Source organism: Humulus lupulus, chromosome 9, assembly GCF_963169125.1.
Source record: "Humulus lupulus chromosome 9, drHumLupu1.1, whole genome shotgun sequence".
In the NCBI taxonomy this organism is placed as follows: domain Eukaryota; kingdom Viridiplantae; phylum Streptophyta; class Magnoliopsida; order Rosales; family Cannabaceae; genus Humulus; species Humulus lupulus.
In genome coordinates this window covers 11603475-11747653 of record NC_084801.1, presented here as the reverse complement: position 1 = coordinate 11747653, position 144179 = coordinate 11603475, and the positions used below count along the sequence as shown (strand labels likewise).

Here is a 144179-nt window from a genome sequence, read left to right as displayed (position 1 = left end):
AAAACTGATTCTGAAGGGTTGTTTATATTAGCGGAGGAGCGGTTACCAAGGTAATCATAAATGGTAACTTTCTAAGGCATGGGGAAGTGTGATAACCGTCAGACAAGTTATTGGGAAGCCGAAAAGACTTGATTGGACATGATTGATCACCTTTTTTCGATAAAGCATGGGCGGCTCTAACAGATTTTGTGGGGTATTCGAAGAGTCGGTTTCCTAAGTTTACTTATTGCTGGTCGCAATAATTAAACTTGGGGGGAAAATGTTTACCCTAAAAACCACTGCAGATGACGTGGCAAGACTTTCTTACACGTGGTTGACATGTGGCAGAAGTGCTGCTCGACTATTGACCAGAGGCGCATTGTTTCGCCAGGGGTTAACTTTTAGATACGAAAAGGCTGGTCGTATAACCTGATTTATTTCCTTCTTAAACTGTAATCTTATAATAATTGCGTGGAATATTTCTTCATTATTATCTTGATACGCGATTATTAAGGAAAGATAGGCCACGTTGGCATATGTAACCCTCCTTGAGCCTATAAATATACATGAAATAGCTTAAGGAAGAGACTTTTGATTTCTGAATCTTTTTGCTAAGATAGAGAAAAAGAGAGAGCTATAGTGCAATTATCCATCGTTCTATTGTATTTCTTCCAAGGTTTGTGAAACTCAAGAACCCTAGTTCTTTGATCACTGCTTTGAATTTCAATCTTAATAATAGCACTAAGTGGATGTAGGTCATTACCATCTTTTGGGGCCGAACCACTATAAATCCTTGGTGTTTTCTTCTCTTCCATTAGATCATCTTTCTTACTTGCCGTTTATCCTTTGTTGTATATTTGACTCCGTGTCGTTGGCCAAATCGTGGGTCAACAACATAGTTCAGGTGTTATATTTTTTCAACCAACACACAAACTTTCTTTCATTTAAAAGACTTTTCATATTTTTACTAAAACTTCCAGCAACAATTTAAACCCTAAAAAATCACCATCATAGAATTAAAAATTCATATTTTCCTTATAAAATATAAAAAAAACTGTAGGTATTTATTTGAGTAAAATATCATTTTAATATATATTAAAATTCCCTTTAATTTCTTAAAAACATCATAGCACTTGCAAAATCATTTAAGCATGCAAAGTCATTATTTTCATAGATTCTAAACCATTTAAACACAAAAATCAGCAAGCCTAACAAGTCAAGAAATTCATCATTTTCATCATGTCTCACAAAATTGATACATTATTCATACATGTTAAATCAACAAAATTTAACACAAACCCTAGCATGTTTCTATCATTCAAATAATCCAAAAGAAAAACAAAATTATCATAGACCCATTTAAAAATCTTATAATCCTATCATGTTTCTAAGATTACAATGACATGAACACATAAAGGTGAACTAACATGCTTGAATGGCCACCCCTATGCTGAAATCCTCATAGCCCAAAATAATCAAATCCTTTCATGTTTTTTTTAAAAAAAAATATCCATCATCATTTTTAGTAGATCACAAATTAAAACCCTTGCCAACCTTTTTATACATAACCAGTCTTTAACAATTAATAATAATCATACAAACATTAAACATAAAATATTCAGCCACCAAATAATCCTACAAGATCAACAAGATTACAATAACATTATCAAAATCATCTACTAAATCAAGACAACAACCCCCATCCTCAACCTATATTGACCACAAGCCAAAACACAATGAATACCCAAGCCCACGCCTAGGTCAATTCCCTCATGCATCAAAATAATAATAATAATAAAAAATATATCCATCAATCCATGAAACCCAAGAAAGCATAAAAATATTAGGGCTAAAGATCCATTACTTCTCTTGATTGTAGAATCAAGAGCACAAATTGACCAACACCAAAACTATAACCACCCCTTGATCAAGCCTAGGGTTTCAAATCCCACATGAAGAAAAGGTGAAACCAACAACAACAACAAAAGAAAAAACTTGTCAAAACCAAGAATCATAAGAAGAGAGTCTAGAAAACCACAAGTACAAAGAAACATACCCTAGGATTGGACCATTTTCTTCTTCTTTTTCTCCTCCTTCTTCTCTTTCTCTCTCTCCTCTCACTAGGCCGACGCCTCCAAGGCTCCAAATGGCCTCATCTTTTCTCTCTTCCATTTTTATTCTAACTTAGCCAAAAATAATCTAATGAACATAATGGGTAAGTTTCTTCTTCTTGCTATTTTTTTATTTTGATTTTATCTTAATTGGTAGAAAAATAAAGATGACAACATCCATTCCCTTTATAGCTATTGTCTTCATTTTAATTGCCAAATAAAATAGGAATAGAATCACTCACTTTCCCACTATGCTTCACACACCCAAGCCATTTCCTCTTCTTGTTTTTTTTTTCAATTAAATAATTAAATAAATCTAATAAAAGGAAACTATAAAGTGTGTAGAAAATTCTACACAAGTGCACCATGCAACCATGCACATGCACATGCACACAACTAAGGTGCATCACTACCTACCATGCACCTTGGTACATTCAACCAAAACTAAATTATTCACATATTAAAATAAATAAATAAATAAACACTTAACAATTAAATTCACAAAAATTCTACCAAACAATTCTAACAATTAATTTAAACAAATAAATAAAATAATTCACAACACTTAACAATTAAATAAAAATAAAGCACAAAATTTAAATAAATAAAAAAAAATTGGTGCGCTACAATATATAAAACCATTATATATATATACAATCCTATGATTTATATATATATATATATATGTGTGTATTAATCTATTAGAAGAAGATTTATCTCCTGAGACCTATCAAATGTCTTTGCTATCTTCTTGTATAATAAACGATCATCCTATCCAAGTACGCAATACTCACACCAAAGTTTTCCAGACAGTAATCTCAACACAATAGGACGTGTGGGCATGTAGAGATTCAATAGGATAATTTAGGACTCCATCGATATTGTCAATACATGAGATCAATGGAGTTTGGGTAAAAAGAAGGGTTGAAACAATTTCTTTTCTCTCTTTATTTTTCTCCCTGAGAAAACTCTCTCTTTCAGCGAGACTGAATAATACAATATGTATCTTATGTTGAGATAAATATAATAATTTATATTTATATTAGTCATCTAGGGCTTTATTAATAAAAATAATTTTAATTAATTTAATTAAAATTGATCTTATCTATTTTTATTGTTTCCCTAAAAATGAGCATGATGATGTGGCATAAACATAATGCACGTGAAAGGCACATGACTTGTCATTTATGGAAGACTGGTCAGCCCACAACCAGACAAAAGAAGGAAACATGCTATCAGACACGTGCAGGAGTTATGCGGAGCAGAAGGAAAAGAAGTTGGTCAAAAGACATGCGACCAGAGCTGCTCGATGGAACACAGTTAAAGCTCAAAGTTAGTTAAATGTATAGATTTTTGCGGGATATCTGTTATTTCAAATGTAAAGTGTGTTATTTACATATTATTTTATTATTACTTGTTGCACAAGTTACGCAAGGCCCATGGCTCATCTTTGTACTTGAGTCTATAAATAGAGACCTAAGGATTCATTATTCCTTACGCTGCAATTCTTTATTTTTAGAGAGTTCATAAGATTCGAGTGTTGTTATACACGTTCTTGTATCCTTTTTTCTAACTTGTGAAACTCGGTGGACTCTAGTCTGCTGATAGCATGTTTTAGGGGATTTACATTAATAAGAGTACTAAGTGGACGTAGGTCACTACCGACTATTGGGGTCGAACCATTATAAATCTGTGTGTTGTTTATTATTCATCGATTATTCTTAAGTTCAATTCTTATTTCATATCATTTATTTGACTCAGTTTCGTTGGCCAATTCATGGGTCAACATTTTGGTGCTTTCGCTAAGAGCCGAACTCAAGAAGACCGAAGTTAAGAAAATATGGCTAAGTCTACTAGGAGAACGTAGGGTTATCAGACTGGTCAGACGTAGGGAATGTGCGAGTAGATTCTTGATTGTAGAAATGGAAGAACCCAACATTATTTTGGTTGGAGTTGGATTTGAGATTGAATAAATAGTTGATCTCGTGGGGAGTGGGCTCATGCCACTTTTTATGATGGTAAAGGATATAGAGTGTAGATTACACTCTATATCTGTTCGAGGTTATTTGGAATGGGACGACGTAAAAATAGTTCGCCACCCCTCAGAAAAAATCGTGTAGAGACAAAATTGCCTCTACCTCGATATGGTACCTTGACCAGGCGCTATAACCGCCACCAGGCACGTTTCCCCTCTGGTCGGGTGTTGGCTTATATAAAGTAATCCCAGGAAGGCCATACTTCTTGGGATACTTTGCCACCATCCTGCTCGATATGACGCTAGGAGGGGCGATGTATCAGGGTACATCCTTTTTTATGCCCTCTTTTACAAGGTGATTAGTGCTAAAAAATACACATTTATTGATATTAATAGTCAAAATAAATTAAGTTTTAATTAATATTTTCGTGGAATTAATATGATTTAATTTATAAATAAAAATATGTAATTTTAATTTAATTTTTTTTATTTTGTAGGATTGAATTGGTATTTTTGGCACTTGGAAACAAAGAAAGAAAGAAAGAAAGAAAATGTTGGCATTTTTAAAGTATAAAAGCTCAAGAGTAAAGCTCGTATTTTTGTGATCCAAAGCCCAAAAAAATGGCCCAGCCCGCTGCCTTCGCCTATCTCCCTCACGCGCTACCTGACACACCCCCTCCAGCGACCCGCGTCCCAGCTCCAACAAACCGCAACCCGTGACCCAACTCCATTCGTCCAGCTCTAGCCCATGACCCGTGCCTACTGACCCAGTGACCCACCCGCATTGACCCGGTCAAGCAAGGAATTTCCCTCAAGTTTTGAGCATCCATGTGGCCTCCTCCAATTGGCTGGAAATGGTCAGTGCCACCAGCTACCACCCAACCCATTTTTTGTGCATTTTGGGCCTTGGACCCTTCCATTTTGAGCTTTAAAGATCACATTTTGTATTAATTTAGAAAAATGTGTATGATGACCATTCACTAAAATAACTAGGTTAATATTAATATTAAGATTTGATTTTTCAAAATCATATTTTATTATTAATATTTTAGATTTATTTTGTAAACCCAATTTGTAGTTTAATTTCTTTTTAGTAATTTTCTTCTTCTATAAATAGGGACTCTTCTTTCACATTTGGTATGTAATTTTGAGAGTAAAGAAACTATAGCAAAATTTCTACTCACTTTCTTAGAATTTTGTGAGAATGATGAGCATAATGACCTAATCTTCCTAGGAAGGTTAGGGATGATTCCATATGTTAGTGATGTTATTTTGCTACTTTAATTACTATGTTCTTAATATAATGCATTTGAGTTGTTTATGCTCTTTCAACCTCATCTTTATTTTGTTATTTTTATTTACATGTGCTAATAATATATAGGATTAATCATGCTCTTTCTATGTGTTTATAATTAGTAAAAGTAATGTTGATACATAATTTTATGTCTAATCTTCTATTGCATTATTGTCCTTGGGTATCTTGTCATTTTTAGATTTTTCATAAGATTAACATTGTGCTTCTAAAGTAAAGAACTTTACAACTCAGATTGACTTTTGTTAGAAAAGAATATAGACTTTAATGTTAGATTTTCCAAGTAAATGTTGGGATGTGAACTATTTACTTGTATAGTTTTGTAAATCAAGTAACTAAACATGCATATGGATGATTCTGGAAACCTTTCTACTTTTCAACTCTTGATCACATCTTATTTTTATTTCACCTGACTTGTCTCATTTTATCATTTCACCAAAAAGACCAAAAAAAAAAAAAAATCTCAAATCTATTTTCATTTTCATTTCTATTTATTTCATGTTACTAACTTTTTGTATTATTTTTCTACTAATATTTTGGTTTTAAGTTACTTCCTTGTGTATCAACTGTCCGATTTTACTACAACTACCGCTTATTAGTTATCACAATTTGGGCATTAAACAAATTTTGACACTGTTGCCGGGGAGGTAGTTTTTCAAGAGTTTTAGTGGAATTTTTACTAAGATGTCAGTAACTTTATTTGTATTTTTGTTGGTATTAATGTTGTGTTAGCATAGTGTTCTTCCTATTGTGTGTGTTTATTATTATTTTTTTATTTCTATTTGCTAATCGTTGGTTAATTTGAATATTGTTAAAAAAACAAAAAAAAAATTATTTATATATTTTTTTCTTTTGGTAAAACAAATATATATATATATATATAAACATACATATATATAAAAAAACAAAAAACAAAAAAAGAGAAAAACGTAAAAAAAAACCAAGAATATATATATATTTATTTATTTTTTCCCTACTTTTCGGTTACATAAAAAAACATTATATATATAAAAAAAAAACTTATATTTTTCTTTTTAGTTAACTCTAATTTTATTTCTCTTTCTTTTTTCTTATTTATTTTTATTTTTATTTAATTTTTTTAGTTTAATAAGTATTTGTAAAAAAAAGGAGAGATTAAGCTTGTTATTTTATTTTATCTTCACTTCATTTCTCTTTTCTTTATTTTTGTGTTGACTATTTTGTTTCTTTATGTTTCTTAATTTAGATCTTTCATTCTTTTTGTCTTAGTCTTAGAATTTAGTTGTTCCTTGAAAAAAAACATAAAATTGCTCATAAAATTTTAATCATAAAACGTTTAGTATTGGGAATAATTGTGTAATATTACAAACGGTAATAACCGATATTGTTCTGTCTAGAAAGATTGATTGTTAAATAAGGTTTGTGATAGCGTTACCCCTCACACTTACCTGGGAATCTCGGGGAGTTTTGTCTAGGAAAGTGTGAGTCTATAGCAGTACCTTGGCAACCTTTCCAATCGGCCTGGGAACATTTCAAGCTTATACCTTTGCACTATTATATTTTTTAACTTATTACTATAAGAAAACCAAACTTGTTCTGTCAAAATAAGAAATTTTACTCAACTTAAATGTTGTTTGGTTGAAAAGGTTTAACTTGTGATCTACCATACTTACTCAGTAACCTTGGGGAGTTCTAGTATGGCGTTGGAGATCACCCCAAAACCTCCAAATCTACCTGGGAACAAGTTTAATAAAAAAATAAAATAAAAACATAAAATAAATTCTCAATTCTGAGAGTGGATGAATCATCACGAAACTTCTAGTGAAACTTCTTCCAATTCATCCACCACTCCTTTCGGAACTCCTTCCACCATTCTTGCTTCTCCAAAAATCTTAGTTGACAATAATCCATTCGTAATGGCTCGCAATGATGAAACCCAACCAAGAACTCTCAATGATTACCTCCATCCCACTCGCACTTCCACGTCTTCGTGCATTATATTCCCTCCTAATATGTATGCGTTAGACTTTAAACCTGGCATGATTAAACTCTTGCCCACATTTCATGGAATGGAAAATGAAAGCCCATACGTGCATATTAGAGAATTCGAGGAGGTAGTAGCCACGTTCTTAAACCGAGCCGAAAATACTGATTTTGTGCAACTAAAGTTCTTCCCTTTCTCCTTGATGGAAAAAGACAAAAGCTGGTTATACTCTTTGAGACCTAGGTCTGTTGGAACATGGGAATAAATGACCAAAACTTTCTTTTTTAAACACTTCCCTAGCCATAAGACCAACAGTCTAAAATGACAGATTTCCACATTTTCCCAAAAGGATAATGAAACATTCTATCAAGTCTGGGAAAGATTCAAGGATCTGTTGAATAAGTGCCCGCACCATGGCTATGAGAACTGACGTTTGGTGAGTTACTTCTATGAAGGCCTCACGAGTCGTGAGCGCCAATTTGTAAAAATGCTATGCAATGGTGATTCCTGGAAAAATAGCCAGACAATGCTCTTGAATATCTTGAAGAAACCACAAAAAAATCTCACACATGGACTGGTCCAAGTGCTACAGATAACACCAACCGACATAAACCATCTGGGATCAATCAACTTTGAGAAGAGGATAGTGTTAAGGTCCAACTTGAAGCTTTGAAAAAGTATTCTGAGGTCTTAATGATGAAAAATGGCCAAAAACCGCACATGATTGCTCAAGCGAAACCACAAGAACCTTGCTTTGTTTGTGGAGGGACGAATCATTTAGCTAAGGATTGCTTACTTTTAATGAAATGGGGGGGGGGGGGTTTATGAGGAGAAATACAATGCCTTAGGGGCGTACAACAAGCCATTCTCCCATATGTACAACCCTGATTGGAGAAACCGCCCAAATTTCAGTTGGAGAGATTTTAACCAAGCTCAATCATCTGGAGGCCAATGGAACGTATTCTGTACCTCAATACAATGCTCATCCACAACAAAATTCTCTTGAGAATACCTTTCATGCATTCATAGAGGAACAATCCAAGCTAAATCGCCAAATGATGGAAGAAATCAAGAAAATGAAATGTCGATTCTCAAAATTGATTGAATTCTTGGCCATTCCGGAAAAATGCAAACTTCCTTCCTAACACTGGCCCAATCCTCAAATTCCAACAATCCAAATGATAAGGAAGTAAATGCCATCACAACTAGAAGTGAGAAAACTTTGCAAGACCCATCCATAAAAACCACCTCTCCTAGTACTCCAAAAGTTAATCCTAAGAATGCACCACTCAATGCTTCTCCAAAAGTACCATTTCCCCAGGCTTTGAAACCTATTGGGAAACTTCCTGATAACCGAGTTGAAATCTTTGAGCACTTGACACAAGTGAAGATTAATCTTCCTTTGCTTCACATCATAAAACAAGTGTCGGCTTATGCCAAAATCATCAAGGATCTATGCACTGCAAAAAGGAAGCACTATGTCAAGAAAACTACTTTATTGACTGAGCAAGTGAGTGTGGTGATTGAACAAAAGACACCGCCGAAATACAAAGATCCTGGTTGTCCCATCATTTGGCGCGAGTGTAAATCTCATGCCTTACTCTGTGTACTTGCAACTTGGTCTTGGAGAAATGAAGCCAACATCTATTGTGATACAGCTTGCTGAACACTCCACCAAAAAGCCTAGGGGCATTGTCGAGGATGTTTTTGTTCAAATTGAAAAATTCTATCACCCTGTAGACTTTCTTATTCTGGATATCCAATCTGTGGTAAACATGGAGTCAAAAATTCCTATTATTCTCGGAAGACCATTTCTTGCTACTGCAAATGCTTTAATCAATTGTCGGAATGATCTAATGAAGATATCGTTTGGAAATATGACTCTTGAAGTCAATATCTTCCACATCGGGAAACAACCCTGAGAAGATGATGAATGTTATCAAACATACATGATTGACACTTTAATTCCCGAGGAGGTTCAATTGCGAAGCAACTTCGATAATCTTGATGAACTCCTCCTTCTGTCTGACAATGAAAGTCCCGATTCTATTGAGTCTACTCTTGCAATATTGGATCACATAGACTCACGCAATAGAAGGACCTGTGCCTGCTGACCCAGTGACCCACCGGCGTTGACCTGGTCAAGCAAGACATTTCCCTCAGCTTTTGAGCGTCCACGTGGCCTCCTCCAATTGGCTGGAAATGGTCAATGCCACCAGCTACCACCGAGCCTATTTTTTGTGCATTTTGGGCTTTGGACCCTTCCATTTTGAGCTTTAAAGATCACATTTTTTCTTAATTTAGAAAAATGTGTATGATGACCATTCACTAAAATAGCTAGGTTAATATTAATAATAAGATTTGATTTTTCAAAATCATATTTTATTATTAATATTTCAGATTTATTTTGTAAACCCCATTTGTAGTTTAATTTAGTTTTAGTCATTTTCTTCTTCTATAAATAGGGACTCTTCTTTCACATTTGATATGTAATTTTGAGAGTAAAGAAACTATAGCAAAATTTCTACCCACTTTCTTCTTAGAATTTTGTGAGAATGATGAGCATAATGGCCTAATCTTCCTAGGAAGGTTAGAGATGATTTCATATGCTAGTGAAGTTATTTTGCTACTTTAATTTACTATGTTCTTAATATAATGCATTTGAGTTGTTTATGCTCTTTCAACCTCATCTTTATTTTGTTATTTTTATTTACATGTGCTAATAATATATAGGATTGGTCATGCTCTTTCTATGTGTTTTTAATTAGTAAAAGTAATGCTAATACATAATTGTATGTCTAATCTTCTACTGCATTATTGCCCTTGGGTATCTTGTCATTTTAGATTTTTTATTAGATTAACATTGTGCTCCTAAAGTAAAGAACTTTATAACTCAAATGGAATTTTGTTAGAAAAGAATATGGACTTTAATGTTAGATTTTCTAAGTAAATGTTGGGATGTGAACTATTTACTTGTGTAGTTTTGTAAATCAAGTAACTAAGTAACTAAACAAGCATATGGATGATTATTGAAACCCCTATACTTTTCAAGTCTTGATTACATCTTATTTTTATTTCACTTGACTTGTCTCATTTATCATTTCACCAAAAAGACAAAAAAATAAAAAATAAAAATCCCAAATCTGTTTTCATTTCCATTTCTATTTATTTCATGTTACTAACTTTTTGTGTTATTTTTCTACTAATCTTTTGGTTTTAGGTTACTTCCTTGTGGATCGACCGCCCTATTTTACTACAACTACCGCTTAGGAGTTGTCACAATTTGAGCGTTAAACATAAGGGCATGGGTAATGAGTAACTCAGGAGGCTGCTCGATTCTTACGGGCTGGGGGTTGGTCGAAGGACCCTCAGATGGCCTATATTCTGAGTCGTCTTTTTAGCATCTTGAGAAGCAACGAAGAGGATATTTGATGTATGCCAAGAAGTGGGATATTGCATTACTCAAGTCACTCTAGCGAAACTTCACCATGCCCACAATTGTTTTCCCTGAATTCCCGAAAGCCATTTTGAAGAAATGGAAAACCCCGAATGTTCATGAAGATCCTATCCCCTTAGATGACAATCCCGAGGGATAGGCAGGGGGAGTTTTCTTCTCTCAGCTCTTGTTATTTCTGTCTTTTGTTGTTTACGTTGCTCTATAGTTGTATTTTGTTGTTTTAGTTCTTGTTAATGACTTTATCTTGTTTTTAGTTTGTCTTTGTATTTTGGTTTTGTTGTTCTTTTGAGGATGTTCTTTATCTTTGCTAGTGTTAACTAATGGGCTCGATGACGATCTTGAAAAACTAAAAAATAAATATAATAACATTAAGTTGAAGCTGAATGTCATTCTTGCTTAAGTTTTAAACTAAATTCCTTGGTTGTGAATGTTTCTATCAATTGATTGATGAAAGTGTTTATTTTTTAGTGTGTGCATAACTTGATTAAACATTTTAAGACCCTTGAAATAGCTAGATTCTTGTGAGAGCTTAAGTTTCTAGAACTACTTAGTTGTTTTCCTTGAGGTGAAATCCTTGACATCACCACACCAATGGCATGATTTAGGCCATCATTGGACCATTTGAGCCTTTTAAGCCTACCATTTATGCATTTTTATCCTTAGTCACCCCGTTGAGCTTAATTGACACTTTTCTTTCTTAGCCACTCATTAGCCTAGTTAGATATAATAACCTTCTTTCACCATACCCCTTTTGCACCTTGATCTATATAGGATTGATTTGTTGTTGCATTTTGGGGGTTGAGAGGAGTTGAGTGTGAGAGGGGCATTTGGGTGAGATTTTTCATTTTCTTATTTTTCTTGTTTTCACCATTGGGGACAATGTTGACTTCTAAGTTTGGGGGGAAGAGTGTATTCTCATTTCTCTTATTCTCTTGCCATTTAGTTTGTTTAACATCATTTAAGAAAATAGCACAATATATATATATTTATATTTATATATAAAAAAAGAAGTAAAAGAGGGCACTCCCTTTAATCAAAGGAAAGTTTTGAAAAAAAAATCAGAAAAAAGAAAGAAAAAAAGAAAAAGAAAGAAAAAAATAGTTAAGTATGTTTATAAATAAGTTTGGGGGTGTAGCTCTTTAAATAAGGGAAAATTTTAATTTAGTTTTGTCCTTGTATGTTAGTAATAAGGCCAGTGGCAAAAGTTTAGTTTTGTTGTGAGGTGCTCTTTAGGGAAATTAATGCATGATTTGATTTTGGTTCTAGAAAGATTAAGGTGCTTAGGGTGGTTTGAGCCAAAAGTAATCTACATTAGTGGAGAGGGAATCACTAAGTAACAAATGGAGGCACTAGTTAAGTTTTAGGACCAAGACCTAGTTTAATTTGAGTTATTGAAAGTGTTTAGGAAAAGTTATGCATGCACTAAAGAGATAAACATTTGTCTCATATTTTGACAGCAACATTAGTAATTGAAGATTTTGGTTTAAGGCTTCTGTAACTGTGAAATTCAGCTTCTCTTATCGAAAATAAAATCCTGAGAGTTTTCCTTTTTTTAAGCATTGGCAAAGCAAATTTTATCATCTCTTGTTGTGTCTTGTTTTTGTTGTCTTCCATTTGTTTCTTTTGTTGTATTTTGTGTCCTTTGAGTCTTTTTAGTTTCATCTCTCGAGGGCAAGCAATGTCAAAATTTTGGGGGTGTGATAGCTCTTGAATAAAAAGTTATTTTGTTGCTTTAAACTTATAAATGTAAAATTTGGGAGAGTGATGAGTACTTTTTGTTATAAGTTTTAATTAATTTCTTGTCCTTTTTGTGTGTTGTGAGTTTTACTGTATCTTTTGAGATTTTAAGAGCTTAAAGTAGAAAAGATAATGAAATTATGCACGTATTATCAAAAGAAAAAAAATGAAAAGTGAATTGGCTTCAAGTTGTTTCAATTGTGCTAAAATTTCAGATTTTGCTGGAGCATTTTCATTAGGATTCAAAGAAGGAAATTTAGCATATGAAGAAGAGATACTTGACATCATTAATTGAGTTGGCAAAAAGTGATGAGGTGGCTAAAATCAGAGATATCAGACTGCATTTTGGAGTAAATTCTAGAAGAAAAAATGAGGGTCTCACGTGTATAATTTTGGGAGGGCATTTGTGTACTTTGGGAAAAAGAGTTTTGTACCCTAACTGAAAAAGAAAAGAAATGACAACCTCCATTACTACATTCACCCATTTTTAGTGAGGAAAGAATAAAGTACAAAGGAGAACTCAACAATACAAAGAAAGAAAGAAAGAAAGAAGAAGATGCGAATATTCATTTCATCATCATTTGAGGCTATTTCTTCTATTTTGTTTGTTATTCTTTTCCTAATTTTCTCTAGTATTTTGTGTTTGATTACTCATGGACAAATTTGAACTTGTATTTGTGTTTCTTGATTTAGCCATGAACTAGATATTTTGAAGCTTGGATTATTAATGAACTCTATGTCTTAGTTCTCAATTTCTAGCACTTTATTTTAGCTAATTACTCATTGTTCATTCAAATGTGCTTATTGATGAATTCTTGTTGTTGTTTGGACACCAATGGCAAGATAATTATTTATCTTTGTGCTGAGAAGTTTGAATATAATAGATAAATTTAAATGGCACAAGTAGATAATCTTGTTAGATTATGTTTTGTAAAAAACATAGGAATGTGTTATTTGCATTGTCCAATAATTATGAATTGATGCTTAAATCTAAAATATTAAACTTGATTGACATAGGAATATGTTTAATTAGGTGAAATAATTAATACCGTAAGATTTGGGAAAGTTATATGCACTACAAGAAAAACTGCTTTCAATAAGACCGAAGAAGTATTATGAAATACATACCATAACACTTTTTTGATGTGTTAAGGAAAACAGTGTTATCGTAGGTTGGAACACTTTGCATAACACTTTTAAATAGTTATAAAGTAGTGTTATTATATAGTCTACAATAACACCTTTGTTTTGTTATTTTATAAATGAATAAGTGTTTCGTTATGTTATTTATAATAGATTATATAACACTTTTTCGTACTTATGGTACACTTTAAAATAACACATTTTTTGCATTATATAAAATATTTTGCATAACACAATTTTATACTTATAGCGTATTATTGTAAAAGATACAACATTTTGATAAGCTTAAATTATTATTATATATTAATTTACATAAAACTTATTTCTTGTCATGTTTTATTTTTGCAATTAAAACTTGCTTTATTAAATATACTTATGATGCACTTAAAATTGTATAAATATATTTTTTGGTATTAGTTATAAGGTTAAGACATTCATCAAATTATACATATTTTATTGCATAAAATCAACATGATCTTCAAGTAATTAAATAATAATGTTAAAACAATCAACATCACCTAAATAACAATCCAAAAAATTGTCTTCAAGTATTCAACAATGCCTAATTAACAAAAACAATTTGATTTTACAATATTCAACAAAGTAGTCTTAAATAATAAGAGCATATTTAAAAGTGACAATGAGAACTCATGATCTTTCAAATGTCAGTACAACAAAACCTTCAAAATCAAATTTCTTTTGCAGTCCACTTGTTGAATCAGGTAAATAAAACATAAAAAAAAACTAATTAGGTCATATAATATCATATCATTCATCTGAAATAGTCACTAGTATTAACCAGTTGTAAAATATTAGTATTTAGTAGACTAAGCAACAACATGAGCTAATTTAAACTACCTTATGATATATAAATAGAATACTACGAGGCAAACTAGGACTTATTAACAGAAAATAAAATAAATGCAAACCTAATTGTTTGTTGCTAGTTAATTAATTAGAGTTTTTGGAGCTCATTGTGGGGTGAAAATTGTAGATATATATATATATATACAAGTCATTTAATAACATGAAGAGAAACAAAAAAGGAATAATACAAAAATATAGAAAGATTTAGTGCAAATATTATTCCTTGTTGTATCATAGATCTCATTGTGCCTATTCTAATATCAGAGGATTAGTTTGAATCCTCACAAGTATATAAACATAGGGAGCGACTACAACGCATCCCCTTTTTTTGCAACATCGGTGCATCATTTTTCTATTTCGGCACTTGAATAGTTATAATCCCAAATTTTTTATATGATGGTGTACATTATAGCTATCTAGAACATCCTACAAATTTTCAAGAAATTCTGAATAAATTATGGTACCGAAACAGGGTCTAAACTGTCTATTGCACGCGTGCCTATTTTTTGTGTAAGCGTGTAAAATTTGACAATTTGAACTCTGTTTTCGACTTCGTAAACTATTCAGAAATTCTTGAAAATTTGCAGGATATTCTAAATACCTACAATGTACAGCATCATATAAAAAAATTTGGGATTATATCTATCCAGGTACCGAAATAGAAAAAAGATGCACCGGTGTTGCAAAAAAAAGGGATGCGTTGTAGTCGTTCACTATAAACATATATATAATTATATATATAAATAAATATATATATCCTCATGAGTATATACATATATATATTTGAAAAGGCATATATTTTTTTGATATGATACTAATATCCATGATAATTAAAACTATATGGAGCATAATATATTTGTCAAAGATTTTAAAGGAGAACACAGTATAAATTAACAGATGTTAAATTTATATGCTATTATAAGTTTCCATTTTAGATGGTTGAAGATATGTTATTCCAAGTTAAGGTAATCAGTTAAAATGATACATGAGCTAAATTACCAGGGAATAAGTTAGTTTCTATCTCCCTCTCAGTTTATCAAGATCTTTTTGAAAATCTACCGATCCTGTAGCTGTCGCAAGCTTCTTGGTAGCTGACATATTGATTAATTTGTACATAACTCAAGTTCAAAGAATAAATCCCTTGTACAACAGAATGGACTACATTATATTTAATATTGGGAAAAGTGTTGACGCCTTTTTTTGTCAACTTAAAACGTAGAGCAATTAAACAATATGAGCTATGGTGCCAATGAATAGTATGGTCGAACAACAAGGTTTTTACGTGGTTCAGTAGTTGAATCTACCTAGTCCACGAGTCTATGTTATTAAGACTTGGAGTTTTCTAGAAATCCTTCAGAGATGAATTACCCAGAGTTTTCTCTCAAGATATCAAAAGATCCTCCTCCACAAGTGTTCGTGACCTCTCTATTTATAGAGTGGTTTCAGAGTTCATTCCCACATATTTCGGGAAGATACTTCTGCATATTAATTGAAGTAATTACATTAAATGCTGAAACTCCTATATACAAGGAAATGTCCCCTGAAGACCCGAAAATGGATAACAAACTTGTTAATATCCCTTTAATGTTGGGATGTTACAACAATAAATATCTTTAAACGTACAGAATGCGTTACATCAGATGACTCATCAAATTTCTGAGGTCAGCAACCAGCATCGTGTTAGTCAAGGTTTATGGACAGGTTACGAACTGGCCGTCTTATTCCAAGACCTGCTTGGAGCAGATAAATTCTATCGAGGCTGTCATATTTTGAGCCTGCACTCTTTAAGCTCGGACTACTCGATCTGAAGGCACTCGGTAATGGATGTATCCCGATGCTATGCCCTTTCGAGCCTGGAAAGAATCTCGAGGTTACATGTCTTTGAGATTGCCATCTTGCTTCGGAGGTTTTACAACTGGACCTAAAACATGTGTTTTATATATCTCGAGCTCATACTTGACGAGTCCAGCTTTCGAGGTCATAATTTCTGGTCTCGAAATCTAGGTATAAAATTTTGCCCCCTCAAAAGTATTTGTTTGAATCCTATGAGAAGGAAACTTTTGAACTACTTCCATTGGGAACCGTACCATCAAATATACTCGAGTGTGGACACGCGTCAACTGGGTATTGATCACCCAAAGTACTTGAGTACCTTGGAAACCTGCCCACGCCTATCCATCTGCCATCCTTTATGGTACCATCGAATCATTTGTCCCTGACCGTCGAATCAGATACGAAATATGGCCAACGGCTCAGATCAACTTGGCCTTTGACATTCCCAGGGGCCTATATATACGTCCCCAACGTCTTTCCCACTTCACTTTCGCTTGTGTTTTCAGAGGAAAAAAAGAAGAAAAACTAGAATTTTGATTTTCCCTGGTTCTTGCATGTTCTCCAAACCAAGAAAACAAAACAACGTTGGCTTGTTCGACTCCGTGAGATTTTCTTTGCAACCACTCCTTCGGTCTTCAATTTCTCAGTACCCACTAGCTTCATTGTGTAAGTATCTGTTCTTAACCCCTTTTATTCGCGTTCATACTATATCTTTTCATGCACGTTTATGCTTCTGTTGCACCTTTGGCACTAGTTTAGCACTAGGATATTGTTGGTCCATTAATTAGTTTAATACGCTAGAACGTTTTGGCTAATAACCATTAGATTTAGGTTCTAGCATTATTGGTTCCAAACCTAGCTTATGCGCAAAAGACCCAAATGTGGTTCTTTCTCTGAGTTTTTGAATTTCAGATGATATATCTTGCACACCAAGATATTGGGTACAAAATCAGGGTTTTTTTTAAAGAATGCACGATTCCCAAAAATATCACTTTTTGAATAACCACCGCCTTTTTTCCCTGATATATTGGGATTTACAATAACATGTCCACCTCCTTTTCTTTCAGTGGACTACACGCTCTAAGATTGGCCTCATCCTTTGGATCGAGCTTGCCTTCTAGCCTCGATCATTCAAGCTTAGGCCTTTTATTTATCTCATTATTTCCTGTTTGCTTGGCCCTCACCCTTTTGCTTTCTTGTTAGATGCCGCAGAACTCGGGAAAGTGGTGGGGGTCTAAGCTTGCGATTCCTTATTCATCCGTAACTCCGAGCCCAGAATCTCCTTTCACTTGGAACTAGCGCTTGATTCGGGAGCACAAATTGAGGTGTGAGCAAGAGGACATTCGGGATCATTTTTGACGTCAGATACACGAGGTCGAGGAAGGAAAAAGGAAAAAACTAAGGGTTGCCCTCTACCCAGATTCAGACACCGAGCCTAGACCGATTCCTCTCGACCCTATGCTCAAAGTGACAGTCGCATTCAAGCCAGGAGATCTTTGATTCTCTCTGATGGGGGAACCTTCTACCTCGCAGCCGAAGAGGGAATTCTTCGAGGCCGAGCACTATTGGAGCTCGGTCACATCGCTAGGATAGATAACTGACATTCTGGCCTTTCACGGCATAGGACTGTCGGGTTCACTGTGGTGCCGAGCTCTGACCTCCCATGAGTGAAGTTACCACGCTCTGAGAGAGGGGAATCCTGACAGCAAGCTAAGATACGCAGCTTGGAGCCAGGAGCATATGAAGGCAGGGGTTGTACTGCCCTTGAAGTCTTTTTTCAAAAAATTCACGGACTTCATTGGGCTCACCCCTTTCCAGCTCAACACCAACTCGTGCAGGGTTTTTTCTACCCTAAGGTCGCCTTACCACGAGCTAAAGTGGGAAGGACCTTCGCCACAAGAGATCCTATACCTCTTTTGTCTGAAAAGCAATCCCTCCCGAGCTCGAGGAGGAGATGGCTTCTACTACCTCTCGAGCTATCCCAAGGAGAAGAAGATCTTCGAGGATCTTCTCAACAATCCTCCGAACTTCAAGAAGGCCTTCTTCTGGATAGATGGCCTGGCTCCGTCTAGATACTATTCATTCAGACGAATTCGTAAGTATCTCAACTTCTTTCTTTTTTTGTGCTCGAATTTTGCTTAGGCTCGTGTTTAGTTAAAATGTGCTTAATCTTCTAGCCAACTACCACCTCCCTACTCCCACCAAGGAGATGAAAGAGCACAAGGAGGCTCTGCTTCAACTTCCTTATGGTAGGAAGTCCCTCTCCTATCTCCTGCACGAAGACAAGCTCCGAGCATGCGGCCTCTTAGAGAAGGATCAGTCCACATTTGACTGGTCCAATAAGAAGTATGACCAGTGGGAACTCGTGCCTCTCCTAACCGGAAACCTTCCCCTGAGGATAAATGCGAGGCCACCATCTCCAGCTCGGCGTCGCGGGAGTCCGCAAACAGGGAATGAGGCCAACGATGAGGCCTTGGGCTCGGATGAGAGAGGTACAGTCATCCTTAGCTCGGATTTGTGGTCCCCCTCACTACTAAAGCATAAACCCGATAGATTAATATTATGTGAGGATGACAGGAACCATTTCTATGTATGGTCTTGGGTAGATGAGAGGGTACATAGGTTCGATAGCTGGCTCGGGAAATATGACACCATGTATAGCCTGAACGAGGTATGGCACAAAATAGTCATTCAATATGGGAATAATGACTATAGGAACCTTTCGAGGTTGACTTCCACCTATAGGGAAGGTACTCCCCCCGCCTCTTCTGAAGATGGGGGAATTACCTGGTCGCCGAGCACGAGCTCGGGGGAGAGTTCCAGTTAGGTTTTTCTCCACTTGTCTTTTAATTCCTTGCTTGATCGCATCATGCTGAATTATTTTGTTTTGGGATATCTCATAATGCGATGTGAATGTGCAGGTGATATGGACTCCGACCTTGACAACATACTGGTCAGCGACAAAGCTCAAATGAGTAAGCGCTCGAGGGGGTCGCGGAAAACAGACTGGCCTGCTAAGGTCCTTAAGAGGACCGAGAAAACGCCTCCTCCCCTGGATCCGGTTACTCCGAGTCCAGTTTTCAGTCCACCTGCTCAAACCGAGATGTCCTCTTCGACCTTGCCTCCCGCTCCTCCTGCAATCCAGGTCAATCCCACGCTTGGCCCACCTCCGAAGAAACCCTCAGCCTCAAGAACGCAGCTGCTTTCGATTTATACTCACGTAGATGAGTATGTGATCGACAATGTTGCTGGACCCCATGGGGCTACGCTAGGCTCGGACGTTCTGTCTCAGGTGGGCCAGAGTTTTAGCAGCTTCGACGCCCCTCACTGGCAGTTCTTGAACAATGCTTGAGATTGCAACACTCTTTACGAGAAGAGCATCGAGCTTACTGCTGCGGTAACCTTTCTTCTCTCACTACTAGCTATATTTATACTTGGTTCATATGCTAATTTGATTTCTTCGTATGCCAAACTCTTGCTGTCTCTGCTCAACTTAATTATAAGTTGAACAACGAGGTCCACTCGAGTATGTATTTTTCTCAGGAGGCGAAGGATCTCCAACTCAAGCTGAGTGATGAGCTCAAGGCCACAAAGGCAAAGATGGAGGAAGAAGCTGAGCAGCTAAAGGCCAAGACAACCGAGCTTGAAAAACTGAATGCCCAGCTTGCGGAGCTTGAGAATGTGAATGCTCGGGCCGCGGAGCTTGAGAAGATCAATGCCAAGCTTGAAGAAGAGAATGCTGCCACTTTCGAGATTATGGAGGGTGAAAAGGCTCATCTTCTTGAAGAGTTTAAGGAGAAGAAGGATCGGGCAGTCGACCTGGCCATGTATAGAATCTAGGCCAACAATGTCGACCTCGACACCAGCTTCTTAAGCCCTCTTGAAGCAAAGCTCGTGGCTAAATGGCAAGCTCGGCTTGATGAGGAGGAGGCTGGTCGGGATGAGGCAGAGGGAGCCAGGGATGATGCTGATGCTGAGAAGGCCAAGGAAGATCCTGAGAATGCCAAGGAGAATGCTCCTTCTTCTTAAATCTTGCCTCGGGGCTGCGTCCCTCTGAATTTCTTGTAATAGTCTTTGTGTTTGATTTTTTATTTTTTATGCCCCGGGGCCAATGCAATTCTATAGCTCGTGGAAGAGCTTATGATATATGAAATACCATTCTTGACTTTATTTTAATATATTTGCTTTACATTTCTTGGATCGAAATATTTTGCGCATTTTATATTAAAGTGTCATATATGCATGCTTATTCATACAATCATATGGTGGATTTAAGCTCGAGGTTTAATGCATTTATGCACAGCTTGCTCGAAATGTCCGTATCCGACCTTGTTATTTATCAAGGTCGGAGATTACTTTTACCATGCACCTGAAAGTACTTGTATGGTGTGTAATGCAAATGGTTTAGTTATATCTTACTTTTTTAGTTACTTTTTCTCATCCTCGGGTAGCTCCCCGAGGTTATGAGGTCGAAACTATCATTTTGCAAGATACTCCAGCCTCGATCCCGACTTAACACAAAGTGGGTTTATGTTCCAACATACCGTCGATTAGTTTTAGCTGGTTTGTTCCAAACCTATTAAGGTCGTGCTTGGTTTGTAATCCATACACTTATATTTTTCATCTAGTTTGCATATTTGGTTATATCCAAACATTTTTATCCTTTGATAATTTGGTTATATCCAAACTATCTTATCTCGCACATTTGGTTATATCCAAACACTTGTATGTTTTTGATAGCTTGGTTATATCCAAACTATTTTAGCTCGCGCATTTGGTTATATCCAATCACTTGTATATTTTTCGCATATGCTGTTTTATTTTTTTAAAGCTGATGGTATATGTACCACTAATGCCCCCTTAATATCCTATGAGTGTGACCATAGGTTATTCAATTAAGAGAGTTTGCAAAAAATACAACATATTAGAACGAAATCAAACTTTATTCAAATAATTCAATAATAGGAAAATAGTACAGACAAACAAGCATGGTTATAGGCGACATCATTCCTACACTATTGATAGTAAGGTCGTAGGTGTTCTCCATTCCATGCTTGTGGTACCAAACTTCCATTCAATCTTGCCAACTTTTATACGCCGGGTCGGATGACTGATTCTATCTGATAAGGTCCTTCCCAATTTGGCCCGAGCACGCTAGCTGCTGGATCCCGTGTCGCCAAGAATACACGCTTCAGCACCAAATCTCCTACGTTGAATTTTCTATCTCGAACTCTTTTGTTGCAGTACCAGGTAGCTCGGTGTTGGTATGCAACATTTTTTAGCTGAGCTTCGTTCCTTCTTTCTTCAATCAGGTCCAGAATTTCTTCGAGCTGGGATTGGTTCGAGGCTTAGTCATAAGCAAGGGCTTAAATTGTGGGAATTTCGACCTCGATTGGTAACATAGCCTCGCAACCATATGCCAGGGAAAATGGGGTATGCTCTATTGAAGTACGGGCTGTGGTTCTATATGCCCATAGAACTTGGGGCAATTCTTTGGGCCATTTTCCTTTAGCTTCTTCTAACTTTTTCTTTAGCGAACTCTTTAGGGTTTTATTTACAGCTTCAACCTGGCCATTCACCTTGGGATGGGCCACAGATGAGAAGCTCTTTATTATCCCATTTTTTTTCGCAAAATTTGGTAAACAGATCGCTGTAGAATTGAGTACCGTTATCGGACACAATCTTCCTTGGCATCCCATATCGGCATATGATGTTCTTCACTACGAAGTCAAGGACTTTCTTTGAGGTGATTGTCGCCAAAGGTTCGGCTTCGGTCCACTTCGTGAAGTAATCTACGACGACCACTGCGTATTTCACTCCGCCTTTGCTAGTCGACAATGAGCCTATGAGGTTGATTCCCTAGACCACAAATGGCCACGGGGAGGTCATCATAGTTAGCTAAGAGGGTGGAGCTCAAGGAATTGTGGTGAACCGTTGGCACTTTTCACACTTCTTGACGTAGTCGAACGAATCTATTTTGATGGTAGGCCAGAAGTATCCCTGGCGTATGATCTTCTTGGATAGGCTATGCCGCCCAGTATGGTCTCCACATAATCCTTCATGAATTTCCTCTAGGATTTTCTTAGCCTCGGGTGGGGTCACACATCAGAGTAGCAGCATGGAATATCCTCTTCTATATAGATTTCCATCTATAATGGTATACCTGGGGATCTGATACATCAGTTTTCGAGCCTTGGTCCGTTCTTCTGGGAGAGTGCCTGTCTCAAGGTATTCAACTATCAGAGTCATCCAGGTTGGCTCGGAATTGATCATGCAAACATCCTCCTGCTCAGGCTCGATAATACTGGGCATCGTGAGATGCTTGATTGGCACGACATTCAGTTCGTCAGCCTCGGTAGAGGTAGCAAGCCTGGCTAAGGCATCTGCGTTCGAGTTCTGTTCCCGGGGGACCTGTTCTATCGCATAGAACTCGAAATGCTCCAGTGTTGATTTTTCCTTTTCTAAATATGCAGCCATTCTCATACCACGAGCCTGATACTCTCCTAAAATTTGATTAACCACCAGCTGGGAGTCACTGTAGCAATGTATCACTTTGGCTTTGAGTTCCTTGGCTATACAGAGCCCTGCCAGTAGGGCCTCGTATTCAGCTTCATTATTCGACGCGTCGAAGTCAAATCTTAGGGCACAGTGAAATCGACTTCCTGTTGGGGTGATCAGAATTACACCTGCTCCCGATCCATTCTCATTAGAAGACCCATCAACGTAAAGTTTCCACAGCTCGCGGGCCGGGGTTATAACTTCATCATTGGTCACTCCAATGCATTCCACTACGAAGTCTGCCAGGGCCTGTCCTCTTATGGTCGTCCTCAGATGATAAGTGATCTCAAACTATCCGAGTTCAACGGCTCATTTCAGCAATCGACCTGAGGCTTCTGGCTTGGACAAGATTTGTTTTAGTGGTTGATCGGTCAGTACATGGATGGGGTGTGCCTGGAAATAGGGTCGGAGCTTTTGAGATGAGTGGATTAGGCTGAGAGCTAACTTCTCCATCAAGGGATATCTTGATTCTGCCCCCAGTAACCTTTTACTGACATAATACACAGGCCTTTGCACTTTCTGTTCTTCTCGTACGAGTACCGCGCTAATGGCGTGCTCGGTCGTAGCAAGGTATAGGTATAGAACTTCTCCCGTGATGGGTTTTGACAAGATGGGGGGTTCTGCGAGATTCTTCTTGAGCTCCTGAAAAGCTAACTCGCATTCCTCCGTCCATTTGAACTTCTTGCCTCCCCTCAAAAGGTTGAAAAATGGAAGACAATGGTCTGTAGATTTTAAGATAAATCTACTTAGCGCCGCCATCCTGTCAGTCAAACTTTGGACATCCTTATGCTTCTGAGGTGAGGGCATATCAATTAGAGCCTGGATCTTCTCTGGATTTTCTTCTATTCCCCGGGAATTTAAGATGAAGCCTAGGAATTTTCCCGAAGATACTCCGAAAGAGCACTTTTGAGGGTTGAGCTTCATGTTATATCTCTGTAACACGGTGAAGCATTCTTCGAGGTCATCAACATGGTTATTGTTATATTGAGATTTAACTAACATATCGTCAACATAAACTTCCATGTTATTACCTATCTGTTCGGAGAACATCATGTTTACAAGTCGCTGGTAAGTGGCTCCAGCATTCTTGAGCTCGAATGGCATGACATTGTAGCAATACAGCCCTTTGTTTGTTACAAAAATCGTATGCTCTTGGTCAGGGGCATGCATGGAAATCTGGTTATATCTAGAATAGGCGTCCATGAATGGCATCAGTCCATGCCCTGCCGTGGCATCCACGAGCTGGTCGATCCGAGGTAAAGGGAAGCAGTCCTTAGGACAAGCCTTATTTAGGTCAGAGTAATCAATACAGGTCCACCATGTCCCATTAGGCTTCGGGACCAGTACCCGGTTGGCCACCCAATCTAGGTAAAAAGCATCCCTGATGAATCGGTTTGCTTTCAACCTGTCGACTTCCTCTTTAAGGGCCTTCTTCCTGTCGTCATCCAGTAGTCTTCGCTTTTGCTGCTTCGGAGGGAAGCTTTTGTTGATATTCAATGCATGGCTCACCATATTCGGACTTATCCCTATCATGTCTGAATGTGACCATGTGAAGACATCCTGGTTCTTTTTAAAAAAGCAAATTAATCGCTATTTCGTTTCTTCGGGAAGGTTTTTCCCTACCTTTACTGTTTTCGGGGGGTCTGCTTCTTCGAGCCTGACTTCTTTGAGCTCTTCCAATGGCTCGAGGTAAGCTCTATCCTCTATTCTTGGATCGATTTCTTCATCTATTTCAAAGACTGCCCTGTCTTTATTCTGAACAATGACGAGCGTTTGAGCGTTCTTCTGCTTCTTTCCTCTAATGGAAATGCTATAGCATTCCCTCCCGACTATCTGGTCTCTCTTCAGTGTCTCGATGCCACTAGAAGTCGGGAACTTGATGGCCAAATGCCTCACAGATGAAACTGCCCCCAGCCCTACTAGGGCGGGTCTCCTAAGCAGCACGTTGTAGGCCGATGGCAGGCCCACTACTACGATTTCCATCATCTTGGTTGTTGAGACTGGGAAGTCTCCCAAGGTCACAGGGAGTTCGATGGACCCCATACAGGCAATCCCTTCTCCTGAAAAACCGTACAACGTCGTTGCACAGGCCTTTAGGTCACGAAGCGCGAGTCCCATCTTTTCTAAGGTGGCCTTATAGAGAATGTTCACCGAGCTCCCATTATCAATAATAACTCGATGAACCCTCCTATTCGCGAGCTGAAGAGTGATGACCAGTGGGTCATTGTGAGGAAATTGGACATGGGACGCATCGTCCTCAGTAAAGGTTATAGGTTGAGATTCAACCTTTTGGTATTTTGGAGCTCTGGGTTCGGGTTCATAAGGGGACTCGTCGCCAGTTTTTAGCTCATTCATGTATCACTTTTGGGCGTTCTTGCCTGATCCTGCGAGATGAGGCCTGCCCGAGATGGTTACGACATCTTCTCCATCAATCGGAGGGGGTCTCTCGTCTTCCATTGTTCGGGAATTGCTGTTTTGGGCAGGCGGTAGTGCAGCTATCCTCTGGCTGGTAGAAGCCTGATTATTGTTCTGGTTCCTGACACACTGCCTGAAGTATCCTCTCGAGATCAGACCTTCGATCTCGTCCTTCAGTTGCCCGCACTCATCAATAGTGTGTCTAGTATCTCTGTGAAATATGCAGTATTTACTGGAGTCCCTCTTGGATTTTTGGTTTCTCATGGGGTTTGGACGTCTGAAAGGGACCTGGTTTTCATTAGCCACGTAAATATTCTCCCGAGACTCGTTGAACTCGGTGTACACCTTGTACACGGAGAAATACCTTTCCCCTTTCTTCTTCTTTCCCCCTTCCACCTTGGGGTTACTTCCTTCATTCTTCTTTCTTTTGGAAGGCTTTTCTGTAGGGGGTTTCGAGGCTGATGGGTCCGCCGAGGTCGAGGCAGAGTTTACATTTGTCATTGTAGTTATGGTCTGAGAGGTCATATTCAGCGTTGACCTCGCCTCTTCTAGATTGAAAAACCTCTGAACTCGCCAATTAAACTCGGTTATGGACCTCACAGGCTTCCTTTGCATACCTTCCTAGAGGGGACTTCCCAGAAATACCCCAGCTCGGATGGCCATTAAATGACCATTGTTGTCTACATCACGAGCTCGGGCGGCTTCCAGATTGAATCTTGTAAGGTAGCTTTTCAACGTTTCATTTGGTTGTTGCCGGACATTGGTTAGGGCCGATGCCTCGGGCCTTATCCCGGCCATGTCTTTAAATTGCTTCTTGAAATCTCTCGATAACTGATCCCAAGAAGCGATTGAATGCCTCTTATATTTTTCGAACCAGTTTTTTGCTGGTCCTGTAAGCAAAGCTGGAAATAGCATGCATCTGAGCTCGTAACCCACATTACTTGCTCTCATAATAGTGTTAAACGTACTTAAGTGACTGTATGGGTCAGATTTCCCTTCAAAAGGTGGGACATGAGGAATCCGAAACCCTTGAGGAAACGGAGTGCTGGAAATGTAGGGAGCAAATGGCTCGAGCTCCTCATCAGACTCTTCGTCCCGATCCCGACCTCACTCATTCTGTAAGAGCCTAAATGCTCTTTCTAGTTGATCAATTCACTCCTGGACTGGACCCACGAGGGGTCTCACTTGAAATTGGCTATCATTGATCACAATTTCAGGCTCGTGCCTTCGCATGGGATCCTTTCGCCCATTTAGACGATCTCTCAGGTCTGGGTTCGATGGGTTACCGCTACCCCGATTTTGATTCAGGTGTTCCCGTAAGTCAGGGTGGTCTCTTTGGTTCCCGGTATTTCGCGTCCTTAATCATACATACTGACTGATTTGGTGTCCCCCGAGCCTTCGCTGGCGAGGCTTGTTGCATGGTTGTTTCGAGATGGATTCCTTTCAGGTTGTCTCATCTCTATAGTGTGAGATCAAGACATTTGGCTTCTCGTAGGCTGGGTGCCTCTCCGTTCTCTAATAGTTTCTCCATTCCCATGCTTCTGTCCAGCCCGCCTTTCCCTATCACCCTAAGTCGGTTGCTTGTTTCTCCGAGGCAGTGAGGGATATCTTATTAGCGACGGAGGGTGCCGTATGGGTGATGGTGGCTGCCACCCATTTCGGGGTCTGGAAGGTCCCGAGTTCGCCTGTGCTGGCTCGAGAACGTTCTGCGTGTTACCAGGATTCTGAGTCCGAGCCGCTGGGGGGACTCGGTTATTCCCAGTTTCAGCTGATAACTCAACAGTCAAGTTAACAGGAGCTCTAGCCCGGGTGTTTCTTCGAGGCCTTGTGGGAGCAGGCTATTCTGCTGGTGGCGGAGGTTGCTCCATTCTTCTTGTGGCATCATTTTTGCGAGGTCGCCTACGAGGCCTGCGGGGAGGAATATGAACGTCTCGCAGAGGTGGGGCCTGGACCTCAGGCGGAGGTTGGGGCTGAGTTGCTTGCGCCTCCGCAGCCAATCTAGCTAGCTCCTTGTTACGCTTCTTGGCCTCCGCCAACTGCTTTCTCAACTGACGGTTTTCGAGTTCCACAATGGGGACATATCGCTCAAGATTATAGTACATGTCCTTGTCGTCCTTGGGGGCCGGTGATGCAGGAGGTCCTTGCGAGTCAGAGGATTCACTTCTCTCCTCTGGGTCCGAATTCATCATCGGTTATTTCCCAGGGCGTCACGGATAGCTGACTTCTTCTTCAGGAATATTAGGATCATTTGCGGCCATAGTTGATCAGGGAGGCTTCTTCGAATGACTAGACTCAGATTCGTACTGCTTAATGCTCTCAATGAAAGCACCAAACTGTTGATGTTGTTTTTCGTCAACTTAAAACGTAGAGCAATTAAACAATATGAGCTATGGTGCCAATGAATAGTATGGTGGAACAACAAGGTTTTTACGTGGTTCAGCAGTTGAATCTGCCTAGTCCACGAGTCTATGTTATTAAGACTTGGAGTTTTCTGGAAATCCTTCAGAGATGAATTACCCAGAGTTTTCTCTCAAGATATCAAAAGATCCTCCTCCACAAGTGTTCATGACCTCTCTATTTATAGAGTGGTTTTAGAGTTCATTCCCACATATTTCGGGAAGATACTTCTGCATATTAATTGAAGTAATTACATTAAATGCTGAAACTCCTATATACAAGGAAACGTCCCCTGAAGACTCGGAAACGGATAACAAACTAGTTAATATCCCTTTAATGTTGGGATGTTACAACAATAAATATCTTTAAACGTACAGAATGCGTTACATCAGATGACTCATCAAATTTCCAAGGTCAGCAACCAGCATCGTGTTAGTCAAGGTTTATGGATAGGTTACGAACTGGCCGTCTTATTCCAAGACTTGCTCGGAGCAGATAAATTCTATCGAGGCTGTCATATTTCGAGCCTGCACTCTTTAAGCTCGGACTACTCGATCTGAAGGCACTCGGTAACGGATGTCTCCCGATGCTATGCCCTTTCGAGCCTGGAAAGAATCTCGAGGTTACATGTCTTCGAGATTGCCATCTTGCTTCGGAGGTTTTACAACTGGACCTAAAACATGTGTTTTATATATCTCGAGCTCATACTTGACGAGTCCAGCTTTCGAGGTCATAATTTCTGGTCTCGAAATCTGGGTATAACAAAAAGAATAAAGCACTAACACATTATTACAATAAAAAATAGATAAAATAAAAACAGCCAAATAAAATAACCAAAATCCCAGTAGTTGAGGTTCGCAATAAACAACACATAAATCACCACAAAAAGACCCACCACTGCTGATCAATAACACTAAATCCACATGTGAGTTTTTTTCGAACTATTAAAAGAAAAAGACAAATTACAAGTGGGGAAACAAAAAAGACTAAACACGACACAACATAAAAACTAGATCACTAAACGCAAAAGACAAAGACACAAACAAACAAAAGCTAAAAGGTTTGCAAAAATGGTAGAAATAAAATTTGTAAAGCATAAACATCTAACTTACGAACTTACATGTCCTGAATAATAAAAGTTTTGGTTATCATTAACAAATTAATGGATTAGCTATATAAATAACTTAATTGGAAGCAAGTAGATACAAAAAAGAAAAATATTATAATAAAAGAATGTTCATATAAAATAATCCATTCTAATTGTGTTTGTACATATAGCTTATAAATGATTTTTCTTTCTTGATTTTCAGAAATTAAAAGTATCTAACTAGCTATATATGAATTCAATTTCGAGGATAAAGGCTTTTAATCAACTCGATCATATTCTTATTGTAACTAAGATATTCTAATATAAGAGTTATTCACTATGATTATGCATAGACTACAAAAGAAACCAATAAAAAGCACAAGGTCTACAAAGCCACACCGTAAATACAAAACTTTAATCAGTAATATTACCTTGATCTTTGTCTCAGCAATGAAAAATTTATTTCATTATCTCAAATAAAGTCATAAATCACTACAAAAAACAGGGCCTATACCGAGAACAAATGTCCTCGGTATAAGCCCAAATATCCTCGGTATAACCTCTACCGAGACAATATCGTCGGTAGAAAGTTATCGGTACATCCGCGTCGGTAAAACAAAACTTCTACCGACGACATTAAAAATGTTCTCGGTATAGGTTTTACCGAGGACATTGTCCTCGGTAGAAAGTGACAAAAGTCCTCGGTACAACCATCCCCAATTTGTCATCGTACTGGTATATACCGACATCTTAGTGGTATATACCGAGGACAATGTCCTCGGTATAGACTTTTCCCCAATTTTTTTTTTATATTTGTTATTCCCTTATTTATTTATTTTGAATTAAATAGAAAAAAATAAAATAAAATTAAAACACTTATATTAAACATATAAATAAAAACATAAGAGTATGTTCGCTGAATCAAAATAAAGAATTGTCTTAAACATGATAATGTAATAGTCAATTGTAATAAAATTCATACATAAGTCCTACTGAGTCGTCGGGTGGTGGTGGGGCACATTGAGATCCCGGGGTGATACAATGAGTCCGGACATGCTCCTCTAACTGTCGAAGACGCTCTCTCATCTCAGACAACTCTTCATCTCTAGTTTGTGAAGGACGAAAATCAAATGGAGTTCGGCCCCTTATGTTAAGGATACGTCCATATCCTTTCTGGTGGCCCCGTCGTTTTCCGAAGACAGTTTGTACCAAAGATATGTCTTCATCTTCAGGCGCACTCGAAACTGGTGTGGAACTCTTAGTATCAGTTGCCTGTGTCTGCTGTGTGTCGCGGTATGCACGCAATTCCTCCTGTGATACAATGTATAATGTAATTAAAATTTTGAAACAATTAAAAATTTGAAAAATGTTTAAAAAAACTTAACGTACCCAAGTATTTTTGGCTGTCTCTGTCACCCACCCTGTGCCTGATTTATGGTGAGTATCCATCCAGCTATCCGGGATGGACTCAAGTTGCCCAGTCTCTAAATTGCGCTGTCACGTACATATATTTTTATAAAATTAATAATTAAACGTAAATAAGAAAAATAAACTAAAAAATAATTAATTAACTAACCTTTTTATAGCGTAGGGCTGGGATTGACTGAGAACCTCCATAGCTAAGCTCTTTCAGTTTCCTTCTATTTTCCTTGTTGATCACAGAACGTTTCTGCAAAAAGTTATCGTTAGTAATATATTTAATTAAGATAGTTAATTTTAGCAAGAAATTAATACCGTAATTTCTGGGCATCGGAAAATACATAAACTACTTACTTCCAAATGTGCAAGTATTCTTTCTTTCGAGGCATTTGGTACTTTTGACCATTGAGGACAGTCCGGATCTGTGTACTGTCAAACAAGTAATCCGAGCTCTCTTGAGAAATTTGGTAATAATTTCTTATTACCAAAGAAAAAAACAAATAAAATTAAATATGTTTTTTTTAATGTCTTATGCTCTTTGAAGTTAATTATGTTGTTTTATGATATCTAACTATAATATATTTCAGTGTAAATATTATTAAAATTATTTAAATTTGACATATTAATTTGGTATTTATTAAATTACATATTTTACTTATGCTTTATTGAATTGTTTTATTAATTAAAACAAAATTTCTAAGATTTGTTTAAAATTTATTTATTTACTTTAGGATTTAATTATTACTTAAATTATTTAATTAATATTTATTTTTATTAAAATTTAGTTGCATAATGTTAATGTTAATTTTTTTTAATCTTAATTTTAAAATATATTATTTATATAAAAAAACATAAATTACTCAAAAATTGAAAAAAAATTAAAAAAAATACAGAAAAATTAAAAAAAACTAACAAATATTATTAAAAACATATTTTTTTAATTTTAATTTTAATAATGATTAAAACTAACAAATATTAAATTTAATTTTTTTAATTTTAATAATGGTTTTCTAATAATATATTTGTTAATTTTATTTAATCAGAACTAACAAATATTATTTTTTTACATATTAATTTAGTATTTATTAAATTACATATTTTACTTATGCTTTATTGAATAGTTTTATTAATTTAAACAAAATTTCTAAGATTTGTTTAAAATTTATTTATTTACTTTAGGATTTAATTATTACTTAAATTATTTAATTAATGTTTATTTTTATTAAAATTTAGTTGCATAATGTTAATGTTAATTTTTTTTAATCTTAATTTTAAAATATATTATTTTACTTATCAATTCACTATTTATTAAATTAGAAATTTTATTGAGTACTTCTACTAATATTCACAATATCTCTAAATTTTACAATTCTATAAAAAATTCGGCAGCATAACGATTATATTTTCATCTATCCCAAAATTTAAAATCCTGCAAATAAGACATAAAAAATATCCAGACCCAGATCATGCAGAGAGCATTACAAATACATTTTAAACGACTATATAATTTATAATTATTAGTCTAAATTTTATTAATTATTCAATTTTCTAACCAAAATATTAAAATTCTACTAAAAATTAACAACAACAAATTAATCATCAATATTCATAAAATTTGAATTTTTACTACTAACATAACCAAAAAAAATTAAAATTGACAACAACAACATACTAACATTACCACCAAAATTTTCAAATTAACACTCAAATATTTAATATATTTACTAATATGTTTAATACACATAAAATTCACCAAAACAACATAGAATTTGTTTAAAAAAAAATACTAATTACTCATATAACAATTTTCTAATTCCTAATATCATTTTTACTAATACTTATTTTGAAAACCTAAAAATAAATACATTCTATCTAATATAATAATTTCAAATTTTTATTAAAATTAATATTATATTATTTATATAAAAAAACATAAATTATTCAAAAATTGAAAAAAAATTAAAAAAATACAGAAAAATTAAAAAAAACTTACCAATGCCTTCAATATCTTGCTAGCAATCTCTTTAGTCCAACAAAAACCGAATACCCAACCTTCAAACAAAAACTACAAAATATCATTATACAATTTCATAAATATATATATAAAATGAATAAATAAACCATACCTTCAACAAATACACAGAAATCCCTTCACCCTTGGCAATTTTGAGGCTTAAAACCGAGCTTTTTGGGAGGAAAACGGAGGAAAATGGCGGAGGGAGGCGGACGGCTCGGAGAAAACCGAGAGAAACCAGAAAGGAAGGAGAAGGGGCTTCGCGGCTGTGGGGTATATTTATAAACCCTCTACCGAGAACATGTTCTCGGTATAGGTTCTCGGTATAGCAACTAAACCTATTCAAAACCGCGAAAATGTCCCGCGCATATGAAATGTCTATACCGAGGACATGTTGTCGGTATAGTGTTCTCGGTATATAACCTTTTTTTTGTAGTGAATGTAGTAACTAATTTACTGCATTGTTTAAAATAGTCCTAATAGGCAATAACTAACTTATTTCATTGTCCCATATTGACTCTAAGAATATATGTAACTCAACGGCATAATATCACAAAGACCTCAAAAATCATGAAAATTAGATTAAGAGAAAACCAAAAACAAGAAAAGTATTCTTGAGGTTAATTCAAACAAGATGGATTAAGTCTAATACCCTTCAAGGATTTCAGTTCTACATTATATAAAAAAGAAACCAAAAATTGCACAAATGCAGAACACCAAATGATCAAACACCATGACTACAAACGAAGATAACAAATTAACTAACAAATTAGAATATATATATAACTCCCTAGCAAGAACAACAAGAAGAACACCATTCTTTTCATACAAAATCCATTCATGTACTCATTCTCTCTCTTAGTTTATTTCTCAAGAATAAACGCAGATTCTAAACTTTTGTTATAAAAAAAAAAAATCAGAAGTGTCCCTACAGATGACATAATACTACTTGAAAAATACCAAATTTTTGTGCTCCTAAGACTACTTGGCTCTAGTATATTATTCTTTCCAGCAATTACTCTTCTATTCAATGCACTCAGAGTAGTTTCTGCATATGCAAATGAATTTCCAACAATTTTCTTTTTGCAGTAAGAGTAGTCTATGCACTTAATATCAAAATAATATCTTAACCAGTTAAATATAAGAAAACTAGTCTATGCCCAAAATGCCAACACAAAATCAAGTATAAGATATTCTCACAAAATCAAGTATGGAAATAAATTGTTCCATACAAAGCATTGTAGAGTCCCATAATTTTACTTAGCTAATTAGATAGTAGTATTAGTAGCAATATCTAGTATTTGTTTGTAGTATGTTAGATTCCGTGGATTTTGGTTCAAGTCGGGACTTAGTTGGAAACTCATAGCAATAGTTATGAAATTTATAAGTTTAACCTATAGTTTAAGAATATTAATTATAACATAAGGTTTGATTAATATTGCTGGTCCTAGGTGCATTATTTATTATAACCTAAGGTGTAGATAGAATTAATAAGATCATAAAACTTGTCGTGTGCATGTTTATTTATGGATTTAATTATAGTTTAAATAAAAGAAAGTTCTAGAATCTTCCAAGACCACTAGGAGCATGACATTTGTCACAATCTTGTTTACTTGTGGATTGGGTTGTTATTTAGATAATTAAATAGATTTTCTGTAACTTTAGGGTACTGCAACTTCCAACCTATTTTTGACCCAGTTATGTTATGAATTTTGAAAAATAGTATTTATAGAAAGTTGTAGATAATTTAATTAGCTTTCTAACGGTATAAAGATAGTCTAAATCGGAGTCCTACAGCTCCAGTTATGTTAATTTTACTACATGTGAGTTTAGAGTTACGAGATTTAGGAAGTTAGAAGTTAGGATTCTATTTTTTGTTTTTTAAAACAAGCTTTGACTCCTTAGACCTACCTCTGAACGATTTTACCGAGCCCTAAGCCTTTGATTGACGAATATTCAAATATTTTCAATTAAATTCATTATTTTTATTCAAAGCCAAAAAGAAGATTTTTATTCCTAGAACTCTATAAATAGGACCTAGCACTAACTAAGCCTTTTCATTCATTCTTCAAGCATTGATCAGAGCCTTCCAGGTGCTAGTGAGACCATAGAGTGATAAACACTTGGGTTGGGAATAATCTTTGCCATTCTTAAGCTTTATAAAACACTTAGGAAGTGATGTTTTGAGTATTTTCGGTATTGAGGTTTAGACCAAACTATAAGGTCATTCAAGGTATTCCTATTCTTTAACTCCAATTCTTTAAAACTCTTTAGTTTTCTTAGTTTCTTTTATTCAGATCCTAACTTTCGTTATTGGTTCTTGATTAGGTTCTTGAAACTTAAGTTTTTTCTTGGTAAGTTTCTTCTTGATGGTTTAGTTTCCACATTCATTCTTTATTCTTTAGAAATACTCACCATTCTATTGTTGGTTTTAGGAGTGTTCCAAATCCTGCATTTGTTCTCAATTATCTCGGTGTTGGTAAGGAAAATAGGCTAGACCTTGTATGTTTGTATGATATGTTATGTTTCTATGTTATGTTATGTTATGTATAATATGACAAGTTTATGTTTTACTATGTTATGTTATGATTTACCCTACCTCAAATATTAGACAGGGGACGTAGATGGTTTCTCACATGTCATAATGGCCATTATTAGTATAGTCTTATATGAAATATGTTATAATATATGTTTATGGTATGCTTATATTATATGTTTATGATATGTTTTTTTTCATAAGTTTTGATATAATTTTATGTATATGATTTATGTTGTTAGTTGTTTTTCCTTGCTGGGCATTATGCTTATTCCTTTATTTTTAGTGTGATGCAGGAAAATGAATATGGAAGGCAGAATGATTCTTGGTAGCTTTGCTTGTGTATTGAGGATGGATGAAATGTGTGGATTGCGTGTCAATCGAGGATGAAATTATTATTTTTAGTCTTTTAAATCATGTTTTTTCGCATTTAGTTTTGTAAACAATTTTCTTTAGTTTAAAGTCATGTTTTATGTTTTTAACAATGGGTACCCATGCCATATTTTCTATTATTATGTATTTGATACAATATTTTGAGATTTAATAAAGTTATATTATTTCTTATGTATCTTTCCCAAAATAGTAGCTATGTATAGTAGATCTAATGGTCCAAGGTCTTAGAAATAGTTGGATCATTACAAGCATAGAATAAACAGAGTAAATAAACACCCACAATAATACCCAATAGTAGACCCCAACTTCAAAAAATAACTCAAAATTGATAAAATAAAATAAGAAATTAAGAAGGAAAACTAATGACAAGAACTTAGAAAATGGAGTTTTTCAGGGAAATCATTTGAACATATAAAAGGCCCAATTAACTAAAATCTCACAAATCAAACTAGTACTACATAAATTATGTTATAAGTTTATAGAATCACCAGCTGCCACAAATCTAAGGCTAGTAAAACCCATGATGTGAGGTGGATATCGTTTAATGGAACCTGAAAAAATTCTAAACACAAAAATACCAAAATATAATGACATAAAAATAATAAATATGATATTTTCTCTGTACAAAACAACCTACTCATGAATGAGGTGTTTTGGAAAAGAAAATTGAAGAAAAAAAAATGCTTAGCTTACCTTTTAAAGTTTTATCATTTTTAGCCCTTGATCTTTCTCTTTGTGAATCTCTAGCTCAATCGTCTTTACATATTTCAGTCAAAGCTTTAAAGCAGCGTATATCTAGATAGAGAAGACGAGGAATGCCAATTTTGGGGAGAGAAGAGAAACAAAGGTTAGGATGAAGATGGAGATGGAGGTGGAGGTGGAGTTATGCGATGGAGAAGCTATCAGACCAAGTGATTTTGGTGAGAGAAAGAAAAATGGGATATGGGTGAAAAGTATAACACATTTTTTTCAATTGCCGCTTAAAATTTTTAGTCATGCCTTTCATTTTCACAAATCCAATTTTACCTTTTTAATATGACTTACTATAATACTTTTTGAAAAAGCTTATATTCACAAGTTGTGGAAAGGAGAATTAGTTGTAGTGCAATAAAACAAAACCAGTGTTTATATCACAAACTAGAGAAAAAGACTTGCAAAAACCATATGCAAAGATCTAAGACTTTGATTATTGTTCTTATACTGCCAAGCCCAATGCATAACTATCCTGGCAATGTAATCATAGGGACAAGAGCATATCTGAATTCTAGAATACCTTTAAAAACTATTTGTAATTAATCTTCATGAACAAAAAGAAAAAAATTAGAGAAATATAATGAAACAGATAAATGATTATGCATGACGAAACAAGAAACAAAACAAAAAAAACTCCATATAACAGAGCATATATCTTTTCATTTTCAAGTAATTGAACATTTGAAAGGAATGTAACATTATATTCAATAATTTAACAATGTTCGACTCCTTAAACGAAAGGAATGAACTTGTACCTTCTTTACTCGCTTATTCAACATACTTCCCCCCAAAATGTCACAACCATCAAAGCCTCCTCCAGCTTTGCCTTCTACTCATAATACCATAAGCAAACAACTATTAAGGATTGGCCACTGTGATAGCTTATTTATTAAAGATTCAAGGTTATTGATTTTCTAGCTTTTGATTGGCCACAATGTTCCATTGTTTTTAAGAAATCAAGGGCTTGACACCACAAATATAATCAACATATAGAATCTAATTGATATTATAGCTCACATAAGAATTGCAATTATTATCTTTGATACGCCTAAATGAATACAGTCCATAATCACAGTTTAACATGCCTATATATGGGTGTATAGTACTAGTGTCAAACACATGTACTCACCTTTGATTTCTCACATAAAACGGGATATGAAGCTCTTATGTCTCCTCAACTACATTTGGTGCCACTGATTCTCCAGTGCAAATAGTTGTAGTAATGGAAGACATGAAAACTACCTAGGTACACCAATAGTGTAAGTCATTAAAAATTTTCAGAGATATTTAAAGTCTAATGATGCAATTCATTAAAAATTCTTGTTGATTACTACCTAGGTACGTCATTAAAAGTGGTGAGAGAAGTTAATTTAAAAATATGAATATAAAATTATTTATTTATAAAATATCAGACATGTAAGAGTATCTAACGTCTCCCCTGGGAAGATGTGTCAGACATCTAACGTCTCCCCTAGGAAGACGTGCCAGATGGGACTTCTCCCCATGGGAGACGTTAGATGTCTGGCACGTCTTCCTAGGGGAGACGTTAAATGTCTGATCTAATATATACTTAGCCTTTCCTTCTTCTTCCTCGAGCGCACGAACCAGAGGCGGAGAAGGGTGATTTTCTAGGCGATTTCAGGGCCATTTTTTTTGACGATTTTGGCCGATTTTAGGCTATAAAATCTCATTTGAGGTAAGTTTTTATTATTTATAAGTGTTGTATACTAGTTAGATTAATTTTCATGCTTATTGTCTCTAGTTATTAAGAGATTGATATTGGGATTTTAAGGTTTATGAGTTGCGGTTTTGGGTGATTTTTGGCTCAACAAAGTGGATTTAAAGCATATTTGAGGTAGGATTTCAAGATTAAACAATGTATTCTAGTTAGAATGGTAGAAAAAATTATTTTTGTGTATTTTTTTTATATGATTTGTGGGTTTTATTAGAAATATTAGTTTAAAGTATGAAAAATAATTTTTATGCATATTGGAGATACTATATTGTTTAATTTTAAGATGATACCACATTATTTACTATTTTTAAAATTTTATTACTATTTAATCCGAAAATTATATATTTTTAATTAATTTTTAATGTTTGTTAAGTATATATATATGTAAATATTTTTTGCTAAAATGTATTTAATAATTTTGTCTAAAATAAGAAAAATAATATAATTTTAATTTTACATACAAAATAGTAATTCAAGTTTATATGTTTATAATTTTTTTTAATTTATATTATTATTTAATTAGAAAATTATATATATTTGTAATATTTATTAAAATTTAAGTAGGTTATTTATATATAATTATGTTATTTTTATTGATTTAGTAATATTTTATTAATTAATTAATTAAAAATTTTAAGTTGTGGTTTTTAACAGAGATTTTTATGAGATTTTTACATCAAATTTTCGATTTCAAGCACACATTTGAGGTTTTTAAGTTTTTAAAATTTCAATAATAAGTTATTGTTAATCTAATTATTTAGTGAACTTTGTTTAGTAATCTTTTATTTATTAATTAATTTAGTTTTGTAGGTTGTGAATTTAATAGCAAAGTGCGCGCTTTGCAAAGTGAAGTAAATTTGTTAGCATAGACTATTAATTGCAAGTGGTACATGCATTATCTTCTTTCTTGTTTTAGTATTATTAAACTTTGTTAGAGGGGTTTAAATATCTTAAATATTCATCCATAGTGAAGTAGGTTCTGAGATTAAAATTGTGTGTTTCGGTGATAACAGAAGGTTGAGAACTGTGTGTTTTAGTGAAGTAGCAACTGGAAAATTTGTTTGTGTGTTACCGAGCTATAAGAAACTTATTATGTGTTGTTTGAATTGTTTGACTTGTTGTTCACAGATGGTTAGATCACTATTATAGGGGAAATGCTGCTCGATTTTGTCTAGAATTATGTATTTTATTATTATATTTGTATTGTGTTGTGCTTATTTGATTGGATTTGATTAGATTGACAGATGGTTAGGTTACTAATATTGGGGAAATGCTGCCAAATTTTTCGTATGCTTATTTAGTTTTTTTTGTTTAATTTTTCATAGACATAGGAGAGGATATGGATAGAAAATGGATGTCACCGAATATGTTATCTATGGAATATAAAAACGGGGTCAACATTTTTCTGACCAGTCTACCAAAACATCCCGAGATTCCAAATAATATAGAAATTGTGCAACATAAAGTAAATAACTACAACTTCAATTATTTTGAAAATCTATATTTGAATTTTACTAATATATATATATATTTTATGAAAAAAGGAATTTATTGAAACTCAACAACCCAGTTACAAAACAGGCTCAATCCGAGCACCCAACCAAAAGCTACATCTGGACAAACTGTTCAACAAATGCTAAGTCATTTTTCTTAATTTTCAGTTTAGGAAGCCTAACGAATCTAGCTTTCAAATAAAACTTGAACAAATGATCTACATTCCCTACTGTCATAGAGCAAGATCTAAACACACACATATTACGGTTCCACCAAATCAGGTAAATAGAAGCAGCCAGTGCAGTAGCTGCCAATTTTTGCTTCAGGCCTTTAGGCTTCCCAACCATCCAAGAGATCCACTCCTCATACCTAATCGGCCAGATATCCATTCCCAGCCAAGCAACCACTTTTGCTCTAACTTGTTGAGAAAATTGACAATCAAAGAACAGGTGGGAATGCAATTCCTGCTGCAGTTCACAAATCGGGCACAGTAAGGAAACTATACTCAATTGACAGTGAGCTAGCTTGTCACGGGTGAGAAGGTGCCCTAGAGTAGCTTGCCACAAAATAAATCTATGCTTAGGCACAGCTATAGTACACCAGACCACATTAGTATAATGCACTCTATCCTTATTAAGCATTTGCATATAAATTTTTCTCATATTAACCTTACTATTCTTAGCTGCCTCCTCCAGATTTTTATAAGAGAAAACAGATCTCAGATTGATAAGTTTCCTCCAGTACCAGCTCACATCCAACTTGATCTTATATTCCCAAAAATTCTGCCCTTTAAGATAGATGGAATCCACCCATTTCACTCAAAGGATGTCTTGTTTAAAGGATATAGCCCAAAAAAATTTAGCTAGTGCCACTTTTTTCCATTTGGACCCTTCCTTAAACCCAATACCACTCAGGCTCTTAGGCAGGCAGACTTGCTCCCAATCAGTGAGATGCATTTTACTTCTGTTTCTACTACTGTCATTAGTCCCCCAGAGAAAGATTCTGCATAAATGATCTATCTCCTTAATAACACTCTTGGGAAGGAGGAATATACTCATCCAGAAAGATCTAATACCCAATAGAACATAATTAATAAGTTGAGCCCGCCCAGCAAAAGAGAGATGACAACTAGACCAAGTGTGAAGTTTCAGGTGCATTTTTTTTTATAATAGCAGCATAGTAGCCAGCTTTCCATTTAGTAGTTTGAAGAGGAACTCCAAGATACTTTAGAGGAAAATACCTTTCTATGAATTGGAGCCCATTCAATATCTGTTTAGTTTCTGTCTTAGCCAAACCCCAAAATACACCTGAGATTTATCCAAGTTGGCTGAAAGACCAGAAGCCAAACTAAAGGCAATAAAACACTCCATTATAATCTGAACCGAATTGTTAACTCCCTTACAAAATATCATCAGATCATCAGCAAAGCATAGGTTAACTAAGTTCAGATTCTTACACTTCAGATGAAATCTGAATTTCTTGTTTAGAGAAGCTTGAATGAGTAGCTGAGTAAAGTACTCCATGGCTAGAACAAATAACAATGGAGATATAGGGTCCCCTTGTCTAAGACCTTTTTTACCTCTAAAGCTCCCTTGAATCCTACCATTCATCAAAAATAGAGTACGAGGTACCCTTCAAACATATCATCACCCACTTAATAAATTTGTTGGGAAAACAGAAAGCGGTGAGAATATCCTCCAAAAATTGCCAATCTATCGTGTCATAAGCTTTACTAAGGTCTATCTTCATCACACATCTAGGAGAGTGTTTTTCCTCTTGTAACCTTTTATAATATCTTGAAGAATAAGAATATTATGCGCCAACAGTCTGTCCTTAACAAAAGCTCCTTGATTTTGATTAACTAGAATAGGAAGAGCCTTAATCAATCTACCACATAGCATTTTTGAAATACATTTATAGAGAGTATTACAACAAGCTATGGGTCTATACTCCACTGCCTTAGGGGGTGTCTACCTTCGAAATTAGAGAAATTGTAGCATTATTCATCTCTTCAGGCAGCAGACCATGATAAAAAAAAAAAAATCCAAAATGGCATTAGAAATTTCTTCTCCCACATCCTTCCACATAGCTTTGAAAAAACCCGATCCATAGCCATCAGGACGCGGGCTTTTAATTGGATGAATACTGAATAAAGTAGCTTCCACTTTCTTCTTGGTGAAAGGTTTTATCAACCTCAGTTGCTGATCCAAAGATAAGATGTTACCATGACTAAAACAAGTCCTCTGAATAGGAACCGAAGTTGTGCTCTTACTACCCATAATGCTACGAAAATGATTCACAAAATGAGCCATTACATCCTCAAACTTCTCATTTAACTGACCCGCCTCATTAATAAAAGAAGTAATATGATTTGTAGCCCTCCTCTGTTTTAAACAAGCGTGAAAGTAGGCCGTATTATCATCACCATATCGAAGCCAGTTAATTTTACTTTTCTGTCGAAGGTAGTTATCATAGAACCTAGATTGGCTAGAGAAATTCTCACAAGCTAATCTTTCCTCTCTTTGAAGAACAACTGAATGGGGATCCTGTTGGAGTTGATTTTGGGCAGCTTGGTGGTTCTCCTTAGCTGTTGTATAGTTATGCACAAAATCACCTATAGTCCTTCTGTTAAACTTGCGAAGGACATGCTTGAGTCTCATCAATTTCCTCATTATTCTCTCTAGGCCAAGAACCTTAATTGGTTTACTCCAGCTCTGCAAAACTATCTCTCTAAAGTCTTCATGGTCAGTCCACATATTAAAAAATCTAAACAGTTTAATACCAAAGTTCAGGGCTTCTCCAGATTTAATGATGCAAAAACAATGGTCAGAAATCATTTCCTAATTTACATAGGCTTCAGCTTGAGGGAACAAGTCCAACCAGGCTTCATTTTTAAATATTCAATCCAATTTAGAATAGATTCTTTCCTCATTAGCTTGTTTATTTGTCCAAGTGTAATGAGAACCACTAGTGCGCATCTCATCAACCAACCCTAGAGATCTCCATCTTTGAGCATCCACCATTTCCAGAGTAGTAACATCACGGCCACCAAGCCGATCATTAATCTCAAATACAGCATTAAAGTCTCCAGCCACAAGTCAAGGATTGGCTGGAAAAGACAGACCAGCAAGATCAATCCACAGCTGCAATCTCTCCTCAATCGAGTTCCTTCCATAAACAAAAATCACACAAAATTTTTTATTTGACCCCACTTCCTGAACATAGACATGAATTAATTGATCACTTTCTTTCAAAACCTCAACAGAAACACTGTGACCCTGCCAAACCAGAAGAATTCTTCCTTCAGTAGCTGCCCCTGTGTAATAATTCCAACCACTGAAATGAGTAGTCATCATCTCCTCAATTTTTTTTACCACGCAACTTGGTTTCTAAAAACGCACCTAAACCAATTTTATTCATATAGCAAAAAGTACTCAGGGACTTCTGCTTCTCCCTTTTATTAATGCCCTGGACATTCCAGCTAAGAATGTTGTGATTCTCCATTAAACATATATGTTGTAGATAGTTCCAAGTTTGTAACCTCCATTATCTTATCTTGTAATGCACTATAAGAGTTCTTCAATTTATTCTGAGTATTTGGAACCAAATTCTTGACACCCCCCACCCGTTTAGGAGTGATCCAATCAGAATGAAGCCTCTCTCTTGATTCACTGCTTGCCTTATCTTCAGTTTGCTTTGAAACTTTTGAGTCTAATCCGTTAATTTTGCCAGGAGGCTCTGATATAGCATGGGACTCAAATTTCTCTTTAGCATCTACTTCCCTTTTATCATCTGCAATATCCTCACTAGCTAAATCTGTAGTCCCATCTAAGGAGTTCAGTTCAGTGGGTTTTTGCTTAGACCCTTCATCAACATTTCTAACTTTCTTCCTCCAGACCTCACCTTGTTTCCTGTTACACAAAGTCTCAGTATGACCATAAACCCTGCATCTTTTACATTGAGTTGGCAGCCATTCAAACTCCAATAATTGTTCCATCAGCTGTCCTCTCTCATTTAAAAATTGAATGGACTTAGGACTCTCCTCTGTTATTTCAACCTCCACTAACACCCTAGCAAATTGCATCATGGATCAATCTTTTGTAACTTTATCTACTAATATAGGATTCCCAATGGTACTCACTAGGGCACTCAAACACTTAGTACCCCAGTATTGCAGCCCAAGACCCAGTAGTCTAACCTAAACGAGAACAGATTTCATTGACCTAAGAGTATCTAGATCAGCAGACCATGGTTTCACGATAACTGGTTTCCTATCGAAATGGAGAACCCCAGCTTCCAACACCAAATCTCTGGTAGCTGCATCCCTAAATTTTACAAGTGTTTACCTAGTATTCAATCGAGCAATCCTATCAATACCCAGCTTACCCCAAATCCTCTTAATGAAACCCTTAAACACAGCAAAGGGAGGATTAGCTCCAAGAACCATACATACCATAACTGAGTTCCAGAAGGATGTTTCAACTTCGATCTCCTCCAAATCAACCTGGGCAATTCTTTGACCCTCTCAAATGAGGGGTTCTTCAAAAGTAAGCCTAGCTCCTCCTTGATTCGGTAACAATGCCCGAAACTGAGCCCATTTATCTTTGGCCTGGCTTTGAAAATCACTTTCAGCATCATCTTGATCACTCCATTTCACCTCATTCCTCTTTACTCCAGACATTCCCTCATCAGACTCCAATGGCCCATTACCCCCGAATTCTGAGAAATCCACCAAAGTATCTTTGAATACCTCTTCCACCACAACCGACACTTCTTCATCTAAACCAATCATCTCTCCCTCACAAGCTTCTTGAGCCAACGAGGATTCATTCACCTTAGAGCTAATAACAGGCTTCCAGTTTATCTTCTTGCGTCTCGCCATGGAGATACCAGAGAGAAACCTCACGCCTTAAGATATTGATTTTCCCTTTTTTTATTTACTCATTTTTTTCAATTTTACTAATATTCTTTATATTAAATATTAGTATCCACACCAACCAAACAATGTGGCATTTGGATATTATGTGATGAGAATGTTGAAGGATTACATTGAACATTCACGACCTGGACATTACTTGAAGAAAAATGTATGTATATATATTTATAAAAAGTTTACGGTTTATTTATTATTATTAAGTATATATAATCAAATAATAATAATTAAATAATATATTTTACTTTGTATTTTTTGTAGCTAAACACTATACCATATACATTAGCACAGATTAATGAAATGCGACAATAGTGGGCGACCGATAGTTCAATGTCATCGTCCCAAAAAATAGGTTTTTGTTGTTTACCTTTTCTATCTTACTATATGTTTAGCTAGCTAGTGTAATATTTGCTGATTTTGTATGTGTAACAACAAATATTACATTTTTGTATATTTAGCTAGCTAAAACATATTATATACACATTTCAGTTTTATTAATGAAAATTCACAATTTAAATTTGTATATAATTTATATTTTTTAATTAATAGTTTTAATTTCATTTCAAAAAATATATATTTAATTATATTAATTAATATACTGAAAATAAATATTTAATTAATTTTTATTTTTTTAAAATACAAAACCAATGATGATTCGGGATAAGAGACATTGAATATATACAAAGTGTTTTATGGGGAGACGTTTTAGGTACCCTACGATGACTCCCAGGGGGAGACTTTGTAGACATTCAACGTCTCCCCTTGGGAGTCATCATAGGGTGTACGGTCTGCACCCTACGATGACTCACATGGGGAAACGTTGAGTGTCTACAAAGTCTCCCCTTGGGAGTCATCGTAGGGTACCTTTAGATGGCTCCTCCAACAACGTCTCCCCTAGGGGGAGACATTAAATGTCTACATTTTCTTCCCCATATAGCTATTAAATGTCTATTTTGTTGTAGTGAAGGCAGGATTTTTGAGCATGACCTTAGAACATTAAGTATTCTTCTCAATGTATGGAACAATCAATTTTATATCTAATAAAGATAAACTACTTAAGTTTCCAAAGAAAAAACTATAAACTACGACATTGAAACGCACGAGAATAAAAGGATATATGAAAGTGTTTCATTGCCAAAGTAGAACATACTACAAATGAGAAATAGATTAAAAGATTGATAAATATATTAAATCATTATATGAAAGTTAAAGATATGAAAAAAAAATATTATTAATGTGAGGTCACTATGCCAGAGAAGTAGAAAATGACTTTGGACATGATTATAGATGCTTTGAAGTATATATAACCAAGTTGTGAAAATAGGCTATCTACTAACAACACAATAGTGATCCTATATCCCAGCACCCTAACAGACCCACAAACAAAATAGATTGTAGGAGAAAATACAGAGGAAATTCACTCAAATAAAAATCTAGTCTCATTAATAATAACAAACCTTTACATATCCAAAATAGTTCTTGTAACGACCCGACTTTTCTTAACTAGACCCACCGAACACGACTATGGCTATCCGGGGTCAACTGGACCCTTACGGTCAACTTTGATAAAAATCGGACGTTAAAAACTAAATAAACTTTAAAGTAAACTTTAGAAAATTTTACATTGGAGTACTTTGAAATAAAATAGTATTTGGATGAGATCCCATAGTTTTAAAAAAACAAAATGTAGTTTAAACGTAACTTAAGAAATAGTCTGTAGACACATAGCTTTCTTTAGATAAACTAGTAAACATGAAATTGATGAAACTGTTACTGGACTCAGCGGAAAACTTAAGAAAACCCTGACAACCCTGCAGGTCAGTTGTTTCATAGTATGCATACTTCAGACAGAATCCCCTCTAGCTCATTGCACTGCTCCTTAAGCTTTGCCCTTACCTACACACAGAGAGTAACTGATGAGCTATAAAGCTCAGTAAAGAAGCTAGCTACAACACATGATTCTACTATCCAAAACAAACTTTGCATAACAAAAATGCATATCTAGAAACTGTAAACCGAGCAACACGTCTAACATATTTGCATAAGGCAAAGTATTGCATAACATACTGAAAACATATCACTGAGCCATCGTGTTATCTGTGGGGTCTTAATCCCCGTGTGGCCTCCACGGACCAGAGAATACTCACCTCCCGTACCAAAGGGGTACACTCCGCTAAAACACGATAACTTTACTAACTTGGCAGCTAACCCCACTGTACGGGGCTGCATGGGGATCCACCCTCACAAGGTTTCCCTTGTACTAAGCCATCGAGTTATCTGTGGGGTCATGATCCCCGGGTGGCCTCCGCAGCCCAAAGAATACTCACCTCCCGTGCCAAAGGGGTATACTCCGCTAAAACCCGATGACTTTACTGACTTGGCGAATAACCCCACTACACGGCTGCATGGGATCCACCCTCACAAGGTTTCCCTTGACAGTCACAAATATTGCACATTTGCATTCATGATATCTTAACTGAACTAAGTACATTCAAACCCAACAGATGGGTACTATTATGCACATCCAGCCATATAATCACACATATATAGCAACTAGAATTTAACTGGCAGCATACAAACATGCAAACAAATTCACTAAGATCACAACAAGCTAAGTTACTCTTGGTGTATACTTCCTTACCTCTTGTCCTTAGCTTTCGTGAATTATGTCTTTGTGGGTATTTCCGATCGCGTTTAGACCCTATAATCATATTGGGACAATATGTCTTAGTTTATGCTTAATAAGATTCTAAAATATATAAGGGAATTTAAAAAAAACAAACTGAAATTCCCGACCCTGGCCCAAACCCGAGCCCTTGGGGTAAAATGACCATAATACCCCTCTCAGAATCCCAAACTCAACTTAGAATATTATTATTTCCAATAATAATTTTATCCTAGGCCATGTTCGAAAATTTCAAGTCAAAACTTCAATTATTTCTTAAAATTCTGTTTTCCGATGCTCGAGTCCAATTCATGAGCCCCGAGCCCACCTCTTGACCTTGAGACTTAAAATTGGTAATATTGTACTTCCTAAAATATTCTCCAAATCCTTGAAAATATTTCATAGGTTCTAAGTCATCAAATCTAAACTTTGAAACTAACTCCCAAATTTAGAATTTTTCTTGAAGCTTACATAATAATTCTCAAGCCTAACTTATAAATTATTGTACCTGAACAATTAACTAGAGAATTTTTATCCTTAATTCTCAATAATCAGATTTTGATCTTAGAATACCTAATCCCAAACCTTGCAGTAACTTCCTAAAGTTTCGGGACCAAATACCACTTTTTGTCCCCTTTGGTTACAAATTGGTAACCATTAGTAACCAGTTCAAAACATGCATGCTCATGCACGTGACCACCTGAATATGGACTCCCTCACCCACGGCAACCCGACTATGGTTGGACCCAAAGTCCCTCACCATGGCAAACACGACTTCATCCCTACACCACCAAGACCATTACCTTGGCCACCTCTGACCGTCACCACCACCATCACCACCACCGGTCTCCTCCACCAATCACCGGCAATGCTAATGGACTGCGCATACCCATCACCCACAAGCACTAACAATCCTCAAAACATATCAAAGTTCAAGATTCATCCTATAGAACTATCCCTAGCATTTTAATGAGTGTCTCTAGCGCCAATACGTTGACTAGAACCATGCACAACAACCCAAAAATTCATATCTAGGAAGCGAAAACGAACAATCGTAAACGTAAAACTACGAAGGAAATCTTTGAATATATATCTCTTACTGTAGTCGGTGCTTGGCGTTTTCTTTCTTCTCGTCAAATTATTCCAAAATACTATGAACACAACAAAACCATTCAACATGAATTTGGTACTCAGAATCTAAGAGAAAAATCAACGCAAAGTAGGTTCGGACTTACGTTATTTTTGTATAGGCTATTCTTGCACCGAACTCTCAAAACACTCCCTCCTTTCTCTTGATTTCTTCTACAAGGGATTAAGAGGTTCTATGAACATGTTGAGGGTCTGTAAATTCAATGGAAACTCAAAGAAAATAACTCACCTTGCTCTTATCTCCTTGGACCTGAACGTACCACACTCTCAAGAACACCAAGTGTTGTTCATCTTTTCTCTCTCGGTTTCCCTTTCAATTTCAAAGATGGCTGAAGCAAAATGAGAGAAACATTGCACCCCCTCTCAACCAACCTCTAATTACTACCCATGATCATTCAAAGTTTCCCTCCCATTTAGAGTGCTTAGCCGAGTCACACACGTCAAAAGCGCAATAATATATATGTGCTGAAATCTTACATGCATTTTATCTAAAATAATGCATTAAACCATGGCTTAAAATAATTAAAATAAACTATGGTCTAAGCACTAAATAATGCAACTTTAGTATAAAATTATGTCTATGATTTTATATGAGTCCTTTCAACATAATATCATAATTTTAATCCCATAAAATTTCTCTTGAAGTATTCATAGACTCTTAGTGAAAAAGTCACAAAATCATAGTCTAAAATGATTCAAAGATTTTATGTGGATTCCAAACACATAATATCATATACTTAAACTCTTTAAACAAAATGTTCATCTTAGATTTATTTCACATCCAAGTTCTCACACTATGGTCTAAAGCGCTCAACTCACACTTCTTTAATTAAAATAATATTCACCAAATATTATTTCAATTATTATTTATACTCTTAATAAAAAAAAATTCATACAATAATGTTTACATAAATCACAATAAATAAATAAATAAAAATTTATGTTATTACAGTACTTCTGTTAGATCACCAACCTAATAAGAATGAGGATGTTTCTATCCACCATATGGTATTAGCAAAACTTGCTTCAATGTGGACCACACTTAGGCACTAATAAAAGTAAAAGTAATTAAAGTTTATTTATATAAAAATGAGTAAAGTGATAAGAGAAAAACGATAGCCTATTTTTGTTTTCAAGTTTCGTATCATAGATGCAAACCCAGCTGTAAAATAGGCAAAGTGATAGTCATCAACAAAGTTATTCTTATAGCAACCAAAATCAGCTTTTGTCCTCACCAAGTTTACTGAACGACATAAGAGAATATTACAATAACAAGAAACATAGCAGCTCCATACTCAAAATAAATAGAGAAATCTAAAGAAGAAAAAAAAAACCAAGAGAAGAAAAACAAGTGAAACAAAACCCAACCTTTCAAAATAAAAAAACAAGCAAAAATATATCAACTTGAAAATATTTGGGCATGCACTAAATGATTTACCCTTTATCATTTTAGCCAGCATAAATATTAATACCCAGAGTAATTTAGTTATCAACAAAAACTTTTTTTGTTATATTTCATTTACTTTAACTTTTTGTTACAATAACTCGCCAACTTTGGATTACATTCCAACAAAGCAAAAAAAAAAAAAATTATGGGCCACATAAAAAGAACCCTATAAAACAAGAGTATATATATATATCCATATAATAGAAAGAGAAAGAAATCAAAATGGCACAAAGAATTCTTCCCCAGATTTTTTTGTGCTATCAACCAAAAATCATACAAAAAATGCAAAAAAAATACAATGTTAAAAAAGTAAAGAGGAACTCACGACAAACCTAATAAAAAATGCAAATAAACTTTTTTAAGATCTAATAAGCTGTATTCATACATTTTAAACTTAGAATAAACTCATAGAGCTTTATTAATTAAACAAAACACGAAAGAAAACTTACCTTGCCCTATACTCTTTATTAGAGAGAGATAATGAAACTTACAAGCACTACAACATTTTATACTTTATATTACATTGAAAAATGACATTTTTTAAGAAGTGTTATTGATAAAGATCTCATACGGAATGTTACTGGGCTGTTTTTATATCACTAAACTAATTGGTACATTGGGCTTTCAATGGAATGTTGAGTATTAGGGCCCGAATAAAACATATACTGCACATATTGGGCTCATTTTACATCATTTCTTTCTCTCTCTTCAATCACTCTTTCAGTTTCTCCCAAACACTCGATCTCTTTCTTCAATTTCTCTTAATCCTCCTGTGATCTGATTAAATCGCTCATCATTCTTTCTCAATGACTCTCATAAATTCTTGATGAGAAGCTTTGGCACAAGCAACCTAGCCCGACGTTCTTTCTCCTCCAATCAACTCTCTCACGAAGTCTCTCCTATAGAAGTGAGTCCTGAATATTTTCCAACTTTTGATTTGGTTCTGTTTATGTCTTCTATTGATTGAATGATATAGTTTTTAGATTCTCCGTTGGATATTAATCTTATTCTTAGTGGCACCAACCAATAAGTTGAACTAAATTCCTATGTCTTAAACGACTTATAATTTTCACCTCAGAAATGTACTCTTTCTTCCCCTGTGTTGATCCTTCAGACACCTTCTTGACCGCGATTTCAGTGTTTGATTCGCTTAAGACGCCCTTGTAGACACCTCCAAAGCCTCCCTCTCCAAGCTTCCCATCTTGGGAAAAGTTGTTTGTTGCCTGGCTTAGTTCGCGGTAAGTAAACCTCTTGGGCCCAGCCCCTCTCTCGAATTCTCCATTGATGGAAACATCATAATTTTCGACCCTTATTATGTTCAAACTCTAATTTTATTATATGTTATTCATTGTCAACAATCTCAGGTTACTATATGTACACAAGGCTCACACATTAGAGTATATATAGACATTGTCTTCAGCGGAGGTTTTAATAGTTCTAGATCAGTGGATGTTTCATAATCCATTTGGATATTTTAATCACCGAGTTGCTTAGTAGTAATGTTATAGTCTCAAATAAGTGGCCATCTACAGTCAAGTAACTTATTTTCATGTATTGCAGGGTTCTGCATTTCATCTTCTTAGCATTTAATATTTTGGTTATAAAGAGCCTCTCAGCTCTCTCTGGTGGTGATCAATCAATTTCTGCCGAGGAAAATTCCAGTGCTTTTGTACTTGTTGCAAGCCAGGTGATACATTTATCCCAATTAGCTATCTTAAATGTTTAAGGTTCCTTTTTTAAAATCCTTTATTCCACATAAAAAAAAATATACATGTATAAATTATATGTAGACATCTGTTTGGTTTTAGAAAATTAGCAAGAGTAATGATCGGCGAGATTCGTTTTGTAGAAAACTTTGCCTGTAATGGTGGCTGTTGTAGAGAAGCTTGGAGGTGCATTTGGTGAGTCTGGTTTGCTGGTTCTTCCTTGTGTTGCAGCACATTTGAACCAGGTTGGTAAACTCATATCCTTCTCATTCCGATTTTCGTTTGTAGCTATAAAATTAATGGTTTTGGTCCATAGATATATATACCTCAAACACTTACCCCGTTCAATATAATAGCACAATAGTTCTAGCATTGTTTCACACAAAAATAAAATAATATTGTAAAAAACGACAACATGATCATTTAAATAACAAGTTTAGGAACCTTGACTAAAATGAGACTTCTAATAATTTAGATATCAACTTAGGAATAAGTAACAAAACCAACCTTTTTTAACTATTAATTTAGGATTTTGGTTGATAACAGACATGGTAAAACAAGGGACATTTTTAGTCCACCCAGGAGACAAGGTTTCTGAATCAGCAAACTCTAGATACATCGACAAATAATCTACATTGTTCCCTTTTGGGAAAATTGATAACCTCCTGCACATTATTTAAATATGATTCAATAATAATTACCAAAAGACGTGCATAAAAACTAAAGGCATTCACAGATAAGAAGAGTTTTGGGTACCATTTACATCCTCCTGCATAGAAAATATCTGAATAGAGCTCCGTGCTATCAAGCTTGGAAAAGTTGTTGATGGTCCAGCTTAACCGACCAATATCAGTAGGCTGACCAACATTCCCATTAGATGTCTCTTTCAATTTATCTATATAGACATATAAATATATATATTTATACATATTTATATATAATAGAGTCAGTCAACAAATATAATGTCTTGACTGAACAATATCTCTCATATTGAATTTAGACAAAAGAAAAAGAAAATGTCACTTTCATTCTAATTATTGCTTGGTACACTTGTTAGCTAGTATGCTCTCACTATCATTGATCGAAAGATATGTGATAATTAATTATTTAAATTTATATTTATTGACTCACTAATATTCATACCTTTATATCAACTTTCAATTGGAAAAACAAAATGTATATAAACTTTTAATAGTTTGTAAGAGGTTGCCTCTAACTTTTATTTTAATACTATGCAAATGTTAGAGGAGTTTGAATATCTTAAATATTCATCCATAGTGTAGTAGTTTGAATATCATGTTGTTTTATTGACAATTGAACTAATCTTGTAGTACTTGTACTTGTTAGTTGTTATGTTCATTTCCCATATGGGACTTATGGTGGCTGTGTTCTCATTTTAGTATAACTAATATAACTAGTAAGTATTCTTACTAATATAACTAGCAGTTGCTTCCAATAGCTGCCATTTTACATAGATTAATAACCAGCCAAGCATTTAGAGTGAATAAGGATAAGTACTAGGTAGGAAATTTAGGCTATTTGGGCACTTGAGTGTTCAGCATCAGGAAATATATTTGCATGTTTAATTTTTTACTAGGCAAGATATAAGGTTGACAAAGAATGGCAAAAGTACTATGTCTTTAGAACAATGGCAGATCTTTGGAGAGCTTCGAAATCAAGATTGGTTTCTAAACTTAGGAAGGCACCCAATGAAGAAGCAAGAATGAACCTGAAACCTGATAACATCAACTCAGAAATTGAGTGGAAAAGTTATGTTAGAGAAAAAAATAGTGCTGAGTTTAAGGTACCTTAATTTCAAGTTTTGTTCTAAACTTATTACAAATTCAAGTTCATTTATGATTAATACTATTATCATTAATCCTTGATTCTAATAGGCCAAAAGTGAGAAATTCAGAAAGATACGGACAAAGAAATTGCCTCACACGTGTAGCCGTAAAGGATATGCACGCTTGACTGAAGAATTGGTAAAATTAGATCTATTTGAATGTGATTTATAAGAAATTGATTTTATCTCAAATTTTAATTAATATTTTTTACATCCTTTGCTAGGTTAATAATAGCGGAAGCAAAGAAGCACCTTCTAGAGTTGATGTTTGGACTAAGGCACATATGAAGAAAAATGGTCAACCTATAAATTCAGAAGTGGCTGAAGCTTTTGTATGAACTAACTTTATTTAATTATGATTTTATTTGTTTTTATTACATACTTTTCATCTAACTATTACCATTGTTGATTTTACATATATATTTTCAGGATTTAGTGGAAGAATATAAAAAAAATCTAACTATTTCTTCAACTACAAGTGTTAATGATGACATTCTAACAAAGGTGCTTGGTCCTGAAAAGAATACATATTTGAGGGCTTTTGGAAGAGGAGTTACTCGGTCAAAGTTGGCAATTGTTTCTGAACGAGATGATCACATGATTCAAATAAAAGATCAATGTAATGACTTGAAGGATAAAATGTCACACATGGAGCAACTAATTCAATCTTTACTAAAAAATTAGGTAAGTTATTTTTTTTTTCATGAATTCAGTTATAATTAGTGTTTTTTATGTTAATCTAGTTTTCCATTCAACTAATGGCTGATGTATAATATCACTGTAGAATGAACCTGTTCAAAGTGGGGAGCAATCAAATGCCCATGTTCCATCATCTCCTGTGGTAACTTCCTAATCATTAAGTCTTAAACTTTCTCCACTTTTTATAAATGAATTCTAACTATTTCCACTATTCTTAAAGAGTGTAAGGGATAACATTTATGGTCAAAAATGGAAAATATTGGATTGGACTGGATCTGGAGATATTATTGCAGATGGACACTTCAGTTCAAGTGACCCACAAGATGAGGTTCATCATGTTCCTCTTGGTTCAAATGCCATGAAAGTGGGAATAGATTTTGCAAGGAAACCCAATGCATTTCTTTGGAGGCCTACATCTAACATTTGCCATATGGAAGATGCTATTGGTAGTATAATTGCTTGGCCAACTGAAAAAGTGAGAATGAACTGACCAAGTAAGTATATTTTGCAAACTCTACATTACTACTCTACTATTTGTTTTTTTATATATGTCTAAGTAATTTAATTATGTTTATTTTGCGTTCTAATGCAGTTGGCTGTGATGACATACTTCATATAGTTAGGCTCTTGAGGTGTATTTTCTTTTCCTTGTACTCTTTATAATGGAAAATATCTTGTTGGCTTGCTTTAGTAGTATAAACCATGCATGAATATAATATTTATGTCTTTTAACATTAATCGTGCTTTAATATTGTTGTTGTTGTTTCATTTCTGACTAGGATCACAGATAGATGGAAACAAATGGAAGGTCATGGCACACTTTTTGAGCTCGCCAATAGGCTTTCAAATCTAGTGCAAATAACAAAGCATCAAAATATCTTTATATTTCGTTGTTCACTTTTAAAGTGAAACATGAAAGTTTTTTCAAATTTTAGTTAAACCTTTTATCTAGAAGTTTATTATGATGACTTTGATTCTCTAAACTTTACTTTTTGAAAGATGGTTCACTTAAGTGAAATATGTATTTGGACCGAGTTACCTAATATGATGATATTGACATTTTTTAAGATTTAATGCTTTTTTTTTTATCATTATATTGTTATCAAGGAAAAAAAATAAATTTTATTAAAATATAATATAAATAAAAAAATAACAAATATAACAAAAAGTTATCATTAATATAATCATAACAAGCACAAAATGTTATAAAAAATCTATAATAACATTTTTATAACCCTTAAATAATGACATGAAATAAGCATAATGTTTAACTATTGAATAAATATAACAAGCACAAAATGTTATAAAAGAATTTATAATAACATTTTTTATAACACTTAAAAAATATCATCTCTTAACAAAATATTTATAAGCTTGATACATAGTTATTGTATGTATTTTGTAACAAAGAAAAACTGTTATAGAATAGTTAATTATAACACTATTGATAACACTTGAAAATTATTATAAAATATTCAAGACTTTTAATAATATGGGCTATGTTAACATTGGGTAAAGTGTTATAAACTGTTTTTGATAGCACTTTTTCAGAGTTATCCATAATATTTTTTCTTGTAGTGAAGAGAAGACCAAGACTTTTCCAAAAAATTAAAAACAGATTTCTAAAACCCTCACCTCATCTATTTCGATTATGACCAAAAAAGTGAATGTAAGAGAGAGGTGGGAGAATTGTTGTTGGACAAAGATGAAGCAATGGGATAGAGAATGATTTGGGGAAACAAAAGAAAAAGGAGAGAGAGAGAAATTTGGGATATTTGTTTCACCACTCCCATTTCAATTTTTCACTTACTCGCTTACTAAATTTTTGGCCTCGCCCTTGATACATTTATCTGTTTATTATTTTTTTTTGGCTGAACACTTTAACTTATTGTAATACTTTTTAAATACTCTTATAATCATGTATTATGAAATATGACATTTGGTGTAGTGATGAAATTGATTTGAATTCTTGTTAGCTTTGGAATTTTGCTGAGAATTTGCAGTAGCAAAACGTAGCAAAACTTACAGGTCACTTGACATAGATATTTAATATAGTTCAAATCCATTTGAAAAATTAATTTCATCTCACTTTTAGATTGACATTTCAGTATATTTTTAAACATTTGTAATTGATCTATCAAAACAAATTAATTTTGATTACCTTTGTAATTATTTGGTAATTGATTTGTGCATTTAGCTGCGATCCTTAAGGAGACAATCTCAAATACTTACCACTTTATTATTTGTTTGGGATTGTGTACACTTGTGCAATTATATCACAACAGTTGTTCTAATTCATCCTTTTATTTGGTATACTTTAGAAGTCAAATATATTGTTTGATGAGCTTGATTGTATTGCACCAAGATGAGTGTGTTTGATCGGGCCAGCTGTTTCGTTGAGAGACTCAATAAAGAGTTGGACTGATCTTCATAGCTTGTAATTGTACAAATAATAGTAGAAGATTCTCAAGGAGCAGGTAAACTGGCCGAACAAGTATATTTTTATATATATATTGTGCTGTTTTGAGTGATTTTTTTTGTGGTTTTTTTATCTAATTATTGGTATTAGATTTGATTCTTGTTTAACTATCTGAGTTTTGTGTCCAGTAATTTTCAACAATATTAATAATTAACTATCCGTCATATAACTTCACAGAAGACACATCAACATTATTTAAAATCACACTTAATATTTTATAAATAAGACAATGCACACTCATACATATATATATATATACATACATATACATATGATCGTACTTTGTTACACACGATACATAGAACTTGACTTTCACTAGCTAGAAACACCATGAACTTAACCACACATATGTGATGCGGTGATCTTATTGGGATGGTGTACTTCCATTTAGATCAGCAGGGGAAGTATTTATTTATATGATCACTCGACAAACAGCAGACCTTGTCAAGCTTTTTATTATATATATATTACGAAGAACCACCATTTGTTACACGCTTTTGGGCACCTCGCCACCTCGCCTTTTCTTTAGCTCAACAAGGTAACGTGCAAGCCTGCATGTACGTACTCCCAACCATATTATTATTACGATTATTATTGGATATATAAAAAGTATATATATATATATAAATTTCATTTTGGTTTAAGAAAAGAGTGAGAAAAGTGTATCACGCACCTGTCGAGTGCCTGTTCGTAGGTCAAATTTCCTGAGGCGATTTCACGGTCGAAGGAATATTGACTCAGTTTTGTAACAGGCTTTTTGAGCAAGTTCTTGGCAAACTGCTCCAGTTTATTTAGGTTTTCAGGGGTAGCTTTATCCAAGGAAACAAGATCTTTCGGCAAAGAATCCTATACATATATATATATATTGGCAATTAACAGGGGTATTAATATTAATTTGTCAAAAACATTTACTATTATTAATGAATAATTGCGTACCTGAACACGGAGGTAATTGGATTGAGTAGTAAATATTGAGCAGTAGTGCTCAACCATATCTGAGCTTGCATCAGCAAAGATGTCTAAGATAGGACGATCTGGACTACCCAAAACATTCCAGCTGGGGTTATTTATCCAGTTAAGAGCCCACCAGTTATTAACCATGTCAACGTTGTATTTCCCAACACTGTTGTCAGTGCCTGTTCCTAAGGAGATTATAACAAGTGGAGTATCGATCTTTCCCTTTGTCTCTAAAGCTCCTTGAATAGCAAGAAGAGTCTGCAATTTTATGTACAAATTAGCCAATGCATATATATTATTAAGTGATCGATCATCAGTAGTTTTTACTACGTTCGTAGGTACGTACTGGATTATTTGCGGCAACGCCTCCATCAATCATGTTGAAGTTTAGAGATCCGTTGGAGAACTTATAAGCTGGTAAGTAAACTGGCGCTGCTGAAGTGCTAATGCAAACATCTGCAAGTTTAGCATTCAAGTTTGTACTACTTTTGGCCTGCACCATATTCCAAATTTATATCAATTCTATCATAATATATACATTACATACAATAAAGAAAACAGAGAGAGAGAGAGAGATGTACTGACAGCATAAGTGGAGAAGACAACAGGCTTGAATTTGTTGATGTCGTAGGCAGGAATGACGACATTCGTCAATGTACTGCCCAGTCGTTTGTCCTTGAGAATTCCTTTTGTCAGTTCTTGAAGGTACGTACCATAGCTTGGCCCACCTGGTATAGTTCTACCACTTTCATCACTCTTTGCTTGCCTTAGCGATCTAGCTTCGTCTTCGTCTTGTGGGAAGATTTTTGGGCATTCCCGTTTGTAGAAAGGGACAATCTGATTGGCGTCATACAAAGGCCGTTTTTGGTCGTTGGGTGTTGATATCATTGCTGCAATGAGACCACCGGTGCTTGTCCCTGAGATCACATCAAAGTAGTCTGCCAGCCTTGTATTCTCGCCACCGTATTCCTAACTCACACATCGATCCACACAAAACTTATTATCTTGTACATCTACACACACATGCCAATCACATACAAACAATATATACATATATATATATATATACCTTGAGTTTGGATTCAAGGAAATCAAGAATGACCCCAGGGATGATCCCTCTAACTCCTCCTCCATCAATACTAAGAATGGTAATTGTATCAGCTGACGTGCCTGCCATATTACGATCACTCTTGTTATTATTATTTATTGCTAAACAATAGTTGGATATGCAATATTGAATGTAGGAAGATCCTAGACGCACTTCTATTTATAGACGCTAGCTAGCTCAGCGTAGTGTGTATATCTTAGAAAATTACCTTTATACCCTTTGAAATGCAAGGTAGGTATATATGGTTAAGAAAAATCATATTATTCTATCCATGGTAGTGTCAAATGTTGTAGCCTTTTAGTTAGTGTTAGTATTTTATATTATATATTATATATGGGTGATTTGGGATAGAACATGTTCAATGGAGTACCTAAGGGATTGGTTATAGATTGAAAAATTGCATTTTAAAAAAGTGTGTTTCTAAAATAAAATCTGAATTTATAGTTTGAAAATATGTTTTTGAAAATGTGATTGGTTCAGTATTTAAAAACTGTTTTTGAGTTTTAAAAAACTGGATATGTGATTGGTATGGAATATAAAAATATAAAAAAGTAATAGATTTGTAGGATTTTAGGATACAATAATTTGGAATCTGAGAAAAGGTAATTTTTTTGTTTTTGATTTTATAACACAAAATTAGAATAATGATTTGAATTTTATTTTAAAAAACATTCTACCAACCATTTATTTTTGTAGGTCCCACTATTTTCAAGTTTTTGAAATGATAAAATTAGATTTGGATACTCTACCAATCACACCCTAAGTTGCCCACAATATAATAAAGAAGAAACCGAAAATTAAACGGTTGGAGAAGATCGATATAGCATTGTAAAGGGACTTCAAGAAAATTAATTTCCTAATTAACTAATTTTATGAAACAAAACATCATTGATAACGTTATTGATCCGATTTTAAATCTGTATTATTGTAAAAAAAAAAATAGAATTATGAGTTTTCCTTTTCGAATCATTTTGGACTTTGTTGTTGTTGATACAATGGAGATTTGAACACCCTTCTCACACACACTTACGCACCTATCCAATGGAGGTATCCGTGAGTGGTATTATTTTGAATTTAGGGTTGTAATAACAATATTAGGAAATACCCCATTTTTTGAAAATAGAAGAGGACAAATTATTATTAGAAAAGAGAAATTATATATTATCTATATATGATTATCATTTATTAGCTAGATTGCGACCAAACACTATATATGTTTAGCTTCAAATATTTTACTAAGTAAGAAAGATATATGTTTAGATTTTCAATACTACTGATATTATTCTTATTCAAAGTATATATATTTTGAATGAATCAAAGGTGTTTGGATTCTTGTATGTATATATATTTGGTTGTATTCATTTTTCGATCCAATCTTTTTTATTTTAAACTTTGGGTCACCTACTTCATTATATTCATGGAGAGGAGCCGAGATCATTGGGGAAGACAAGCATTTCACGGCATATATGGCATGGTATTAAAAGTGGTAGGTAGAGACGTCCTATATATGTAAAATGTGTTTTTCATTTTAATTCATTCAAAATGTGAATATGTTCTTTGTGAATTGTCTATGCCAATAATTTAGATAAGAAGGAATAATTGTTCCAGGTTATAAGTGACAGAAACAATTTGAGATTGACAAATTATAGGGGCTGTTTGGTAATACTTAAAAAAATAATTTTTTATTTAATTAAGTAGAAATTTAAAAATTAAACATAAAGTGTGTTTGATAACTCTATTTTTATTTATTATTTTTTTAAATTTTAATTAAAATTTATTAAATTTTAAAAGTAAAAAAATTTCGCTTTCAAATTTTTTTTAAACCGTTTTTTATTTTTTCCTTTCATTTTTTTCATTTTTTCTTTAAATCAACCTCTCATATTGTTAAACAAAAAATAAAAATAAAAGTTATCAAACACGTTTATTTTTTGTTTTGTTTTTAAAAACAAAAAACAAAAATAGTTACCAAACATATTTTTATTTTTTAAAAATAAAAAACAAAAATAAAATAATATTTCCATTTTCGTGTTTAAAAAATTAAAAAAACAAAAATTTTACCAAACGGACCCATAATAATTTGTCTTAATAAATATCATTTATTTTTAAGTTAGAAAGAAATAAACATTTTTTTTTAATTTTTATATTTTTGGCAGCAATAATACATTTTTTTTCAAGAAATTTTTGCATTTGTTGCTACTTAGATTTAACGTCTGATACAGGTGCATATTTGTCATGTTATTATTAGTTCTCTTTATTTTAATTATTTAAATAGTGTAATATTTATTTTTAAAAAACTGATAATAAATTATTTTAAAATAAAAATAAAAATAAAAGGATATTATTTTTTGAGGTATTAAAGACCTCTAGTTGAGTTTTGTTCTTTTGTTTGTGTTATAATAATCCATTGTTCCTCTAAAAATAAAATTAGAGAAGTATGAATAATTGTTGCATCTATTAAACCATAATTAGTGTTTCTTGAAAATTAGTTGTATTTACTTTTGTGGTCCTATACCTATAGGACATGTTCTAGGCAAAGAAATAAAAAAAATTATAGTATTAGATAAGGATGTTCGGACTACGGATGGTGTGGTTTTTTGCTAATTTATTTGACCGCCCTGCATATGCAGTTTAAGCAATTTTTCAAACCGCACTGCATAGATCTCAAACCGCATAAACTGCATTACAAAATTGCAGTGCAGATAGTGTGGACGGTTTATACCTATTGCATAATAATTTGACAATTAAACATTATAGTTAATAAATAATCATATTAAAGCTTATAACTAAAGAGTGTTTAACAAAATAATAAATATATAACAAACTAATACACTTTTAGCAAAACAATGAAAATACGACAAACTAATAACAAATAAAAAATGTGATAAAGAAGTAAAGATTTTGATTGGGGAGAAATATATTTATGTTGAAGTAGAATATGTGTTAATATCCTATGAAACATAATATTTTTTTGTAGATATTGTGTATGTTATGTTATATAAATATATATGTATTTAAGTTTAAATGTTGTAGAATTGAAAAATATATATATATATATATATAAATATATAAAATTAATTTATATATAATGATCTGGTCCGGTGCGGTTTGAATCATATTATAAAATTCAAAACCACAAATGGTGCAATTTGACAAAAATATAAACTGCAACAGCACCATGAAAGGTTCCAAACCACAAATTGTGGTACGGTGTGGGTAGTTTGATGAACACCCCTAAATAATACAAAACAAATTTAGATATTATCACTCCAATAAGAAAAGGGTAACAACTAATAAATAAAATGTGTTTTTTTGTATAAAGTTCAAGAGCATCCACATCTCAAAACTCAATCGTGTAATTCCCAACCTATTACTTTTTTTTTTTTTTTTAAAGTCTAAGAGTTTACAAGAATTTACATTTCAAAACTCAATCATAGAGAGTAAAAAATCGGTAATAGGATTGAGCATAAAGACCACTTACAATCCACACACATAACCAATGTGAGACTAAGCGGCAAACACACACCCAAGGGGGAAGAATCTCCAATAAAATGTGTTTCTAGTAAATTCATATTGAAGGATTGAAGAGTATTATATCATTAATTTTTTTTCCTATTGGATTTTATTGTACTAAAAAAAATATAAGAGATCTGAAATATGTATTGTGTAAAATATTTTACCATAGACTATATTCAAGTGTATATCATTGTCAGAATTTGCCTGATCATACTTATTACTAATATTCGCCCACTAAAGGTAGAGTAGCGAACCGAGCCTGATCATAGAGTAGGGGGCACACGCAGTAGACTGGTAGTGCGAGCAATTTTGCCAGAATTTGCACCAGAACTTGAGAATTTGCTAGTCACTAGCAAACATATAGACGAACTAAAAACATGAACACAAACAATTATTCAAAAGTATAATGTCTCAAAGATCACATATTTACATGCTGTAGAATTTTAACTCAATTCCCATTTGTGTGTGCAATCAATTAATCTCACCTAATTACTATTAGCTAGATAAATTTATACACCACTGTTATCCCCAAAAATTGGAGATCGGTGATGTGACAATAGAAATGACAAGTGGCAAAGAATGGTTGGGTGACCTGACTTAGGAGTAGCGCAGTGCATCAATGAAGAGTTTTGACTGTTTGAGAGGTGTCATGACCGACCGGGTAAGTTGATAAATCCGACCAGTAGTGACTTTGCTGCCCAGGAGTGACATTACTGCCCAGGAGTGACATTGCTAGGAATGATATTGGTCGATCGGTCATGCACATGTCCGACCAGCTAAGTGCATGTCCTTAAGTGCAAGTCCGACTAGTCAAGAGCATATCTGCCCAGCAGAGGTATGGCCGACCAGAAGGTGATATTCATCAACTAGGTAGAGCAGACTACGTCAAGATTCCCAGAAACGACTTCAACGAGAATCGGTCTTGGCATTACGTGAGAATCTCTCACTCTTCCCACAAATTGGGTGTTCTGTTATATTTTGAATATTTTTGTAATTTAGATATAATAAATTTAATGAAATATCCCGATTCTAAGGGGTAGCAGATGTATGATCCTAAGCCTATAAATATATGGCTTATGTGATTAGAGAATGACTTTTGGGAAATTTTGGGTCTGAATTTTCTAGAGAGAGAAAGTGCTTGTATCTGAAAGAATTCTTGTATTATTGTAATCTGTACTGAAGAAACTCAGTTGGCTCAGTTAATCTGATCTTGAGTACAGATCTATAATCACAATTCTAAGTGGATTAGGCTATTACCAACATATTGGGGCTGAACCACTATAAAAATTACGTGTGTTATTTACTTTCTTTTCAAAACCGTCTGTGTCATTTTATTTCTCTTGAATGTTTCATCGTTTTTGACGTTCTCACGTCGTTGGCCAAAAACGCGGTCAACAACCATAATAATATGTATTCTTAAAATTACTTTTATGACCATAAAGACATTAGAGACAAAATGATTTTATGACCATCATTATATTTTCAACTTACTCTGTCAATCACAGTTTTCTTTTTGAAATCAAAGGTATTCACTTACCCATGTAATATCTGTTTTTTTTTTTTACTTAATATGCGAATGAGTCTTTTGTTTTCATTGGGCTTGTATGAAGTGTAAATAATGCTGATGCTGTGGTTTCCTAATGGTATAAACGCAGAAATGCCCAAAAGACAAAGGCGAATAAGATAATAATATTTTTACAACTTGTAATGGATTTTGTGCAATTAAATATTGCAGTAGTAATAATGGCTATAGCAGTGCTCCAGGTCCAGCTTTAGCCTCACTCAAGATCGAGAGAGAGAGAGAGGAGTGTCGAAGTTTCAGTACGTGACAGCGCAGAAAAAGTTGCCGTCACTCACAATCCCGGCCGGGCCACCGCACTAAGCTTGGCCTTGGAGGTATTATTTCTGGGCGCCTCATTAATAATATTAACTTCAATTCGTCCAGCCAACGGAGGGGACCAAGCTAGCTATACCATCTCCAGAGGGACTTAATTTGTCTTATAATAATACCATTCATCACGATGGTACATCCATATTTTCTTCAAAAATAGCAGAGGTTGTTGCTAACACTACCACTTTTACATATATAGTACAAGGCAATTATTTCATCAGCTACCATATAGGATAGCTGCAAGAAAATTATGTGTAATATCTAGGTTTGCTTAGTTTTATTTATAAGATTTATTAATTATTTTTATTAAATTTGTATTAATGTGATATAAATTATAAATAAATATTTTATTTTAATTAAATAATTTATTTATTTTTGTTTAAGTTTGTTCTAATTTTTGAATTTGAGAGTCACAACGAGAAATTATATATTATATGTTTAATGTAATATTAAATATCGTGGTTTTTAAATTTACGTTTCTTGCTAATTTTTTAAAAAAAAAAATTTCTTGCTAATTGATAGTAAATTATATTATATGTTTAATATGATATTATTCTAATAAGTGAGCTTAAATTTAATTAAATTTTATTTAAGTTATAAAAAATATGATTTTATTATTTTAAAATAATTATTATTGTAAAATATCTCAAAAATATCATATTTTAATTTGTTTAATTATTTATTATTTTTAAATAATTATCATGATAAAATATCTCAAAAATATTATATTTTAATTTATTTAATTATTTATTATTTTTAAATAACTATCATTGTAAAATATCTTATTTTAATTTTTTTTACTTATTTATTTTATTTTATTTAAGTTTAAATATTTAGAAATTACTGTTAAATATAAAAATATTATGTTAAATATAAGAATATTCTATTAAAATTAACATTAAAAAAAATAGAAAATTCGTTAAAACAAAAAAAAATTTATTATCTACCCACATAGAAAAAATATATATATATATATATATTAATTCCCTTTCAAAATTAAAATGTATTTTTTCAGTGATCTCTTTTGGTCTGTTTCGAGGGAGTTGGCACATCTAATTATTTACTTGAATATAAAGCTACCGTGAAAAGCAACTCAAATTTCGCTACCTCCTTTGACTTGACTAGGATCACTGCCAACAGAATACCTATAATAGTTACTTAGTTAAAATATAACTCAAAACTCACATATAACAAAACTTTCGGTTTCTTTAAAAATATTTTAATATTTTTTTCTTTATTTCACTATGTATATATAGATAATATATATCTCTCTCCATATATATTTTGGATATACATAAATATAAATTATATATATTTTTCATATATACAAATATATTATATATTTTTCTATATAAATAAAGCACATTAAAAAATAATTTTTAATATATTATTATTTTTTAATTTAATTTGATTACCAATTGTATATACCTTATGTAATATATAAATTATTTATATTATAATTATATTACAATATTAATAGTTTGAGAAAATATAGACAAATAATATAAATATTAAAAAAATATAATGATATTAATTATTAAGAATTAAAGAAAATATTTAAAATGAATTAAATATATTAAAAATATAATATTTAAATAATATAGATAAAAAATATAAAAATTGATGCATGGTGTATAATAAAATTTTGATGTAAAATAAATAAAATAGTATTTTAGTGAGATATTTAGAAAGACTAGTTCAAGTTCAAGTTCAATGTAGATGCTTCAAATTGTCGAAGAGAGAGAAAATCTTGTGTCCCTATTTGTTTGTCTCCTGTCTGCCCCTTCAATGACTAGCTGCCACGTGTTTTATTTTTTTTACACAACTGATTTTTAGCAACTCCGTTGGTTGGTTCTATCTTTTAATTATTATTGATATTGGTTTTGCTACTTTAGTGACGAACTGAAATTACAAAGTCTTAACAGAACTGTATTTAAGACTGATATTGTCAAATTGAAGAAAAATATTTGACAAAAACTTCAATTAACAAGACTAAGTAAAGATTTACAGATCTAATCAATATATCCACATTCACAGTCATACATTTACAGATGTACACAAATATGATTCAATGAGAAGAAACTATACAATCTTTCACAGTAGAGATTGTAACTCAATCAAATGTATTTCTTGAAACAACTAACGAACATTATTTTTGATTGAAACTAAAGATGAATTGCTTTGAAATCCCTTTAAAGACTTAACTGAACTACCTTCAGTTTCTGTTTGAACAGGCTTCGTTGTTCCTCTGTTCATAAATGCCCTACTCGATTTCACCAAACTCCTTTTTCGGCTGCCTTATCTTCAACCTGAAAAACAGTAGACCAAAACCAAGAACAAAAAAATCTAGGATTTGTCTCCACAGAGTTAGTGCCCGTTTGGTTTGACTTTTGGATAAGCTAAAAGTGCATTTTGTAGAATTTACAACTTAAAAGGTGTTTGGTAAAGTTCAAATTTTAGCTAAATAAGGAATTTAAAGAAAAGCCACAGCCAAAAGCATAATCTGACCTTACCCAGCTTTTAAAATTTGAGCTTTCTCGGGAATCAGTTGCTCTCTTTTAATGAAACTTTTGTAGGACAATAATGCCTTTAATAAAATTACATAATACCAAATTGACCAACCCTAATTTTAAAAGAATCCATTGATATTAACATTTTGTCTCAAGGTTGAGGTTAAGTATTCCGGTAAGGAATAGCCAGTTCAGATTGTGACAGAAGTAATAAGGTTCTGTTGAACAGAGTGTACCTTGGGTAACGCTATAGAAACAGTGAGGTCGAGGAAGTGACCTGAGAAATTGGAGTCAATTGTGTAGAATTGCTATTCCGAGTTGTTTGAGTAAATTTCGAGGACGAAATTTCTATAAGGAGGGGATAGTTGTAATGCCCCGAATTTCCTAACAAGAGTTAGGACCTTGATTAGGAGGCCGGAAGGGCCATAATTGATTTATTATGATATCAAATGACTATATGCATGTTAATGTGAATTATATTATTATATAATGATTATGTGCATGCATATGGGGGTATTTGTAATTATAAGGGCATTTTAGTAATTTGGCCTGTTGAGGTCATATTTGTAAATTGGGTGCATATTGTAATTTGTGAATGAGACTTCATTGTTATGGAGATATATTCATGCTATTCGGCATCAGACGATCTTATATTATGAGTTAGCGGTTTTGTCATAACGGGGTCGATTATTGGGTAATAAGAATGTTTATCTGATGATAAATTTGGAGTATTTGAGATCAGGATGGAATTCTGGAAGTTTTGACTATAATGTCCCCGGGGGTGTTTTTGGTACCCCGAGCACTAGGTTTATTTGATGTTACTTAAGCTTGAAGTAGCTTGTCAGATAGAACGTACGTTAGAAAACATTTCCTCTCTCCTTTGTTAGCTCATTTTACCGTTCGAAGCCTTTTTGAAGAAATCTTGAGTTCTAGGAGTCGGAATCAAGCGAGGGTTGAGGCATAGCGATCCTAGGGAAGATTAGAAGCTTCTTAACCGAAGGATTCGATGGAAATCAACCCAATCAAAGGTAATCTAAGTTTGAAGTTTTGAGTTTTTAAAGTTTCTAAGCTTAGAATTGGCTTTTGAGAATCGTTGAGTTTTTGGTTCGATTGAGCCTTGGGTGTTGATGGTTTTGGATCATTGGGAAGCTTGGGAACTTTGATTTAATGATTTGGGAATGTTTAGGCATGTTTTTGGAGGATTTGGGAAGTTGAAAATTGTGTTTGGGGATGGCCTAGGGTTGGGGGCCACGGCCTTAGCTCGATGAAGCAGGTACCCCAGTTTTGTTCTTGCTAGGCGCTGCGGCCCTTGGCATTGGGCGTTGCGGCGCTTGCTTCAGGTTGTGCTGGGGGCCGTGGCACAAGGTTCCAGGGCCGCGACTCTTGGGCAGGGTTGAGCCCGTTTGTGTGTTTTGACCCTGGGAACATAGTTTTAGGCCTCGGGATGGTTCCTACTAGTTGGATTAGTTTGGATTGATGTCCCGGAGGCTATATATTGGTTTGGGAACCTATGTTGATCATTTTATTGATGGTGTTTCATATTTGGTTATGACTAGGTGACCGCTAAGGGCTTAAAGGTTGATCATTCTCAAGGGTCGTTCTTATATTGATTCTAGCTCGAATCTGAGGTAAGAAAACTGCACCCTGTGTATATGTGACATACATGGTTATTCTGGATGCATGTTGGATTATTGAATGTGGCATGCATGATTATTGTTGAGGCATGTCAAGTGGTTAAATACGATGCATATGATGCATGAGAAACATGTGATTAGGGCATGCTATGATTATTGAATATGAGAATGTTCAGAGCTTGAGCCTCTGTGTTTATGCATGGTCTTAATTGTACTAGTAATTGTTGAGTAAGCATGTTGAATGCCTTTATTTGGATATTTGACATTGTTGACGCCGTTTTTTGTCAACAGATAAAAGAAGAGCACAAAAATAATGGATGACGATGGCCAAACGGAACAAACAAATCAAACACACGATTTTTTACGTGGTTCAGCAGTTAAATCTGCCTAGTCCACGAGTCTCTGTTATTAATCTTAAGATTTTCTCTGAAAAATTCTTTAGCATGAATTCTCCAGAGTTTTCTCTCAAAGATCAGAATTTCGGTCCATTACAATGGTGCATGGCTTCTCTATTTATAGAGAAGGATGCAGAATACTATCCCACATCTTTTGGGTAGTTACTCTTTTGTGAATAAAATAAATGGCTTTAAATGCCTTTAATCAGATAAAAAAGGAAACGTCCCTGAAGACCAGGGAACGCATAACTGACTAAATAATATCCCACGATTCTTGGGGATTTACATCAATAAATGAGGATTACATCTCATGTTTACAATACTTGTAGATATTCAAGGTGGTTATAGCATATCTCCAAGGCTTCAGCATCTCAGGTTTCATATCATTGTGCGAGCCACTGACATCTCCCGAGCTAACATTGCTTTCGAGATAGTACATCGAGCTCAAGACCCATGCTCCGAAGTTCCTGAAGATGAAGTGTTCTCAGAGCTACCTTTCGAGATCGAGATCATTTCGAGGTCACCGCATTCGAGATCATACATCATACTTTGCATGCTCGATTTACAATCCTAGATCATACTCTAATCCTCACGAGACCATTTATTGCGAACTCAGATTTCGAGGTCATATTTACCATGGCTCGAAATCTGGGTATAACATCTTGCCCCCTCAAAAGTATTTGTTCGAATCCTAAGAGAAGGAAATTTTTGAACTACTTTCTCTGGGAACCGTACCGTCATACGCTCTTGAAAACGGACACGTGCCAGATGGGTATTGCTCACTTTAGGTACTTGAGTACCTTGGGAACACGCCCACGATCGTCCGTCTGACAACTTTTCGGCGCCATCTTGTCATTGATCCCCATCCGTTCGATCTAGTGAGAATTCCATTCGACGCTCCTGATTAATTCCATTTTCCCACCTATATATACAAGACCCCCTCTTTGTCTTCTTCTTCACGTTTGTTCATCGTAAACCAGAAAGGAAAAAAAAAAAAAACAAGAAAACCAGAGACTTTCTTAAGAAGCTTCCGTCCCGTGCATGTTTTCTCGACCTAAGAAACAAAGAAATCCTGGTCTGTTCGAGTCAGTGAGTTCTTTCTTGCAACCTCTCCTCCAATCGACGATTTCGCTGCAATCACCATCACTGTGTAAGTATGTCATTTTTGTTTTCAGCTTTTTACCCATAATGTTCTTGTTGTGTATGCTAGTTTACGTTCTTAGAATGATATGATAGGAAGTTTTGAACCCATGGGCTTTTATGCCTTCTAGATTTTCATTCTGGATGTTCGTCTCTGGTTTGTACCCAGTTTTGTCGTTTGAACGAAGTTTCAACTTTCTGGGTTTTGAAAATTTTAGGCCATGTTTCTTGTACACTAAGTTTTTGAGTAAAAACCCTTGTTCTTGACAATTGCACGAAGCCCAAAAATGCCCTTTCCTGGCTAACCGCCACCTTTCTTTCCCTTGAATTTTGGGATTTTCAAAAAATCATCCACGCTCCTTTTCTTTCCTGTGGAACACACGCTCTGACTCTTTAGTAAGGGTCTTAATACTTAGTTTCTTGTCCTTAAATCTTCGAGTTCATCCCATCGAGCTCGTGATTCTTGCATGCATGGCCCTCACCATTTTTTCTTTCTCGTTAGATGTCACAGAATCCGGAAAGACCGTGGGGGTCATTACGAGCAATCCCTTACGAGCCCAAATCTCCGAGCCCGGAATCGGTCTTTGCCCGGAACCAACGTCGGATTAAAGAATACGAGATCGCACGCGAGCAAGAAGACATTCGAGCCCACTATCGTCGCCAGATAGACGAGGTTATTGAAAAGAAGAGAAGAGTTCTTTGGGAAGCCATCTATCCGGAGCCCAACCCAGGACCTAGGCCAGTTCCCCTCGACCCTGCGTTAAAAGTCACGGTTCCATACCACCCAGGGGAACTCCAGTTTTCCTTAATGGCGGAGCCTTCGTCTTCGCAGCCTAGGAGGGAGATGTTTGAAGCCGAATTCTACCAGAGCTCGGTTACCACCAGCGACCAAACAACTGATATCTTGGCCCTCCATGGCCTTAGTTCGTTGGACACACTGAAGTGTCGAGCTCCGACTAGGCATGACCGGAGCTGTTTCGCCCCTGGGGGCCGCGATTCCAGTGTAAAATACGCGGCCTGGAGCCAGGAACATATAAGGGCAGGAGCTTTACTGCCCCTGAAGTCCTTTTTCAGAGACTTCATTGATTTCGTTGGGTTGGCTCCATTCCAACTCAACACCAATTCATACAGGGTGCTGTCTGCCCTGAGGTCCTTGTTCCACGAGCTGGAGTGGACAGGGCCTTCACCCCAAGAGATTTTATATCTCTTTTGTTTGAAGAGTAATCCCTCCCGAGCTCGGGGAAATCAGTTATCGGGGCTGCGTCCCCTCATTCCTGTAACAATTTAAATTTGTGCCCACGGGGCTGACACAATTTCTTTAACTATTCCTTTTATTTGCTTTACATTTCTTGGCTCGAAATATTTTGCATATTCTTATATTGATGAGCTAGTTATGTTTATTTAATTCATACAAACATAGTTTGGATTTAGGCTCGAAATTCGATGCATTCATGCATAGTTTATTCGAATTATCCGCTTCCAACCTCGTTATTTATCAAGGTCGGACATTACTTTAACCATGAACTGAAAAGTACTTATATGGCATGTAATATGAATGATTTGGTTATATCTTTTATTTTAGTCACTTTTCCTCATCCTCAGTATTTTGGCTCCGAGGTTAAGAGTTCGAAACTATTTTTCTAAGATATTCCAGCCTCGACTTTGACTTATCTCGCAATAGGTTTAGGCTCCCATTTATCGTCGAGACATAATTTGACTGGTTTGTTCCAAACCTGTTAAGCTTGCACATCTGGTTAACTCCAAACGTTTTAGGTTTTTGGTAGTTCGGTTATGTCCGAACTATCTAAGCCCGCATACTTGGTTATTTCCAAATACTTAATGTTTTTGATAACTCGGTTAAGTCCGAACTATCTAAGCTCGCTCGGTTAAGTCCGAACTATCTAAGTCCGCGTACTTGGTTATATCCAAATACTTTATGTTTTTGATAATTCGGTTATGTCCGAATTATCTAAGATCGCGTACTTGGTTATATCCAAATACTTTATATATTTTTTATTTTTTAAGCTGGTGGTATGTATACCAATGATGCCCCCTTAATGTCCTATGAGTGTGACCATAGGTTATTAAATTGAGAGAGATTGCAAAAATAAAAATAAATTACATGTGAAACAAAGTAGACCTTTCATTTGATGAAATTCAAAAATAAACTAAATACAGATAGAAAATCATGGTTACAGGCGACACTTTTTACACTATTGATAATATGGTCTAAGGTGTTCGCCATTCCATGCTCGAGGTATCAGGCTCCCATCTAATCTCGCAAGTTTGTATACGCCAGGTCGGATGACTGATTCTATCTGGTATGGTCCTTCCCAGCTCGGCCCGAGCACCCCAGCTGCTGGATCTCGGGTTGCCAAGAATACTCGTCTTAAAATCAGGTCTCCCACTCCGAACTTTCGATCTCGAACCCTCTTATTGAAATATCTCGTGGTTCGTTGCTGGTAAGCAGCATTTCTCAGCTGAGCCCCTTCTCTTTTTTCATCGATCAAGTCTAGGGTTTCTTCGAGCTGAGTATGATTGGAACTTTGATCGTAAATCTGAGTTCGAATTGTTGGGATTTCGACCTCGATGGGCAACATTGTCTCGCAGCCGTACGCTAGAGAGAACGGGGTATGTCCCGTCGATGTCCGAGCTGTAGTTCTGTATCCCCAAAGTACTTGGGGCAATTCCTCGGGCCAACGTCCCTTTGCCTCCTCCAACTTTTTCTTTAGAGAACTCTTGAGAGTTTTGTTAACGGCTTCGACCTGACCATTCGCCTGAGGGTGAGCCACTGACGAAAAGCTCTTTATTATGCCATTCTTGTTACAAAATTTGGTGAATAAGTCGCAATCGAACTGGGTTCCGTTATCAGATACAATCTTTCTTGGTACTCCATATCGGCATACGATGTTCTTTACCACAAAATCAAGGATCTTTTTCGAAGTTATGGTCGCCAATGGTTCAGCCTCCGTCCATTTTGTGAAGTAATCAACCGCGACCACAGCATATTTTACTCCTCCTTTGCTAGTTGGGAGTGAGCCTATGAGGTCGATGCCCCATACCGCGAAAGGCCATGGGGATGTCAACATGGTCAGTTCGGAAGGTGGAGCTCGGGGTATCGTGGCGAATCTTTGGCATTTGTCGCACTTTTTCACGTACTCGAAAGAGTCCGTTTTAATGGTTGGCTAGAAATATCCTTGGCGTATAATCTTCTTGGACAGGCTATGCCCCCCGGTATGGTCTCCGCAAAACCCTTCATGAATTTCTTCAATAATCTTCTTTGCCTCGGGAGGAGTCACACATCTGAGCAACGGCATGGAATACCCCCTTCTGTATAGCCTTCCATCCAGGATGGTGTAACGAGGAAGTTGATACATTAGTTTCCGAGCCTGATTTCGATCTTTTGGAAGAATTCCATTTTCGAGATAATCAACTATCGGGCTCATCCAGGTCGGCTCTGTCTCGATCATACACACATCTTCCTCGTCTGGCTCAGTAATGCTGGGTGCTGACAGGTGTTCTACGGGTACAACATTCAGCTCTTCATTTTCGGCGGAAGTGGCGAGCCGAGCTAAGGCATCTGCATTTGAGTTTTGCTCTCGGGGAACCTGTTCGATTGCATAAAACTCGAAATACTCTAATGCGGATTTTGCCTTCTCCAGATAAGCTGCCATTCTTGTGCCACGAGCCTGGTATTCTCCCAAGATTTGATTAACCACGAGCTGGGAGTCGCTGTAGCAATGTATAGCTTTGGCCTTGAGCTCTTTTGCTATTCGTAGTCCCGCAAGTAAAGCCTCGTACTCAGCTTCATTATTAGATGCTTTAAAGCCAAACCTTAAAGCATAGTGAAATTTGCTCCCTGCAGGAGTGATCAGAATAACTCCTGCCCCCGCTCCATTTTCATTTGACGACCCGTCGACGTAAAGTTTCCACAGCTCGTGGGCCGTGGTTGTTACCTCGTCGTCGGCTATACCGGTGCACTCCACTATAAAATCCGCCAACGCTTGTGCCTTAATGGTCGTTCTCGGATGGTAGGTGATCTCGAACTGTCCGAGCTCAACAGCCCATTTAAGGAGTCGACCAGACGCCTCTGGTTTAGACAAGACTTGCCTTAGTGGTTGATCTGTTAGTACATGGATAGGATGCGCCTGAAAGTAAGGGCGAAGCTTGCAAGATGAGTGGATTAGACTGAGGGCGAGCTTCTCCATCAGTGGATATCTTGATTCTGCCCCCAGTAATCTTTTACTGATATAGTAGACGGATTTCTGTATTCTCTCTTCTTCTCGAACGAGCACCGCGCTTATCGCGTGTTCGGTAGTTGAGAGGTATAGGAACAGTACTTCTCCCGTCTCAGGCTTCGATAGGATGGGTGGTTCGGCTAAGTGCTTTTTGAGCTCCTGAAAGGCTAGCTCGCACTCATCTGTCCATTCGAACTTCTTACTTCCTTTCAATAAGTTGAAGAATGGGAGACCGCGGTCCGTTGACTTCGAGATGAACCTGCTCAGAGCTGCCATCCTGCCAGTCAAGCTTTGAACATCTTTATGCTTCCGAGGCGAAGGCATATCGATCAGGGCCTTTATTTTGTCGGGATTAGCCTCGATCCCACGAGAGTTGACAATGAAACCCAGAAATTTTCCTGAAGACACCCCAAAAGTGCACTTCTGAGGATTCAACTTCATGTTGTACTTTCTGAGCACGCCAAAGCACTCTTCGAGGTCATCAACATGGTTCTTGTTAAGTTGAGACTTTACAAGCATGTCATCAACATAAACTTCCATGTTGTTCCCTATTTGCTCTGAGAACATCATGTTTACGAGCCGCTGGTACGTGGCTCCGGCATTCTTGAGTCCGAATGGCATGACATTGTAGCAGTAGAGCCCTTTATCTGTGATGAAACTTGTATGCTCTTGGTCGGGGGCGTGCATGGGAATCTGGTTATATCCAGAATAGGCATCCATGAACGACATCAGGCCATGCCCCGCCGTGGCATCCACGAGCTGGTCAATTCTTGGCAGCGGAAAACAGTCTTTCGGGCAGGCCTTGTTGAGGTCCGAGTAGTCAATGCAGGTTCTCCACGTCCCATTGGGCTTCGGGACCAACACTGGATTGGCTCCCCAGTCAGGGTAAAAAGCGTCCCTGATGAAATTGTTTGCTTTCAGCCTGTCAACTTCCTCCTTTAGTGCTTTCTTTCTATCCTCGTCCAGCTGTCTTCGCTTTTGTTGCTTCGGGGGAAAGCTTTTGTCTATATTCAATGTGTGGATTGCAACATTTGGGCTTATCCCCACCATGTCTGAGTGTGACCATGCGAAGACATCCTGGTTTTTCTTAAGAAAGCAAATTAATTGCTATTTGGCTTCGTCTAGGAGGTGTTTTCCGACCTTTACCTTCTTCGAGGGTTCAGCTTCGTCGAGCTAAACTTCTTCGAGCTCTTCCAATGGTTCGAGGTCAACTTTCTCCTCAATCCTTGGATTGATTTCCTCGTCGATTTCTAAAACCATCCCATCTTTATTTTGTATGATAACGAGTGCTTGAGCGCTCGTTTGTTTCTTTCCCCTCAAAGAGATGTTGTACACTCTCTCCCTGCCAATTGATCTCCTTTCAATGTTCCGACCCCACTCGGAGTTGGGAACTTAAGGGCTAGATGCCTTACAGATGAAACTGCCCCCAGCCCGACCAGGGCGGGTCTCCCGAGCAGTACATTGTAGGCAAATGGTAACTCTACCACCACGAACTCCATCATCTTGGTCACCGAGACTGGATAGTCTCCCAAGGTCACAGGGAGTTCGATGGACCCCATACAGGCGGTTCCTTCTCCAGAAAAGCCTTACAAAGTGGTTGCGCAAGCCTTCAGGTCGCGAAGGGAGAGTCTCATTTTCTCTAGTGTTGCTTTATAGAGAATGTTAACTAAGCTCCCATTGTCTATGAGAACTCGGCGCACTCTTTTGTTGGCAAGCTGCAGGGTGATGACTAGTGGATCATGATGAGGGAACTGGACATGGGAAGCATCTTCCTCGGTGAAGGTTATAGGTTGAGTTTCAACCCTTTGGATTTTTGGTGCCCTTGGTTCGGGTTCATAAGGAGACCCGTCCCCTGTCTTCAGCTCATTCACATATCGCTTTTGAGCATTTCTACCCCCTCCTGCGAGATGAGGACCTCCCGAGATGGTTATTACGTCCTCTCCATCTATCGGCGGAGGCCTGTCTTCTTCCCGAGATCAGGAGTTATTATTCTGTGCTGCTGGAAGTGTGGCTACTCTCTGGCTTGCAGTAGTCTGTCTAGTATTCTGGTTTTTGACGTACTGCCGGAAATAGCCTCTCGAGATCAACCCTTCGATCTCGTCCTTCAGCTGTCGGCACTCATCAGTTGTGTGTCCGGTATCTCTATGGAACCAGCAATATTTGCTGGAATCCCTTTTGGACTTTTGATTCCTCATTGGGTCCGGACGCCTGAAGGGGACCTGGTTTTCATTAGCTAGGTATATGTTTTCCCGAGACTCGTTGAGCTCGGTGTGCACTTTATATACGGAGAAATACCTTTCTCCTTTCTTCTTCTTTCCTCCTTCAGCCTCGGGGTTATTTCCCTCGCTCTTTTTCCTCTTGGAGGGATTCTCCGAGGTAGGCTGTGGAGCTGCTGGGTCTGCCGAGGTTGAGGCGGAGTTAATGTTTATCGTTGTAGTTTCGGTCTGTGAGGTCGCCTTGAGCGTTGACCTCGCCTCCTCTACATTGACAAATCTCTGTGCCCGTCTGTTAAACTCGGTTATCGACCTCACCGGTTTCCCTTACATGTCATCCCAAAGGGCACTCCCGGGTAAAACACCGTCTCGGAAAGCCATTAGGTGCCCACTGTCATCCACATCTCGAGCTCGGACGACCTCAAGATTAAATCTTGTCAGATAGCTTTTCAGTGTTTCGCCCGGTTGTTGTCGGACGTTAGTCAAAGTGGATGCTTCGGGTCTGACTCCCATCATAGCCCGGAACTGCTTCTTGAAGTCTCCAGACAATTGATCCCACGAAGTTATAGAATGTCTCTTGTACTTCTCGAACCAACTCTTGGCAGGTCCGGCCAATGATGTCGGAAACAACATGCATCTGAGCTCGTAACCTACATTACTGGCTCTCATAATAGTGTTGAATGTACTCAGGTGGCTACATGGGTCGGTTTTTCCTTCAAACGATGGGACGTGAGGAATCCGGAACCCTTGAGGAAACTGAGTGTTAGAAATATTAGGAGCGAATGGCTCGAGCTCCTCATCAGATTCCTCGTATCGACCACTCCCTCGTTCATTCTTTAAAAGCCTAAAGGCTTTTTCGAGCTGATCAATCCTTTCTTGAACTGGGTCCTTAGGTGGTGTCTGGAATTGATAGTCATTAATCGCGATCCCAGGCTCGCGTCTCCGTGAGGGATCTCTACACCCATTCAGATGATTCCTTAGATCCGGATTTGTCTGATCTCCCTTTCCCCTGCTCTGATTCAGATGATTTCGCAGGTCAGGATGACTCTTGCGATTCCCAGTATTTTTACGACCTCGGTCGTGTTTACTGACGGACCTAGTCTCTCCGGACTCATCACTGGTGAAACTCATTGATCGGTCATTTCGTGGTGGATCCTTTCTACGTCGCCTTGTCTCCGCAGTGCGAGATCGAGACGTCTGACTTCTCTCAGATGGTGCGCCTCTCCGCTCCTGGAACGTCTCCCTGTTTCCTTGTCTTTCCCCTGTACGCCCTTGATCCTGATCTCGAACAGGTTGAGCGTTTCTGCAGGGAGGTGAAGGATATCTTATGGGAGACGGAGGGAACCGTATAGGCGACGGTGGTTGTCGCCCTTGCCTCGGCCTAGAGGGTTCTGAATTTGCCCGAGATGGGTCAGTCGCGTTCGGTGCACTACCAGGAACCTGAGTCCGAGCCTCGGCAGGAGCTCGGTTGTTCTCAGTTCCTGCAGGCACTTCCACAGGTGGATTAGGCGGGACCCGAGCTCGGGTACTCCTCTGAGGCCTAGAAGGAGCAGATGGCTCTGCTGGTGCTGGAGGTTGTGTCGGCCTCCTTGTGGCAGCATTTTTTCGTGGACGTCCACGGGGCCTCCGGGGAGGAACGTGCACGTCCCTTGGAGGAGGGACTTGGTTTTCGCGCGGAGGCGGGGGCTGAGCCACCTGCGCCTCTGCGGCTATCCTGGTCAACTCCTCGTTACGTTTGTTGGCTTCTGCCAACAACTGTTTCAGCTGCCGATTCTCCAATTCTACAATAGGGACATAATGCTCAGGATTGTAGTACATGTCCTCATCCCTTGGTTGTGGAGGTGGTCCCCGGGAATCAGAGGACCCACTTCTTTCATCAGCATCTGGGTTCTCCATTGGTTGTTTTCCAGGGCGCCTTGGGTAATTTTCTTCAGGAGTGTTCTGATTGTTTGCAGCCATGAATCTCTCAGGGATGGATGCTTAAGGCTCTCAATGAAAGCACCAAACTGTTGACGCCATTTTTCGTCAACAGATAAAAGAAGAGCACAAAAACAATGGATGACGATGGCCAAACGGAACAAACAAATCAAACACACGATTTTTTACGTGGTTAAGCAGTTAAATCTGCCTAGTCCACGAGTCTCCGAAATTCTGATCTTTGAGAGAAAACTCTGGAGAATTCATGCTAAAGAATTTTTCAGAGATAATCTTAAGATTAATAACAGAGACTCGTGGACTAGGCAGATTTAACTGCTGAACCACGTAAAAAATCGTGTGTTTGATTTGTTTGTTCCGTTTGGCCATCGTCATCCATTGTTTTTGTGCTCTTCTTTTATCTGTTGACGAAAAATGGCATCAACAGACATATGTTATATGTTTGGTGGCATTGCTTACTTGTATATGTACTGACTAGTCAGGGATACTGACCTAAGAGTCAGAAATGGCATAGTGTCATGAACGCCGAGCCAAATGAAGATTAGATCTAATCGATATCAGCGTTGAATGGCTCTAAGGCATTAACGCTGGACCAACTCTAAGGTCGACGAACTTATAAGCGCTTGTCTAGTCTAAGACTAGTTACTCAGAGCCAGGGCATGAGGCTCCGGTGACTGTTGTCACATGGCTAGGGAACGATGTTCCAGGGTTATGACTCTATGGTCATGAGGAAGGTTATGTTGGTGACTATTCATCATGCACCTATCCTGTTTAAGCTATGGAAGGTTCACTTATCTGTTAAGCCCTGGTGACCCTATCATCACATGGCTAGAGGGGGTTGTACCCACTTTTTTGACTGTCACCTATTTGTTTGGACTGAAAGTCCTGGATGATTATTACGATCGTTGGTTGATGTATTATACTCAACATTGTGTTTCTATATTGGGGCTAAGAGTCCTGGATGATTATTGTGATCATTGGTTGATGTGCTATACACAACATTATGTGGATTTGTTGCTTGCTGGAATAGGGCTATATCTGCTAGGCGTGTGCCTTATGATTCGATGACATGTTATAACTGTTCATGAGCATATTAAGTTTTCTTGCTGGGCTTCGGTGCACGGGTGCTATGTGGTGCAGGTAAAGGAAAAAGAAAGCTGGACCATCCTTGAGTTGGAGAGCTTAGGTGATGATGAGTACATATGCAGCTGCTTGTCCACCACGACCGAGGTTTGAAGAGGAACTAGGGTTGAACTGTGTTTTGCCGCTTAGATCGGCCTGTTGTAAATATTTTCTTGTAGTAGACTCTGAAATTATAATTTTGGGATCCCAATGTATATATTAAACGTTCTAATGAAACGTTATATCTTATCCAAATTTTTTAATCCCTAAACCGCTAATCATACTTAGTCACACGATTTTGGCCAAATGACTCGATTAGCGAGTTTAGCACTATTTAGAAGGCACACCGTAACAATCCCTAGAGTTTAGGGCGTTACAATCTTGAGAAGCAGCAGAGAGGATGTTTGAAGTATGCCAAGAAGTGGGATGTTGTGTTACTCAAGTCATTCTAGCGGAACTTCACCATGTCCACAATTGCTTTCCCTGAATTCCCGAGAGCCATTTTGAAGAAATGGAAAACCCCGGATGTTCATGAAGACCCTATCCCCTCAGATGACAATCCCGAGGGATAGGCATGGGGAGTTTTCTTCTCTCAGCTCTTGTTATTTCTGTCTTTTGTTGTTTCCGTTGCTCTGTAGTTGTATTTTGTTGTTTTAGTTCTTGTTGATGACTTTGTCTTGTTTTTAGTTTGTCTTTGTATTTTTGTTTTGTCGTTCTTTTGAGGATGTTCTTTGTCTTTGCTAGTGTTAACTAGAGGGCTCGATGACGATCTTGAAAAACTAAAAAATAAATATAATAACATTAAGTTGAAGCTGAATGTCATTCTTGCTTAAGTTTTAAACTAAATTCTTTGGTTGTGAATGTTTCTAGCAATTGATTGATGAAAGTGTTTCTCTTTTTAGTGTGTGTATAGCTTGATTAAACATTTTGAGGCCCTTGAAATAGCTAGATTCTTGTGAGAGCTTAAGTTTCTAGAGTTACTTAGTGGTTTTCCTTGAGGTGAAATCCTAGACATCACCACACCAATGACATGATTTAGGCCATCCTTTGACCATTTGAGCCTTTTAAGCCTACCATTTATGCATTTTTATCACTAGTCACTCCGTTGAGCTTAATTGATACTTTTCTTTCTTAGCCACTCATTAGCCTAGTTAGATATAATAACCTCCTTTCACCATACCCCTTTTGCACCTTGATCTTTATAGGATTGATTTGTTTTTGCATTTTGGGGGGTTGAGAGGAGTTGAGTGTGAGCTGGGCATTTAGGTGAGATTTTTCATTTTTTTATTTTTCTTGTTTTCACCATTGGACAATGTTGACTTCTACGTTTGGGGGGAGTATGTATTCTCATTTCTCTTGTTCTCTTGACATTTAGTTTGTTTAACACTATTTAAAAGAAAATAGCAACAAAAAAAAGTTAAAGAGTGCACTCCCTTGAATCAAAGGAAATTTTTGAAAAAAAAAAGGAAAAAAAAAGAAAAGAAAAGAAAAAGAAAGAAAACAAATAGTTAAGTATGTTTATAAATAAGTTTGGGGGTGTAGCTCTTTAAATAAGAGAAAAGTTTAATTTAGTTTTGTCCTTGTATGTTAGTAATAAGGCTAGTGGCAAGAGTTTGGTTTTGTTGTGGGGTGCTCTTTGGGGAAATTAATGTGTGCTTTGATTTTGGTTCTAGAAAGATAAATGTGCTTAGGGTGGTTTGAGCCAAAAATAATCTCTTATCTTACCTTCACCCTAGCCTATCATTACAAGCTTGATAAAGTCCTATTGATCTTTGGTGCATTGTTAGTGGAGATGGAATCACTAAGTAACATATGGAGGCACTAGTTAAGCTTTAGGACCAAGACCTAGTTTGATTTGAGTTATCGAAAGTGTTTAGGAAAAGCTATGCATGCACTAAAGGGAGAAACATTTGTCTCATATTTTGATAGCAACATTAGTACTTGAAGATTTTGGTTTAAGGCTTCTGTAACTGTGAAATTTCGTTTCTCTTATTGAAAATAAAATCCCGAGAGTTTTCCTTTTTTTTCTAAGCATTGGCAAAGAAAATTTTATCATCTTTTGTTGTGTCTTATTTTTTTTGTACTTTGTGTCCTTTGAGCCTTTTTAGTTTCATCACTCGAGGGCAAGCAATGTCATAAGTTTGGGGTGTGATAGCTCTTGAATAAAAAGTTATTTTCTTGCTTTAAACTTATAAATGTAAAATTTGGGAGAGTGATGAGTACTTTTTGTTATTATTTTTAATTAATTGCTTGTTCTTTTTGTGTGTTGTGAGTTTTATTGTGTCTTTTGAGTTTTAAGAGCTGAAAGTAGAAAAGATAATGAAAGTATGCATGTATTATCAAAAGAAAAAGAAATGAAAAGTGAATTGGCTCTAAGTTGTTTCAATTGTGCTGAAATTTCAGATTTTGTTGGAGTATTTTCATTAGGATTCAAGAAGGAAATTTAACATATGAAGAAGAGACACTTGACATCATTAATTGAGTTGGCAAAAAGTGATGAGGTGGCTAAAATTAGAGATATCAGACTGCATTTTGGAGTAAATTCTAGAAGAAAAAATGAAGGTCTCACGTGTATAATTTTGGGAGGGCATTTGTGTACTTTGGGAAAAAGGGTTTTTATACCCTAGCTGAAAAGAAATGATAACCTCCATTATTACATTCAGCCATTTTTAGTGAGGAAAGCATCAATTACAAAGGAGAACTCAGCAATACACAGAAGGAAAGGAAGAAAGAAGAAGATGTGAATATTCATTTCATCATCATTTAAGGTTATTTCTTCTCTTTTGTTTGTTATTCTTTTCCTAATTTTCTCTAGTATTTTGTGTTTGATTACTCATGGACAAATTTGAACTTGTATTTGTGTTTCTTGATTTAGCCATGAACTAGATATTTTGAAGCTTGAATTATTAATGAACTCTATGTCTTAGTTCTCAATTTCTAGCACTTTATTTTAGCTAATTATCCATTGTTCATTCAAATGTGCATATTGATGAATTCTTGTTGTTGTTTGGCCACCAATGGCAAGATGATATTAGTTATCTTTGTGCTCGGAAGTTTGAATATAATGGATTAATTTAAATGACAAAAGTAGATAATCTTGTTAGATTATGTTTTGTGAATAGCACATGAATGTGTTATTTGCCTTGTCCAACAATTATGAATTGATGCTTAAATCTAAATTCTTAAACTTGATTGACATAAGAATATATTTAATTAGGTGAAATAATTAATACCATAGGATTTGAGAAAGTTCTATGAACTAAATTTGAGTTCTTGTTAACTTTGGGAATTTTGCCGAGAATTTGCTGCAGCAAAACGTACATATCACTTGACATAGAGGGATTTAATAATTCAAACCCATTTGAACCAATTAATTTCATCTCACTTTTAGATTGACATTTCAAAATTTTTTTTTTTTGGTAAATCAGAAATTCATTAATACCAACAGAATCTTACACTTTAAAGGCACCCAAAACAGGCCCAAACAAGACAACTTTTACAATATAAGTCTTTATATTTACAAAGCTTCAAACCATTCCCATTCTATACATTTGACTTTCCCTGGTTTAATGCTGTATATTATACTCTTAACATCATGTATAATAGTCTGCATTACTAAATCTACTCTCTTGACCTGTTGAAACCACAACACTTCATTTCGGGTTTTCCAAACCTGGTACACACCAGCAGCAACAAAGGCAGCAAGGACTTGCTTCTTAAACCTGCTTACTTTAGCCTTCGAAATCCATCTCAGCAAGGGATAAATGGCCTCTGTTTTAACACTCCATCCCAGCTTCTCTTTGAGACTTTTTATACACCTGTTACTGAAAAGGCATTTAAAAAATAAGTGCTCAATATTCTCTTCACTTTGCCCACATAATAAACAGCTGCTATCAGGAATCACTCGAATTTTATGAAGTCTCTGCTTTGTTTTCAATCTATCCAGCCTGGTCAACCACAATATGACACTGTGCTTTGGAACATTAATTCTCCCCCAAATCTCATTGCTCCATGAAACCCGAGTTTGAGGAGGACACAGCAGCAAGTACCCCTTTTTTTATACTGTAATCAAGTTGAGTAAATTGGCCAGCAATAATAAAACTTTTAAATTGCTCTTTAACACCCACAATCTTCTTCCAATACCAACTGCTTTGCATCGGGGCAGTGTATGCCCACCAATCCTCATCTTTAATGTACACATTGTGCACCCATTTTACCCAAAGGTTGTCTTTCTTACTAGCCACAGCCCAAATGTATTTCCCAATGGCAGCAATATTCCAATTCATAATGTTCCTAAATCCCATTCCTTCTTCACTTTTTGGTTTACAAAGAGTGTCCCAAGCCACATTTCCCGGGCCCATATAATCCCAAGCACCCTTCCAAAGAAAGGCTCTACAAATAGAATTGATGCTCTTCAAAATCTTCTTAGGAATTATCATGATCTGAGACCAGTATGTATGAATTGAAACCAGCACTGAGTTAATCAATGTTATTCTTCCAGCATAAGACAAATTACGAGTACTCCATATTCTGATTCAAACAACCATTTTCTCCAAGATACTTTCACAATCCTTGGCTGAAATTCTCTTGGCACAAATGGGGATCCCCAAGTATTTGAAAGGCAGCTCACTTCTACTGAAACCAGAAGCTTCTAAGACTCTTTGCACCTCCTGCTCTGCCATACCACAGCAGTATACAGCAGATTTAGCCTCATTCGGGTTAAGACCAGATGTTCTTGAAAAAAGCTTTAGACCTTGTAACATATAGTATATGGATTTAAAGTCCCCATGACAAAATAGAAGCACATCGTCTGCAAAACTCAGATGGTTTAACTGCAAACCTTCACAGCGTTCATGAAACTTAAAATCTGCTTTCTGCCCTATTTTCCTCATGATGCGAGAGAGTTACTCCATTCCCAACACAAATAGAAGGGGAGACATTGTATCCCCTTGTCGTAACCCTCGTTTTGCTGATAAAAATCCATGTAATGATCCATTAAACATCAAGGAAATTTTGGTGTAGTCACGCATTGCATAATCAAGTTTGTGAATTTTGTAGGGAACTGAAAAGCAGCAAGCATTTCTTCCAGGAATTCCCATTCTATAGTATCATGGGCCTTTTGTAAATCAAGCTTGATCATGCAATTGGCCGTTGTATGCTTCCTCCCATAATGCCTAACAAGGTCCTGACAAACCATGATATTATGGGCTATAAATCTCCCATGAATGAACCCCCCTTGATTTTGAGCTACAATATCAGGAAGGAAAAGTCTCAGCCGATTGCAGATCATCTTCGTGGCTGCTTTGTAAATAACATTACAGCAAGCTATGGGCCTGTAATCACTCACCAAATTCGGACAATTACTCTTAGGAACAAGAGTCAAGACAATACTATTTACTTCCTTCAAATCTTCCCAGAATGCAAAAAGGAAAGGATAGCTTCACTTACCTCTTTGCCAAAAATTTCCCAATTATCTTGAAAAAAAGAGCTACTATATCCATCTGGCCCTGGGGGTTTGCTAGCTGGAATGGAGAAAATGGCTTGCTTCACATCATCCTCTGTATAATTAGCTTCAAGCATTTGAGCCTGCCTTTCCTTTACAACAATCCCTTGCACCACTATTTCCTTGATGACCCTGCTTCTGGTACTCGTTTTAGTTGCCAGCAGCCCTTCATAAAAATTAAGAAATGCTTCTTGAACCTATTCAGGTTGATCTAGCCACCTCCCAGAAGCATCTGCTATTGAATAAATTATGTTTTGAGCTCTTCTTTCTCGGATGCTTGCATGAAAGAAAGCAGAGTTTTCATCACCCTCCTTAAGCCAATGAACGACTTTTGCTGTAAAAACGATTGGTAAGCTTTTTTTGCTGCCGCATACTGATCTCTAACCTCCTTCTCTCTCTAAATTAAATCCTTATTCAAAGGATCTCGCTGCAAAGCTACTTGAGAGTCCTGAAAGTTCAACCTCAAACACAATTCAGCACTAGGAATGTCATGGAAGTCTTTATTATTCAATTCTTTAAGCATCATTTTCACTTGCTTTAATTGGAAACCAGCTGAAACATAGCTGTCCCCTGAAGTTCTCTACTCCAAACACTTGCCAGCTTCTTTTTAAAATCCGGAGATTGATTCCACATTCTAAAAAACTTGAACGACTTCTTCCCATACTTCTTTTCCTGAAAGATCGTAAGTAAAGCAGGAGAGTGATCAAATAATTCTTCATTCAGAAAACACACTTCAGCTTCTGTATAACAATCGAGCCACTTTTGATTAGCAAGCACTCGGTCAATTTTGGAGTAAATACGATTATCCCCTTGCTGCTTATTACTCCAAGTATAATAATTTCCCCTGTACTTAACATCTTCTAAATGACAATGCTCCACATAATCTTTAAAGTCAACAGGTTTTCGAAACTTCACCCGAGCCCCAATATGCTCTTCAGAATTCAAAATCTCGTTAAAATCACCTAATATTACCCACGGTTCTGTGGTATTAACAGCTTTTAAGTCCGCCCATAACACCTTACACTCCTCCTCCGTATTAAAACCATAAACAAAGGTTACTAGAAAACTACTACCATTCATCGGTTTAACAAGAAAATGAATCATCTGGCTCGAACAAAACAAAATATTCACATCAAACATCCTTGGATTCCAACTTACAATAATTCACCCTCCACTATACCACGCATTATTTGCCGTAAAACACCAACCCGCAAACATTCTAAGGTACAAGGCCCCTAATTTCGAAGCCTTGACCCTTGTCTCAAGGAGACCAACCAATCCTACCCTTTTAGTAAAGATTAATTTCTTAACCTCATTTTGCTTGTTAGGATTGTTGATCCCCCTGACATTCCAACAAAGAATCCTATCCATTAGGAGGCGGAGGCTCCCCCCCTCCCCCTGTGATATCCAAGGCTTCCCCAACCTTCGAACATTCTCCAACTTCAGAACTAAGAACATCAAAACTATTAGCAACTATAGTAGGAGGAGCGGCTGCCATCTTCAATTTTCCACTTCTAGTTACTTGCTGAAATCCCTCCTCATCCACCATTACATCTTTTTCCTTCTCCAATTCTTGTGCCATATTGTTATCCTTTTTAATCACCCATTCTTTCTTCCGGCCATCTTTTTTCCTACAATTCTCAGTGATGTGCCCATATCCTTTGCAATTTCCACAAAGAACTGGTTTCCACTCATAAAAAACATCAACAACGACTTTCTGATCAAATTCATTAGTAAAAGAGACCTCATAAGGAAAGTCTTGTGTAAGAGAGACTTCTATGAGGATTCGAGGATAGTTCAGTCTGTCCCTGTTTTTCGTTATCTCATCCACCTGAAGAGGTTTCCCAATTTGACTAACAATCTTGAAAAGAGACCTTTCACCCCAATATTTCAATTCCAGACCAGTCAACTGAATCCAAGTAGGGACTGCCCTCACATCTTCCTTCCTAAAATCTGTTACAGAATCCCAAGGCTTCATAATAACAAGTTTTTTATCACAGAAAACATACCCTCCGTGTAAAACTTCTTCTCTAGAAATTATGGAATCAAATCTAATGATGAACACTCCATGATTCAAGATACCCACCTTATCCACACCCTTAGTCTTCCAAACTCGTCTAGCAAATCCCTCCATAACCGACAACGGAGGATTAGCTCCTAGCACATAACAGACAATAGAAGTGCTCCAAAACTCTATTTCATCTTCAATATCTTCCAATCCAATTTTGATATCCCTCCTGCTCCTTATCCCTTTGAAATTTTACATTCAAATTTTGCACCAAATGGTCAAATCGCAAGATTGGAGGAGTAGGGTTTTTACCTGATGCAATTTCCCCAAAACACTTATGAGAAGCTTGCAGGAATGTCGAGAAATCCTTCCTCACCTCCTCTCTCCTCTGCAGCAGCTCCAGCGAAGATCTTGGAGAAACCGCTTCTATCGTTTCTTCGTGTGCTTGGAGTAAATCCCGCATCATAAGCGGATCAATTTCCAGATCTGCTTCTAGTTCTAATTCCACTTCCGTAAACTCTAGTGGTTCAACTCCCAGCAATTCCGTCATGGACCTAGTTTTCCGAACCCCATCAGATGAGGTAGGACCCTTTTTCTTCTTCTTCTTCTTCACCGATGCTTTAACCTTCCCCTGCATCTTCACTCCCTTTGCCATGGCACCAGCTCTCCGAGCTGAGAGAGATCCCAATCTATAAATTTTTTCATTTAAATTTATTTTTAAACATTTTTAATTGATCTATCAAAACAAATTAATTTTGGTTACCTTTGTAATTATTTGGTAATTGATTTATAAATTTAGCTTTAATTTGCGATCTTTAAGGAGACAATCTCAAATACTTACCACTTTATTATTTATTTGTGATTGTGTACACTTGTGCATAACAGATCAAATTATATCACAACAGTTGTTCTAATTCATCCTTTTATTTGGTATACTTTAGAAGTCAAATATATTGCTTGATGAGGTTGATTGTATTGCACCAAGATGAGTGTGTTTGATCGGGCCAGCTGTTTCGTTGAGAGACTCAATAAAGAGTTGGACTGATCTTCATAGCTTGTAATTGTGCAATTAATAGTAGAAGATTCTCAAGGAGCAGGTAAACTGGCCGAACAAGTATATTTATATATATAAATATATAGATATTGTGCTGTTTTGAGTGATTGTTTTTGTGGTTTTTTTTATCTAATTATTGGTATTAGATTTGATTCTTGTTTAACTATGAGTTTTGTGTCCAGTAATTTTCAACAATATTAATAATTAACTATCCGTCATATAACTTGAAGACACATCAACATTATTTAAAATCACACTTAATATTTTATAAATAAGACAATGCACACTCATACATATATATATATATATACATATACATATGATCGTACTTTATTACACACGATACATAGAACTTGACTTTCACTAGCTAGAAACAGCACGAACTTAACCACACATATGTGATGTGGTGATCTTTATCGGCATGGTGTACTTCCATTTAGATCAGCAGGGGAAGTATTTATTTATATGATCACTCGACAAACAGCAGACCTTGTCAAGCTTTTTATTATATATATATTACGTAGAACCACCATTTGTTACACGCTTTTGGGCACCTCGCCACCTCGCCTTTTCTTTAGCTCAACAAGGTAATGTGCAAGCCTGCATGTACGTAATCCCAACCATATATTATTACTATTATTATTGGATATATAAAAAGTATATATATATATATAAATTTCATTTTGGTTTAAGGAAAGATTGAGAAAAGTGTATCACGCACCTATCGAGTGCCTGTTCGTAGGTCAAATTTCCTGAGGCGATTTCACGGTCGAAGGAATATTGACTCAGTTTTGTAACAGGCTTTTTGAGCAAGTTCTTGGCAAACTGCTCCAGTTTATTTAGGTTTTCAGGGGTAGCTTTATCCAAGGAAACAAGATCTTTCGGCAAAGAATCCTATACATGTATATATATTTGCAATTAACATGGGTATTAATATTAATTTGTCAAAAACATTCACTATTATTAATGAATAATTGCGCACCTGAACACGGAGGTAATTGGATTGAGTAGTAAATATTGAGCAGTAGTGCTCAACCATATCTGAGCTTGCATCAGCAAAGATGTCTAAGATAGGACGATCTGGACTACCCAAAACATTCCGGCTCGGATTATTTATCCAGTTAGGAGCCCACCAGTTATTAACCATTTCAACGTTGTATTTCCCAACAGTACTCTCAGTGCCGGTTCCTAAGGAGATTATAACAAGTGGAGTATCGATCTTTCCCTTTTTCTCTAAAGCTCCTTGAATAGCAAGTAGAGTCTGCAATTTTTATGAACAAATTAGTCAATGCATATATATAAACATGCATATTATTAAGTGATCGATCATCAACATCAGTAGTTTTTAGTACGTTCGTAGGTACGTACTGGATTATTTGCGGCAACGCCTCCATCAATCATGTTGAAGTTTAGAGATCCGTTGGAGAACTTATAAGCTGGTAAGTAAACTGGCGCTGCTGAAGTGCTAATGCAAACATCTGCAAGTTTAGCATTCAAGTTTGTACTACTTTTGGCCTGCACCATTTTCCAAATATAATTCTATCATAATATATACATTACATACAATAAAGAAAACAGAGAGAGAGAGAGAGATGTACTGACAGCATAAGTGGAGAAGACAACAGGCTTGAATTTGTTGATGTCGTAGGCAGGAATGACGACATTCGTCAATGTACTGCCCAGTCGTTTGTCCTTGAGAATTCCTTTTCACTACAGGAAAAACAGTCATTACCGGCGGAGAAAACCGCCGGCAATAGTGGGGAAAGCCGCCGGTAATACTTTTTCCGGCGGTCTCCGCCGGCAAATATCTGCCGATAAAAACCGTTCAATAAAGGCCATTATTGCCGGCGGAACTAGCCTCCCGCCGGTAATAATTTGTTCAGAATCATGTCTGACGGTAATAATTTGTCGGTAATGGTAAAATATATTTAAAAAAAATAATTAATTTTTATAAATTATATATAATTAATATTAAATAACTAAACTTATAATTAAAAAATATTAATAAAATTTAGAAATAAAATCAATATTATTTAAATTAATATCCAAATTAAAAATACAACTTTAAAATACTAAAATTGTTCTTTCAAAATAAAAAAATATACACTTAAATTTAATAATAAATAATAAAACCTAAGCTAATTATTATTGTCTTCATCAAAAGATTCATTTAAAAAATCTTCAATATTCATGCTTCGACCCAAACCTTCATGAGACTGTGGTACTGGCGGCGAAGGATAATATGGCCGAGGCTGTGGGAGAATCAAAGGAGACTGCTGCTGTTGTTGATTCGGAGAAGTGTAGTACTGCTGATTATAAACGGGCTGCTGTGTCGATCCTCCATAATGAGGATATACCGGCTGCTGCTGCATGAACGGCCCAAATTGACCATACATAGGTTGTTGTTGCTGCTGCTGCGGTAATCCTCCAAACTGACTTCCCATAGGTTGTGTCTGAGGAAACTGGGAAGAAAGTCCAAACATATAATTAAAAAGTGGCGACTGAGATGAACCACCAGATATGTTTGGAAAATTTTGTTGTGGTTGTTGTGGCATCGACGACGTCCCCGGGCTTTGATTAGATGTACTACCTTGTTGTTGAGAAGGTAAGAACTGTTGCAATAAACTTTCATAGCGTGGGTCATGGAGGGAAGAATCAGTCTGAAAATTTCCTGACTCGACTTTATCACGCATCTTAACCCACATCTCAGCCAAAACTTTCATCATCTCTGGAGTCACATTAGTAGGAACTTGTGACTGGGTTTGGCTTGAACTTTGACTTGTGGAGCTAGATGTTGATTTCTTCCCTTTGCCTCTAGGCCTGTATCCCACTCCTATTTGATAATCAGACCTCGAGCCAAGGACTTTATTCATAACCTGATACTGTATTGATTTAGCAGTAGAACCTTCATTAGAAGCAGATTCCGAACCTGACTGACTACTTTGAATATTTTGCCTCTCCATCTCTTGGGTCATTTGTTCCTGCCAAAAGAAAATGTTAAAAAATCAATATTACTATAATTTAAGATCAATAAAGAAATAAAAAACTTTAACTTACATGTAGTTCTTTGCAAGTTTCGCTAACCCAAGTCTTCGTAGATTTTTTTATATGAGTATCTCTCCAAGCATCAATAGCATGCTCATCAGGTTCATCCTACAAAATAATAGTGTTAGTTTAATTAATAATATAATAATATCAAATAAAGTTAAGAATTTTACTTACATATTCGTTACGGATCGCTGCCATTGATTTAGAGCCTTGCGTCGACAAATACTTCATTTCCTTTCTATTTTTCTTGTTCTGCGTGGATCGCGCTATAAACTTTGGGCTCAGAAACAAATCAACGATTTCTTTCCAGCTCTCCTTTGAGCACAAGTCAGGAATAACATTGAGAGCACTATCCAAATCATTCGGATTTCCAGAATAATATTTTTGGAAATGAGAATGCCTAATATTCTTTCTCTCTGAATATCTTTTGCGCATCTCCGTATACAGAGTTCCCATAACTCTTTCAGGTTCTGGATGCCCATCGATATTATAGCAATACTAAAAAAAAAATTGTTAGTTTAAATTTTTATAGACTAAAATGTATAATATAAAAAATTAGATATTTTTTTTTTACCTTCATCTTTTGAACGACCTGGTCTTTATATTGCCGAGGAACATCTTTAAAATCTAAATAATGTCCCGGCAATAGTAATGTAACTTCAGTACTCAATTGGCGAACAAAAGCTTGGTGCTCAGTACCAACCACTTTGTCTGTCGCCGGATCAAGTTGCAATTCAAGTGGTTTGCCAGCATCCCGCCTTCGTTTTTCAATATTAATATTACTGGCAGGGTCACGTCCCCTCCTTCTTGCAAGACGATCTATTAATTTGTTTAATACATAAAAATAAAAATATTAGTAAATCTTAAACATTTAAACAGCTTACGATTAAAATATATCACATAACTAAAATTTAGATATTAACCTGACTCGCAAGTTGAGGGTATCCTGCTAGGATCTGTGGGGTCTTGACCACCACCATCTCCACCGTGATGTGATACTATATCAGCTGACATTTCTCTTGTATTCATAAATATTTAAGATTTAATAATAAGAATAGAAATCAAATTTAAGATTTAATACCATCAAATTTAATTAAGCAATGAAATAACATTAAACAAAATCAATATCAACATAAATTGAAAATACATATCAAATTCAAATTTTTGTGTTTGTTACAAAGGTAATCATTACATAAAACTAATAATCACTGTCACTTTCATCATTAACTAAATTAACATTAGCATCATCTTCACAAAAATCAATTAATAAATCATCTTCTTCATCTAATTCTTCATTTGCTTCTTCATCGCCTAACTCGTGATCCTCTTGACTAACATTTAAATTTTGTACTGTACTAATGTCAATCGAATTTTGAGTAGGTAGCATAACCAACTCGCCGAGATCCACAGTCAACACAAAATTTAATGAGCTAATATCATGTACCACATCAACGTCTGAATTAGCTTCACAGTTCTCGACGTCCCAAATTTGTCGATGGTTTACACCCTCAACAACTTTCCACTGATTTCCTCTAAGTAAATCATCGAGATAAAATACTTGCTTCACTTGATTTGCAAGTTTATATGGGTCATCCTTGTACCACTCCCCGCTAGTGTTTATACTAGTAATATTATTCTCTATAATTATTTTTTTCCTTCTTGGATCTGTATTAAACCACTTACACTTGAACAATGTCACAGAATATGAGCCAGTAAATGTTAACTTTAATACTTCTTCAAGTATTCCATAATAGTTAAAATCTTCTGTTCCAGCAACAAATACTCCACTGTTTTGAGTGCTCCTCTTTAAATCTCGTTTGGTTGACATAAATCGGACACCATTCACTATACAACCTTCGTAATAAGCTCCTAAATGATCTGATCCAGATGCTAAAGCTAGCAACTCGTCACCATTATCTAACGATCCAAGTTTTTGTAAGTCGTATATCTAAAAGAATAAATAAAATTATTATAGAATTGAAAACAATACTTAAAAGGATGAAAGAATATAGGGTAGGTTTTTTTTTTCACCTTCTTGTGAAACCGTCGCTGAAAATATTTCTTATGTAAAATGTTATGATCTCCATCCTGATATTTGTGTTTGATTTCTTCTAAGTGTTCACTATAAATAAGAACAAAAATTTTGAATCAGTTGAAAGAATTTTCAATGAAATAAAAGCAACTTTTGGGAAGAAACTTACTCCAAATATTTCTGAATTTCAGGTGAATTGTTGTATATGTACCACTCTGCTTGTTCACGAGTCGCACGATCAAGAGGCTTTAGAGTTTCTTTTGTTATAGGTCGACATTGCGATTGAAATACAAAAAGATTTCTTGGTGTCACCTCATCTTCATTGCGATCAAGACGATTAAATCTTGTTTCAACACCTTTGAAATACACCGAACAATATGTCAAAGCCTCATCTGCAACATAACCCTCGGCTATCGACCCTTTAGGACGAGCTTTATTTCCAACGTAATTCTTTAATTTTTTCATGTATCTTTCAAAAGGATACATCCAACGCATAAATACCGGTCCACCCAGAATTGCTTCTTCAGGCAAATGTAAAATCAAATGTACCATTATATCAAAAAAGCCCAGAGGAAATATGAGTTCCATTTTACATAATATTAGAATAAGATCTTTTTGTGCTTCCTCCATATCGCTAACCTTTATAGTTCTTGCACAAATTTGCCTAAAAATGTTACATAACTCAGAAATGGTAGTCGATATACTCTTTGAAAGAAACTTGCGAACACCCACTGATAGTAATCGTTGCATTATTACATGACTGTCGTGTGACTTTAAACCGTTGATATTTGTTAAATCAACATTTACTTTCTTCTTTAAATTGGAACAAAAATTATCTGGAAATTTCACATCTCGAATAAATTTACAAAACTGCATTCTTTGATCAGATGTGAGAACATAAGGAGCATGAGGCTTCATTAACTTTCCGCTGTCATCTTCATATATCCACAACGATTCCCTTACTCCAAACCTTTTCAAATCATGTCTTGCATTAGTGGTGTCCTTGGATTTATCATTATCCAAAATTGTGCCTAACAAACTATCACACACATTCTTCTCCACATGCATGACATCAATGTTGTGTTTTAAAGTGTTGGAAGACCAATAATCAAGCTCATAAAATATGCTTTTCTTCCTCCAATTTTGATCTTCTGCAATACGCCTACGTTTGACACCTCCAAACATCTCGTGTTTTCCAAGAACTTGTGGTACAAGTTTGTTTACTTGTTCTAATATTTCCTCACAAGTAAAACATCTTGGTGGACGTCTTCTCTCGATTTGTCCGTCAAACTGAGTGTCTCTTCTCATTCGATGGTTACTTGGAAGGAATCTTCTGTGACCAATGTAGGATGTCTTACCGATCACTCGAATAGAAGTTGTGTCTTCATTACACGTCGGACAAGCTTTGTATCCCTGACCACTCCATCCAGATAAATAGCTACGAGCAGGAAAATCGTTTACTTTCCACAATAAGGCTGCACGCAACTTGAACATAGTGTTGGTTATACTATCTCTTGTATCGACACCATTAACCCACAACTCCTTTAACTCATCCACCAATGGTCTCAAGAATATATCCATGTCCTTTCCCGGTGATTTTGGTCCAGGAATAAGAATGGATAATATGAAATTATTATCTTTCATACACATCCAAGGTGGAAGATTGTAGTTAGCCAACACCATAGGCCACATACTATATGCTTGACTCATGTTGCCAAACGGATTGAAACCATCTGCAGCTAAACCTAAACGAACATTCCGAGGTTCACTAGCAAAATCAAGATGTTTGGCATCGAAATCCTTCCACGCTAACCCATCCACTGGGTGTCTCATTATCCCATCGTCTTTTGATTTCCCAGTATAGTGCCATAACATTTGCTTCGCTGTAAGTCTTGAACTGTACAGTCGTTTTAATCGAGGAGCTAATGGAAAGTAACGCATTACCTTATGTGGTACCTTTTTTGCAGCAGTTTTTTCAGGAGAAATCCATCTACTACTTCTGCAAATTGGACAAGTCTCTTTAGTTGAATGCTCTTTGTAAAACAAACAACAATCATGTTCACATACATGAATTGACTCGTACCCTAACCCTAACTTCTGTAATCTTTTTTTAGCCTCGTAGTAGGTTGATGGAATTTTATTTCCCTTCGGAAATGAAAGCTTTAGTAATTTCAGTAATTCATCGAAGATTTTATTGGGAATCTTGCCTCTAACTTTCAAATGCAATAATTTTGCTAAAAAGTTAAGAGAAGATATCCAATTACAACCAGGATATAACTCAGCCTCTATCTCGTCAAACAGATCGTCATAAAATTGTCCTGCCGCAGGATTCTTTTCAACTTCTTCAGTTGTAGGTAGAAGGAAGTCTTCGGCCATTGGAATCATCTCATCAACATCATCATCGTTGGCGTCCACCGCATTGGCCACATCTGCTTCCGCTTCACCGTGATATATCCACTTCTCGTAACCTCGATGAAAACCCCAATCGAATACGTGTGCTTTCACCACAGGTAAAGTTTCAAGCCTATTATTTATGCATCTAACACACGGACACCTAATTCTACCAGAGGAATCCTTATATTCCGACGCCATCGTCAAAAAAGCTTGTAGACCGTTCCAATATTCTCGACAAGCACGATTTCTCAATGTCGTCCAAGTCTTGTCAATCGCCATCTAAAGTGTTATAAAAGTATATAAGTTTACGATATGTGAATAGTCTTATATTTTAAAGTGTTATAAAATGTTTATAATAGTCTATTATAAACATTTAATAGTTTTAAACTACTTTAAAATGTTTTATAATATAAACAATTATAATTGTTATATTATATTATAAAACATTTAATAGTTTTATGCTACTTTATAATGCTTTTATAATATAATTGTTATATTATATTATAACACATTTAATAATTGTTGACGCCGTTTTCCGTCAACAGATAAAAGAAGAGCACAAAAACAATAAATGACAATGGCCAAACGGAACAAACAAATCAAACACACGATTTTTTACGTGGTTCAGCAGTTAAATCTGCCTAGTCCATGAGTCTCTGCTATTAATCTCAAGATTATCTCTGTAAAATTCTTTAGTATGAATTCTCCAGAGTTTTCTCTCAAGGATCAGAATTTCGGTCCTTTACAATGGTGCATGGCTTCTCTATTTATAGAGAAGGATGCAGAATACTATCCCACATATTTTGGGTAGTTACTCTTTTGTGAATAAAATAAATGGCTTTAAATGCCTATAATCAGATAAAAAAGGAAACGTCCCTGAAGACCAGGAAACGCATAACTGATTAAATAATATCCCACGATTCTTGGGGATTTACATTAATAAATGAGGATTACATCTCATGTTTATAATACTTGTTGATATTCAAAGCGGCGATCGCGTATCTCTAAGGCTCTTGCCTCCCAAGTTTCCCATCATTGCCCGAGCCAGTGACATCTCCCGAGCTAACGTGGCTTTCGAGAAAGTACGTCGAGCTCAAGACCCCTGCTCCGAAGTTGTTCCTGAAGATGAGGGTGCTCTCAGAACTACCTTTCGAGATCGAGATCATTTCGAGGTCACGATACTCGAGGTCGTGTATCGTACTTTGTAGGCTCGATTTACAATCCTAGAGCATGCCCTAACCCTCACGAGACCATTTATTGCGAACTCAGCTTTCGAGGTCATATTTACTATAGCTCGAAATTTGGGTATAACAATAATTTTATGCTATTTTATGTTTTATCATCATATTTTATGCTATTTTATCTAATTTATCCTAAAATTATTTAAATAAATTATTATTATCTAATGTTTACTAATTATTTAATTTATACTTAATTAATTATTTAATTAATTAGTTATCTATCATCTAATTTTTCCTTTACTAATTGTTTATTTAATTAATACTTAATTGTTTATTTATTTATTTAATTATTTATCATATTATTAATTTAAATGTTTACTTATTATTAGTTATCTATTATCTAACTTTTCCTTTACTAAAAAATTAATTATTTAATTAATACTTAATTGTTTATTTATTTAATATTCATTTAATTATTTATTTATCATATTATTAAATTAAATCTTTCCTAATTATTTAATTAATTATTAATTAATTACTTAATTAATTAATTAATTATTATTATCTAATGTTTACTAATTATTTAATTTATACTTAATTAATTAATTAATTAGTTATCTATTATCTAATTTTTCCTTTATTTAAATAACTTATTATTATCTAATGTTTACTAATTATTTAAATTATACTTAATTAATTATTTATTTATGTAATTAATTAGTTATCTATCATCTAATTTTTCCTTTACTAAAAAATTAATTATTTAATTAATACTTAATTGTTTATTTATTTAGTTAATTATTTATCATATTATTAATTTAAATGTTTACTTCTTATTAGTTAATTAATATCTAATTTTTCCTTTATTTAAATAAATTATTATTATCTAATGTTTACTAATTATTTAATTTATACTTAATTAATTAATTATTTATTTATTTATTTAATTAATTATCTATTATCTATTATCTAATTTTTCCTTTACTAAAAAATTAATTATTTAATTAATACTTAATTTTTTATTTATTTAATATTCATTTAATTATTTATTTATCATATTATTAAATTAAATCTTTCCTAATTATTTAATTAATTAATTAATTAATTACGTAATTAATTATTAATTAATTAATTAATTACGTAATTAATTAATAAATTATTTATTTATTTATTTAACATATTTAATTATAACTATTTTAAAAGCTGAATAATTAATATGTAATTAATTGAAATTATTTTTATTTAATTAATTCTATAACTACTCTTTTATATAATTACTTAATAATTGTTTACATGTATTATTTAATACTTTCTTTTAATAAATAAATTTTTAATTATTTAATTTTTATTATTCTCATATCAATTCCTATCTAAGTTATTAAAATAACTTTTTTCTATAATTTAAAATTTATTATATTATTTATTAATATTTTATTTCTCTACCATTAAACTATTTTTTTAATAATTAATAACAAATTCATTAAAATCTAAACTTCACAATATTAAAATAATTTTAATTAAACTATAACAAAAATACATTATAACATTCTAACAATATAATAACAATTTAACAATAATAAAAAATGATTCATTAATAATATCTAACAATATTTTAATATTCTTTAAAACTAAAAGACCAAAATAAAAATGTATGAAATAGAAAATTACTTACCCGCAGTACAACAATAGCAAGATTCAGTACTCCCAATGAAGTCCTGAAATATATATACATATATATATTAGTTATAAATTAATGGAATATTTAAATTTAATATATATACTTAAGAAAATTGTTCATAACCAAATATTAACCCAACCTATTTGAGGAAAAATACTGTTAGCAAAAAAAATATGAAAAGAAATACATGAATTTATTCATGAAACAGAGCATGATATTAGAAACATCTATATAGAAGAACAAAAATTATAATCAGAACCCAAACAACTATCCCATCAGAAAAATCTAATTGATTACAACAAAAATATATTATATATTTATATTAGCATATAACTACATACCCAGAAACTAACAGTGAGGAAACAAAGCTGAATATGATCCCAAAAAGCTTTTGAAAATGGTGGATTGCGTCTGGTTTGCGTTTGGATATTTGGAGAATGGGTGTTTCGGTTTGGAGAGTTGGACGAACGGGGGCGGAGAAGACGAATGGGTTACATATATAGAATATTATTGCCGGCGGAGGTCCGCCGGCAATAATACTTCCGCCAGTATTTGTAATTAACGGATATATTTTTATTATTATTACCGGCGGAGCCCGCCGGTAATAATCCGCCGGCAATAAGCGAATTACAAATTGGGCGGCAGGTTTGCCGCGTGAATAAAATCTAATTATTGTCGGCGGATTGTCCGCCGGCAATAATATATTTCCCACCGGTACTGCTTAAATAATTTAAAAAATAAAAATAAAATTAAAATTAAAAAACATGATTAATACCCGCAGACTTAGTTTTCCGCCGGTAAAGATAGTATTATTACCAGCGGACTGTCTCCGCTGGTAATATTTCCGCCGGGAAACAACAATTTTGTTGTAGTGTTTGTCAGTTCTTGAAGGCACGTACCATAGCTTGGCCCACCTGGTATAGTTCTACCACTTTCATCACTCTTTGCTTGCCTTAGCGATCTAGCTTCGTCTTCGTCTTGTGGGAATATTTTTGGGCATTCCCGTTTGTAGAAAGGGACAATCTGATTGGCGTCATACAAAGGCCGTTTTTGGTGGTTGGGTGTTGATATCATTGCTGCAATGAGACCACCGGTGCTTGTCCCTGAGATCACATCAAAGTAGTCTGCCAGCCTTGTATTCTCGCCACCGTATTCCTAACTCACACATCGATCCACACAAAACTTATTATATATTTTGTACATCTACACACATACACACATGGCAAATATGACAATATATAATACCTTAAGTTTGGATTCAAGGAAATCAAGAATGACCCCAGGGATGATCCCTCTAACTCCTCCTCCATCAATACTAAGAATGGTAATTGTATCAGCTGACGTGCCTGCCATATTACGATCACTCTTATTATTATTATTTATATTGCTAAGCAAAAGTTGGATATGCAATATTGAATGGAGGAAGAACCTACCTAGACTCACTTCTATTTATAGAACCTAGCCAGCTCTTAGTGTTCCGTGTATGTCCTAGAAAATTACCTTTATACCCTTTTATATGCATGGTCACATAATTCATTCTATATATGTAGTGTAAAATGTTGTAGCTTTTTATGGCTGTAACTGTTATCCAATAAAATAGCATTGATGACGTGGCGAGTAATCCCTGACACGTGGCTAACACCTGGAGGCGTCTGCTAGAGTATCGACCAGAAGGCACAGTAGAAGCAGGGTAAGCTCGTCCTACCCGCGACCAGTTTGGTCGATGGTTCCGTGTACAAGGCGACATTTATGGAAAGATCTTTGTAATCCCGAATTTATCTCACTCAATCTCCTGAGTACCTGATTATTCAGGGGAGAATATCTGTAACAATCTTTTGTAATCCTCCTTGAGCCTATAAATAGCAAGAGATAGCTCAAGAGAGGGACTTTTGGCTTTTGAATCATTCGAAACTATAGTAATTCTTTGAGTAAACTTGTATTGTTCTTCAGAGGTTGGTGAAACTCATTGAACCCTAGTTCTTTGATCACTCTTCTAATTCTTATATCAATATCAGCCTAAGTGGACGTAGGTCATTACCAGATCCTGGGGCTGAACCACTATAAAAATTCTTGTGTGATTTACTGTTTTTGCCATACGTTCTTCTCTATACATTTATTCACATCAATCACGTTTTGACTCCGCGTCAGTTGGCCAAATCTTGGGTCAACATTCTGGTGCTTTCATTGAGAGATTAATTTATTGCTGTTAAGAAAACTAATGGCGAAAGCAGGAAGGAAAACTGGGCAGGCAACCGCCGCTGCACCGTCAAACCCGCCACCTCCTCCTCCTCCTGCAAGCATGGCGGAGGATGAGCCGCAACTAGACTTTGAAGAGGAGGAAATGGACGATGCGACGCTGAACAGTACTCTGGGCGCGTTACAGGAAGAGATGGCTAATCTGAGGGCCAGTCAGGAGACTGCCGCTGAAGTTATGGCGCAGCTGCAGCAGGAGATTGAACGGCAGCGCGCGGAATTGAGCGAAAGGCAAGCGGAGGTTGACCGCCGCCAGAACGAAGCCATGGCAGCCCTTGAGGCAGCCTTGCTGTTGGCTAGAAATCAGGCTGCACCTGCCTCGCAGCCTGGCCAACCGGTGAATGGGCCACCCCAGAGGGGTCCTAATCCGAGCCCACCGATTCAACCTTCGAGTCCGCAAAGGCCCGAGCAGCCTCAGATGCCCCATGACGATGTCCCATAGGATCCTGAGGCGCAGCCACCATCCCAAGCCGCTCGGGGTAATCCCCCGCAACAGAGGCAGAATAGGGCCGAGCATCAGCCTCGCAGCCCTAGACGCCGTAGGGAAGATGGGCCGAACCTACCGAACAGAGGTCAGTACCCTCCTGGCAACAGGAGAGACTCAGAGTTAGGCTCTGCGGTCCGAGGCCCCCCACGGCACGATGGTGCACGGGGACACCACGACCAGCGCAGACCACCCTCTAACGCTCGGGATGGTTCAGCCAGGGACGGGCATCGAGGGAACAGTCGATCTCACCATAGCCAGTCGAGGTTCAGAGATGGCCACGGATACAATGAGGCTGACTCAGGCAACGGAAATGCTGGTGAGAGGAATAGAGAAAGAGGTAAAAGCAGGAGCCAAGTACCTCAAGATGACTAGCCAAATAAACAGGATGCTGGGGGGCAGCCCAGACAAAATAATGTCTTCAACCGGCTCGGTGGTAGCAAGCAGCGAAGAAGAGAAGAGGACCTGAGAGATGTACTCAATGATCGTCGCGAGAAGCACGGCGAGAACGTCCCCCCAGCAACAGAGGCCACCGCGATTCCTACCGCAGTGCAGGCCCAGATAGACGCACTCAACTAGGTTGTTCAGCAGCTGGTCGGAGGAAGGACTTCCTACATCGACCACGATAGGAGGAAGGCACTCCTTTCGTCCAAAGGATAGCTAACGCCGAAACTCCCAGCAAATTCAAGATGCCTACGCTCCCGAACTTTGATGGATATGGGGACCCAGTCTCGCATGTGAATAAGTTTGAGATTCAGATGGACATTCAGAAAGTGTCCGAAGACGCTCGGTGCAGGATCTTCCCTGCAACACTTTCTGAAGCAGCGTAGGAGTGGTTCTTTAAGTTCCATAGTTTCCTGGGAAATGTTCGTAAGGGAGTTCTACGGACAGCTCTATGCGGGTCGTGTGCACCCAACCGAAGCAAACCAGCTAGTCGAAATTCGCCAGCAGGACGGGGAGTCAGTGAAGGATTACGTCCAGCGCTTTATGTGAGCGACAGCTGGAGCAAAAACTGTAGGAGACGAAGGCAAGATGATGGCCATTACCGCAGGTGTTAAACGTTGCTCTCCCCTCTGGAAAAGTCTCCGAAAGGAAGGAGTTAGAACAACCCAGGAGTTCTTGGATCGAGCTGATCGTTACATCAAGCTCGAAGAGGCCATTGCTAATGATGGAAAACCCTCGAACAAGGGTAAGAAGGCCGTCGAGCCCGCCAAAGCCGACAATGGTTCCAAACCTAATGGAAACTGCAAAGGCAATGGAAACGGCAACGGTAATGGGAAGAATGGTGGAAAACGGCCATACAACGAGCCTTCCACCTCCGACAACAAACGAGCCAAGGGTAATCGTTATGAACCTAGGTTCACTAACTACACTGTCCTCATTGAGTCTCGAGGAGAGGTTTACCAGGCCACAAGCTCTAGTGTGCCTTACAAGAAACCTGGACCCATTCGAAAGGACATTTCGAAAAGAGACACTACCAAGTTCTGTCGTTACCATAACGACTACGGACATGACACCAATGAGTGCAACCAGTTAAAAGACGAAATCGAGTTCCTTATTAGACAAGGACATTTGAGAAGATACGTACGGGCCTCGGGAAATTCCCAACGAGAAGCTCTAGGTGGCAATGAGCAGGCGTCCACACGCCAACGCTCTCCACCATTACAGCCTACCCCCATGGCTGGAACACTCTTAACCATCTGTGGAGGCCCGCACCTCACGGGAAATAGCGGAAAGGCCAGAGAACGATATGCTCGGACTCTGCGCCACGATCAGGACATCGAGATGATGACTGTGGAGGACCGTGCGCCAAAAAAGGCTCGGTCAGAAGAAGGCGAGGTAACCTTCTCTGATGGCGATGCCCAGCACGTTTGGTTCCCACATTCCGATCCGCTGGTCGTGGACATCCAGATGGCCAATATGATGGTAAAGAGGGTACTAGTCGATACAGGAAGTTCAATGAACATCCTGTATAAGTCAACACTGGAACGCATGAAATTGTCCGTAAAGGACTTGGAGCCCTGCAATCAGACGATATATGGCTTCTCTGGAGAAGGACTCGCCCCAGCCGGAATGATCAAACTTCCAGTAACGACGGGTACAGCGCCTGCAACAAGGACATTACTCGCCACTTTTGTAGTGGTCGATTGTCCTTCGGCGTACAATGCCGTTACCGGAAGGCCCATACTGGTTGATCTACGGGCCGTCATCTCTATGTGGCACCTAGCCATGAAGTTCCCAACGGACGCAGGGATAGGACTCGTTTTAGGGAACCAAAGGGAAGCCAGGGAGTGCTACAACGCCTCGATCACGAAGGCAAAAAGTGGAATGTCAAGGAGCACTACCCCAGACCAATTGTAGATGGCGGTAGATGCGCAAGCCCAATCAGGTGGTGAAGTCACCAAATAGGGTGTTGCCCAAAGTGAGGATGGAGATTTGGATCCTCGCTTTGGGGATTTTGAAGAGAATGTTGGACCCGTCGAGGACCTGGAGGAGGTCCAACTCGACGAAGAAGACCCGACCAGAGTCGTGAAGGTTGGGAAAAACTTAGAACCTACCACGAAGCATGCACTGGTGGAATTCTTGCGAAGGAACCAGGAAGTTTTCGCCTGGTCGCACAAAGACATGGTGGGGATAGATCCTGCGGTGATCAGCCATGTCTTGAACATAGATAAAACTTTTCCACCCGTGCAACAAAAAAGAAGGCTGCTCGATAAAGATAGATCAAGAGCCTTGAAAGAAGAAGTCGAAAGACTTAAGGAGAATGGGTTTATCAGGGTGGCGTTTTATCCATCGTGGGTCTCAAATCCGGTGTTGGTCCCCAAGCCTAACGGAAAGTGGCGGACCTGTGTGGATTTTACAGACCTCAATAAAGCCTGCTCAAAAGACTGCTTCCCACTCACAAGAATCGACCAGCTGGTCGATGCGACTGCAGGACATGAGATCCTCTCGTTCATGGATGCATATTCGGGCTACAACCAAATTAGCATGCATCCCCCTGACGAGGATCACACCAGCTTTCGGACCGATACGGGCTTATACTGTTACAAAGTCATGCCCTTCGGACCGAAAAACGCAGGTGCGACTTACCAACGGCTAGTCAACCACATGTTTGAGGAGCTGATCGGTGCAAACATGGAGGTGTATGTGGATGACATGCTAGTAAAGTCTAAAAGGGCAGAAGGACATGTGAGGGATCTACAAGAGTGCTTTGATGTGTTAAACAAGTTCCAGATGAAGTTGAATCCCCTCAAATGTTCCTTTGGAGTCGGATCATGGAAGTTTTTGGGGTTTATAGGAAATTCAAGGGGAATCGAGGCCAACCCTGACAAGATAAAAGCCCTGATCGACATGAAGTCGCCGGAGAAGATCAAGGATGTACAAAGTTTGACCGGAAGGATCGCTGCCCTGAGTAGATTCATCTCGAAATCAACTGACAAATGTGTCCCTTTCTTCAATCTACTCAGGGGCAATAAAAAGCTTGAATGGACGGGAGATTGCGAGCAAGCATTCCAGGCCTTGAAAGCTCATATGGCGCAACCTCCCATCTTGTCAAAACCAATTGAAGGAGAAACTTTGTTTATTTATCTGGCGATTACTGAAGTTGCTGCTAGTGCGGTACTTGTACGGGAAGAAGAAGGCGTACAGAAAGCAGTCTACTATGTCAGCAAGAGGCTAATCGGTGCAGAATTAAGATATCCGCCAATCGAACGGTTAGCATATTGCTTAATACTAGCCTCCAGGAAGTTGCGTCCTTACTTCCAAGCCCATCTTATCACAGTTCTAACCGACTAGCCCCTTCGGCATGTCCTCCAAAAACCTGAGGCGGCTGGGCGATTATTAAAATGGGCAGTCGAACTAGGGCAGTTCGATATAACTTATTCACCACGAGCAGCAATAAAGGGACAATTCTTGAATGATCTTGTTGCGGAGTTCACCGAACTCCCAGACAGTGAGCAATGCGAACAACCTGAAGCGCCCATGCCTCAAGACAAAACTCCTTCGTGGAAGCTATTCACGGATGGTTCATCCAACGAATCCCACGCTGGAGCGGGAGTGAAATGGATAACGCCGGAAGGGCATCGATTTCACTGCGCAATCAGGTTCGACTTCACCGCGTCGAACAATGAAGCGGAATACAAAGCACTCCTCGCTGGATTAAGAATGGCCAAAGATATGAGCATAAAGACGCTTGATATTTACAGTGACTCACAGCTAGTCGTGAATCAAGTCCTGGGAGAATATCAAGCACGAGGCTTAAAGATGATGGCCTACCTGAATAAAACGAAAGATTTGCTAGCCTAGTTTACAAAGTACACCCTTTAGCAAATTCTGCGAGACCAGAATTCGAATGCAGACGCCCTGGCTAAACTCGCGAGCCCAAAAGATGCAGACACCTTGAACATAGTTCCAGTAGAAAGACTGAATAAGCCGAGCATAGAAGCAGCCGAAGCCAATATGGAGATTCGTTTAGAAGATACATGGATGGCGCCTTACTTGGAGTATCTGACGAATGGTACACTGCCGGCAGATAGAAACAAAGCCAGAACTCTGCAAAGGCGAGCCGCTAGGTACATACTGGTCGATGGTGTTATGTACCGAAGAGGATATTCGATGCCACTACTCAGGTGCGTTACACTAGAAAAAGCTAAGGAACTCATGAAGGAGGTGCATGAAGGCTTCTGAGGGGATCACGCTAGGGGGCAAAGTTTGGCGAAAAAGATTCTAAGGCAAGGCTACTTCTGGCCTACAATGAATGAGGATTCGATGGAGTATGTGCGAAAATGCGACAAATGTCAAAGGTTCTCCAAGATTCCACGAGCAACTCCAAATGAACTAAAACAGATGCAGAGCCCGTGGCCTTTCGCAGTGTGGGGAATAGATTTGATTGGATCCCTGCCTACAGGGAAAGGCAGAGTAAAGTACGCAGTTGTGGCAGTTGATTACTTCACCAAATGGGCCGAAGCTGAACCACTCGCAACCATCACGACCTAGAAAGTTCTTGACTTCGTCATCAAGAACATTGTGTGCCGATATGGTCTGCCCAGGAAGATAGTTTCAGACAACGGGACCCAGTTTGACAGCGACTTATTCACCGATTTATGCGAAAGGCATGGAGTTATTAAAAGCTTTTCTTCAGTCGCACACCTCCAAGCAAATGGGCAAGTCGAAGCCGTGAACAAAACTCTTAAAGACACCCTGAAGAAAAGACTTGAAGAAGCTAAAGGAGCGTGGCCAGAGCAGCTACCTGAAGTCCTATGGTCGTATAGAACATCCCACCGAACAGCGACAGGACATACCCTGTTTTCTTTGGCCTATGGATATGAGGTCATGTTGCCTGTTGAGTTAGATCCCCCTCACATCGGCGCTTAACTTACGACCAGGATCAGAAAAACCAGCTAATGATGGACTCCCTAGACACAATCGACGAGATGCGAGAGAAATATCAACTCCGAGTTGCTGCATACCAGCAAAAAGTCGCCTGGTACTTTAACTCCAAAGTTAAAGAAAGAAAATTCAACGTCGGTGCCTTAGTGCTACGGCGAGTTTTCTTAAATACCCGCGACCCCACCGCTGGAGTGCTCGGACCTAATTGGGAAGGACCTTACCAGATTGAAGAAGTCATTCACCCAGGCACATACAAACTTGCACGCTTAAACGGAGATCTCGTTCCACGTTACTGGAATGGAGAACACCTGCGCAAGTATTATCAATAAACAGTCCTTTTTAAAGGACTGGCTTGTGTAAAGATTTCCAATTTTTACAAGTTTTGCAAAGAGGGTTAGCCACACTGTATGGCTAACTGCTCGTATATGTAAGATTTTATTATAGAATCACTCGTAAAGACATGTTTAGTCCATTTTTAATACGAGATTACAAGGGACTGTGCGCAGCCAGTCATTCTTTCCAACCATTGTGAATTTACATTTACAAGTATTTGTTCATTACGTGTGTTGTTTTGTTGTATTACAAGTATCATTTTTGCATGAACAGGAATGTTCGAACAGGCCACAGTCAAGGCAAGTGACCAAGGACCTAAAGCTCCTCGATCACTTGGGGGGCATATAAAGCACATCGATAGCAAAGCATACTCTCAAGGCAAGGTATGTAAACACGTGAACAAAATGAGTGAAAGCATGCTACAATACTTAGAGTATTTTTCAAAATTTAGATTTTGTTAAATCATGCCAAAGTACTATGCTAAGTTCAGTCATTCGGACAAATGTTATAATAAATAAAGATATTATAGCATCAAGATTTAAGCTTTTACAGCATCGCTGCTTGGATGTAACTGTTCAAGTAAAAGAAAAAAGATTTACTGCCCGTGCAGCAAAGTTTAAAAAAGAAGCTATTGTTTTTACATCACGACCCGTGGGTCGTATATCCAAAAGAAAGAAAAAATATAAGAGAAAATTCTAAGAGGCATTCGGGGCCGGAGGGTCCTGGGCAGCATCCTGGTTAGTCGCGTCCTCGACAACTTCTTCTTCTTCCACACCAGCGACGCTTGGAGAGACAGGGGTTGCAGCTCTTGCCTCTTCTTCGGCCAGTTGGGCAGCGCATCGAGCTAACTCAGCAGTTCTGACTTCCTCTAAAAGGTAACTAAAGTCAGCACCCTGATTATGTTTCCAGAAATTGTAGAAACATCGGAGTGTCGTCCTCTTGTACTTTTCCAGATTCTTGGAGTTGTCAAGCTCTAACTACTTCACCTTGCCCCCGAGTGTGACAATAGCCTCATCCTTAGACTTGAGTACCTCTCCTAAATGTTTGATTTCACGAAGATGGGCTTGGTTAAAATCTCGATACTCCTGCCTCAACTTGACTGCTACGTTCTTCGCAGCTTCAGCCTCTGACAGCTTAGTCACTGCCGCATCCCTCTCTCGGACCATTGCTTCCAACTCCTTGGCATGCTTAGCCTCAGCAGCGAAAAGCTCCTCGGCCGCCTTCACCTGATACCTCTCGATGGCTTTTGCCTTAGCCTGCTCGAGGTAAGCCTGGGCTCGGGTACGGGCAGTAGTGGCAGACAGCAAGGCCTGTAAATAAAGCAAAAAGGAGTTAGAACTTATCATGAGGACTAAAAGACTAAATCTTGAAATACAAAGAAGTACTTACACTGGAGATTTCGTTCAGAGTCCTGTTCAGGATCTGATCGACGGGCATGTCTTCAGCTTCGACCATTGCACCTCTAACACGGTCGCTTTTGCCGATGCGATCGAGACGATCCCTGGCAGATCGAATGGCACTGCCCATAAGTTTGGCCCCAAGAGCTTCTTCACGAGTAGGCTACTCTCTGGTAGGCGCGGTTGGAGGATTCGACGGGGCAGGGGTAGTCTGCTGCTCGGAAAGAACTGGAGGAGGGGTAGAAGTTTGCCCTGTTGGCGCAGGATTTTGCCCAGTTGGCGCGTCCTGAGGAAGGTCTTCTATTCGACCCTTCTTGGCTGGAGGGCCTCGGCTGGATTCACCAGTTCTCTTCTTAGGCTTCCGTTGGAGTTGAGGAACCTCCTCTTCATCCTCGGCCTGGTACATGTCGAAGATGTTGGGAGTAGACATATCTGCATGTAAGTAAACACAGCAAGTTAATAATAAAGGAGGCAGGTGAAAGTATGTTATACAACTGAAAGGAGGTAACAAAGTAAATACCCGAGCTACAACTACTGGTCGCTACACTATTGACTCTATTAGTCGTATACTCATTCTCTGGAATGAAGAAGTCTGACCCTAGATTTGGAGCATATGTAAAGTTACCATCCCCGTCAAACAAGTGATAGGGAATTGGCAAACCATTTAAAAGCGAAATAACTTTACCATTATCATCGGAAGATTCTCCCAAGTCAACAATGGGCTCTTTGGCCTTTTCTTTCCCCTTGCCTTGGGGAGGAAAAGGCCTTTCTGTGGAAGGGCTACTCGTGGGTTCCCTGATTGTAACCCCCGTTGGCCTCCTCCTCCGAGGAGGCACAGGAGGTTGCTGCTCGGGAACCCTCTCAGCAGTGGCTTCGTCCACCACGAACCCTCTATTTTCAAGGCGAGGAGCCAGGAGGCCAGACAGCCTCAAGTTTGTTTTAGTGATCAGGGTCTTGACACTTTTTGCTGCGTCAGACGTCCTGGCCAGAGTGTTAGACCTCAACACCATGTTTGGTTTTGGGGTCGGACGTAACCAAGGGCCTGAAAAAACAGATTACAGTCTGAGAAAAATGAAAGGAGACACCCTAGGTTAAAGTATCGACCAGTCAAAGGCAAGTTCTTACCTCCTAGTGCGAAGGCCAAATTGTTGCTAGTTATGTCTGGAATAAAGAAATACTCCTTATTGTAGTGCCCCACGTTTGATATATGGGTAGTGCCACTCAAGAACGTCCGGCCGGTCTCCTGGTGGCAGAAGTGGAAGAAGCCCGTCCCGTTGTGCTGTGGGTTAGATTTAAGGTCAAAAAGATAGTTGACCTCGTGGGGCGAAGGTTCTGGCCATTTATTAAGTTTATACAAGATATAGAGTGCGGTCAGCATCCTATATCCATTTGGGCTTATTTGGAAGGGGGCGACACCAAAATAATTGGCCACCCCCACAAAAAAGGGATGAAGAGGGAGGTAAGCTCCCGCCTCAATGTGATACCAAGACCAAGCGCTGTTTGCACCTCCTGGGAGGTTAGCCCTCTAGTTTGCGGTAGAGCGTATAATAGTAACCCCCGTGAGGGGGAATTTCCTGAATCAGTTAGCGACCATTCGAGGGGTCACTAGACTGGCTGGGGAAGTATACCACTCGACATCAGGTGGATTCCGGTGGCGAGGGCGGGCCCTAGTTTGGATATTAGGGTCAGGAACGAGATTTTCTCGACCACTGGTCGAGGGAACCCTAGCCTGTGAATCAGGCTGGGCAGGAGAATTTGGGTTGCTTTCGGGCTCAGGTCTTTTCTTTCCAGTAGACTTGGAGCGGGCCATTGGAGAGGAAGGATGGGGTCTGGAAGAGGATCGCGAGAAAGGAATCTCGTGGACACGTTCAGCTGGTTGTTCTTCTCCCTCGAGCAGCTGGGCGAGAAGGTCGTCGTCGATGGGTCTTTCACCTCCCCACAAATCTGGCATTAAAGTCTGCAAACAGAAGAATGGGGAGGTGAGGATATAGAACTTTAAAAAGCTTTTTAGAATAACGCTGGTCGAGTATAAAAGTTAGGCTTTTATACAACAACATTCTAACAAAAAGCTAAATCTTTCTACGCGAATAGTTTGAAAAACGGATCAAAGGGTGAAAATAAAAAGTTTTTTTGGAAAAGCTTTTTTAACTCCCTTTAGGGCGGGCAAAATTTATTTTTCAATTGGCTTAAAGATTGAAATTTTACTTCGGTTTTACGTCCTAAAAAGCATGATCCTGGGTTTTAAACTAACTCGTAACTCTACTTTGCCTACAAAACACTCTGTCTACAAGCACCTTAAACCAGAAACAGTAAAACTTAAACAGTCCACCATCAAGAGCATGCATCACGAGAAATTAGAGGCATGGGAGTTCAAAAACTTACAAGGAAAGTGATCGTGAAGGTGGAAAAAAGGGTCTTCGGAAAACAAAGAACTCTCGAACGGGGTCCTGGAAGTGCAGAAGGATGGTCTCCGGAGAAGTTTAAAACTCTGGTTTTTAGGGTTTTCTACAAAGATAATGGCGTGCGTAAAAAGAAAAAGGAGGCTTCGACGGTCTTATATAAGTTTGTCTCTGATATTAAAAAAGTGTAATCATTAGTTTTCCTTTTTCAAAGTATGGGGAAATGGGATGGCCGTCAAAATCGTTTCTGGGGAACTGAAAAGGCATGATTAGACAGAAGTGGGTTGCTTTTTTCAAGAACACACGAAGGGTTCTGACACGTCAGGTGGGGTTACCGAAGAGTCGTTCGTTCAAAAGTTTATTTACTGTTCGTAGTAAGTAAACTTTTGGAGGGCAAATGTTATCCAATAAAATAGCATTGATGACGTGGCGAGTAATCCCTGACACGTGGCTGACACCTGGAGGCGTCTGCTAGAGTATCGACCAGAAGGCACAGTAGAAGCAGGGTAAGCTCGTCCTACCCGCGACCAGTCTGGTCGATGGTTCCGTGTACAAGGCGACATTTATGGAAAGATCTTTGCAATCCCGAATTTATCTCACTCAATCTCCTGAGTACCTGATTATTCAGGGGAGAATATCTGTAACAATCTTTTGTAATCCCCCTTGAGCCTATAAATAGCAAGAGATAGCTCAAGAGAGGGACTTTTGGCTTTTGAATCATTCGAAACTATAGTAATTCTCTGAGTAAACTTGTATTGTTCTTCAGAGGTTGGTGAAACTCATTGAACCCTAGTTCTTTGATCACTCTTCTGATTCTTATATCAATATCAGCCTAAGTGGACGTAGGTCATTACCAGATCCTGGGGCCGAACCACTATAAAAATTCTTGTGTGATTTACTGTTTTTGCCATACGTTCTTCTCTATACATTCATTCACATCAATCACGTTTTGACTCCGCGTCAGTTGGCCAAATCTTGGGTCAACAGTAACAATATTAATAGGGAATTTCATGTTATATATGCATGATAACTTTGTAAAATTTTTTAATATGCTAATATATGTTGCTATTCCAAATATATGACAATTTTAATTTTTTAGACAAAAATACCATTAACATTCAAACACATATTTTCTTTCTCAATCTAAACTTTCTCTCTCTAACATTTCTCATTCTCTCACTCTCTCTAACATTCTAATCCTGTAAATCTCGAAAAAATACCAAAATTTAAAGAAAAAATCATCTGAACCAAACATTTGAGTGAAAAAATATAAACCTCCAAAGTTTTCGTCAAATTTCAGTGCAAAGCATCAAAATTGCATCGAAAAAGCATCATTTTGGACAAAATCAAGTTCTCATGATTGCATCGCAACAACATCGAAACACCATCGATTTTGCACCGTTTTGGACAAAAATCAAGTTCTCATGGTGTTTCGATGCAAAATCAATAGTGTTTCGATGTTCTTGTGATGCAATCATGAAAACTTATTTTTTTGGCCAAATCAATGGTGTTTCGATGAAAAATCGATGTTGTTTCGATGCTATTGCGATACAATCATGAAAACTTGATTTTTGGCTAAAACAATACTTTTTCGATGCTCTATTATGAAATTTGATGAAAACTTTAGAAGTTCATATTTTTTTTCACTCAAATGTCTATTTAAGATGGTTTTTTTTTTTTTAATTTTGGTATTTTTTCCAGATCTACAATATTAGAATAAATGAGAGAGTGAGAGAATGAGAGATGTTAGAGAGAGAGTTCGTATTGAGAGAGAAAATAGGTGTTTGAAAGTTATGAGTATTTTTGTCTAAAAAATTAAAATTATCATATATTTAGAATAATAACTTATGTTAATATATTAAAAAGTTTCACTAAATTATCATACATATAACATAAAATTCCCTATTTAACATTAGGAAATACCCTATGCCATTTCTTGAACATAGAAGAGGACAATATTAGAAAAGGGAAATTATTATGATTATCATTTATTAGCCAGCTAGATTGCGACCAAACAAAACACTATACATATGTCTAGCTTCAAATATTTTACTCAAGTAAGAAAGATGTTTAGATTATTTTCAATACTACTGATTCTTATCCAAAGTATATATATATATTGAATGAATCAAAGGTGTTTGGATTCTTGTATGTATATATATTTCGTTGTATTCATTTTTTGATCCAATCTTTTTTATTTTAAACTTTGGGTCATCTTCATTATATTGATAAAGAGGAACCGAGATTGGGGAAGACAAGCATTTCACCGCATATATATGGCATGGTATTAAAAGTGGAACCAAATTTTCTGTCCCACCTACATGTCCCAACCACTTATATATGGACAACTCAATTAAAATGCCACATATACATTTAACAGATTTTTTATTAACTCATATACTTTTAACACCACCGTTAGTGCTGGAGGACTTCTTTGCAATTAATGACCTCTTTTCTACAGTCCCATATGAAAAAAAATAAAAGATTATTTGCAATCTCTTCTAAATGTCACATTGTCTCTCCTGTCTCTTCCCAAATTTCTCTGCTAGTTTTCTCCACTTTCATATTTATATATAATATACATATATATATTACAATATATATATATCAAATAAAATTCATTCAATAAAAGAAAATAGGACTATGAACCAACAAAAATTTATTATACCGAAAATTTTATACGTGGACTAAAATTTTACTGAACCAAATCAAAGGAGAGGAGCCTCAAACAAAGGAAAGTTCCAACAAGGACAGCAAACACAAAATAAAGAAACACCATAGATAACTTTAAAAAAAAAATCATCATAGATTTTAATAATCAGCCGCCAAACTAACAAAAACATAGAAAAATTTATATTAAAACAAAAAACTTTGTATGTTTGGCCAAGATCACAAAGAGTTTATAATATAAAGTCTCAAACCATATATCAAAATGCAAAACGTTCATTATCACTGTGGTGATTTTTGAAAATAATTGCCAATAAATCTTTGAAATGTAGTAGGAGTTGATATAGCCTGCAAAAAAGAAAAATTACAGTAAATATCATCATATTTAATAAAATTATGTCTGCAAACAATATATGGATACATACACAATTAATTACCTGTTGCAATAGTTCAGTCATACTTGTATTCTCATTTAGATCTTCATAACCATCATAATTATGAGTATATGGTGGAATTTGAAATTAAGCTTTTAAATACATTATTATAGAAAATAAGTTTGATAAATAAAGCATAGAATAAATGACAGATGTGACAATATAAATACTTCTTTCTGATGCAAGGAAGCTATATTTGCAGATGAAGATGACATATTCTCTTGAAAATAATTAGAAGACAAAAACGGTATTCCACTTCCATTATTGATTTGATCATTTGCTTTTTGTTCATGAAAATCCTATAGCACATCAAAATACGGTTAGAAGAGAGACTATGAAAACAATTATAAATGACAATATTCAAAACTAAGTTAACATTACCTGTTGTGATGGAGAATCTTCCTTAACCATCTTTTTCTTATTTTTGGCTCTCTCAAGTGCACCTTTAATTCTTCTAGATCCACCATGAGCTTTTCTTTTAGTCTTAAACCCTTTAATTTGATCACTTATTCCACTATTGTTCTTGTTTTCAATATCATTATGTCTGGTAGTAGAAGTTGAAATCTCTTTCCCTTGAGCTCTATCATTTGCATCCAAATCTATAAAAATCTTACTAAACGCAGAAACAACAATTTTGTATGCTTTCTCATCTTCAGCGGCTTTTGTTGCTAGCTGAGTTTGCATTCTACAAACTTCTTTGTAATGTTTTGCCATTTTTGCTTTTGCATCTTCAACAGACACACTCTTGCTCTGCATAATTGAAGAAATTCCAGTTTTTGAATGCATTGTCCATCTTTTTAAAATATATTGAGAAGGAATTTTTGTGACATTCCTATATGAATATACCTTCAAAATATGTGCACTTAAAATTCCTACAAAATCAAAATTTTCTTACAACCACATGTCACTGTATCATTAGAAGAATCATATGTAACAATATGCTCATAAACTTTCCATGAGGGGTCACTGTATACTCTGACACTGTTCCATTCTCACTTTTATTGTTCATAGCACATTCATAAGCCTTGCAAAATTCTTTCTCAAACATTCTGAATACAACTGGAGTGTAAACAATTGATGTTTGCTTCAAAATTTCTATTGGCAAAGACAATGACAATGAAGTTTGAGTTGCTTTAAAATCAGCCTTCAACTCATCATATCGACGATCCTCAACTAATCTTTGAAAATGCTGAAAAAATCTTGGTATTTCATGCTTGTAGCTAACATAATTCTTAATTACATTATTCATACTTTCACTCCGCTGAGTAGTTGTCATGTCTGCACAAAATGTCTCTCTTTCATATACCAATGCCCATTTTTCCTTCAAATTGAACATTTTTTTTAGCCACTTATTGTCTCTAAGATCATATTTCTCAAGCATACTATTCCAAGCTTCAATAAAAACATCATTCTCATCATAATCATAAATACAACTACTAAAATCCTTTGTGAATTCTCTAAAATTTTGAAAAACCCTACTAAGATTTTTTGCAGCATTCTGATATATGTGCCAAATGCATAAACGGTGAGTTGTTTTTGGCCATTGAGACTCTAAAGCTTTTTCCATTGCTGCGTCTTGGTCAGTAAGAATAGTCTTTGGCTTTTTTCCTGACATTGTTTTAGCAAAAGTGTCAAATAACCAAGCAAAAGTTTCAGCAGTTTCATCGTATAATAGTGCAGCTCCAAAGATAATAGTTTGCTTGTGATGATTCACCCCAAGAAACATTGCGAACGGTCGACACTCTTTATTTTTTTTTGTAAGTTGTGTCAAAGGAAACAACATCACCGAAATAAAATAATCTGTCATCATTCTTCCATCTACCCAAAAGATATTGGTTATCATGTCATCTTCATCAGCTTGCATGGCACTAACAAAAGCAGGGTCTTCTAATTGCATACTTTGAAGATATTCAAGTATACCACCAGTATCTCCTACTCTCATTTGAATTGTTCGTTTACTCTGCAAATAATTTCGACAATCAACAATAGTATATCCAAGGTTCTCGCACCAACCAACTCGCCTAGCCATTAAATCATAACTTGCCTTAGGAGTAATTCCTGAGATGTTAGCTAAATCAATTTCGGCAGCTTGGGCTACAGTCAATCTTCTTTGAGATCTATGTAAATGACTTTTGCTAGGACTTGATGTCACATGTGTATGTTCCATAACAAAATCGACCACACGATATTTACTATTTTGACGAGAATTGATTTTCATTCTTGCCAAACAACCAAATCTCGTTTCAGCACGATGAGATTTCACTATAACATCCCGTTTATCTTTTTCTCGATGACCTTCACATGAGCAACAAAATATTCTATCTATTATCCGTCCATCTAATAAATCTTTATGCATTTTACTCCTTCTAATACTAAAACCTATCTTATACGCATATGCATTATAAAAATTATAAGCTTCCTCTTCAGTATTAAACTCCATACCAACCTTTGGTATTGCCTCTTCATCAATTTTAGAATGAAGAGATTTTATATCAACATTTGAAGACAATATCCCATCTTCACTTTCAAAATATATTTTTCGACGTGATTGTAAATCATTCTCCACCAAATTAGTATTGTCCATCCTCTTCAATAAAAAGACAATAAATTTTATAAATTCATGTAACAAATAAAATATTAGACACTATTTTAATAATTGATAATTTTATTAGAATACACTACATGACTTAATATATATATATATATAAAGAACAAAAAGGTTTATACAAAATCTGATCAGAATTTTAATTTATAAAATTTAGCCATCAACTCAATATATAATAGTTTTTCAAACATCTCTCAATTTCAAATATTTATATATAAATCTATATTGATGTAAAGATTTACCCTTTAATAAATAATTTTAATAGTATTTAAAAGAAATATAATATGGTTCTTAGCATATGAGTCAAGATTGATTTTATATATATATATATAATAAATAAATCAAATAGAACAAAAAGTAGAGATATATATTTATATATATATATATTACTAACCTTTCACAGTAGGACCATATATGTAGAATTTTGTGAGTGCAGAGAATTTGCTTTTCGTAAAGAATTGTAAGGCAGATAAATTTGATAGTTTTTATTGATCAAATTAAAAAGAGAAGCTTAATATGACTAACAGTAATAAAAAAAGAAACTAGAATTTGAAAGGGTTTTTGTAAATAATAAAAATATTAATAAAGAGAATTAATTGCAAAGAAGCCATCCTGCACTAATAGTGGTGTTAAAAGTATATGAGTTAATAAAAAATCTGTTAAATGTATATGTGGCATTTTAATTGAGTTGTCCACATATAAGTGGTTGGGACATGAATTGGGACATGTAAGTGGGACAGAAAATTTGGTTCCATTAAGAATGGTAGGTAGGGAGACGTCCTATGTAAAATATGTTTTCCATTTAATTCATTCAAAATATGAATATGTTCTTTGTGAATTATATCTTTACCAATAATTTAGATATAAGTAGGAATAATTGTTCCACGTTATAAGTGAAAGAAGCAATTTGAGATTGACAAATTATAATAAATTGCCTTAATAAATATCCTTTATTTTAAAGTTTGAAAGAATAAGCATTTTTTTTAATTTTTACATTTTATTATATATTGGCAATAATACCCAATTTTTTATTTTTGGCAGCAATAATACATTTATTCGTTGGTAACCAGTTATTAGTTCTGGTCATTTTAATTATTTAAATATTATAATAATTATTTAAAAAAAAGTTAACCTGATAATAAATTATTTAAAAAAAGACCTGTGAGTTTTGTTCTTTTGTTTTATAATCCATTGTTCCTCTAAAAATAAAATTAGAGAAGTGTGGATAATTGTTGCATTATGTGTCAAACCATAATGAATGAGTCTATCTTTAAAATTAGTTGTATTTACTTTTGTGGTCCTATACCTATAGGACACGTTGCTTAATTTCTGTTAGATGCCTAGATTTCCTCAATGGCCTTGGCTATGTAAACATATCTATGTACTAGTTTCCTTCAACGATGAAATACAGATTACAACCTTTCCTTCCTCTGTTTTCTAACACCATGTAATAGGCGAAAGAAATACCAAGAAAAAAAATATATATATATATTCTAGTATTAGAAAGGGGGGTTTGCGATGCGGTTGATGTGATTTTTTGTTAATTTATTGGATCGTATTGTATATATAGTTTGAGCAATTTTTCAAATCGCATTGTATAGATCTTAAACTGCATTGTAAAAATGCGGTGCTGTGCGGTGTAGGCAGTGTTGACGGTTATATCTATTGCAAAATAATTTAACAATTACACATTATAATTAATAAATATTCATAACAAACAAAATAATCAATATACAACTAAATAAACTTTTAGTTGTACAATGAAAATACAACAAACTACTATCAAATAAAAAATGTGATATAGAAGTAAATTTTTTTATTAATGAGGAATATATTTATGTTGAAATAAAATATGTGTTAGCATCTTATATAACATAATAATTTTTCTAGATATTGTATATGTTATATAATTATATATGTATTTAAGTTTAAATGTAGTAAAATTGAAAAAAATATATAAAAAAATTAATATATATATAACGATGCGCTGTGGTGTGGTTTGAACCACATTATATATAAAATTCAAAACTGTAAATGGTACAGTTTGGCAAAAATACAAATCACAACTGTACCGCGAAAAGTTCTAAATCACAAATTGTGGTGTGGTGTGGTTTGATTAACACCCTTAGATATTTGTGTCAATAATGTTTGTATGCAACGGTCTTGGCACAATGATCCACACTTTGTTTCTAAAAAAAATGTTACAATTCCTCCTGCATAGCTTTAATCCAATTTTCATCAGTTAAAGCTTCTTTCACATTTTTAGGCTCAATTAAAGATAAGAAACAATCAAATTGAACAACATTACTAAACCTTTTTCTTGTCACCATACTGTCTTTTGGATTTCCAAGTATTAAATCTGCTGGATGATTTAATTTAACTCTGGTTGATGGCTCCTTTTGGACTTCATCCGAAATAATATCTAGAAATTTCTTTTCTGTCTGTCCAGAATCTGTTTCATCGGATTCGTACTCTGTTGGAACGGATGGACCTTGCGTTGCAACAGTAGTATCACTGATAGAAGCTTCTTCGTGTTTTTCAGTAGGTTCATCAATAAACCTATCAATTTCCTCCTCAGTAGAAAACTCAGAAAAATCCCTGGCATCATCAATAACAATGTTAGCCGACTCCATTACAGTTTGGGTTCTCATGTTATACACACGATACGCCCTACTGTTAGTGGAGTATCCAATAAAAACACCTTCATCACTCTTAGTATCAAATTTACCAAGATTTTCTCTATCTCTCAAAATGTAACAAACACATCCAAAAACATGAAAGTAAGCCACACTTGGTTTCTTACCTTTCCAAATTTCATAAGATGTTTTAGATGTACCTGGACGGAGAAAAACACGATTTATGATATAGCAAGCAGTGTTAATTGCTTCTGCCCATAACCGTTTGGTCAATTTTTTGCTATTTAACATCACTCTAGCCATTTCTTGAAGAGTGCAGTTTTTCCTTTCTACAACTCCATTCTGTTGTGGAGTTTTGGGAGCTGAAAACTCATGAGAGATACCTGCAGACTTACAAAAATCATCATAGACAGAATTCTCAAATTCTTTACCATGATCACTTCCAGTATGAGACAATTTTTTCAAAGTTTTAAAATTTATGTGGCCAAGTTTAGCATGCCACACATCAGTGTTATTACTCACAACAGATTGACACATAATAGATGGCAGAAGAGTGTAGCAATTGTCATTAGATCTATAACATTCAAGAACATTCTCACCATCTTTGTTTAAAACAAGACAATACTCTTTATCAAAGTTAACAGTATAACCTTGATCACAAATTTGAATTATGCTTAGAAGATTAGCTTTAAGTCCTTCCACAAGAAACACTCTTTTGATTCTAGGCAACCCTTCAAAGTTAAGAGTACCCATTCCAAGAACATTACCCTCAATTCCATTGCCAAAAGTAACAAACCCACAATGCATAGGTTTTATGTCTTGAAGAATAGACTTGTCACCTGTCATATGTTTTGAACAACCACTATCAAAATACCAAAAATGTGAAGAAGCAGATCTATCATATTCACTAGTAAAACCAGCAAAACAATTATTCTTTTTTATCCATATTTTCTTTGATTGAACATTTTCCTTTTTTACTCTTTTGAAATTATCAAAATAATTGAATTTTTCAAAATATTCATTTTCAGCAAAATTCATAAGAGTAAAACACTTAGGACGAATATGACCCTTCCTACCACAAAAATGACAGATTGGAATGAATTTTTCCAATTTTCCATTGGATGTTCCTGCTGACTGTGTCCATTCTGTTGGAACAATCCGAGAACTGGATGCAACAGATTTCAGTGAAGATGACACAGGAACATCAGCCGATAGCATCCCAGCTGAGATAAAGACAGTTTTCTTTGATTTTTGAGAACTTGAAGCACCAAGTCCCACATGACTTCTTTGACCTGCATTCTGAATTTTCTCAAAAACAGTAGAACCGGGGTTAAGCATTCTAACATTTTTCTCAAGAGTATCAAAATCTTTAGACAACTTATTTATTTCAACATTTTTTGAAATTATTTCTTTTTCAAAATTTTCATTTAAGTCAGTAAGTTATTTGATTTCAGAGGATAAATCTTTATTTTTGCTTACCAATGACCGATTCTCAAGACACATTTTCACCCATGAACCATACATCTTCTTGTAAGATTCACTCAAAGACTCATCATTTAATTCAGATTCATCACTATCAGTATTTTCTTCATCTTTTGAGACATTATTTAAGCAAACAATTTTCTCATTTTCAGATTTAGAAATAGGCAAAATAGAAGTGAGAGCGACATTACCTTCCTCATCTTCACTACTTTCAGAGTCATTATCACTCCAAGTAGCAATCATACATTTTTTGTTCTTTTTCAAGGTGTTTGCACATTCAGACTGGATGTGACCAAATCCCTCACATTCCCTGCACTGAATACCCTTTTTATTAGTTTGAAAAGGTTTAAGAGAAGAAGGATTACCTTTTGTCATCTTGCCATTGAATTTCTTATTTCCTATCTTATTCATATATTTTCGAAAATTCTTTGCAAGCATTGCCATTTCATTATCACCATCTTCATCATCTCACACTTCTTTTTCAGTGCTCTTGAAAGCTATGGCTTTCTCTTTCTCTTTGGAAGTACTTGGCTTGTCTTTTTGACGAATCTTTTGATTTAACTCAAAGGTACGAAGTGACCCCATCAATTCTTCTACCTTCATAGTACTGAAGTTTTTTGCTTCTTCCATAGCAGTGAGCTTAACATTGAACCTGTCAGGAAGAACTCGAACGATATTTCTAACAAGAACAGAATCATCAAGTTTCTTACCAAGTGCAAAATACTCATTAGAAATATCAGATAATCTCTCATAAAATTCAGATAGTGTTTCAGAATCAGACATCCTAAGGTCATCAAACCTAGTTTGTAACATAATAAATCTAGACCTTTTAACATCTACAGTTCCTTCAAACTGAGTTTGAAGAATGGTCCAAGCATCTTTAGCCGAGACACATGTGGAAACAAGTTTTATAAAACTTTCTCCAACACCGTTAAATATGGTGTGAAGACCTTTATTATTATAACTGGATAATTTCTCTTCTTCTGTATCCCAAATAAGTTAAGATTTTACAATTGTGCTACCATCTTCACCTTTTTCAGTAGGAGGTGACCATCCAGACAAAATTTCTCTCCATGCTTTCTCATCTTGAGCTTTTATGAAAGCTCTCATTCTAACTTTCCAATATGGATAGTTTGAGTCATTAAGCAATGGAGGTCGAGACACCGAACTACCTTCTACAAAGAAAGACATTTCACACAAAACAAATCAAAGGGAAAATAACCACAAAATCTCACTAAGAGTTTAGTGAACCGCTCTGATACCAATTGAAATTCTGTTTTTTATGATTACCAACTTAATTATTCAAAATTAAATAATTAATTGTTGAACTGTTACAGAAATTTTTAAACGGACACAGAGACTGTTTGAACAGAACCCAGAAATGTGTAAACAGTTTATCAACATAAGATAAAAACGAACATAAGGAAAAGAACACACGAGATTATACGTGGTATCAGCAATCTATGCAGATTGCTACTAGTCCACGGGGCCACACCCAGAGAATGAAATTTTTTAGAAGAATATCTAAATGATTACAAAACCAAATTTTTCGCAACTGTTGCAATCTAAACTCCTAATCAAATTTCTGAAGTGCTAAGATCTTGAACTCCCTTCAAATCATAACACTTGCACTTTTCCTCCCGAAAAGTGACTCACGAACAAGACTTCTCCCGAAGCTTGATGAACAATGTCCAAGTGTGTTCAACCTGCATAATTAACACAAGGAAAACAATACAGAAGTACACTGTAATAAACCACTAAGAACTTCCTGGACTCAAGTTCTTCACATAATAAAAAGTCTCTCTAAAACTTGAAAATATTTGGAAAATAATACACCAAGAGAGATGATCAAACACCAATGACCTAAGGATGATTATATACTTTTTAGAATCCCTTTAGGTCGTGGAAAACAAATCAGAAACCAATAAGCCAATAAATGGAAAATCTTCCAAAACAGGAAAGTCAGAATCTGTTCAAACAGACTAGCAATCCGTTCAAACAGATTCATTGAACCTGGACAGTTTTTTAAATCTAGTTTCTCGAAATAAATAAGGAAACAATAAATACTTTATCTCTGCAAGTTGTACACGATTTCTGGACAAATAAATCAGATAAAAAAATAAAAATAAATACCAATTCAATAAAATATATTCTTTTATAGGAAATTATATATTTATTTTATTAACATAAATATAATAATTTGATTTATAAAGAGCATATCACAACAAAACAGGAAACAACCTATTTCGAAGAAGAAAAAATCACTTTAATTAATTTTGTCAATATTGTCAAATATGCCAATAAAGGATTTTACAAAACTAATAGAAACTGAAGCATGGTCTCTAACAACCCCTGTCAAACTAAGTATTGATTTAGAAACAACACTTAGTCACGCAGAAGAGAGAAACGAGAGCTGGAAATGAATTTAGTTAGACAATCAGCAACTTGAGCAACACCTGGAACATGCTTGACTTGGATATGGTTTTGCAAGACCTTGTCTCTGACAAAATAGAGATCAATCTCTATGTGCTTTGTGCGCGCATGAATGACGTGGTTGGCAACAAGCATGACAAAACTCAAGTTGTCACACAAAATTGATGGTGGAACAGATACAGAAATGGGGAGCTCACGAAGTAACGACTGAATCCAAGACAGTTCAGTAACAATAGAAGCTAAACTACGAAATTCAACTTCAGTAGAAGAGCGAGAAACTGTGGTCTGCTTCTTGGACTGCCAAGCCACTAAATTGTCACCAAAATAAATGCAAAAACCAGTAGTGGAGCACTGGTCATCTGGGTAAGAAGCCCAATCAACATCACAGAATGCTTCAAGATGAAAATGAGATGCTCGTTTCAGATGAAGGCCATAACCCAAGGTACCAGCAAGATAGCGCAAGATTCGTTTAACAACCACCCAATGAGATTGGAGAGGAGAGTGCAGAAACTGACAGACCTTATTTATGCTAAAGGCTATCTTAGGTCTAGTTATGGTAGCATACTGTAAGGTACCCACAACAAATCGATAAAGGGTAGCATCCAACACAGGATCACTCCCATAGTGTGACAAGCAGAGGCCACTATTCATTGGAAGTATTTTGAGTTTTGACACCTTACATCTGAACTTTACACAAAAGATCTTGAAGGTACTTAGTTTGAGAGAGCAAGACACCATTGGAAGTATGAGAGACTTGAATTCCCAAGAAGTAGTCAACAGTACCTAAATCTTTTAGAGAAAAAGAATCACCAAGAGGTGTGATAATAGATGAGACGTCATGTCACTACTACCCATCACTAGGATATCATCCAAATAGACAAGAACATAGAGACAACTAGTGACAGTAGCTCGAACAAACAAGGAATGGTCAGCCTTTGCTGAAACAAAACCAAGACGAACCAAGGCAGTAGAAAGTTTGTCAAACCAAGCTCTTGGAGCTTGTTTGAGACCATAAAGTGCTTTGTGAAGTTTTCAAACTTTAGTGGGATAAGTAGAGTCTACAAAACTTGGAGGTTGTTGCATATAAATGTCCTCATGCAGATCACCGTTGAGGAATGCGTTGTTAACATCTAGCTGCCTTATCGTTCATCCTCTAGTAACAGCAATGGTAAGAACTACTTGAATGGTCAATGGCTTAACAACTGGACTAAAAGTCTCATTATAATCAAAGCCAGCTTGTTGATGAAAGCCCTTTGCAACAAGACGAGCTTTGTACTGAACAATAGTTCCACCTGTGTTCTCCTTTACTCTATAAACCTACTTGCAACCTATAGGTACTCGGTCAGAGGGTAAGTCCACTAAAGACCAAGTGTTGTTCTTCTGAAGAGCGTTACTCAGCTTGCATGGCACTAGACCACTACTGAATTTTGAGAGCATCATTGACAGAAGAAGGTTCAATAGATGCCATGAGAACTTTGGGCTTTCGAATCCCAGACTTAGCTCTTGTCTGCATCGGATGAACATTAGGCACTGCAGAAACAATGTTAGGAGCAACAGGAAAATCAAGAGATAAAGTAGGTTGCAAATCATTTGAACCAGCTTCTTAACTCAACAAGGGTGGGATAACTGTATATTGGAAGAGGAAGGTTTTGGTGGTGGTGGTAGTGGTAGTGGTGGAGGCATAGATGGTAATGAAGAGGAGGATGATGTTGGTGATGATAATGGAGTAAGAGGAGTAGAACGAAGAGGTGACAGAATAGGTGGACTCGCTGAGACAAGGAACAAATTTGAGGTAGAGGTTGGAGAACACTTTTGAGACAAATCAAAGAAAAGGGAAGACAAACTCATGAAATAAGACATCCCTTGAAATATACACTCTGCCTTCCTTAGACAAACAATTATATCCTTTGTGAGAAAGACTATACCCAAGGAACACACAAGGTTCAAACCTATACAGGAGCTTGACACAGTTATAAGACCTTAAATTTGGGTAACATAAACAACCAAAAACTCTGAGCATATTGTAATCAGGTTGGTATTAAACAAAACTTCTAATGGTGAAATGTGTTGCAAAATGAGAGTACGCATTCTATTTATCAAGAAAACAATTGTACGAAAGGCCTCATCCCAATATTTGAGGGGCAAAGAAGCTTGGGCAAGTAAGGTGAGCCCACTCTCAACAATATGGCGATGTTTGCGTTCAGCAACACCATTTTGCTCATGAGTGTGTGGACAAGACACACTATGAACTATACCAGTAGACTCAACAAGGCTAGTGAAAGCTTGGTATTCACCTCCCCAATCATTTTGAATGGATTTAATTTTATATCCTAGCTGAAGCTCAACTTGAGTTTTGAACTTGGTAAAAGTTGGCAAAGCTTCACTCTTTGTTCGAAGCAAATACACCCAAGTGTGCCTATAATAGGCATCAACAAAACTGATATAATACTTATAACCACTTGAGGATATAGTAGGGGCAAGACCCCATAGAGCCGAATGCAAAAGTTGTAAGGGTTTAGTATAGACAGTAGTTGAGTTAGGAAAAGGAAGTTTCTGGTGTTTTCCAAGACAACAAGTTGCAGACAAATCTGGAGTTGTTTTATTGCTAACATGAATATTACAAGAGGATAGAGCACATCTTACAACTCTAGCAGTAGGATGGTCAAGCCAATTGTGCCACAAAGAAAAAATAGAGTTTGGTACAAACTTATTTTGAGTGAAAAACACTTGGGCACCATCAATAGTGCACTGGGACAAATAGGAGAAATTTGAAGGAGGAGACAATAGAGATCCTAACTGAGTAAAATCAAACTTGTAGAGGCCTTTTTCAAGCTTCCTAACCAGTAAAATCCTCTGAGTAACATGATCCTTAACACAACAATGAAAATGGTGAAACTCAAAAAAGACATTGTTATCTTTCAGGCACATGAAGCAAATTATTTAAGACAAAAAGCTTGGAATGAAATGGGGAAGGAAAAGAAGACTGGCCAAAATTTTGAATTTGCAAAACTGTACCGTTTCCCATGTATATTTGCTCTTGTTCGTTGTATTCAACCCTTGTGGTCAAATTGGATGCCTTAGAGGTGAGGTGATGAGTCGTACCGAAATCGTTAATCACATTTAGTTACACGATTATGGCCAAATAACTCGTTTAGCACTGTTTAAAATGCACACTGTAACGGTCCCAGGGTAGTAGGGTGTTACACAAAATATTTTGGAAATAACTTTCTGGAATTATCAAGCCTCTAGGTGTTTTCTAGCCAAGTGCTCCAATGGATAGAAAATTTTTGTCAAACAAGTGAGCAATAGGCTCCTATTTATAGAGTTTAGAGACACCATTTGAATTTCAAATTCCACAAACCCCTATGGTTGTTACCAATGATTAATTTGATGTTTATGGAATTGAAAATGAGATTTTGGAGTTGTTTGTGTTTTTGGAGCCATTAAAAAAAGGTTGGAAAAAACTAAAATTTGGTCAGTCATCCTTTGTGGTCGCGACCACCAACATCCCTGGTCGCAGCCAGTGGCCAATTTCAGCACACAAAAATGTGCTATTTTTCCAAACGGCTCCAAATCATTCCCAATTATTTTGCAACCCCCAAAACACATTATTGAGGTTAAAATCATATCTCTAACGTCTATTTCACATATGACTTTAAGAAATTCAACTTAAAATTGTGTAACAACACATCTACACAATAATGGACAATATTTGGAAGTTACAAATTTGTAACTTAATTTGTAACACCAAATAAGTTACATATTTGGATATTCACCTATATCTAAATTTTGTAACTCTCTATCATATGTTACAATATGTAGCACTCTTTGTCATATTTATTTAATCTAAAACATTATATTATAAATTAATATAACAACCGTCGGTTATAGAAACTTCTGACGTGTTCACTTAGTTTTCTATTGGTTGTATTAGTTAATTATTTTCTTTTATTGTTTTCTTGATTAGCTATAACTCACTCTTGTTTTGCTAAGTCTATAACAAACCTGCTTAAGCATATATATCTTTTTAGTATGGTGTGCTTTTCAACTTTCTTGTGTTTACTATCTCAAACATTCTTTTACATTAAAACTTTCTTTGTCTAATTTTATTTCTTGTAACAAAAATATTGGACATCCCGATTGAAGGGCTATCCCAAACTGTTGTGACATTTTTTAATTGCTCAACGACTTGCAAAAGATTCTGACCATTTGGAAAGAATCACATGGTCCTAAGGTCGAGTAGCAAAGTTCTTACTCTCATGGGTTTTTTAATATTATTTTATACTTCGGCTTGACCCAACCTTTTTCGTTACCCCAACTTCGATCCCAATCTTTACCTCCTCCTCTCTAGACCTAACTTTGTCATTTTTAAAAATTTTAATTTTAGACCTGAGACCCTAGTTTCCACCTTAACCTTCATCTTGATCCAATGTTGGTTTCTACCCAGGACCGACCCTAAGCTAAGATGGGCTAGGCCCGTGCTTAGGACTCTCCAAAACCCGAGCCCCCAATATGCTTATTAGTTGATGTAGTCCTTTTTCGATTTGAGTCTTTTTTTCTTTTTTCATTTTTCTGTTAACACCAAAAGCCCATCACCATCTTCAAGCCTCATACATAAAATAAAAACTGTAATTAGTGCTTCACGCGCAGGCAAATAGTATATATTTATTTAATATTATTTAATTAGGAAATTAAGGGCCAATCATATTAAGTTTTCCAAGGGCACATGTATTGTCAGGGTTGGCCCTGTTTCGGCCCAATCGTAATGTTGATTCAATTTAGATTTGAGGTCGAGTATAAAATTTATTACAATTTGAAAAGGTTCAATTATATAAATATAAAATACAATAAAATATATTGTTTCAAATAAGACAATTGTACTACTTTATTACACATGTGGACTTTCATTGAAATTATTACATCATAAACCAAACGACACACTTATAGTAAATCGAACTCTGTGTAATTTATTAGACTCAACAAATAGCAGACCATGTTGAGCTCTAATTAACACTTTATTTTAATACAGCGCCACTGCGTAGCCTTGTGAGTCGGCTAATTTCCCTCGACTTTTTAGCTCGATTTTTCTTTATGGCAATAAGCTTTTTTGCGAACCTGCAAAGCATGCATATTATTATTAGCTAAGCACGAAACAAATCAAACTTATACAAATGCAATAAATTAATTACTCACTTTCCAAGTGCTACTTGGTAAGTGTCATTTTCATTCACAATAATACGTTGAAAGGTAGCTAGATTCAGGCTTGTAACTGGCTTATTCAGCAAGTCTTTGGCGTATTGCTCCAGTTTATCCAAATTTGCTGGGTCAGCGTTATCCATGGCAGCAAGTTCCTCTGGCAACTTTGAATCCTTTGAAGATTGAAGTAAAAATATATAGTCATCAATTAATAATCTATAATATATCACTACAAAAATAAGTACCCACAACACCTTTACTGAAAACAATGAAAAATGTTGTCAATAGAAGTATTTTCAAAAAATGTGCCAAACTTTGGCCGTTTTTTTAGGGTTGTTTTATCGACAACACTGACCTATACCAAAAATGTGTTGTCGGTAGAAGTTTTAAAGATAACATAAAGTCTGAAACCCTTTCTTTTTCCTTCAGCCGTGAAAATACTCTTTGTCTCACCTAAATCCCCCATTTTTCTCTCTCTTCTCTCACTAAAAATCCCTCCATTAATTTCACTCCCTTCTCAAGCTTAGAAATCCACAAACTCAAATCTTCTTCCATCACAAGATTATATACAAAGCTCACAAGGTTTGCCAATTTTGGTTTAATTTTTTTTTTCCTCTCGCAATCATTTTCAAATTTTCTTTTGTAATTGGTAAGCTTTTTCTCTTAAGGTGAAGGTCTTTCTCTTAGTAAGTTTTCTCCTTTTTATTTTTATTTTTTTGTCTTTCATAATTTCCCCAAATTTCTCTCAAAATTCGGACATTGTGGAAACAGACGGCTCTGGCTCTGGCTCCGGCTCCGGCTCCGCCCCTCAACAACAACTGCGACCACAGCTCCATAACTTTGACAGGTATAAATGAAAATAAGGTTTCTAGATTGGGTTAAATGAAAATATATTATTTGTGTGTTGATTGTAATAAAGTTAGATTATTAGAATGGGTTTTGTTTGTTTAAATTTATTTTTGCTCTTGTTGTATTGTCTATTTTAATTAAAAATGGATCAAGAAATATAAAACTATTTAATGTATATTTTCTTAGTCTTACTAGTAAAAATCAGATTATATGTATATTGATTTGTTGTTGTTGTTAATTTTTAATAAAAATGTATTTTGTATAAAATTATGATATTTTGAATAAAAAATTGAATAATTAACAAATTAAGAATAATAATTATTAATTAGAGACGTTTTTAATGTATTTGTATTGCTTTGTGTATGTTATGGGTCTGGATATATTTTTTGTGTGTTATTTGCAAGTTTTTAAAATTTGGGATATATGAAAATATAGTCGTTATGATATCGAATATTTTATAGAATTAGAAAATTTAGAGATTTTGTGAAAATTAATAAAACTATTCAATAAAATATGTAATTTAATAAATAGTAGTGAATTAATAAGTAAAATAATAATATTTGCTAATTATGATTAAAGATTAAAAATAATTAGAAAACCAATTTTTAAAAATAATTATTAAATTACTAAATTTAATAATAATTTTCAACAAAGAATAAATATAATATTGAATTGATAAACTAGTCAAATAATTAAAAAAAATTATTATGATTAAATAAAATAAAATTTTATATTTAATAATATTAACAATAATAAATTTTTAATAAATAAACCATTAATTTTAATTAAAAATTAAATGGAATTTACTCAATTGGCACCATGTGTTTTTGCAGAGTATCATTTTAATACACTCTTTTTTCAATAATCATCATATGGTACCCTATATTTTAAAATCATACACATTTGGTATCCTAAACTTAGATTTGATAAATAAAATTTTATCAATATGACCAATTACCATAAGTTATATATATAATTAAGTAATTAAATTTGAATTTGAAACTCATAAAATTGAGAGCAGTTTGATCAAATTGGCAAAATTTTATCAATTAAATTTAAATTTAGGGTATCAAATATGTACGATTTCAAAATACAGAATACCAAATATGTACGATTTCCAAATACATGGTACCAAATGAGCATTATTGTAAATAGAGGGTACCAAAACGATACTTTGCAAAAACGGTACGATTTCTTTAATTACGTATCATATGTACTAATAAATATTTGTCACCTAGGATGTTTTTTTTTTACATCGGACGACAAATATATGTAGCAGAACACCTCCAAGGAATCTTGCACAAAATAGACAAATTCTGTGCAAAACGGTACGCTAATTGGAAGTGTAATTTAGGTGAGCATCTTAAAAATTTTGGGCTTACAAATCAATACACATGATGTTCAGTAGAGCAGTGGCAAAAGTACATATTGAGTACTTCTCATGCCCATAAGTGAATGTATCCTTATTTGTTAACTATTTCTTTTTACTTAACCTTTTTAATTTAACATATCAATAACACTATCTTTCTTTTAGAAACATTTTGAGATCAACTTGACAAATAGGAAAAAGTTGAAAGAACCCAGTCGTAGGGGTTCTTATTCTATACCAGATTTGCCATACAAAAAAGAAAGTTAATTTTGTTTTTTAAAAAAAATCATTTATTTATTTTTTGTTTATGTATGTGATATATAGCGCAGTCTCAAGATTGGGCAACTTGTACCGATCCCAGATGCTTGGATGAGTACTCACCACAAACAAGGCAAAAGGTGGGTGACGAAAACAGCCGAACAAACCTGAGTAATTAACTATATTTTTAACAGTTTTTAGTTTTTTACTCAGTTAATTTACAGTTCATAATTTTTTTTCTATGTATGGTAAGCGTGTCATTCGTTAGACGCAACTGTCACAATCTACTACTAAGGATTCGTTAGCCTAGTCGACTATATGTCCTCAGAGATGATGAGTTTGCTGAAATGTGGGAGCGCATTAGACAGTTGGAGACCACATCCAGACTCATTGCATTATCCCGCTATCTCAAAATCCGCCTTAAGCATCTTATGATCTCGATGTCGGAGGGCTGAGCTAGTAGGTCGATTTATTACTTATATGTTTTTGTATTCACAAAATTATCTATTTTTATTTTTAGGACAACTTATCTAGTTAAGTTTTCAAACTCATATGTATATATTTAAGTGTTTAACGAAAGTAGTTTAGTATAATTTTTGTTATATTATTTCAATTATGTTATATAGTAATTTTTGTTACATTATTATTTATAATAATATAAAACAAAATACTAATTGAATATTGTCAGTAATACCTATACCCATAACACGTCATTGGTATTTGAATTAAATCTGCTGACAATGTGTTGTCGGTAGAGGGTTTACTGACAACACATATAATATAGTCGGTATACATTGCTTTCTACCGATAAAGGTATACCGACAATAATTTACCGATAACTTGTTAGCAGTAAAGGTTTTACTAATGATGTGATTATTTAATTTTATTATAACAAAGCTGTAAAATGTAAATATTTATATAATTTACCTGAATACGAAGGAAATTTTCAGGATGAAGAGATGAATCAAAAAACATTGTGCTGTAGTGATCAATCATATCTGCGTTTGCGTCAGACATGAAATCAATGATTGGACGATCCGCACTCCAGAAATTCCAGGGTGGGTTTTGTATCCAATTAATAGCCGACCAACTATTAACCATTTTAGCATTGTACTTCCCCACACTCTTATCGGCTCCTGTTCCTAAGGAGAGTACAAGAAGACGAGAAGAATTTATCAAGTCACTCTCTTCTTCTTCTCCCCTTTTTCTTTTCCCCTTTCCTTTTCTTTTTCCTTTTTCTAAATGAACTTTTGCCCTTTTTTTCACAACTTCCGTAATCGCAGCTGCAGTCTGCAATTTCAATCAAAGTTTAAATTAAAAAGAAAATACATACTTGAGCTATATCAAATATAAATCACATATACAAATATAAAGATCTTTTTCTAATAAAAAGTTTGTTTTTACTTTATTTACTTAAACTCCCAAAATGACTATTTTAATCCTGGTAGCTAAAAAAGAAGTTAAAGAAAGCTTAGCTAGATAGAGTCATAATAATAAATGAGTATATTATATTATACTGGATTATTAGCGGCAACCCCTCCATCAATCATGTTGAATTCTGTATTTTTGTTGAAGAACTGATAAGCTGGAAGGTAAGTTGGTGCTGCAGAGGTGCTAATGCAGATATCTGATAAAAGAGCATCCAATTCTTCATTTCCATTATCCACCTGCATCCATTCCATCCTATAAATAAAAAATTTATATAAATATATAGGGAGCATCATTTTTGTCCCTACCATAAGGCTTTTTTTTTTTTTTTTTACTTTTGTTTTTATTATATCCTACATGATAGTTGTTATAATAGTCATTTTACTAATTTGTGAGGAATTTTAAATAATTTACAAGATCAAAATCAGAATTTAAATAATTTGTTTTCCACGTAAAAAAAAAAAATTAAGCACGTTTGCAGTTGACTATTTGATCTCCGATTTTGATACTGTAAATTATTCGAAATTTTTTTAAAATTAACAGAATGTATATTTTAATTATAATGCACGTCATTATGCAAAAATATTATGTTATAATTTTTCCAAATATTGAAAATAGAAAATGTTCATGCGATAAAGACAATTCCTATAAATAATAGTACAATTTAAGTTCGAGAATCAAGAGAGAAAGTCACCTCATAAGAGGAGAAGACAACAGGTGAGAGTTTCTTGATGTCGTATGCAGGAATGACTAGATTTGTCAGAGTATTGCTCAGACGCTTATCCCCAAGGATGTCACTAGCCAATTTTTGAATGTATCCACCATCATACGTTGACCCTAATAAAACTTTCTTATTATTCTCGTTTCCATGGGAAGCTGCTGCATCTGTTAACATTTTCAGGTACATTTCATGACAGTCTTCTGAATGACAGTTTTCATATGACGAATGACATCTGTTTAAACAATTTGGATTAGTGTATATATATATATTTATACGCACATTTTCAGTATGATAGCAGCTTCAAAAACCTGTTATTATTAGATTACTCACAATATGCATGACTTCTTTTTGAATATTTTTGGGCATTCCCGTTTGTAGAAAGGGACAATCTGATTGGCGTCATACAAAGGCCGTTTTTGGTGGTTGGGTGTTGATATCATTGCTGCAATGAGACCACCGGTGCTTGTCCCTGAGATCACATCAAAGTAGTCTGCCAGCCTTGTATTCTCGCCACCGTATTCCTAACTCACACATCGATCCACACAAAACTTATTATATATTTTGTACATCTACACACATACACACATGGCAAATATGACAATATATAATACCTTAAGTTTGGATTCAAGGAAATCAAGAATGACCCCAGGGATGATCCCTCTAACTCCTCCTCCATCAATACTAAGAATGGTAATTGTATCAGCTGACGTGCCTGCCATATTACGATCACTCTTATTATTATTATTTATATTGCTAAGCAAAAGTTGGATATGCAATATTGAATGGAGGAAGAACCTACCTAGACTCACTTCTATTTATAGAACCTAGCCAGCTCTTAGTGTTCCGTGTATGTCCTAGAAAATTACCTTTATACCCTTTTATATGCATGGTCACATAATTCATTCTATATATGTAGCGTAAAATGTTGTAGCTTTTTATGGCTGTAACTGTTATCCAATAAAATAGCATTGTAGTGTAAAATGTTGTAGCTTTTTATGGCAGTAACAATATTAATAGGGAATTTCATGTTATATATGCATGATAATTTTGTAAATTTTTTTAATATGCTAATATATATGTTACTATCCCAAATATATGATAATTTTAATTTTTTTTAGACAAAAATACCTTTAACATTTAAACACTCGTTTTCTCTCTCAATCAAATCTATCTCTCTCTAACATTTCTCATTATCTCACTCTCTCTAACATTCTAATCCTGTAAATCTCGAAAAAATACCAAAATTTAAAGAAAAAATCATCTGAACCCGACATTTGAGTGAAAAAATATGAACCTCCAAAATTTTCGTTAAATTTCAGTGCAAAGCATCGAAATTGCATCGAAAAAACATCGTTTTGGACAAAATCAAGTTCTCATGATTGCATCGCAACAACATCAAAACACCATCGATTTTGCACCGTTTTGGACAAAAATCAAGTTCTCATGGTGTTTCGATACAAAATCAATAGTGTTTCGATGTTCTTATGATGCAATCATGAAAACTTATTTTTTTGGCCAAATCGATGGTGTTTCAATACAAAATCGATAGTATTTAGATGCTATTGCGATGCAATTATGAAAACTTGATTTTTGGCCAAAACAATGCTTTTTCGAGGCATTTTCGATGCAATTTCGATGCTCGGTTATGAAATTTGACTAAAACTTTAGAAGTTCATATTTTGTTCACTCAAATGTCTATTTAAGATGATTTTGTTTTTTAATTTTGGTATTTTTTCAAGATCTACAAGATTAGAATGAATGAAAGAGTGAGAGAATGAGAGATGTTAGAGAGAGAGTTCGGATTGAGAGAGAAAATAAGTGTTTGAATGTTAGGGGTATTTTTGTCTAAAAAATTAAAATTATCATATATTTAAGATAGTAACTTATGTTGGTATATTAAAAAATTTCACTAAATTATCGTGCATATAACATAAAATTTCTCAATTAATATTAGGAAATACTCCATGCCATATCTTGAAAATAGAAGAGGACAAGTTATTAGAAAAGGGAAATTATTATGATAATCTTTTATTAGCTAGCTAGATTGCGACCAAACAAAACACTATATATATATATATATATATATATGTCTAGCTTCAAATATTTTACTCAATTAAGAAAGATGTTTAAATTTTCAATACTACTGATTCTTATCCAAAGTATATATATTTTGAATGAATCAAAGGTGTTTGGATTCTTGTATATATATATATATATATATATTTCGTTGTATTCATTTTTTGATCCATCTTTTTTATTTTAAACTTTGCTGGGTCACCTTCATTATATTGATGGAGAGGAACCGAGATTGAGGAAGACAATGGTGTTAAAAGTGGTAGGTAGGGAGACGTCCTATGTAAAATGTGTTTTTCATTTAAATTCATTCAAAATATGAATATGTTCTTTGTGAATTATATCTTTACCAATAATTTAGATATAAGTAGGAATAATTGTTCCACGTTATAAGTAAAAGAAGCAATTTGAGATTGACAAATTATAATAAATTGCCTTAATAAATATCCTTTATTTTTAAGTTTGAAAGAAATAAACATTTTTTTTAATTTTTACATTTTATTATATATTGGCAATAATACCCAATTTTTTATTTTTTATTTTTGGCAGCAATAGTACATTTATTCGTTGGTAACCAGTTATTAGTTCTGGTCATTTTAATTATTTAAATATTATAATAATTATTTTAAAAAAAGTTAACCTGATAATAAATTATTTAAAAATAAAAAGATCTTTTGTTGAGGTATTAAAGACCTCTAGTTGAGTTTTGTTCTTTTGTTTGTGTTATAATCCATTATTCCTCTAAAAATAAAATTAGAGAAGTATGGATAATTGTTGCATTATGTGTCAAACCATAATGAGTCTATCTTTAAAATTAGTTGTCTTTACTTTTGTGGTCCTATACCTATAGGACACGTTGCTTATTTTCTGTTGGATGCCTAGATTTCCTCAATAGCCTTGGCTAAATAAACACATCTGTGTACTAGTTTACTTCAACAATGAAATACAGATTACAACCTTTCCTTCCTCTGTTTTCTAACACCATGTTATAGGCGAAAGAAATACCAAGGAAAAAAAAAATAGTATTAGATAGGGGGATTTGTGATGTGGGTGAAGTGGTTTTTTGCTAATTTATTGGACAACACTACATATGTAATTTTAGCAATTTTCCAAATCGCATCGAATAGATCTCAAATCGTATAAACTGCACTGCAAAAATGCAGTACGGTGCGGACAATGTGGGCAGTTATACCTATTGCAAAATAATTTAACAATCAAACATTATAATTAATAAAGATTCATAATAAACAAAATTATACATATACAACTAAATAAACTTTTAGCTAAACAATGAAAATACAACAAACTAATAATAAATAAAAAATGTGTTATAGAAGTAAATGTTTTGATTAAGGAGAAATATATTTATATTGAAATAGAATATGTGTTAACATAATAATATTTCTAGATATTGTATTTGTTATGTTATATAATTATATATGTATTTAAGTTTAAATATAGTAAAATTGAAAAAAATATATAAAATAATTAATATATATATAATGATGCGGTGCGGTTTGAACCACATTATATATAAAATTCAAAACCGTAAATGGTGCAATTTGACAAAAATAAAAATCGCAACCGCACTGCAAAATGTTCCATACCACAAATTGTGGTGCGGTTTGATGAATACTCCTAGATAATACCAAACAAATTTAGATATTATCACTCCAATAAGAAAAGGGTAACAACTAATAAATCAAATGTGTTTTTTTTTTTAATAAAGCTCAAGAATCCACATCTCAAAACTCAATCGTAGAATCTCCAACTCATTATTTTTTTTATAAAGTTCATGAGCTTACAATAATTCACTTCTCAAAACTCTATCATGTAGTTAGAGTGATAATAGGATTGAGCATAAATACAACTTACAATCCACACATAACCAATGTGAGACTAAACGGTAAACACACACCAAAGGAAAAGAATCCCCAATATAATCGTTACTTTTTTTTCGTCCACCCAATGGAGGGGACCAAGCTACCTATACCATCTCGAGAGGGACTTAATTTGTCTTATAATATGATTCATCGTGATGGTACATCATATTTTCTTAATTATTAATTTAGTTTTATTAATAGAATTTATTAATTATTTTTATTAACTTTATATTAATATTATATAAATTTTGAAATAAATATTTTATTTTAATTAAATAATTTATTTATTTTTGTTTAAATTTATATTTATTTTAGTTTTTAAATTTGGGAGTAACAACAAAATATTATATATTATATATTAGATATAATATTAAATAGTATATGTGAATTTAAAATTTATGCTTCTTAGTGGTTTTTTTTTTCTTAAAAAAATAATTTGTTGCTAATTTACAGTAGATTATATTATATATTTAATATGATATTATTCAAATAAGTGAGTTTAAGTTTAATTAAATTTTATTTAAGTTATAAAACATATGAATTTATTATTTTAAAATAATTATCATTGTAAAATATCTGAAAAATATTATACTTTAATTTGTTTAATTATTTATTATTTTTAAATAATTATCATTATAAATTATCTAAAAAATATCACATTTTAATTTGTTTAATTATTTATTATTTTTAAATAACTATCATGGTAAAATATCTCAAAATATTCTATTTTAATTTTTTAATTATTTATTTTATTTTATTTAAGTTGAAGTGTTTACAAACTACCGTTAAATATAAGAATATTCTGGTAAATTTAACATTAAAAAATAAAAAACCATTAAAACAAATAATTTTCGTTATCTACACATATTATATAGAAGATATATATATATATATATGGAAAACTTCTCAATGGTTATTACCCATAAATAAGTACTAACAATTATGATGATGTGGCAACATAGTGACTTGGTATAGCAAGGTCACCCATAGTTAAATATTTTTTTTCTACATTACTTTTGAATTTAATTATTTTTTTTGCTATAATTAATGGTGTTTTCAACCAATGAGAAACGCTAACTATATTTAGAAATTGACATGCATTTAAAAAATGAAAAGTTTACAATGTAATATTTTTGTAATAAATACACGTTTTTCAACAGCTAACCCTTCAAAAAATTTGAAAAAATTAAAATTTATTTTTATAAATATTAATTAATTATAAATATGGATCATTGATCTTAATCAAATAGTTAACATTAAAGTAATTATCCATGAATATTATCCATTAAGAATGCATATATATCTCTTCTATATAATAAGTGTGTAGATAACGGAAATTCTTGGTTTTAACAGTTTTTTATTTTTTTAATGTTAACTTTAACGGAATATTCTTATATTTAACATAATATTCTTATACTTAACGGTAGTTTGTAAACACTTAAACTTAAATAAAATAAAATAAATAATTATAAAAATTAAAATAAGATATTTTTGAGATATTTTACAATGATAATTATTTAAAAATAATAAATAATTAAACAAATTAAAATATGACATTTTTCAGATATTTTACAATGATAATTATTTTAAAATAATAAATAATTAAATAAATTAAAGTAAAACATTTTACAATGATAATTATTTAAAAATAATAAAATCATATGTTTTATAACTTAAATAAAATTTAATTAAATTTAAACTCACTTAATAGAATAATATCATATTAAATATATAATATAATTTGCTGTCAATTAACAACAAATTACTTTTAAAAAAAACTAGCAAAAAATTTAAATTTAAAATCCACATATAAAATTTGGTTCTCACTCCCAAATTCAAAAACTAAAACAAACATAAACTTAAACAAAAATAAATAAATTATTTAATTAAAATAAGATATTTATTTAAATTTATATGAAATTAATATAAATTTAATAAAAGTAATTAATAAATTCTATAAATAAAAATAAGTAAACTTGCCTTGCAAGTTAATTGTATCTAGTATATATATATATATATATATATATTTTGCAGAAGTTGTTACCTGCTACTTTTATATAGTACAAGGCAATTATTTCAGCTGCCATAGGATAGCTACAAGAAAATTATTTACCAGTCATGCACTTCTATTTAATTTGGAAATTGTGTATTTCTTCAAGTGTATATATTAATTCCCTTTCAAAATTAGAATGCATCTGTATTTTTTTCAGTGATCTCTTTTGGTCTATTTCGAGGGAGTTGGCACATTTAATTATTTACTTGAATATAAAGCTAGCATGAAAAGCTCTACGTATTTGTATGCTAGTGCTAACGAGAGGAAAGCAACTCAAATTTGGCTACCTCCTTTTATGATGACTCAAAACTTTTGTAACGCCCTGGATAGCCAAAATCGTTACACTGTGTGTTTATAAAGTGTCAGACTTGCTAACCAAGTCATTTAAATAAAATCGTGTTATTGAAACTATTAAGGAACTAGGGTTGAAAGCGTTTTGGTTTCAAAAGCCACATTTTCATTAAAAAAAAATTGTTTATTTACACAGGATCCCAAAAATATCAATTTAAAGGTCGTTCACAAAAGTTACAAAGTTCAAATACATTAACCAGCCATACTAAGGCAAAACAAGCAGTTAGGTAGATCCCTATCCTGACCCACTCCTCGACCATAGTGATCGAACAGCTGGCTATGTACATTTCACCTCGGAGCTCTCCACCTCAAGCTTGGTCCAGCTTGCCCTTGCCTTTACCTGCACCACGTAGCACCCGTGAGCCAAGACCCAGCAAGAAAACACAACAACAACAGAGCATGAACAATTAACAAACAAGTCAACATCTCACATTGCATCACATATACTCAGATATATCATCAGTCAGTATAATCAAGTATTCCACATACTAGGCATTTCAGTTCATAATATTCACAATTCACAAACGATAACCAGGGCTAGCGCCCTCAGGCCGCTCCCTCTGTTATCCCATTATTCTTGGCTCCCAGTGGCCAATCCGCGCCCTGTGAGCTTAAACCATGTACGGCATCCTTAGACCGCTTTTAAATGTCCCATGGCATAATACCAACATTGACACGATGCAACTCTCGGGAGCACTTAGTCCCATCACAATCATGTAACCGGGTGCAATTTTCTTACCTTTCAATTCACTAGTTCCCGATGCCTCGAAGCCGCGAGCATGGTCCTCTACCCCGAGCCTCTCCAAAGACCTAATCACAACACAAATGAAACTTCCTTTATCACTAATCAATCCAAAACTATTTCCCGGAACCAATCCCACACTCTCGGAACTCCCCAAATCCCTAAAACAACGCACCGACGACATCCCCCGAACCCCCGGAGCAAAGGCTCAAAATTGCGAAAATCCCATGTCTTGAAATTGGCCTTGCGGCGCGGCGCAGCCCTGTTGCGCCGCGGCGTCCAGCAAGTCAGAGAGCACATTCCTCCCAGAAACAGCCTTGCGTCGCGGTGCACAAGAACAGCGCCGCGGTGCTCCTTCGCGAGCCCAGAATTCTGGGTTTTCTCTTACGTTTTCCCGAACCCAAATCACCCCAAACTTATACCTAAGCCTCAAAACCAACTCAAAACCCCAAATAAACCTTTCAACAACCTACAAACATCATAATCTAGCTCAGTTATACAATCATTCACAGAATTCACACTTAAATTTCAGACTCAAACACTTAAACCAAAACTTGAGAAAAGTACAAACCAGACCTCTAAATCCTTAAATCATAACAGTTACGAAATTGCAAACATGTTTAATACCCTTACCTCAATCAGAAATTCAACTTGAGCTTCCTCCAATCCAAGCTTTAAACTGAGTTTCCCCTTGACAAACCAGCTCAACTTTTCATGCAAAACAAGCCATGGATATCTTTCAATTCCTTCCAAAATCAATTCAGAACTTAACAAAACAGGGACCAAATCCTTACCTCGGTATAAACCTTGATATGTGCTCGATTCCACACTCTTAAGCCCTTTACTAGCCTCAAAGAACACAGCTAAACTCCTCTTCCACTTTGCCTTCTAGGTTCTTGATTCTCCCTTTCCTTCTTGATCTTTCTAGCCTTCCAAGTCTTAACTTCAGTTATACTTAGCATAAAAGAATCGTATACATCCTTTTCCCTCAGCCAAAACCATCTATACCACTGCCAAAAGACTACCTTAGCCCTCCACTAATATCCCTTCCTAACTAAACCTCAAGGGCATATTTGTCCTTTTACTAGCTTTACAATTCTACCACTTCTCCAACAAAACCGGTTACTCTCTATGGTTACTAACAGTTACACAAGTTACCAAATCACCAGTTACCATTATCTAGCTTTCTAGGACCGTCTCGGCACGTGCATCACATTGATATCACCACACCCACGTGGTACAAATCACATAGCATAATTATCACATAACATAATACACATAGTCATATAACATGCTTAAAATCATAATCATGCATCTTAATCATTAAAACCATACATAATTCCCATTATGCTCTCCAGGCACACTAATCAAGGCCCTTAAGCCTTATTAGTGAATTTGGGTCGTTACAACTTTAGTGAAGAATGATTTCGTATTTCTCATCTTATAAATAACACTGTATAGATACAATATTTAGAAAGCTTAAATCTAACCGAAAACCAAAACAGAATAACAAACTTTGTAACAAACTAATCAACTTCTAACAAATTAATAGAAGTTGAAGCATGGTCTCTAACAGCCCCCTCAAACTAAGTATTGATTTAGAAACAACACTTATTTTGTCACGCAGAAGAGAGAAACAAGAGCTGAAAATGGGTTTAGTTAGACAATCAGCAACTTGAGCAACAGCTGGAACATGCTTGACTTGGATATGGTTTTGCAAGACCTTGTTTTTGACAAAATAGAGATCAATCTCTATGTGCTTTGTGCGTGCATGAGGGACGGGGTTGGCAGCAAGCATGACAGAACTCAAGTTGTCACACCAAATAGAAGGTAGAACAGATACAAAAATGGTGAGCTCATGAAGTAACGACTGAATCCAGGAGAGTTCAATAACAACAGAAGCTAAACTACGAAATTCAGCTTCAGTAGAAGAGCGAGAAACTATGGTCTGCTTCTTGGACTGCCAAGCCACTAAATTGTCACCAAAATAAATGCAAAATCTAGTAGTGGAGTGCCAGTCATCTGGGTCAGAAGCCCAATCAGCATCACAAAATGAGATTGCGCAAGATTCGTTTAACAGCCACCCAATGAGATTGGAGAGGAAAGTGCAGAAACTGACAGACCTTATTTACGCTAAAGGCAATCTCAGGTCTAGTTATGGTAGCATACTGTAAGGCACCCGCAACAGATCGATAATGGGTAGCATCCAACACAGGATCACTCCCATAGTGTGACAAGCAGAGGCCACTATTCATTGGAGTATTTTGAGTTTTGACCCCTTGCATCTGAACTTTACCCAAAAGATCTTGAAGGTACTTAGTTTAAGAGAGCAAGACACCACTGGAAGTATGAGAGACTTGAATTCCCAAGAAGTAGTCAACATTACCTAAATCTTTTAGTGCAAAAGAATCACCAAGAGTTGTGATCATAGATGAGACGTCGTTTTCACTACTACCCATCACTAGGATATCATTCACATAGACAAGAACATAGAGACAACTAGTGACAGTAGCTCGAAAAAACAAGGAATGATCAGCCTTTGCTGAAACAAAACCAAGACGAACCAAGGTAGTAAAAAGTTTGTCAAACCAAGCTCTTGGAGCTTGTTTGAGACCATAAAGTGCTTTGTAAAGTTTGCAAACTTTAGTGGGATAAGTAGAGTCTACAAAACCTGGAGGTTGTTGCATATAAATGTCCTCATGCAGATCACCGTTGAGGAATGCATTGTTGTTGGGGTTTTATGCCCTAATTAAAACTCAATTTCTTTATAATCTCATTTATTATCAATAAAAGAATAAAAATCATTTTTTGACTTGGTCAATCACTTTGCTCACATGTTTTATTTTCATGATTATTTGTATGATATAAACTTCTATTAAATCCCGAGCATATAGCTAATCTTATTTATAGTGACGTAATCACAGTGGAATATAAATATGATTATATGTTCAAAATAAGTTAGTCCTAAGATTAGTCAGTGCACAGGATTTACACTGACTTGACAATCTACGATATGATCTACTTACACATTGCAGTGTTATGTTCTTTCCAGAACATTAGAAAAGTAGATAAGATTGGATGTATTTATTACATCGGACTGGACCGATATTGATAGTTGAAGGGATAAGTAAACATACCGTTATTATCTACTCTAGTCATATCTTATAGTTGACCATAGGTCAATTTAATCTCAATTCTGAGTGGTTTGTATTCTAACTGATTGTATTATTTGAGTTCTTTAACTTGTTCGTTACCAGCTTACCCTACGAACTAGCCCATACTTACATCTTGAGAACTCGATAGTATAATTGAGTGGGAGTGTTAATCATAGATATGAACATCTATAGCTTCTGATGAAGAAGTGAAATGACGATTTCCTTTTAGTTTTGTTCAAGGTGTTAAATGATATAGATCTCATTTCAGTAATTAAATTAGGTTACTGAAATATCATCTACAAGGAATTACGTGTTTTAAGGATAAAATACAATGAGGGGTAAAACAGTATTTTAGTCTCATCTCATTGTAGACCGTCTATAGAGGATTTAGTGATAATTATGGTTGTAACAATGGATAATTAATAGCGTATCTATATTTATTATAGAGCGTTCTATGAATTGAAGAGTGCAATTCCAAGTCTATAGTGGAGTCACGAGGAATTAATAAGTTAGTAAATTTATTTGTTAGATTTATGATAACCTATTGGAACTTGATTTCATAGGCCCATGGTCCCCATTGTACCTTGGATAAAATCATCTAGATAGTCTCAATTAATTGATTTAATTATCAATTAGAATGATCAAAGTTGACCAGGTCAATTTTGGATAGTTTCACAGAGTTATGTAATTTTGAGAAGAAAAGAGAAATTAGGGCAGATTTATTAATTAAGATAAATTGGTATCTAAATTAATATTTAAGTTTAAATCAATGTTCAAATTATAAATAATTAATTTGATAAAGGATTTAAATAATTATTTAATTAATTAAATCAATAGAAAATAATGCAGACCTTGATTTTAAGTCCAATGGGCTTATAATCAAATGAAAATTTTCACGGGCCTAAAGCCCATGATAATTTCGACCAAGGCTTCTAATTGGATATTATTTTATTGATTTTTAATTAAACTAAATGGCCTAAATAAGTCTATAAAAGGAATGTTAAGAGAGAGTTGAAGTTAGAGAAGTCAGACAGAGGACAAACACTAGTTTTCTGATAGAAGATTGAAGATCGGTTCAGTTTCTTGATAATACTCTACGACAGAAAGGATACAAGGGTTAGAGAAACTGAAGGAAATGACACTATTATTCCGCTACGTATACTGTAAGTATTCTTATCATTGTTTCTCTTTGAATTCAATTTTAGAAACATGTTCTAGGTTATCTCATATTAATTTGTTTGATAAAAGATCTACATGAAAATAAATAAAGATCCTGTATAAGAGTTTTCCTAACAATTGTTAACATCTAGCTGCCTTATCTTCCATCCTCTAGTAACAGCAATGGTAAGAACTACTCGAATGGTCACTGGCTTAACAACTAGACTAAAAGTCTCCTTATAATCAAAGCCAGCTTGTTGATGAAAGCCTTTTGCAACAAGACGAGCTTTGTACCGAGCAATAGTTCCACCTGTGTTCTCCTTTACTCTGTAAGCCCACTTGCAACCTATAGGTACTCGGTCAGAGGGTAATTCCACTAAATACCAAGCCTTTTTCTTCTGAAGAGCGTTAAACTCAGCTTGCATAGCACTAGACCATTGTTGACTTTTGAGAGCATCATTGACAGAAGAAGGTTCAATAGACGTCATGAGAACTTTGGGCTTTCGAATCCCAGACTTAGCTCTTGTCTGCATTGGATGAACATTAGGCATTGCAGAAACAATGTTAGGAGCAACAGGAAAATCAAGAGATCAAGTAGGTTGCAAATCATTTGAACCAGCTTCTTGACTCAACAAGGGTGGGATAACTGTATATTGGAAGAGGAAGGTGTTGGTATTGGTGGTGGTGGTGGTGGTGGCATAGATGGTAATGAAGAGGAGGGTAATGATGGTGATGATAATGGAGTAAGAGGAGTAGAACGAAGAGGTGACAGAACA

The 144179-nt window shown here is 35.5% G+C and overlaps 9 protein-coding genes and 1 non-coding gene across 10 annotated transcripts; 1 reads left to right on the top strand and 9 right to left on the bottom strand.

Annotated features, from left to right (window-relative positions):
• Window positions 1-7653: 7653 nt before the first annotated feature.
• Window positions 7654-7760, bottom strand: LOC133802811 (small nucleolar RNA R71). The gene has a single exon (XR_009877557.1). It is a non-coding gene; the product is annotated as a small nucleolar RNA R71 (small nucleolar RNA).
• Window positions 7761-29691: 21931 nt separating this feature from the next.
• LOC133800874 (uncharacterized) lies at window positions 29692-32315 on the bottom strand. The gene is made up of 5 exons (XM_062238961.1): window positions 32247-32315; window positions 30608-30682; window positions 30411-30503; window positions 30224-30328; window positions 29692-30145 (listed from the first exon to the last, which is right to left on the bottom strand). Exons 4-5 carry the CDS (start codon window positions 30281-30283, stop codon window positions 29795-29797), a joined length of 411 nt encoding a protein of 136 aa, XP_062094945.1. The 5' UTR covers window positions 30284-30328; window positions 30411-30503; window positions 30608-30682; window positions 32247-32315; the 3' UTR covers window positions 29692-29794.
• Window positions 32316-52675: 20360 nt separating this feature from the next.
• On the top strand, window positions 52676-54714 carry LOC133801015 (uncharacterized). Its single transcript, XM_062239142.1, has 7 exons — window positions 52676-52882; window positions 52974-53063; window positions 53149-53256; window positions 53354-53608; window positions 53709-53765; window positions 53844-54117; window positions 54403-54714. The coding sequence occupies exons 1-4, from the start codon at window positions 52727-52729 to the stop codon at window positions 53606-53608; spliced, it is 609 nt and encodes a 202-aa protein (XP_062095126.1). The 5' UTR covers window positions 52676-52726; the 3' UTR covers window positions 53709-53765; window positions 53844-54117; window positions 54403-54714.
• A 1579-nt stretch (window positions 54715-56293) lies between these two features.
• Window positions 56294-58295, bottom strand: LOC133801134 (patatin-like protein 3). Its single transcript, XM_062239285.1, has 6 exons — window positions 58129-58295; window positions 57645-58028; window positions 57406-57552; window positions 57039-57317; window positions 56776-56948; window positions 56294-56653 (listed from the first exon to the last, which is right to left on the bottom strand). Exons 1-6 carry the CDS (start codon window positions 58234-58236, stop codon window positions 56590-56592), a joined length of 1155 nt encoding a protein of 384 aa, XP_062095269.1. The 5' UTR covers window positions 58237-58295; the 3' UTR covers window positions 56294-56589.
• Window positions 58296-87564: 29269 nt separating this feature from the next.
• Window positions 87565-89162, bottom strand: LOC133799425 (patatin-like protein 3). Its single transcript, XM_062237442.1, has 6 exons — window positions 89069-89162; window positions 88926-89026; window positions 88692-88838; window positions 88306-88584; window positions 88045-88217; window positions 87565-87923 (listed from the first exon to the last, which is right to left on the bottom strand). The coding sequence occupies exons 1-6, from the start codon at window positions 89160-89162 to the stop codon at window positions 87860-87862; spliced, it is 858 nt and encodes a 285-aa protein (XP_062093426.1). The 3' UTR covers window positions 87565-87859.
• Window positions 89163-91569: 2407 nt separating this feature from the next.
• LOC133799424 (uncharacterized) lies at window positions 91570-94995 on the bottom strand. The gene is made up of 5 exons (XM_062237441.1): window positions 93890-94995; window positions 93043-93736; window positions 92615-92853; window positions 92403-92493; window positions 91570-92319 (listed from the first exon to the last, which is right to left on the bottom strand). The coding sequence occupies exons 1-5, from the start codon at window positions 94993-94995 to the stop codon at window positions 91570-91572; spliced, it is 2880 nt and encodes a 959-aa protein (XP_062093425.1).
• A 3429-nt stretch (window positions 94996-98424) lies between these two features.
• Window positions 98425-99061, bottom strand: LOC133801803 (patatin-like protein 2). Its single transcript, XM_062240045.1, has 2 exons — window positions 98902-99061; window positions 98425-98811 (listed from the first exon to the last, which is right to left on the bottom strand). Exons 1-2 carry the CDS (start codon window positions 99007-99009, stop codon window positions 98440-98442), a joined length of 480 nt encoding a protein of 159 aa, XP_062096029.1. The 5' UTR covers window positions 99010-99061; the 3' UTR covers window positions 98425-98439.
• A 14854-nt stretch (window positions 99062-113915) lies between these two features.
• On the bottom strand, window positions 113916-116129 carry LOC133799423 (protein FAR1-RELATED SEQUENCE 5-like). The gene is made up of 2 exons (XM_062237440.1): window positions 116011-116129; window positions 113916-115598 (listed from the first exon to the last, which is right to left on the bottom strand). The coding sequence occupies exon 2, from the start codon at window positions 115593-115595 to the stop codon at window positions 113916-113918; it is 1680 nt and encodes a 559-aa protein (XP_062093424.1). The 5' UTR covers window positions 115596-115598; window positions 116011-116129.
• Window positions 116130-126994: 10865 nt separating this feature from the next.
• Window positions 126995-132759, bottom strand: LOC133800743 (patatin-like protein 3). Its single transcript, XM_062238775.1, has 7 exons — window positions 132600-132759; window positions 132319-132509; window positions 131962-132220; window positions 131357-131506; window positions 130767-131129; window positions 127361-127536; window positions 126995-127282 (listed from the first exon to the last, which is right to left on the bottom strand). The coding sequence occupies exons 1-7, from the start codon at window positions 132705-132707 to the stop codon at window positions 127183-127185; spliced, it is 1347 nt and encodes a 448-aa protein (XP_062094759.1). The 5' UTR covers window positions 132708-132759; the 3' UTR covers window positions 126995-127182.
• Window positions 132760-143534: 10775 nt separating this feature from the next.
• On the bottom strand, window positions 143535-143954 carry LOC133799422 (uncharacterized mitochondrial protein AtMg00820-like). Its single transcript, XM_062237438.1, has one exon. It carries the CDS (start codon window positions 143952-143954, stop codon window positions 143535-143537), a length of 420 nt encoding a protein of 139 aa, XP_062093422.1.
• Window positions 143955-144179: the final 225 nt, after the last annotated feature.

What these genes read in the sequence shown, in the direction of transcription:
- LOC133801803 (XM_062240045.1), bottom strand. Translation starts at nt 99,009, where the DNA reads ATGGCAGGCACGTCAGCTGATACAATTACCATTCTTAGTATTGATGGA. An exon ending in TCCTTGAATCCAAACTTAAG is followed by an intron (nt 98,812 to 98,901) that starts GTATTATATATT and finishes TGTGTGAGTTAG; the next exon opens with GAATACGGTGGCGAGAATAC.
- LOC133800743 (XM_062238775.1), bottom strand. Translation starts at nt 132,707, where the DNA reads ATGGCAGGCACGTCAGCTGATACAATTACCATTCTTAGTATTGATGGA. An exon ending in GGGTTGCCGCTAATAATCCA is followed by an intron (nt 131,130 to 131,356) that starts GTATAATATAAT and finishes TTGAAATTGCAG; the next exon opens with ACTGCAGCTGCGATTACGGA. An exon ending in TACCAAGTAGCACTTGGAAA is followed by an intron (nt 127,283 to 127,360) that starts GTGAGTAATTAA and finishes CATGCTTTGCAG; the next exon opens with GTTCGCAAAAAAGCTTATTG.
- LOC133799424 (XM_062237441.1), bottom strand. Translation starts at nt 94,995, where the DNA reads ATGGCGTCGGAATATAAGGATTCCTCTGGTAGAATTAGGTGTCCGTGT. An exon ending in ACTCGTGAACAAGCAGAGTG is followed by an intron (nt 92,494 to 92,614) that starts GTACATATACAA and finishes TCTTATTTATAG; the next exon opens with TGAACACTTAGAAGAAATCA. An exon ending in AGCGACGGTTTCACAAGAAG is followed by an intron (nt 92,320 to 92,402) that starts GTGAAAAAAAAA and finishes TTATTCTTTTAG; the next exon opens with ATATACGACTTACAAAAACT.
- LOC133801015 (XM_062239142.1), top strand. Translation starts at nt 52,727, where the DNA reads ATGGCAGATCTTTGGAGAGCTTCGAAATCAAGATTGGTTTCTAAACTT. An exon ending in CACGCTTGACTGAAGAATTG is followed by an intron (nt 53,064 to 53,148) that starts GTAAAATTAGAT and finishes ATCCTTTGCTAG; the next exon opens with GTTAATAATAGCGGAAGCAA. An exon ending in CAGAAGTGGCTGAAGCTTTT is followed by an intron (nt 53,257 to 53,353) that starts GTATGAACTAAC and finishes ATATATTTTCAG; the next exon opens with GATTTAGTGGAAGAATATAA.
- LOC133799423 (XM_062237440.1), bottom strand. Translation starts at nt 115,595, where the DNA reads ATGGACAATACTAATTTGGTGGAGAATGATTTACAATCACGTCGAAAA.
- LOC133799422 (XM_062237438.1), bottom strand. Translation starts at nt 143,954, where the DNA reads ATGCCTAATGTTCATCCAATGCAGACAAGAGCTAAGTCTGGGATTCGA.
- LOC133799425 (XM_062237442.1), bottom strand. Translation starts at nt 89,162, where the DNA reads ATGGCCTTTATTGAACGGTTTTTATCGGCAGATATTTGCCGGCGGAGA. An exon ending in TTTCCCCACTATTGCCGGCG is followed by an intron (nt 89,027 to 89,068) that starts GTTTTCTCCGCC and finishes TGTAGTGAAAAG; the next exon opens with GAATTCTCAAGGACAAACGA. An exon ending in CCAATTACCTCCGTGTTCAG is followed by an intron (nt 88,218 to 88,305) that starts GTGCGCAATTAT and finishes ATACATGTATAG; the next exon opens with GATTCTTTGCCGAAAGATCT.
- LOC133800874 (XM_062238961.1), bottom strand. Translation starts at nt 30,283, where the DNA reads ATGGATACTCACCATAAATCAGGCACAGGGTGGGTGACAGAGACAGCC. An exon ending in AGACAGCCAAAAATACTTGG is followed by an intron (nt 30,146 to 30,223) that starts GTACGTTAAGTT and finishes ATTGTATCACAG; the next exon opens with GAGGAATTGCGTGCATACCG.
- LOC133801134 (XM_062239285.1), bottom strand. Translation starts at nt 58,236, where the DNA reads ATGGCAGGCACGTCAGCTGATACAATTACCATTCTTAGTATTGATGGA. An exon ending in GCGTTGCCGCAAATAATCCA is followed by an intron (nt 57,318 to 57,405) that starts GTACGTACCTAC and finishes ATAAAATTGCAG; the next exon opens with ACTCTTCTTGCTATTCAAGG. An exon ending in CCAATTACCTCCGTGTTCAG is followed by an intron (nt 56,949 to 57,038) that starts GTACGCAATTAT and finishes ATATATGTATAG; the next exon opens with GATTCTTTGCCGAAAGATCT.